The sequence below is a fragment of the Amblyomma americanum genome, chromosome 5, assembly GCF_052857255.1.
Source record: "Amblyomma americanum isolate KBUSLIRL-KWMA chromosome 5, ASM5285725v1, whole genome shotgun sequence".
In the NCBI taxonomy this organism is placed as follows: Eukaryota; Metazoa; Arthropoda; class Arachnida; order Ixodida; family Ixodidae; genus Amblyomma; species Amblyomma americanum.
The window spans coordinates 70,832,519-70,976,697 of NC_135501.1; the positions used below are offsets into that span (position 1 = coordinate 70,832,519).

Genomic DNA, 144,179 nt, shown 5'->3' on the forward strand with positions numbered 1-144,179 from the left:
GCAGGTACCGCTCTAGCCCGCTCCCACTTTTCGATTTGCATGGGACGTACCCCGACATGCTTTGAAAGCTAAAGAAAACGCAGTATAATGGAATATTATAAATGGGCTGCAATCATGGAGGAAAAAAACAATGTCATGCGCCTCCTTAAAGGATTATGGACGCAAATTTTTGCTTGCGTGTTTTCTCGTTTCAAATATTGCGTTATGCATGAATATACATGCATCGTTCCGTGATATACGCCTACGACAGCTAAATAATTTATAATTGGATTTCTTGTTCACCATATTTTGATTTCGGTTTCATCGGCGGATTGATGGTTGTGGCGTGTATTTGCTCTTTAGGTCGCGTGAGGCACGGAAAAAACGGCAATATAACTTCTGATATGTTGTTTGTTGTCGTTACAGCTCTTGAAGCAGGCTGATTTAAATTTTGTAGTGAAATAATACTATGCACCAGCGTGTATATATTGCACCTTTTTTAATGTCTGTGAGGCAACTGCGTGAGGAAAAAAAAAAGGCGGTTATAACGTGCGACTTCCAGCCAGTGCCCAACAATTCACTGTGTCTCATTCTCTGACAAATGTTTCGAAAAAAATTGGAAGATGTTTGTTGGATAAACGTTTTCTACTATCTCTGGGCCTTCTATTTGGTTCCAGAGCTTCGATTAGATCTTTCGCACAGTTCAGACTAGCTGCAGACAATAGAAAAATGAACATTTTTGTTAATTGCCGGCATACGGATTTCTCAAAAGTAAGGGGCGGTAACAAAATTTTGGTATTGGCATTTTAGGTTGGTATATTCAGAATGAAGTGCAGGTGTTGATTTTTTTTACTTACTTTGAGTCCTTGATAATTAGGTGTTAAAGAATTAAAGAACTCCAGGCGATCCTAAATGATCGGTCTCGTTCTACTACTAATGATAGGCTCCACTAAGTATTTCATTGAACCATGCATTAACTCTGAAATCAAGATCGTCCATCTATATTGCAAACAAAAACAACTTGCGTAGTCATCATTTACCGGGTGTTTCAGCGAACAGTTTAAAAAGTTTTCATTAACAGGCTTTTTGGGATAAAAATATGTTTTTTTGCGGCATAGTATTAACAGTGCTGACGGATACCAGAAAAGCGGTGAATTGCCCTAAGTAGTGAGCTGGTTAATTATTTTTAATAATTAACTTTTTAACTAAAAGATTTAGGCACCTAGTTGTAATTAGAGGTTTGTAGCCGGACGTTAGTAATAACCATATCAGTTTTTAGAATTTCGAAAATGCGATTAGCTTAAGCGCTGTGGCTCGATAAATTTTGGCTTTTTTGACTAAGTGCACTGGAGAGTTGCTTTGCCTGCATGCTTTCGAAAGGACGTGTATTTTCGCACGATGCAGCCAAATTTTGTCGACTCCCAGCTGCGGGAGTAATCGCATTTTCGAAATTCTGATATGTCTATTACTAACTACTGGCTACAAATTTTTAATTACAACAAGGTGCCTATATCCACTAGTTAAAAGGTTCATTATTAAAAATAATTAACCAGCTCACTACTTAAGACGATTCACCGGTTTTCTGGTGTCCGCCAGCACTTCTCATAATATGCCGCAGAAGCCATAATTGTACCCCAAAAAGCCTGTTTTTGAAAATTTTTGAAAGTGTTCGCTGAAGCAGCCGTGTAATAGCGTCGGGCGATCCGGTTCCGCGAAGCGCCAGCTGCGCTGGCGCAAATGGCGCCTGCATGACACGCGATTGTTTGAGTGCCTTACAGGTGCACATTTAAATTTAATGCAGTGTGGTTAGCAAGAGTAAAAGACAGAAGGATTGTGCTATTTTAGTGTGATCTGCCCGAATTTAATTGGTGAATCGACACACATTTTTCACCAGAAATGGTCACTTTAATGTCGTGAGGTGGTGGTAGTGGTTGTTTATTAAAATAATAGTGAAAAGGAAGGAAAAGATTTTTGCTAGCCCCGGCATCTGCCATCGCTACTGAAGCACCTGAGCTGGGGCAGCGGAAATAAAGGATAGCAGGCAAAATGGAGAAATGAAAGAGGTGAGAGGACAGGAAGAGAGGATAGGGGGAGAAGTAATATACACAAACTATTTACACAATAAGAAATGTGTCCAGGTTGTGCGCGCGATAAGTTCATTTTAGAGGAATTAAATCACACACGCGCACAGCACTGTATTGGCTACAACTGGAATGGGGCGTCCAGCTATTAATTGTTCAAGGTAGAACTCGCGGAGCGTTCGGTTCCTGCGTGTAACTACCTGACACCCTGGCTTCGGGATGAGCACCACTGAGGCTGTCTTCTAGGACTCGGGGACGATGCCCGTTGCCCTGATTTTATTGACTTCCTCGGTGAGCAGCGCAACTGAGTGTGCGCCCAAGTTGCGGAGGAGCTTATTGGAGATGCCATCCGGGCCCGGAGCAGAGCGACCGTTGAGCGTCTGGAGCACCTCCCAGATTTCGGATTCCGTGAAGGGGGCGTCGAGCTCCCCCACCGCTCCCCCCCCCCCCCTCCCCGGTAAGGAGGATAATCCCCGTCACCGGAGGGGCCCAGCGGGAGATACTTCTCGGCCAAGTCTATTTAATGTCGTGAGAAGGGTTACGCGATTTCAATGTCACTTTCCCACGGTGAGTGCCCCTTAAAACCACATTTCCCACGGAAATGCCCTTTTTGTCTTGAAAACATTTCTCCTGAAGAACTCTGTGGTTCATTCCAAGTTCAGACGAAGCAGCTGAACCGGCACAAGGTTACTTGCGAAGGAGAAAGACACGGGCACTGCTGCACTGTCCGATTATTTTGTTTCAAGACATGCGCTTCTGTAAAAACAAAAGATATTGTGTTTTTTATCAGTTATCCCGCCTCAAGTTCCGATAGGAGAAATAGGTTAACTTCTTAAATATCAGACAGACAAGTCATGGCCGTGTTAACGCAATGATTTCTTGATTCGCAGGTTAATAAGGTTTCCAGGACTCCGCTAGTTAGTCTGTTGCTGGGCTTTTGGACTGCACTGATCACGAAGCGACTAAAGACTTCAAATAAGCAGCGTGCTCACGTGACTATGCTCCCATGACCCTGCAAGATGGATGTATTGTCGGCTTCAGGAGAGGAGAGTGTCCTACAGACTACTCTTTAAGCAGCCCGCAAACTTCGCAACCTACGAAGTAGGGGCTTCGTATGGCAAGTTGGTCTTTCTTTTACCGCATTAACACGCTGGCACATTATGTTCCCCTCATTTGGAGTCATACATTGCCGTACATTGTGCAGGGTGTTTCACCAAAGATTTTACACAATTTTTTAAATATAGGCTTTTTGAGTTAGAGGAGCGATTTTTTCGGCACAGCATTGCCAGCAGTGTAACCTAGTCCTGAAACCTACTCCTCAAAGAGGAGTAGGTTTCAAAGAGAGGGAGAGAAAAAAAAGCTTTCATTTAAGTAATTAGTTCGCAGGAGACGGTTGGTCGGGGCCCCCAGTCCAGGGCTCTGCTGGCTGCAGCTGACTTGCGGACTAGCGGGATCATCCAGGCTGGCTAGTCCAGGTTGTCGCTGGTCAGGGCCTCCTCCCACAGCTCGTGTGTCGGGTGTAGCACTATTAATTTTTTGTCCGACTTCTCCTGTCATTCCCAAGAAGTATGGTAAAGCGTGTTGTTTGCTCCGCACCAAGGAGAGTAACTTGGGTATTGTGTGGTATTATGTATTATGTGACGACTTGGATATGTGTTGGTTTGTATTCTCATCCAGTCAGTGGCATCTGAGTAGGACAGTTGTTTATGCTGTAGTGAGAAATGTCCTCTTCCTAGCAGTAAGGTGTCCTAGCCTCTAACCATACAATCCTAGGAGGGGGTGGGGTAGGGATAGGGGTCCGCCCGGTTTATGAGAGCTTGGACTAGATCATTCGCTATCTGATTTCCGGCTAGGCCTCCGTGGTCAGGTGTCCATGTTATTTGGTGTGAGTGTGAGAGCGTACCTAATAGTGTGCTCGACCTTCCGCGAGGTTTCATAGAAAGAACTCGTTGGAATGAGCATTCATTTGAATGCACTGCTCAAAATATTTTTCTGCAACTTGTCATGAAGTGCCCACTCTCTACTCCTCAAAGAGATCATCTAAAGCGCAAATGATCCAAAACAAGATTTTAGTGTTTTATATGTGGCAACACACGACATGCAGCTTTGGAGGCCTGCGTCCATGCTCCAACAGCGTGAGAAGAAAAGAGGGGCGATAAAAGTGGTGCGGAACAGGGAGCGGGATAGTGTGTAAGCAAAGCAACAGAAAGGAAAGAAGAGAGCTAACGAAAAATGCGAAAGATGCAAGGGCAATGAGTGAGAGATAAATCATGGAGATTTAAAACAACGCAAAGAAAGAAGAGTAAAATTCACTGAAACCTATGGTAGGAATTGAATAAACTTCTGATTATATTATCCTTGTGTAGCAGGCTGATGGATGGCATGCGACTCAAATTACTTTCGTTTCCTCCTCGGAAAGCTTCGGCTATCAGCCTGGCCATGGAAGTCCGTAACTGTTGCAAATGACGTGAAATAGATCCAGGTCTCTATAGGGCCTCCGCGATAGTGTGTTGCTTCGGTGATGAGCATGATGTCGTCTCAACACGTTTTTGAATGTGCACCAACTCGTCTAAGTAGACACTTTTGCTGTAACATAGGCTCAGGCAGACAATGTGGAAGCATTTGAACACTGAAGCGCCAACCGGAACTATCACACATATAATATATTTTAACTAAGCCGCGACGAGATTGTCTTCGGAAATCTGGTTCTGCGGCGGCGATATAAATATATCGCACTATAAAATACTGAGCAGACATCATCAGCCTAAACACCGTAACTGCAAAGTAAAGTAGTCTTATTTGACCACCAGTTAAGAATTCCAGCGTCAGCTCCGGCCACCCTGCACCCGCAAACTGCCTTAATATCCTCCGCATGGGTGACCCTTTATCGACGCCTAGAGTAATCAAGGTTTTCCTGTCCAGACATATCACAACTGACTCACACAAAAATGTATAAGGTACTCGGTGCGCTTAATTACTAGGACAAGCCCTGAAAGATGAAATACAGAATGATTTACTGCGGTACTGCTGACAGGACACTTAGGCACTAGCGGCCTGAAAAGCTGCCAAAAAGACAGCAGCCCTCACAAGGATTTTGAAGAGCTCGACACGGTTCCACCGTATGCAAATTAGCAATGTTTTGGCAGAAACGTAGTAGGAAAGGAGCGCTCTGCTTTCTAACAGAGCACACGTTTAGTTGCGTGGCAACGAGTGACAAAATTGCCTTTGAAGTTTGCTTCGATATCATGTCACCTAAAGCGCCGGGCTGTGATGTGGTCGACGACAAATTGCAGTCTGAGCGCGTTGGAATGTTTTCGCCTGCGGCGCTGTTCATGAAAGAGAGTCGGCTGCAGATGATGATTCGTTGACGTACTCCCGCAGGAACCGACTTCCATCTCCCGTCGTTAGGCGCGCAGTTGTCAGGGGATGGGGAAACTGGCGTTCCCGTACGAAAGGCCTCTCCAAAAGGCCATCTTCAGTGCTTAGGTCTTCATGGATGGTTGGGGCATCGCCGATGCGGCTTTCGTCCTCTTCAGTGAAAGCCTTCATCCAGAACAGCACGATGAAGATGATAACGAGAACAACGGCGCAGCACATGATGCTCTGCACCCTGCAGAAAACAGAGATCTTGCTTTTTTCGGCGCCATCTTGCGAAGCTGCGACCTTGGGCTCGCGCCCCAAGCGGCTCCAGGAGATGCTGCGCTTCCTCTTCTGCCGTTTACGCTGACCCTGCATACAGGGTAGGGTGTTTCCGGTTACTCTTCAATGAAAAATGAAAACTCTTCGCCGTTCTAAATAGTCTTCAGTTGCTATTCAGTGTGCTACAAATAAGCTTGAAGCGGGAGGAAACAAACAAACAGTGCGCCATTCAAACAGGTCGCTATTTTCACAGAGTATACTTAACAATGATGGCTTCAAAATTACGCTAATAATATCACTGCCGCTGACTACAGCCACCTCTGCCGAGACGGTCAAAGGGGACGTAATTAGGGAGCCATGAATACACACATTAGACATTGAGCAAGGGAAGCATATGATGCTTATGGGCATATGAGAGCTTAAAGACGCGGGTTCGATCCCGGCCGCAGTGGTCGAATTTCGATGGAGGTGAAGTTTTAGAGGCCCGTGTACTGTACGATAAAGAATCCCACGATTACCGTGTACTGTACGATAAAGATCAGTGCACGTCAAAGAATCCCAGGCGGACGAGATTTCCGGAGTCCTTAGCTACGGCGTTCCTTATAGCCTGAGTCGCTTTTGGATGTTGAACCCTCACAAATAGGTTTGATCTTTATTTTCGCAATAAGTTGCAAAAGAAGAAGTTCAGTGATATCAGAAAAAAAAATTGCGGCAGTTACCCAGTGCTTAGATTATGCTTACCCTAAACCCGACACTTAAAAACCGCGTTGTGTTCGTAGATTTGCAGTCACAACAACAAGAACACTTGTTAGTAACATGAAAACAAGGAAGATGTTATAATCGGTGCGAAGCCCAAAAATATGATTGTAGCATTCATCTGGTTCATCACTGTAATGTGTTCAGCACTCCCACTAAGAAACGGGAGTTCGCTGATGGCATTCAGCTATGGGAAATCAAAACTGAAGCAACTTAAAAACAAAGCAGAGAATGGCCCTTTCTTTACCAGTGCATCGCGCTCGACTAGGATCGACCGGGACGAAGGGATTCCGGAGAGTCCGAGTGGGCCATGCCCTTGCTCCAGCTCGACGACGGACCAGGTGTGTGTGTCGGTGGTGTGCGTGATGGGCGTGCCGGTGAAGTCGTACAGCTGTCCCGTGGGTGGAGTCATCACGCCCGCGTAGAAGTAGCTGTGGTAGCGCGGGTCCCAGTACAGCGCCTCCTCCTCGGGCTGGCCAGTCGCCGGAGGTGGCACAGACGCTACTTCTTGTTCTCCGGCCATGAAGAATAAAAATATAGAGAAATACTCCAATTCAGGACGGAGCGCAATTCCCTGGCTTCTAACCGGCTCGCACAATCTCTTCTTCTTTACTGCCGATGACCCCGTCCTCGCGACTCAACAGACAGTCTTAGTTCTCTTTTAGTCTCACTGATGCTATTGCTGCATGGATGTGTGAACAATAATTATTGCTTGTTTTGTGTAAATACTACATCGCCAAGTGAGAAATAATCGAGTAACTACTTTGGATGTGGCCGCCGTTTAAGATTAACACTTATGCCACCGAATAGAGAAGGTGCTTTTATACGGTGCTCATATCGTACACGGAGACACTAGGTGAATCCGCAGTTACCAAGCATTCTTCAGCACCGCTCTTGTAGCCCTGTCGCACGGCACTCATTGAAAAACTTGCCACCCAAAGCGTATTACTTTAATAGAGGCGCAAGACCTCAGGGGCAGCGACGCTGCTACAACATGAAGCTCGAAGGCGGAACAGACGTTGGACTTTAGCGCCACAAAGATACATAAAGAAGCAGAACTCGCAGCTTCAAAACAGAAGTGTCGCATTTTATTCATTTGTTAAGCTTAAATTTTTTGTCACACTTGTTTCATAAAAAAACCCTACTCCTAATGTGTCTCGACCAGAGAAGCAGTTTTGTTTATCACCCTGTCACCACTGGAATTCTATGTTGCTGTTAGATATATTGATTTCTATTGTCTTTAGACCGTAGCCTAATGTAAAGACACGTAGAAAAACTAGATGCGCCAGTAAAGTTGTAGGTCTCTGCCGACCTACTAGGTTCTTTATCTTCTTCGCACCAGAGGTGCCCACTGCCAGAGACGGTTACTTGATTTTTTTTTATTCGAAAAGTGTGCCACGAGGCATAATGTTGAAAAAGGGGAAAAATGCGGGAGATTGAAAGTTAAAAGGAGTGAAGACCCATTGCGCTGATGTAGTCACAGTGCATGCCGATGAAACGATTGATCATTCTCCACTTCACATAGTCACGTTCGCGGTTCCACCGCAGGCCCACCTCCCTGAGGAGCAGCCGTCGCTGGGCACGTCCACAAGTGCCGCACATCACGAATGTCCAGTGCAGCGCTACAGCGAGGGCACCTGTCAGTTGCTGGCACATCTTTTGCACGCCACCCATGACGAACAGATGGTGTCAGAGCCGCCCCTGCCCGAATGCCGTGCACGGATACCTCCTCCTGCCCCAGTAAGACTACGGGGGAGAGGGTGCGAACACGGGGGAATAAGAGCGCTTGTTCGCTGGCGCAGAACTTCGGAATCGGAAACATGGGACAGGAACGGATGTGGGGGAAGAGGGGAAGGTGGCGGGTCGTCTGATGTGTGAAGATGAGTCATAGCATTCGCTTGAATGTTATGTGGATCCTGAGCATGCATGGCCGCGAATCCAGTGTATGCGCACAAAACATGGAGACAAGCTTCTCGCAGCCGCTCCTTTTGACTTCCAAGGCCTCGCACATGCGCCTTCGCCTCCAAGGAACATTGCGGCAAAGACGCGGCACTTGTGTCGTGTTAATGCGCACCATGCTGCTTTGAATGGAATGACCTACAAAGTCCTTGGAGAATCAGGATTCTCTAAGGACTTGGAGAATCAGGATTCTCTAAGGATTTTGTAGTGCCCGTGTGACAGGGTATTATATATGTTATGGTAGCAGCTGCGCCTTTTTTAGGCAAGTATTAGATTCGGAATTGTTGTTAGCATGATGATGCCGATGATGTTGCCCTTTTGAAGACCGATGCCGCCTATAACGTTAAGTCCTATCCATTGCCTTTGAAGGAAGGTAGAAATAAGGACAAGGGGGAGCATCGAGATGGTAGGAATACAAAAAAAAAGACTATGAATAGTTATAAGATGCCTAAAAAAGCTCCCGAAAGAATATTGACATGTGAATTAGTCCTGGGCACCACTACGTGCATAAACCTATCTTTCTAGCAGTCATGTATTAACCCTGGAAGCTCTTCACTCTGGTCGATCCTATGGATGACGGTAGTTAGCTGGGATGTCAGGCCTCCATCGATGAAGGCAACCCTGTCTGCTTACTGCGGAAGTTGCAGGACGTGCAATGAATGTTTTCTCTGGATGGAAAAAGCTCTCATTGAAAATTCTCTAAAATCACGGTATAGTCGCTGCCGTTCTAATCGCTTTGCGGTTTAATCGGTGCAGGCGCATGCATATAGAACGGAATACCGGGAACTAGCTACGACGGACGCCTAATAGCTTCGAAACTAGAATGCATATTCGTGTTTATGAAGATTCTGCGCCATGGACTATTTCAAACGTTAATGTTGACGCTGAGGAGAGAGCGGCGAAAATTTTGGCTTTTACTCGCTCTGCATATAGTGATCTCTCCATGACACTCAGTACACCCCTTACAAAAATGCCTGCAAACTTTCTTCTAAATTTCGATCAATTATCTGTGTTTTCCCTTTTTCCTGGTTTAAAAACTTTTCGGCATCAAGCCGTTTCCTTTTATGTTAAAATTAGAGCAATGGAATTTGCTATGATAGAATAATGGCGCGGGTGAGGTCTTTGTCCCCGACCTCAACATATATTCGGACTCTGAATATTGCATATACTTACTTTTTACGAACATTTATCTTAACAATATTGATATAATGTAACTTTTGTGACTCTTGCGAACAGGAAGTTGCTAGAAAATTTTCACGCAGTTTTACACATGAGGAAAAAGTAATGTACAAAGTGCTTGCAATTTCGTATGATTATATCACCTTTTCTTTTTAATCTGGCTGTAATCATCTGTTCCATGTTGGCAACAGCGCACGAAAAACTTGGCTGAGCATCCATGGTATACTGCACGCGTTCTCTGCACATGTCCTGCACACGCGTCGTCAGCGGAGGCTGGAGAGCTCGACTGCATGTCCATACGCACGATTAAGTCACTGGCAGCAGCCCGCAGAGATGTCTCCTGAATCTTCTTGGCTGCTGGTGACTTCCACTTCCGTCTGCCACAAAAACGTGGTGTCCTGTGTTTATTTTTAAAGGCGCGTCGGTCTATGATAAGAAAAGTCCGGACTAAAACTATAGAACCTCCTCTATTTTATGGCTGTATGAAAACAACACAATCCGAGGCAATCGAGAAGGCGTAATTCACCAGATGCTGGGGCAGCCATGGAGTGAGACTAAAGCTGAAACGCGGCAGTCGCATAAGGAGGATTTGAAGCTTTTTCTTTTTTTGTATCATTGTTTCAGGACATGGAGACGAGTCGAGGCGCCAGATTTAAAGGCGAAAAAACAAGATTTACGCCGTGGCCAGGACATCGTCGATCGGTTGCGGCACCGCAAAGATGGCACGGTTCAAATAACGCGAATTATTCTACTCTTTCGAGATGTACAGCATGCACCATCGCGGTTGATAAAACAATTTTCGTTTAGAATTTACCGGTATAGTTTCGCGCGAAACAACTTCATGACAGCGAAGAAAATTAAAAAATATGAACGAACACCTGGAATAATGAAACAACCGAAGTTTGGTCACTTTCCGGGATTTAAATGCCGCGTCCGCCTTTAAAGCACCTGTAGCAACGCACGTGACTACCGTCGCCACTGGAAGCGAGGCGCTCTTACGCTGAGAAATGCAGCTTGTCAGGGAGGCTTCACAAGACTCCAGCGCAACTACTACTATTTGTAACTGTCTGTACTACTACTATCTGCAACTACTAATATCTGCAACTACTACTATCTGCAACTACTACTATCTGTACTACCTGTACATGGAAGGCGCAGCGCATTTCTTATTATGAATTTAACGCTTACGTATACTTCTACGAGGACATCGACATTCAATTTTTTTAAAATTTGGACCCAGCCCCATATACCAGTTTAGAGGGAAACATTTCGCCTTCAGCCCCTACATCACTTTAGCAATCAACTTAGCAAATTTTTGGTATTCTCATACAAAGGTGCATTGCATGTAGTCTATTATCCCCGAGGAAATACGCAGCCGCTGTATGTCAGAACCAAATCACCAGAAAAACCTTCTCCGGAAAGCATTTGTCGGAGCTAAGGCGAGGAAGAACAAGCTCCGACAGCGTTGAGGTTCGAAATGTTTATTTGCTCAGCTCGCGCTGCGGCGGCCTAGCCCATCTTTCTCTTTCTTCTCCGGCGCCGCGTGCCATGGCCTGCGAGCCGAGCGCGGCGCGAGAAGCGCTACAGGACTTTTCCCCCCTCAGAGCCAAGCCACAGGATTCGCCCAGCGGATGTGCTTGGAGGAAGTTGCGCACAATGGTGGCGCAGTCGAAGCGAGAGCAAGTGTAGGGCCGACGGGCAGGGGAGTGGCAATGTAGGCTGGTTTGAGGCGGTCAGCAGCCACGACGTCTTCACGGCCGTTGACGTCTAAGGTGAAGGCCTTCTGCGCACGGTGTAGGACGCGGAACTGTCCATCGTAGGCCGGCGTGAGGGGCGGACGGATGTGGTCACGGCGGATGAAGGCATGGGTGCAGGAGGCCAGGTCCTGGCTGACGAACACGGACTGTGGTGACGGGCGGCAGGGATGACAGGGTTAATGTGTCGAAATGTGTTGGACAGGTCTCAGATGTAGGTGGAAGCATCATGGATTAACGGAGGGGAAGGTCAGAAGAATTCCCCAGGGAGACACCGAGGAACACCGTAGACTAGCTCAGCAGAAGAGCTGCCGAGATCAGCCTTCAGGGCTGAGCGAATGCCCAAGAGGACGAGAGGATGGTGGTCGGACCAGCGTTCCCTTGGCTGACAAGTGTTAAGGGCAGCCTTCAGTTGCCGATGCAGACGCGTCACCATGCCATTGGCCGAAGGATGGTAGGCGGTCGTATGGATGTGGTGAACGCCCAGAATATTGGCAAAGGCAGTAAACAGGGCCGATTGTGACGGTGGTGACGACAGACGGGCAGCCGAAACGAGAGACCCAGCGAGCCATGAAGGCTGAAGCAACGGTCTCCGCGGTAATGTCAGCAATGGGCAATGCCTCGAGCCAGCAGGTGAAACGATCCACACATGTGAGCAGATAACAGGCCTCAGGTGATAACGGCAGCGGTCCAACAATGTCTATGTGAACGCGGGACAACCGCGCGTCGGGCGGCCGAAAAGGTGAGGCAGGCTGACTGGCTGGAACGCGGCCACCGAAGCACCGAGAGGCTGAGCGTTCTGGGGCGTTTCTCCGCCGGTAGGTAGGGCGGAGGAGCCAGCGGAATCCACGTAAGAGAATGGGGTTGCGTTTTGGAAGCCGGGTCGCCAAATCTGTCGGAGCTAAGGCGAGGAAGAACCAGCTCCGAGAGCGTTGAGGTTCGAACTGTTGATTTGCGCTGTTCGCGCTGGGGCGGCCTAGCCCAACTTCCTTTTGTCCGGCGCCGCGCGCCGTGGCCTGCGAGCCGAGCTCCCGTGAGGGGCGCTATATATTCAATGTATAGGTGCTCATTTCGTGCTGTTCTTAAGGTCTCATTAATGTTCGATGAAGGCATGTACATCATGTGATCACATTTTGAATTTCGTGATGTGAAGCTAACAGATTTTGTACTACGCTCGGCAGGGCGCGTCAGGCAGTCTCTTCTTGAAAACTCTACTTAACATGCGCATTTTCGGAACTGGGCCCACAGAAACACACACACCGCCACTCTTAGAGCACAGATCACGCATCGCCGACGTTGCATTGGCACTCACGTGAGGAAACTCCTCACCGGCGTCATCGCCGTCGACTAGTGCTGTGGTAACAGTAGTCTCTCTACCTGATGACAACTGCCATGCAAAACAGCAGCCAGTATGGTAATTGGGAGCACTTGTGTCATCTTAGCATGGCTCCTCGTGATGGAAATAAAGTCGTCAGGGTGTGTATTGCCTCCTCGCAATAGGTAGGCATCGTTGCATCATCGTGCACAGGCAAGACAAGGATTGAGTCGAACAACAAAGGCAGTGGCAAAGCAGTTAGAGAGTTAACTATAAAGCGAAATGTTATGCGTTGTCATGGCTCCCAGCAGTAGTTTATGTATATCACCACTTCGCGCACTTTTGCGTGCACTCCCAGTCACCCTTAGAGCGTGTGGGGGTAGCGGTCTCGGTCACTGAGGAGATGCCCTCGACTCAGTGTGGCAAGCTCAGCCGGAAACCAGCTATCAAGTTACAAGGGGGTTGGTCGTTTGGTGCCCAGCTTTCGCCGGTCGCAAGCCAGAGAATGGGTCGGAGCCAAAGGTTCACAAAACAAAACAGTTTATACAGCAAAGAGTCGATAGAGAGCATTTCACAATCACTCGTACGAGCAGATACGAAGTGATTTACAAATACAATGCAACTCGCGCAAAGTAACAATAGAGTAACAATACAATTCAGCAAAATCTTTGCACCTAAAGTGCATTAACACAGAGAGGGACTACTAATGAAAGCACAATTTGTTCACCGGGCACTGCGACAGTCCGACGACCAGAGGAGCACGACGGGGCCGATTCGCAGGCTGGTGCACGTTGCCTCGCTGGTCCGTGGCTGGGCGAGTGGTGTTCTCCTTGGAGTCGAGCGGGCGCGCTTTTCGGAAGCTTAAACGGCGGCTCGAGCTAACCGACAGCGGTTGAAGCTCCTCATTTATAGGCGCATCCCACGTCTGTTTGTTCTTCGCGCCAAGGCAGCTGCGCTCATACACGCTGTTTCAACTGCCCAAGCTCCTTCTCCTTCTTGCGCCGGGCGCGCGACCCCATTAGTTCAGCGCGGAAACCACCTTCTAGAACGACCTAGGTCATTCTTGCCACGCGGAGTCATCGGCGCAAGAGCGAAGGGGAGAGAGTATCACTTTAGCGCGGACAAGTTTTTCCCCTTTCCATCGACAATGAGCAGAAACTTCCCATATGCGCCGAATTTCGTGACAGTGTACCCTTACAAAAATTTCTTTAGACAGTCGATAGAATTCCCACATACTAGTTCTATAAGGTCTATAGACTTATTACAGACAAACCCAATAAACTAGTCTCTAGGCAATACAAATCCTGTAGAGAGCCTATAGAACATCATAGATTTATGGCCACACGATTAGAAGGTGTTTTTAAAGAGAGTTTCTAGACTGTGAAGTGACAAAAGCTAATGTCTAAACGAAGGCAATAGAGACAATAAGAAGTCAATAGAGAGTCTTTAGAGCATTTTTATATGGGGAGTCTCGCGATATAATGATTCCCTCCTGGAAACGAGCCACATGGATGCGCAGCAGATGCACGGAGCTCGTTCAGGAGTTAACTTCACACGGCGGAAGAACGCGCCGGCTGGAATGAAGCAAAGCTAATGAAGCGCAGTTATAAAGAATAATAATGACCCAGCACTTCCTCTTAGAGCAGCAAATTGTGAAGTGAAAATATGCAACCGTGGGCACCGATTACCTCTAATCGCCCGCCCAAAACTATGGCCGAAATGAAGAACGTTGGCTACTTCGATACCCTGTTGAAGGATGTGTCGTTCCGCTTAGTGATGCGTTGTCCGGCGTATCAGGTTCGCCAACAACGTACTGATAATTGCAAGAGAGACATGCGTAGCATTCCTGCGCACTTTCTTATTGAAAGGGACGGTGTTTGCGACTGGCATCGACGCCCTCTGAGGTTTATGCTTGGAGACAACTCTCGCGAGAACAAAGCTCCGGCACGGCCCTTCACCGACAGCCTTTGGCAGAGCTGACACACCTTGTGACTGCAGTGCATTACGAAAGTAATCAACTTGTTTCACAGCCGCTTCAGGTAACTGCAAGTTCTATGCCAATCAATCTACACGGATACCACTGTGGTGTCAAGTGATGCACTCTCATCACTTCATTTGACTCTCCTTCAGAGCCGTCGATCGCAGAGGCCACCATAACATAACTTAGATCTCAGATCTTTGCTTCTTGCTTTACAAAGCTTATGGGCGGCAATCTAACGATTAATCGAGGGGTCAGAAGGACTGAGAGCTAGCCAAAGGTTTCGAAATGCACCGAACTAAGAAGTGCGTGGCTAAACCATAAATCGCTGTTAAAAGGAAGTGAATGCATTGCGCGACCTTTGAAAAGAAGATTAGGCACGTGCGGAACCCCACTTCTCCCTCCCTTAAAGAAAAAAATGACGTGAGTAATGTTTTCCGCCTCAACCGGTTACGCAATGACAAATACACAGTGAAGTTCGTTCGTCCATTGTGCTGCTTATGTGCCAACATTTCAGCAACTTCGTGTCTACGTTCCTTTGCGCTTTGATAAGTATGTTAAGCCAAATCCTTTTCCGCGCAATTTTTAAAGTACGCAGCCTACAATCCCTGTGCAATTCATGCCTAGATAGAAACTACCAAAACTAAGTTCCGGTTACGCTGTCCCACGTAAGTTCATTCGTCTTGTGTGAAATCCTGCAGAGCGAGGACGAAACAACGAGAAAGCAAGGAGCGCCAAACTACAAAGTCGTGGATTTATGACGCGCTCTTATGACTCTGTTTTTTGTACAGTATCTTTTTTCACTCGCGATCAACCAACTTCGCTAACCGGCTCTTCTGACTAATCCAAAGATATTTTCGCTAATATTTTCCAGCACAAGCGCAAACTCAAGTTTTGGTCTTCAAACTTTGCCAGTGCTCTGAAAGAAGCATAAAAAATGGAGAAAGCGATGAAGACTTACAAAGTAAAGCGATATATGTGGACCCCACAGTGTGTCACATTTTGCAAATACATTAAAGTGAACATCCTGTTCTCAACTCCTGGTCAGAAGCTTGTGTTTCTTAACCTTAAAAGAAATCTATTTAGCTCTTCTAAGCTTCCGCGCAATGCTTTCGTATCGTTCTGAAGAAAAGTACACACAGAATATGGTGGAGTCCTGCCTTGAGGTCGAAAATGGCATAAGTGTAACTTTTTCCATTGTGCATTCCACATCGCATCGAAGCTAACACTAACGGCGTACCAAAAGTTGGACGACCATGACCTCAATGATGACATTCTCTCTTCACAATGTTTCCTTCAGGAATGCCATGGCTTGCCGAAGCTTAAAAAAGCCCTAAGCAAGGTCATTATCAAATCTGGCTTTATAATTGCTGGAGTTGGTCCTTACTAGTCGCTTATCCATACCCTTGCACGTGTCAGGACTAGCACCTTTTGACCCCCATACCCTTTGGAGGTGACTGAATTGCTTTCGTCAATATGTGACGTTGCAAGGAGGACAGAATTTATCTAGTACTATTTGCCGCCAGTTTACAAGAAGTATTCGGAGACCTAGGTTTGGAACAGCTGTTGGTAAGAGTTAATGGAGAATACCTCAGCAATCAGCGATTCGCTGGTGACATTGCATCGCTAAGTCATTAAGGGAATCAATTTCAAAGCATGTATAATGGTTTTGATAGGCAGAGAAGGGTGGTGTGTCTAAAATTATTATGCACAGAACTAAATTTCGACATGCCGGGAAGGATAAAGTCGTTTACAATACATAAGGAGGCGCTGAAAACGGCAATGGAATGACAATAACTTGCTAAGTCACTCAGGAGGTGAACGGCAAAGCATGATAATTGAGTTATACATGCAGAACAGAACGGTGGGTGTAAAAATTAACATGTAGACAACCAAAGTAATGTTTAACAGTCTCGCAAGATGACAGCAGTTTACCAATTGGAAGCATGCTAATTGAGTTAGACAGGCGGAGCAGAACGGTGGGTGTAAAAATTAACATGTAGAAAACCAAAGTTATGTTTAACAGTCTCGCAAGATGACAGCGGTTCGCAATTGGAAGAAGAGTGCTGGATGTGGTAAGGGAATACGTCTACTTAGTGGCAGATAGTGACTGCAGATCCGGACCACGGGAGTGTAGTAACAGAAGAATAAGAATGGGGTGGAGCGCATATGGAAGGTTCTTTCGGATCATGAATAGCAGTTCACCAATATCCATTAAGAGAAGAGTGTACAACAGCTGTATCTTGCCGGTACTCACCTGCGGGGCAGAAACGTGGAGGCTAAAGAGAATGGGTCAGCTTAAATTAAGGACAACGCAGCGAGTCATGGAAAGAAAAATGATAGGTGTAACGTTAAGAGACCGGAAGCGGGCAGAGTGAGTGAGGGGACAAACGCGAGTTAATGACATCCTAGTCGAAATCAAGAGGAAGAAATGTGCTTAGGTAAGGTATGTAATGCGAAGGCAAGAAAAGCGCTGGTCCTTAAGGGTAAGAGAGTTGATTCCAAAAGAAGGCAAGCGTAGCAGGAGGCGGCAGAAGGTTAGGTTGGCGGATGAGGTTAAGAAGCTTGCAGGCATACGGTGGGCGCAGCTGGCAAATGAAAGGGTTAATTGGAGAGACATGAGAGAGGCCTTTGCCCTGCAGTGGGTGTAGTCAGGTTGATGATGATGAGGATATACTATAGGACGAAGCGTGTTCGGGTTGCGGAAGAGATCCGGGAAGTATTCAGCATATTTTAACTTAATTCGAAAATATCCAACCTGTCTTCAACGATGGGGAAGTGGAACTTGCTGAAGCATTGGGGTTCATGATAAACAGAAAAATAAAAAGAACAGAAATTAAAATTAGCGAAAGCAGATCAGAGTATTTATTTTTTTACATATACGCTGAGGGCCAAAAAATTTTCGAGGGGAGTTAGTTTTATAATAACATGGAATAAAATATTAGAAGATATGCATTAACAACATAAAAGGTGATGACAGTTATACAATTCTAGCGAGTTCAATTTCGTTAAATATAGCAGAGAGAAATTTACGTTAACAACGGTTACTGTCAATGCGGGAAGGTGGTTCCAGTCACGTGTTGTCTTGGCAACAAGCAACACTGAGAATGAGGTAATGCTGGCCTGCCGGGACAGCTACTTTGTGATGCTGGTCGCGGCGAGATCATACTTAAGCTAGTGGTGAGATGAATTCTTGGGCTTGTGCGGGATGATGAAAGATTTTTAAAAAGAGGCTCAGGCAGAAGGTTTTAAGGCGATCCTGCCAAAATAGGTAGATTTAGATCAGATTTTGTTAAAGTTATGCTTGCAGTGCGGTTATACTGAGAAAGAATGAAACGTGCTGCATTATTTTGAATCATTCCTAGTTTGAGGACTAAACTGGCGTGAATTGGGTCCCAAATCGAATTTGCTTTCTGTAATTTCGATCGATCTAGTTTTTTGTACAATATGACTTTTAGAGGTGAGGGGGGCAGCGAGAAGTTTCTTCTTATATATCCTAAAATGCGATCACCTCATTTGACGACGTGATGAATATGTACGTTCCACGTTAAATTACTAGTGATATGGACACCAAAGTATTTATAGGACGTTACGGTCTCTAGTGGCGATCCATTAAGACAGTAAAAGGGAACGGTGTTAGAACTCCGGCTTACTCGCACTGCTTTACATTTAGCATTTAGTTCCATTCGCGAGTTCAGGCACCAGTTAGAAATTCGGTATAACCCTGACTGAAAGGTTTAGGTATCATATCATTTTTAATTTCTCGGAACACTACGCAGTCATCACCAAAACAGGAAGAAGGACGGAGACCAACAAACAGGCAAATCATTTATATTAAAAATAACAGAGGCCCGAAAAAAGAGCCCCGTGAGTCAGCAAATGAAACCGCTACTAAGGATGAGCTACAATTATTTGTTGTTGCAAACTGCTAGCGGTCAACGAGAAAACATTCAATCCATTTCAGCAACTGGTCGTCAAGGTTAAAGTGGCGGAGTTAAAGTAATAGCAGCTTGTGAGGTACCTTTTCAAAAGCCATTGGAAAATTCAGGAATATGCAGCATGCGTATGAATGGTTATCGAGAATGGCATTAATCTTGTGGGTGAAAGACAAAAGCTGGGTATCGCAGGCGTACTGCTGGCGGAACATAAGTCGAGAGACGGAAAACGTAACGGAGACTTTGATGAAACTTAGTTCCGATTAATTGATTGGCCTTGAAATAGGACAGAATCTTTCAAGAGTGCCTTTGAATTCTCGTCCAGCGAACAAAATCGCTAGGGTTCAAAGAAGCTTGAACCCAGTAACACGAGCGAAAACTCTGTTAAGCATAGTTTCCACCGTCTCAAATCAAATGTCAAGGTTAAGGTCAAAGGTCAAGGTCGGGTACCCAGTGGTCATAGTCATATGATTACGTGGACATACTATCATAGCTTGCGTCATACCATCACACAGTTTAGTTCGGTTTGACCCTGTGAAGCATCGAAGGTCATTGTCGATGCATAAATGCCCACAGTCTGAAATAAAATGTCAAGGGTCAAGGTCAGGTACCCAGTGGTCATAGTCATATGATCACGTGGTCATACTACCATAGCTTTGGCCATACCACCACGCAGTTACGTTCGGTTTGACCGTATGAGGTATTGAAGGTCATTGTCGATGTGGTGCCCCCCCTGTCTCAAATCAAAAGTCAAGGTCAAAGGTGAGGGATCAAGGTCAGATATCCAATGGTCATAGTCATAAGATCTCGCTGTCATACTACCGTAGCTTTGGCCATACCACCACGCAGTAAAGTTCGGTTTCACCTTGAGAGGCATTGAAAGTCAGTGCCTATGTGATGGCACTACCTCAAATCAAATGTGAAGCTCAAGGTCGCGGTGAAGGATCAAGGTGAAGGGTTAAGGTGAGGTGCCCAATGGTCATAGTCATATGATCACGTGGTAACACTACCATAGCTTGGGCCATATACCACCACGCGTGCGCCGCCACGGTGGCTCAGCGGTTATGGCACTCGGCTGCTGACCCGAAAGACGCGCTGGTTCGATCCCGGCCGTGGCGGTCGAATTTCAATGGAGGCAAAATTCTAGAGGCCCGTGTACTGTGCGTTGTCAGTGAACATTAAATACCGTCAGGCGGCCGAAATTTCCGGAGCCCTTCACTACGGCTTCCCTCAGCCTGAGTCGCTTTGGAACGTTAAGCCCCCATAAACCATAAACCAAACCATACCACCACGCATTTAAGTTCGGTTTCTCCTTGTGAGGAATTGATGGTTTTTTATCATCCACAGGGAAATCGGAAGTTGTACCCCGAAGAGTAGACCTCTCGGTCGAAAAAAACAAAGTTGTCTCAGACAAGATGTAGCGGGACGGCGGCGAACGCCCCTTTTAAATGAAGCAGCCTCCATCGAAACTGCGCACCTGGCAATTTCTCCGTTCATTCATATGTTGAACTGCCGATGCACGGAACCGAGCCTAAAGGTTTACCGGAAGTATCTATGTCAGCATGTTTCCTTCTACATGAGAATGATTAAAAAATTCCATGAACTTTGTTGTTAGAGAGACGGGGGCTATTAGCAATATGAGGAATGAACGTCCTCTCCAATTAATTCTAGCTGGCTATGAATGGTCCCTTCGCGTGTTGCTCAATTTCTACCGGCGGGGTAGCCTGTGATCATATCGAAAAGGTTATCATTGGGTTTTCAGTGCCAGAACAGTGAAGAACGCTTGCAATAAAAGCTAAATCTATATCATGCTAAAATAAATACATATTTCGCATGTCTATGTTGCATACTTAAAAAATGCTCACATCAAAATTTTGTGCCACTTTTCGCCAAGCAAGGACCGTTCATAAAGGTTGATGAAAACGCAAAAGAACTCCCGGCCATCGGCAGAAAAACAGATGTTAGTATAGGATTTCCCATCTCTTTTTACTGCTTTTCAGAACCACACTGCGTTGCATGCTTGATAACTGTCATCATCATCATAAACCGATTGCAGGACAAAGGCCTCTTTCATATCTCTCCAATTAACACTGTCCTGTTCGAGCTTTGGCCACTTATCCCTGCAAACTTCTTAATCTCATCCGCCCACCTAATTTTCTGCCGCCTCCTGCTACGCTTGCTTTCTGTTGTTGTCTAGACCGTTTTTCTTAGTACCATCGGTTATCTTGCCGTAGTATTAAATGCCCTGCCCAAGCCCAACTCTTCTTCCAGATTTTGACTAGGGTGTAATTAACCCCCGTCTTGTCATTAAGGAACAGAACCAGTACCCCACCGGAGCAGAGACGGTTGCTATCGCCTTAGCGGGGACCCACTCAATCTCACTATACATAATCGATTCGCAAGCGGCATACCAAAATTTCGCTGAACGGAGGATTACCCCGCAAGCAGCACGTATCCTCGAATACGCAAAGGACATGGCGGAAATCAAACACCCAGTTTGGGTACCTGGCTATCAAAGGGTTTTGCGAAATGAATTTGCACACACTGTCAACTGAGCTTTCCCCCCCTCCCACCCAATTTCTCATTTTTCTCCCGACGAGCTAGAATACTCAGACATGCTCAGAACATGTGCATATGTACTGGAACACCACAGACTCGAATGTAGAAGGTATCGCCATCGTAAGGACTCCAGTAAAAAAACAGCAGGTTCACTCCAGGCGACTACAGACACAGACCTTAATCATCCGTCTAGATTACACTCCATCGACCCAGAAGTTTTCAGTACAGAATGCCAGTTCTGTGAGGAGAAGGCAGGCTTATGTCATATGGTGTGGGCCTGTCATAAAAATCCTAAAAACGAATAGCGCAGACACCGACTGAGGAGTTGGAGGAGGCTCTACACAGCCCACCAGGAACCAGGAGCAACTCCTCTAGAGGGCACGGGCAGCAGGGACAGTATATGGCGCCCCGGACTTGGCTCCCCAAACACATAAACCGTTCTCCTAAAGTGTCAGTTAAATATTTTCACCATCAAACGCATCGATGGAATCTTCTAGCGTGCAATGATATCATGCTTGCAAAATCAGAAAACACGTACACTAGCGTGACTGGCGTGTCTCCGTAAAAAAAAAGCAGCATTTATTTGACATCTGAGCTGCCCGCAATTGCATGGACTTCTTTGCCCCGTGCATTATTGTTCACATCTACACAGGAAACGTAGAGGACGGCAACGTCTGATTTTCGTGGCGCAGAAGATAAAAATTCGTGAGATGGTATAGAGGGTGGCAACAGAAGACGATAAGGAGAAAGAAGAAGCGGCGCCATCACTCAGGGAAGGACAGCCGCCATTCTCCTCTTAAGGGCAACAACAACAGCTGCCACAGTATCAAGCCGGTATGTGCTTCAGAGTGGCTACTACCACTTTTTGACGCGAAAAGCTCCTCTACGCTATGTAGAGCAGTGTTCGGGTAGGCAGCACAACGACCTTGAACGGCCTTCAGCCCAACCAATAGCTGTGTATGGTTGAGGTGTCCACCGAGATGTCGAGATCTAAGAGCTATTGCGCCCTTTCCTTTCCTCAAAACACATGCTTTCGCGGGGTTGAGGTGTCCACCGAGATGTCGAGATCTGAGAGCTACTGCGCCATTTCCTTAAATCAAAAAAGTTTCCTTTCCTCGAATTACATGTTTTCGCATTCCTACCCGTAAGCAGACTTAAGCGCCCTCACAAAACCAGCACTAGCTTTAACGCGGCTATACTGTGGCTGCCCACTCCACAGGCAGCAGCTGGGCAATCGCATCTTGCAGAAGCCACTGATCCACAGCTTTTCAAAACAAGGCAGACCTCATAGGGATTTGATGCCTTCTTGTGGAAAAGCTTCACCACGGTAGGTAAAGCAATCTTCGGGTAGCCAGCACAACGACCTTCAGCCCAACCAAGGATAGCAGTGTATGACCATATGTGGTGCAGTTATGGTGCCGAACCCTTCACTCCTTACCTTGACCCATGACCTTTAGTTGACCTTGAGAACATCCGATGGGGTGATGTGAAGCCACGTGATGACATCCGATGGGAGTGTCGTAAAACCATGTGATACCACGTCTTAGCCACGTGGTCATGTGAGGATGTGTAGAACGGCTGTCGCGAGTGTGTAGCTGAGCGGCCATGGACGAACCTCAGACGCTTAAGGGCGCTGTACGATCCCTTTTTTTCCGCATGCGCACGCGTCGTTGCGACAGTGCGTAAGGGCTGCGCAAGGGCCGAACAGTGGAGCATGAACATGAACGCAATGGAGCAATGGAGCTTGAACGCATCCGCCTGTGCGCACAAGTTGGTTGTTGTTGTCGTTGTTGTAGCCTTCACGCAAAATCGTGTAGCGTTCCACAAAAAAAAGTTGGTTCAACTTCAATTTTTTTCCGCTCGAGCGGATGGTCGCATCACGCTATTGGCTGCTGTCCCGTGACGTAGCGCACTGGCGCCAGGTCGCGCCTCCTCAGCAAAATGGCCGCCCGCGAAGCAGAGTGAAAAACCAGGCCTAGTAGGTGGTAGCTCTGCCGAGAAACACATAATATTGGCCGCGTGTGACTATTATGAGTGTTAACAGCGACTTCGAGCTTCACTGTGCGCAACAGCGTCAATCGGCAGTTTCTCCCAGGTTGTTTTGTCGCCGTCTACACTGAGTTGACGGAGCGGGTACGCTGGACCTAACAGTGCCTGTATCGCGATGTGTTTTTTTATTGGAGCCGTTTGTGATAGCTTCAAGTGTTCTTTATTCGCGCGACGATCTTCACGAACAGCAGCGAGAAACAGCTCCACAGGGTGAATTTCCTGTGCATACAGCAAGCTTCACAGCGCAGTGACAAGCGTTAGTGTAGTTAAAGTGATTGCAGTCGGAACGAGTGCTTTTGCGTCAGTCAGTGATACCGCCTGCAAGTATAATTACGTTTAAAAAGATAACTACGCACATCTTGTTTTCCGAGTGCTGAAATTAACTTAGAGCTATGCAGTAGATCCTGGTTCGGGTGCACGCGTGTGTACTGAGTTTGAGAACTGCCGTGAGTGCGACGTGACGAAATGAACTTACCAACTTCGAGCTCTGCAGCGAGTCTCATTCGTTGCAGCTGTTGCAGTGATCGCGAGCACAAGTCGTGGCGCTGCGGCGTATTCATCACCAATATCGATCGTAGTTCGTGTCTACTGTGTTAGACAACCGACGCGTGAGTGCGACGAGACCATTCTGAAATTTGTTTTCTGCGTATGCGAAACGACCTCGGCTGCACAGCCGTTGGGCGGTTTTTTGCCGGGACTACAGTAGTGTCGCCGGCATTCTGCGGCATTGTGCTCCATAAAGTGCAATTTGCGACTATTAGTGGCCGGATCACGATGGTATGCCGGCGGCACTGTGAAATCTGTGTGAAAACGTCGGTGTGCATAGCAGCTCTGACATATGGAGTCTTTTTTATTTACTGCTGGCTGCGCGGGCCCATATCTGTAGTAAATATTTGCGTAACAAATTTAATGAATTCAGCTTCTCCTGCATGTGATCTTGGTCAGAGCCAAAGCATTAGTGTTAAGTTTGGGTTGTAACATATCAACAGATCAGAAACACTTATGTACGAAAACCATTGTCACAACTCATTCATTGGTGTTTCCCAGTGCAGAAGTCTATATTATGGGCCCACTAGTGCAGCTCTTTTTCATGAGCATATCATTTTATCTGATGCCAGAAAAGACCACAGCAGATGCTTAAGCTTCTAAAAGCAAGTAACCCATATACAATTGTGTCTTATTAATATGAGCACTTTGGTTCTGGATCAGAACTGTACATTAGAGTTTTCCATAATAGTGAATCATGATTAAAAATGAAAAGCATGTTCAGTAAACTGCTGTGAATAAATTTATTTTTGCTTAGCAGCACGCAGTGAAGTTACATTTTAGACAAATGCTTGCAATATTAAGTCCATTATCATGGTTGCCATGGCTATTGGTACCATGCAACGATCTCCAAGTGCTCCGTGAGCCATGACAATCGGGATAGAAACTGTACTCTTTGAATAAGCACCTGATCCCATATTTATTGTTGCTTTCACTACACTGCTGTCGCCGAGGTGCTTAACAACTTGACTGTATTGGTGTCGAACAGTTGTTAACTAGCGCTTCCTAAGTAAGCTGTACCAGCTTGTGTGAGACATTCTCGAAGCCTTTAGAAGCATATGTTATGAATGCACATGCATCTGCTGTGTTTTTTTACCTGTGACTGCCTGCTGTGAACATTATTTGTCTGCTGGATGAAGGCTATGGTGGGCCTATGAGAATGTATTTGTCATAAATGTAGATTGCTTCCTAGAATTCCTTCACCTTCTTTGCGTTGCTGCATTTCGAAATTTGTTCGCTTGAATGTAGATGCCTGTTTGCACCTTCCACAATGCTCAGCTATAGGGTTTTGTGGACGCACATCTGTTCACATTGGTCGCATAGTCGTGACAGGGCCACATTTTTGCATATTGCCAAACCCACGTTACCAATGTTTATTTTCATTTTTCAAAATGTGCTATGGGCTATTGCACTGTGGTTGCCCCTGCAATGTTGACATTGAGCCGTTTCTGAAAGTCCTACAGTGCCGATGCAGCCTTTGACCTGTCGAGGTTGAGATCACATTTAATTTTCAACCCATTTCCTTACTGCTTAGATTGTATTTGAAGATTCCCTTCTTTGCACCTGTGATGAGATCTCCTCGTGGCCGACATGCTTTAACTCGAGTAGCTTTTTTTCTTGTTGCCGTGTGCTCTGTTTAAAAAAAAAAAACATTAAATTAGTGTTGCAAGTAAACATCTGTGAGATTATAGCAAAAAGGTTATACAGTAAGCGAGCGGCTTAATTAATTTGTGCAGTGAACAAAGTGCGCCAGGAAATGAGTCGCCGAACCTTTCGGTGCCAATGATTTTGATATCAGAAAGAGAAGTGCTTTCATTCAGAAAGTGGAAGCGGAGAGAGTCGGCATGCCTGGCAGTTCAATGTTTAACAAAAACTGCACGCTATGCTGCAAGTGGTATGAGGGCAATTCCACGGTGCAACAGCCATATGATTCAATCTGTATTTGTCGTCAAACACTTCTAACAGTCCTTGCATTATGTTATTGTATCTGGTTATCACTGTCCAGACGTTCGCATTGCAGTCCATATTACACGAAAAAGATGTGCGGGTCCCAATTGGCTTTGTGCATTTAAGCTCTGTCATTTGTTCAAACAGCAAATTTCCGTGTTAAGGCATGCATGCTTTGATAAAGTTTCATCCCCAGAAAAACTGTCCATAATTCAAGCCATCATATCATAAGGTGGATATTAACGAGGCATGACTGCATACAGCAGAATTTGGTAAATTTTTTAGTTCTGATAATGTCACAAGTACCAAATTATTGCACCGTTTCTATGACTAGCATGGGTTCCTAATCATGAAAAACACTATATACTCTCACTCTGCTAAATTGTTGTGGCCCATTAAATTGCTCCTTCCAGATCGGTACGATTTTTGAAAAGCATTCCTGTGATACCCAACTTTTCGTTCTTCGTGACATACACTTGCTCCTTAGTCTCTTTGAGAAAGCATGCCATAAAATCCTTTATAAAATAATGTCTTGCATCGTACTGTTCTGAGTGGGATTTAAGGGATCCTAGCCAGTTAACAGCAGTTGGCCCATGCTAACTCTTGCTCATCCCGAATTTTTTTTTGGATTCGCGGGCAACCCGAAAAGTATTGTACTTGGCCCTTCCCTTTTTCTTGCATTCATTATTGACCTTCCTTTCACTTGATGGGAATAACGCGCTACACCCGTACAAAAACCGGCAACTGAGATGATGGACACAGGACAAGCACCACATTTTGAAAATAACAAGTGTTCAGCTTACTTTGAACGGACTACAATTTTAGCACGTGCAAGCGACAAGAAAGAGAATAAAAAAGTCTTTGAGATATCGGAGTGCTCAAGCACACCCTCAGTGTTATTATCAAGTGAGGAGTTAGAACTATAAATATATATAATGAAGAAACGAAGGAGCGTGCGACACAGCCGGTGCCAATGAATTGTTTTGAGCATGTGCATAAAATGTATTTATGTTCCGTCGCAGCAGAAGAAATTTTTGTTGTTAGTGCGCGCTTGTCCTGTGTCCGTCGTTTCAGCTGTCGGTTTTTGTCCGTGTGTAGCGCGTTATTCCATCAAATGTACAACCAACTAGCCCACATTCCTGCCTTGCTTCCTTTCTCTGTTCTATTTAACTAGTCTTCATCGCTTTCTATATGGTCTGCCATCCCGCTATCAACATCAACATTCCAACACTCCAGAACAACCGTCTCTATATGCTCGGGAATGGCCTATTTTGCAATGTTAATAGGACTGCATTAATAGTTTTTACTGTCAGCCATACCCGTCGCTATTGCGAGCTGATATGTGTCAGTATTTCTTTTGTGCTTTTATCCTACCCTGTTTCAAGCGAAGCAACACAGACTTCCATTATGCGATGTGGTTAAAATGCTAGGTGCGCGTGTTTACGCATGTGACTTTTATGTGCATGTGTCATTTTATCCTTATCCTCATTTGAAATGGCCAGCCAAGTATGTTATGGGGCCTGCATTGGCAGTGTTTATAAAAGGGTTCCTCTTTCTTCTCTATCATAATGCTAAATTTCACATACAGTTCTGTCATCATGGATGGAGTCAGATTGCAGCTGCTGTGAATTTTGTGTGTGACTGTGATTTTCTTACATTGACGGCAGCGAAAGACATGGAAAGGCACGAACCTGTACTCAGTATTAATTTATTTATAGAGTTGCTGTCTTCCTTACATTAGTAACAAGGGTTTTCATATAAGGCTCTCAAGAGGATTATCATTTTGGTGCATTATTTTGAAAAAAGAGGCCACAAAACAAGTCATTTGTTTGCCTAATACATGCAGCTCTTCTAGGACTGTTTAAATTCACATACATTCTCTGTATGAAGCCGAAAAGTAGGCATAGCCTCGGCAAAGATCTTCAAGCAGTTAGGTTTACGACTAAGTCATTTTAACATAAGGTTTGCCTAAAGGAAACTTTGGCAGATTGAAAACCAAACTGGCAATGAAATAAGCTTTACTTTGCAGAAGATGTTGCTAATAACAACAGCTAGCACGGTCAAAAATTTTATGCATGAGAAGTTGCGCAGAAAATGCTCACTTTGCTATTTTGGGAACCAAAAGCACTGTTAGAATCCATAATTTTTTTTCTCCTCAGAAAAGAATCTTAAACATTACTGTAAAGCTATATGAGAGGATATACATATGTATGCTCTGCACACACTTATATGCTTATTTTTATTTCATTGTGTTTCGCAACAACACAGCTTTCACCTTGTAAATATGTTTCTACAAATTCTGCTTGAGATAACCACTGTGCATGGTCAATGCATCTTGCTTCCCTGAATATATGAAGTATTCTTTCCCAACCTCAACCAGGAGCCGTCCAGATGTAAGCCAGTTTACCAACTCCCACATGATTTTATGTTTACACTGAAAGTAAAAGGTATGTATGGCCTTTTACTACGTACTAAGTAACCACTTTGTTTTCATTCACATGGGCACTTTCAGAATTTTTTGGAGTTGTACAGATAACATGCGAGCTTGTTTCTGCAGCACAACTCTCCAGGCTTGTTTGCACTGCTGCATTTTAGCTTCTGCAATTGTCATTGCAATATGAGCTAAGGAATGACTGATAAAATAAAACTAGTAGCCCGCTGTCACTGCAAAAAACAAAGCATTGCATTTCAGCGCAGTGATAGATATGACTTAGCCCCTTTAATGGTCACCACACTGTGGTATTTCAAATTTGCCTTTTCTAATAAACCGAATAACATTACAGAGAGAAAGCAGTACTGTTGCACGGTCACTCTTCTGTGAAATGCACAACTGCTGCAATTACAACTGATCTTGCATATTCCAAATTACTGGGAATGTCATAATTTTCTTGCGTATTTGGGTGCGTATTCGACAGCAGAGTACTAAAATATGGAATTTTTAATACATTCACAATTCAGATACACACTGCATATATCGTCGAATAGATAAGTGTCTTGCAATAAGTTAAGTGGGGAGACAGCAAAGAGGCCTGTTTACTTGACATTGTTACTGTCAACTAAAGTGTGCATGGATTAATGAAAAACTACAAAATAAAGGCAATTAAAATACATGTAAAAAAACTGCAGTGTGCTAGATTGAATAATTGATGATTTAACCTGTGCCTGGCTTCAGCTATGTGAATATCCCTGTTACAATTACAAACGATCGAATATGTACTGCTAACCTATACCTTGTTCTAGTCCCGTATCCTTGGCTCCGAGAATTCGTGATACGAATCACGTCGTCGTTCTGAAATCGTTATTGCTTATTATGGTATAGCGTAACCTTCAATGGGGGCACTCTTCAAATATTAGGAGGCAAAAACCTTAGATCGTAGTTAGAATGGTTGCATATATGTGTAGTCTTCAGCGGATTCTAGACGACTAGCGGTCGTACGAGTTGTGTCACGATTGCGGTGTAGTGCTTTTTTCCACTTTCTGAAGTGGAAATAGCGCCAACGTTAATCGTTTCCAGCGACGCTGTTTTAGAACCTCGCCTGCGGTGCTGCAAAGTTTGTAGCGACTTCGATCGCGGACGTCAGAAGCGGCCGAGCCGAGATCCATGGCTATCACAGCCGATCGCGGTTTTACCTGCTACGAAAACCCTCATAGCTAAACATGCTCGAGCGAGCCACAATATCAATGTGTGCGTATTCGTACGGCAAGATATCTTCGTGCTTTGCTACGGCACATGCCTGCGCTGCCGCACGGGCGGCACTGACGAGCGCGCCAATCAGAACGCCGGAGTCGTCCGCTCGGTCGCAAATTTGATCCTACAACCCCTCATCCGTCGCACCCTCACGCGCCCGTGCTCATCGTCGCAACGACGCGTGCGCATGCGGAACAAAGTGATCGTACAGCGCCCTTTAGCAAGCGCACTTTCTTTTCGCTGAATTCCAGGGTTAGCCAAGTTAAGCCACGGATAATTTTTTATTTTAGAAAAATTGCTGTGATAAGTTGAAAAAAGTTTTTATTGACTCAGGAATCACGCGTACATTAGCACAAAAAAACTAACTTTCTAAAGAAACATTGTGCGTGGCTTTCTTATATGCCCCCTTTATTTTTTATTCGGTACAGTACCCGTAATGAGCTCCATTAGGGGCCAACTCCCTGCGGGTGGCTCGTTCGCCTGTTGAGCCATTCGTTAACATTACCCAACGCTGCTGCGAGTGTGAGGGCGGCTCAATGTTATCGAGAGTCAACGCTATTTCTGGCGCGGCGATGGCGAAACTTAGCGTGAGAGCTTATACCACAGCAAAGCTGGCGGTATTCTTGTACTCGGTGTCTTTGTAATTTATATTGTCAACGTTAATTAACTAAACTAATACTCGTTATAACTATGTGGTAACCAAACTTAACGCTGGTCGCTCCGTCTTCAAGGCTGCCTCTCGACGGATAGACTGCTTAGTTCACGCCGTGTGTAGCAGCAACGACGACTTAACAGCCGATGTCAAATACCTTCTGCAATTTGATTTTGTGATCGAACTCGTCCTAAAGAAATAAACAGTCTCGCATGAAATATTCTGAGCACACACGTGCGTTCCGAGTCAGGGAACAGGTGAGTCGTGAATTCTTAGTCGATGGGGAGTGCTTGATGACACACTATCGTTGCCTCCGCCAAGTGTTTCCAGTATCCCTCCACACAACACCAATAACCAGGGACTCCGGAAAGGAAGTGGGGTGGGGCAACGGGAGTGGCCACGCCGCCAAAATTTTTCTACAGCACCCCCCCCCCCCCCCTCTATAATCTCTGCCGGCTTGCACTGACCGGATTTCTACAAACGGTTCAATTCTACGACGTTATTTTATTTCATTTTCATTTATTTTTTCCCTTAAAGGCCCGGAGGCATTACATAAGAGGGGGTGGGGAGCAAAATCAAGGTCAAAACAGAGAAAGAACAAATTGATAAAAGAGAACAATAACAAAAAAATAATGTAAAGCACAGTGGTACTGAGCTAGTTGGCTTCGTAGCCAGTCGTAAAGCATTTAGTTTGACTGACCTAAACCAATACACTGCTAAAGCAGAAGTTATTGACTGACTGCTCCTTGTTCATGTTCACGGTTAGCAGAGAAAGAGAGAGAGAGAGATAAAACATTTATTATTTCATTGAAGTGTTCTACGAGTCAGGTAGGCGGACTCCTCAGTTCAGGACTCCGGTGGCTTGGGCAGATGCCTGGACCAGTCTGATGATGCGACACTGGTCCTCCAGACCATTGCTGGTCAGAGCTGCCTCCCATTGCTCGTATGATGTCTGTAATGTTTTTAGATGAGGTAGTTTTTTGGGACAATTCCAGGAAATGTTAAACAGCGTATTGCGTAGCAGAACTGAAGCACTGCGCGCAAACATTTGTAATCGCTCCTCATGCATACATCTTTGTAGAACTGCACATATCTATTTAGGTTTAATATACATTAACATATACATGTTCGAACTGTACAAAATAAAAATTTGTACAAAACATTATATTTAAATGAAACATGGAATAAATAAATAACACAACAAAGTCTAAGCGCCCCTCCCACTCTAGAAAAGTTCCAAAGTCCCTGCCAGTAACCACTCATCGCTTTAGGGGTGACAACACACGAAATGTGAGCCAAATTGGGCTGCACTATAAAACGCGTGACATCGTAACCGCGCAAAATCGCGTAGCCTCCTTCAGCCTTCACCGCGCCAGGGTACAGCGTGTATAAAGCCATAAGACAGTGGGTTGGCCGCGAAAATAAACTCTTTGACAGCATTTCAGAAGGCGACGAGTGTCGCTTTTTAAATTTCCTTTGCGGAGAAGCAAAATCTTTTTCATCCCTGTCTTTTCCCGCACGCAATATTTATTTTGAGAAATTCTCTTACAAATTTGATTGATATCTGAGGAACTTGAAATATTGCCAGTTTGCCTTGAACTAACAACGAAGGCATTCTCAAAGCCGCGAAATTTGAGCTTTCCTTGTTGGTAAATAGGATGCACTGTGATATTCTCAACGCTAGGCCTAAGCTTCGAACACGGCTACTGACAGGTGCAATCTCGGAAATTGATGTGAACTTACAAACGCTACTCATCACAAGAAACCTGCTTTCTCCAGTGTAGTGTGGACATCGAAATAATTGCAGCTGCGGGAAGTTAGCAAAGATTATTTCATTCTACGTCCGAAACTTCCGGAGGGATGGTCTTTGGAGTGAACAGCGCACTGGGGCCCATACATGAAGAGGAATAGTCCTTTAAATATTCGAAGCGCAGGTCCATAAACAACGCGAAAAAAGGATGCCTCTTCCTTACTCCTATATGGTTAAGCAGTTTAGAGCAAGAGACTCAAACTCTGCTGCCCTTATTTAATGTTCTGCACTCTTTGAGGCTCAGCGCATAGGAACAGCGTACACCACTCGCAGTTCTGCTAGCGTATCGCTTATGTAACCAAATATCTCGAGACATTTCGCTACAAAAGTGATACGCTTAAGCCTCCTAAATCTTTTCTGTTCATGACTTCGTTTACAGCTGCGCAAAGAAAAAGGGTAACAAAAATTCCTGAACGAATTTGTATGAGAATCTCCACAATTTCTATCTTGGTTGAGATTGAAACATTAATCCGCCTGAACATCCAACTTTTTCTTCAGTGGGGTATCTCGATGGCAACGAAACACCACCTATTTGATTAAGCATGGCAGCTTTCAAAATTATGAAGGGACCTTGAAGTCTGTGACGTTGCTTGAGGCGAAGCGAAGTCTTTGTGCACCACTGACACACCACAAAAGTGACAAAGAGAGCGCTGCATTGGCGACGAATTGGTGAGTCCAGCGACGTCCTCTTTGAAGGACGCAAGCACGCTCAGCACAGCCCTAGCAGCATCAAGGACGGTGGTTCATTTCAAACTGTTTTCACCTACTAATAAGGCTAAAGAGAGGTGTATACGAGGGGCACATATATATTCGGGATATCTTCCCAGCTCACGCGATCTCCGGGTCTTGCGAAAAGAAAGCGCTCGCGAAAGCGCGCAGTTTTGCGATTACTTTTCAGTGAGTTTCACGGAGGTCCATCAGTGCGCTGCTGCACAGTCACTTCTTACTGTGGCAGAGAAATTGGGTGGCTCCTCTGCTATGAGTGGCCACGGCGGTGGCTTAATGGCTAGGGCGCTCAGCTGCAGAGCCGGAGTGCTCGGGTTCGAACCCAACCGCGGTGGGCGCATTTCAATGGTGGCTAAACTCAAAACTTGTGCTGTGCAATGACAGGACTCATTAAAGTTACCCAGGTGGTCGAAATTATTCCGGAGCCCTCCAGTACGGCACCTTTCTCTCCCTTCTTCCACTCCCACAATCCTCCCGTCCCTCACGGCGCGGTTGAGGTATGCGCTGAGAAGTGAGCCCACAGCGGTAGCTCAGTGGTGAGGTTCTATTATTTCCCTACATTGCACGCAGCAACAGGAAACGGCAACCGTGCTGTCAACTTTTTGCCCGTAACACTTCGTCCTCAAGCACCTAGCCCTAGCCTCGTAAAGTAAACCACTCCCTTTAGAATTCTCAAAAAAGTTTTTATTTTAATCTTAGATTTAACCGTCATATAGAGTTTCAACGCCGGCTTATCCAGCATTTTCTTTTGCAAGTGAGTATATTCTGAGAATCGTACTTTCTGTTTCAAGGTTTTCTTACTATGAGCTTCTCCCCTTTGACATCTCGTTCCGCCCCCTTGCAGTATCGATACGGTACCTGTATAATTAAGATGTCTACCACCCATGATTTCTCATTCAAATGATTCAACCGTTATTTATACTTCACCTTACTTTTTTGCTTATCAGGCAGAAAGGCCTGATCAGGCTTTTTGCCTGAGCGTGATCGTACCGGCGTCATTATTATAAACCACAACTTTTTATTTTTCAGAGCTAAATCGCAGTCCAAGAGCCTCCGAATTTTACCCCCAAATGTCAGCCAAGTCTTGCAGGCCTCTCGGGCCCTCTGCTAGAAGAACGACGTCATCGGCATATATCAATCCCGGTACGCTACTTGTTTCCAGTTGGCCCCTTCTCCGCCACAACACAAGACAAGCCGAATCCGCTCGCCCGTGATCGTTGAAGCGCCATCAGACGAGCATGTAGCAATCCACACAAAACGGTAGCAGAGTAGAAGCAGCGAAATTCAGTTATTAGACATAATGATATCGCAATGCCATCGGGCAATGATAATTAAGCAGCCTACTAATTTCTGCTACTTGTCTGCAGGGGCGTCTGCTTCATGCAGACGTTGGTGAGGCAACACACCACTTTGGCCCCAGCTTCATGTAGACGGAACTTCCGGCCTGGCCTGACCGGGGGAAATCGGCAGTCGCCTTTTCGTGTCCTCCCCTCTATCTTTCACTTCCCTATCTTCTTTCTCACAACTCTCCTGTCTCCTATTCACTTTTTAGATTTCCTTCTTTTTTCTCCTGGCGGCGGTGGTTAACCTTGTGTGACCAACCACCCCGAGTTGCGTCACATTTGGTTGAAGTTGAGGCGTATAGCAGACGTGGGCAGGACTTGCGAGCTCCTATCCCGTGTACTTGTTGGGCTCCGTGGTGGGCGGCTGGCACCGTAGCCGAGTGAGTGAAAAACTTTTTTTGAACATTTGCGTAGTTCGGCGGCAGCAGGATCCGCGTCGTCTTCATATCAGGCGATCCCGGATCCCGTCTTCGCAAGGTCGGGCCCTCATTCCAGGGCTCCGCTGAGCCGCGCTGTCTCGTAAGCGTGCTGCACCAGGGTCCTTTGGACCGTGAGCTCGCTGCTGACGAGACGGCTCTCCCGTTGCTCCGCACGTGTGTGTTTGTGTTGGTGTAATTTTATGTTTCGCTCACACTCCCATGTGATGTGGTACAGCGTTGGTACCACCCCGCACCACGGGCATGTGGCTCTGTATTGTGTCGGAAACATCTTGTTTAGTATGAGTAAATTTGGAAAAATACCCGTCTGCAGTCTGCGCCACCCGGTAGCCTCTTCCTTTGTTAGTGCCTTGTGTGGCGGAGGATATTTATACCTTAAGCCCCTGTATAGGGCCAGGTGCTCTGCATACCCCCCGTCGCAGGCTCGGGTGCAAAACTCGTCCGGTAATCCCGCTCGGAAACTCATCGTTCGAGCATGGCCGTCCGCTCTTTCATTTCCCTTAATACCTGCATGTCCGGGTATCCAAACCAGGCTGTGTATGTGTTTTGTGTCTGAGACACGCGCTTTTCTGAGTATGTTCATGGCTGCGGCACCTATCCTTCCCCTAGTGTAGTTCCTACATGCCTCTTTCGAGTCTGTAAGTATGTTTAGAGATTTGTTTCCCTGGGAGCCGCAAGCGACCGCTACAGCTATGGCAACCTCCTCGGCTTCTGTTGCGTCCGTAGCCTCTGCCGCTGCACAGGTAATCAGTTCTCCCTTGTGGTCGACTACAGCCGCGGCCGTGCGCTTCCTATCCATCAGGTACAGTGCCGCGTCCGTGAAGACCGTGTTTTCCAGATTGGCTAAGCCTCGCTCGATATACTCGGCTCTTGCTTTCCGTCTTGCTTACCGTAGCCGAACATTACAGATATTTATGGCTCCCCCTCTCCAACAAAACGATCACCCTCAAAAACGAGTGCGGACTGACGTAAGTGCAGAATTCCTGCAAAAAACAAAAGAGCTTTTCTCTAGGCACCGTATCGTACATAGTGGAGATCAAGATCAACCTGCTAGGAAAATGTATCCGTTGATAGTTTCAAAATCTCTGACTGATGCTCCGGGATTTGGCTAAAAGGTGACGAAGCTAGATAGTGGCGACCTACTCCTCCAAATCCGCGACAAAGTGCAATATTCGAAACTCCCAACCATAGTGTCCATTGGCGACATTCCTATATCTATAACTTCACATCGATCACAAAACACAGTGAAAGGAGTGATATCCGAACACGATTTCCTGAACCTTTCTGAAGAATAGATGTTGGAGAGTGTTAAAGACCAGAACGTCACTGAAGTTCATCGTATCAAAATCCCAAAAGACGACAACGAAATACCAACAAAACACATAATCCTGACCTTTTCTACCAGCAGACTCCCCGAATCTATAGAAGTAGGGTATCTTAGAATAACTATAAGACCATACATTCCAAATAACAGACGATGCTTCAAATGTCAAAGATTGGGCATGGCTTACAGAGCTGTCATGGCCGCCAAATATGTGCCAAATATTCGTCAAATTATCATGAATCCGTGGACTGCAACGCTGCACCACAGTGCGCGAACTGCGAAGGGGATCACCCAGCGTACTCGAGGTCGTGCCCGACCTGGAAGAGAGAGAAGGAAATAATAACTACAAAGACAAAGGAAAACATAACTTACCAAGAAGCACGAAAAAGACTCCCCTCAGCTTTCCAGTTCACAGCAAAAAACAAATTTCGCCGATGTGGTGCGCAAGGGCGGCACACCACACCGGGCTTTGGCCAGTGCTTAGGCAAAGCCTGAGGCAGGGCCACCCCCGCCCCGGCAGACGCAGCAAAGGCTGGCCTGCCACCCCTGAAAAAGGGCCCGTCGGCCCTTCAGTCGGCCACCCGCAAAGCTTCCCCCAGTCGGGAGAGGCCTACAAATCCTACACCCGCGGGTCCATCTCGGACATTCAGAGCCTCTAGTGAGGTGATGGACACAACAGCGACCTCGCCTCCGCTGAAGAGGCGGCACAGCTCCCTTGAGCGAAAAAGAAAAGAGAAGATCCCAATAACAACCGTTAGCTTAAGTCTTATGCCCGCACTCCCTGAAATCATTCAATATGGCGTTCCTTATAGAGTAGAACTGCCGAAGACTACAGTGACAGAAAATAACTTTTATACACACTACTCCTGGCTGCTTCATGCTTACAGAAGATCAACTTATGGCCTAAACAAAAAAAACATTTTAAACAAGTATAATGTATTTCGATGTGACCGAGAGCAAGCAAGTAAACTGTCTGAAGGTGCTTCTATTCTCACCCAGACTGGTGTTGCAGCCCGCGAGATCAAACCTAAAAACCAAATGCGAAGCCGTCGCAGTCAACATTCCTCATTTTAAAGCAGTCTTAACATGTACCATATATCATGAGGCACAGCTAACGGTAATACTTCATGTTTTAGAAACCCTTTTAGAGCAGCAACCAGAGCCATATCTGCTACTTGGTGATATTAATGCTTACTCCGGCTTTTGGGGAAGTGCGCACACTGATGCAAGAGGTCGTATTTTAGACGATTTTATTCTAAGTAATAATATTTGCCTCCTAAACACCTACAAAGATACATACTGCTCTCCGAGCACGGGAAAAATGAGTTCCATAGATTTGTCTTTTAGTTCGCCCTGTCTTTTGTGATTTTAAATGGGATGTCATCGATAACGCGTACGGCAGCGATCACCTCCCTGTATTAATCAGCTGAACATCTGCACCGCAAGTAATCCCAACAAAACCGCGACATTGGAAGTTACATTTAGCCGACTGTACAGCGTTTAGAGAAAAGGCCAGCCTAGATAAGATAGTTTCCTGCCTAGGCCAGCCTAGGCAGGGATAGTTTCGGTTTTTCTCCGCAGAAGTCGGTGGCCATTCTTTTCTCACTCAGACGAGGCCATAGGATAGATGCCACTCTAAACCTCACATAAACGCGTTGAAAAATGAACGCCTCTAGATCCATGAGCATACTCAAAGTGCTTTCCAGAAAGCACTGGGGAGCCGAAAGAACATATCTCTTACAAATTTACCGCTCTTTAGTACGCTTTACCGTGGATTACGGATGTATAGTGTATGGGTTAGTGTCACCACTTCGCGCACGTTTGCGCGCGCTCCAGGACATTCTTAGAGCATGTGGGGTAGCGGTCTCGGTCACAAAGGAGATGCCCTAGACTCAGCGTGGCAAGCTCAGCCGGAGACCAGCTACCAAGTGACAAGGAGGTTTGTCGTTTGGTGCCCAGCTTTCGCCGGCCGCAAGCCGAGAATGGATCGGAGCCAAAGACTCACAAAACAAAACAAAGTTTATACAGCTAAGAGACGATCCAGAGGATTTCACAGTCACTCGTACGAGCACATACGAAGTGATTTACAAATGCAATGCAACTCTTGCAACGTAACGAAAGAGAGATACAATTCAACAAAATCTTTGCACCTAAAGTGCACCAACACAGAGAGAGACAATTAATGAAAACACAATTTGTTCACCGGGAACTGCGACAGTCCGACGACCTGAGGAGCACGACGGGGCCGATCCGCAGACTGGCGCACGTTGCCTCGCTGGTTCGTGGCATGGTGAGTGGTGTTCTCCCGGGAGTCGAGCAGGCGCGATTCTCAGAAGCTTAAACGTTGGCTCGGGCTAACAGACAGCGGTTACAGCCCCTAATTTATAGACGCGGTCCGCGTCTGTTCGCGCCAAGGTAGGCGCGCACATACACGCATTATCAACTGCACAAACTCCTCCTTCTCGCACCGGGCGCGCGACCCCATTGGTCGAGCGCGGAGACCACCTTCGAGAAATTTCTGGTTTCTTCTCGCATGCGAAGACGCCGGCGCGAGAGCGAAGGGGAGAGGTTATCACCTTATCGCGGCCAAGGCCACACCCTCCAACGACGATGAGCAGAAACTACTGACACATTCTAGAGAAATCGACGCCTCGCGTGGCTATGTTTACTTTGGCGCCGCGCCGGCGAGCTGAGTGGAAAGGGCAGCCGCACACGCAAAGCTACGCACTCTCCGGGGGCCCTTCCCCGCTGTTTTTTGTTTTATTTAACCCTGCGCGGGCGCGATTGCTTACGCGCAGCGCCAGTTTTTTCGAAGATGCGCCGAATTTTGTGAAACCGCCCCTTCCTTTAGGAATATTGTGCAACAATATTCACAAAACACAAAATTCGTGCTCACATGCTTGCGCTCACAGTCAATGGCGAATGCCAAAATACACACATAACTACAATGATGTCTGCACACACAAAACACTTGTCAATTGGCAAAATTCAACACATGCCGCCACAGGGCAATACATTAACACAACATAAACAGGGAGCATTCAAGTTCGAGGCATGCTTGCGCCTATACTTCCAGATTCGGCCTACACAGTGGGCTCTGAACAGGACTGCTTCCCTCAAGTTTTCGGCCCCGGTGTTGATCCTCTTTCGCACGTGACTCTGGCCTTTCCTCCTGTCGCGAGCTCTGCTCTTTTTCCTATTTCTACTGAGGCTTCTCTTCCGAACGCGGTTCTGGATCTTCTTCCTACTCGTACCCCTCTGAGTGTTTCTGCTTAGACTTCGAGCCCTTCCTCTTTTCCTTCGGCTAGGGCGTCTGTTGCGAACAGATTTAACGCCAGTTCGCTTATGACGGCTCCACTTGTCGTGTGTTTCTTCTTCTCTGCGCGCGCTTTTCTGTTAGCGCTTACGATTACACTCGGAGTCCGTTCTGAAAGTTGGGCTCGATCGACTCAGCTTCTTTTTAACCTTGCTGCAATGGTCATGCAGCTTGCTTGCACCCGACGCAGGTGTCTTCAGCTTGGTTCTATTTCGTCTTCCGTCCTTATTCTTCTTCGGGGCAAGACCGTTTCCTCATCATTCGAGATTAGTTCTCGTGATGAAGCCACTGGTTCAGCCCGTTTTAACTCTTTGAGCACTCCTCTTTCTTGCCGAGTTCCTCTGTTTAGCTCGTCACTTTCAGTGCACTCGCGCATCATTCCTTGCACTTCACTTTCGCCTTACTCAATGGCAAAATTTCATCGCCTTCCTCATTAGAAAAGACCTCCTCGCTGCTCGTGAGTTCACTCGGTAGAGATTCCTGTTCTCCCCTGAGGGTGCTCTCCTCAGCTGCAAGTGCGTTGGAGCTTTTGCGCTCTTTGACATTTGGCCGTTCATTCTCACGGTCACTACTGCAACAATCAGGCGTGCAGTACTCTGACTTCTCCGTGAAGCTCCTGCTTTCTTCCACATACTCAGGCCGTCCTCACAGGCCGTTCCACATCCTCAGGTGCCGTCCGACTGAAGCGCCAGGTTGGCATTCTCTTCAGTGCCCACTACCTCGGTAGTTGCTACACTATCACTTTCCTGAGGAAGCGACACTCTGGTCTGGCCCTCACCCTCTTCAATCTCAGTTGTAGGAAGCGGCTGTTCCACAACCACACTCTCACTAGTGTAGCTAGTTACAACCTCTTCCGTGGTTCTCGACAAATCAGACTTCCCAGCCTTCCACCCGGCCTCTCCGGGAGTAAGCTCCACTGGTTTCCTGACGTTGTTCAAACGCCGAACCTCAGCAAGCTTCCTCGCAAGGATTGGATTGCATACTCTCTTTGAAATTCTCGTTCTCGCTCCAAGGCGAGTTTCGCTGCTTCGTCTCGTCTCCTCTGCCTTTCTCTCTGTCTGTCTTCTCGCTCGCTTTGTCTCTCTTTCTCAGCGGCTTGTCAATCGCACTGCCTTTCTCTTTCTCTTTCTTCTAGAACCTCTTTCCATTTTTGGCTCAGCCACTGAACAAGTTCAGCTCCCTACTAGACCTTTCTGATGGCCTAGATCGGCTATCTGAGATTCATTGTGAGCCTGAACTCTTCAGATGCAGCATTTAACCTCTGCTCTGTGAACCTCTCCAACCGCTTCAGCGCGGCACCTCAGAATATCACTCTGCTGCTAAACACTCCGTTTACGACCTCTTCGTAAATTCGTTCCGACTCTTTCTCCGTTCTCTGAGCTCACAAAGCACCAAACGTCCTGTCGCGGATGATAGACTATGTCACCAATTCGCGCACTTTTGCGTGCGCTCCCAGGCACCCTTAGAGCGTGTGGGGGTAGCGATCTCGATCACAAAGGAGATGCCCTCGACTGAGCGTGGCAAGCTCAGCCTGAGACCAGCTACCAAGTGACTAGGGGGTTGGTCGTTTGGTGCCCAGCTTTCGCCGGTCGCAAGCCAGAGAATGGTTCAGAGCCAAATGTTCACAAAACAAAACAGTTTATACAGCTAAGAGACGATCCAGAGGATTTCACAATCACTCGTACGAGCCCATACGAAGTGATTTACAAATACAATGCAACTCGTGCAAAGTAACAATAGAGAGATACAATTCAACAAAATCTTTGCACCTAAAGTGCACTAACACAGAGAGAGACTACTAATGAAAGCACAATTTGTTCACCGGGCACTGCGACAGTCCGACGACCAGAGGAGCACGACGGGGCCGATTCGCAGGCTGGTGCACGTTGCCTCGCTGGTCCGTGGCTGGGCGAGTGGTGTTCTCCCTGGAGTCGAGCGGGCGCGCTTCTCGGAAGCTTAAACGGCGGCTCGGGCTAACAGACAGTGGTTGCAGCCCCTCATTCATAGACGCGGTCCGCGTCTGTTCGCGCCAAGGCAGTCGCGCACATACACGCAGCTTCAGCTGCACAAACTCCTTCTCTTCGCGCCTTGCGCGCGACCCCATTGGTCGAGCGCAAAGACCACCTTCGAGAAATTTCCGGTTCTTTCTCGCATGCGAAGACGCCGGCGCGAGAGCGAATGGGAGAGGTTATCATCTTAGCGCGGTCAAGGTCACGCCCTCTCCGACGACGAGTAGAAACTACTGACGCATTCTAGAAAAATCTACGCCTCGCGTGGCTGTGTTTACTTTGGCGCACCGGCGAGCTGAGTGGAAAGGACAGCCGCACACGCAAAGCTACGCACTCTCCGGGGGTCATTCCCCGCTGTTTTTGTTTTATTTTACCCCGCGTGGGCGCGATTGCTTACACGCAACGCCGGTTTTTTCGATGATGCGCCGAATTTTGTGACAGTTAGCCAGACCATCATCTCGACTCAGTACATAATTTAGGTTTGCGTCTCTCCGCTGGGGCAGACAGGACATCACCCATAAACAGTCTCCATGGAGGAACCAAGGAACCTTCGCTTACAGCTAGGAGAGCTATGCTCGCATGCTTGTACATTCTGAAAATCCGCTTTCTGCATAAGAATCTACATTACCCTATCGCTACAAGATTCCTTTCTAGAAGACGCTTTAACAACAAGCCGCAAGCTACCCGGCGACTCCTTTTGCGATTTGAAGAGATGTGCCAAAACCTCGGTGTACTAGGCATATTGCCAAACATTGCTCGAAGGCGAGGTTTACTGCCGCCATGGTCCAATACCGCCCTGAAATCTGTGATTTCTCTCTTACGAAGGTCTGTAAAAAAGGCAATTCAGCAACAACATACAATACAAGAATTTCTTACACTTGAGGAACAGTTCGGTAATGAACTATTCCGGTGAAGCAGTGGTGCCAGGTTCGAACCCCGGAGCAGGACGAATTTTTCTTTAACAGCGAAGTTTCTGTACAGCTTTCCTTTGTAGCCATATGGCTGCGCTTGGGTGGATGCCTATGAGTATTTACTCCCTTATTACAGTTCGCTAAATTCACAGTTTTTTATAGGCATGTTTCAAAAACAGATGCTCACGTTACAAGCACAGTGGTACAGGAGAAATGGAATAAAATGGTAATACTTTCACAATGCACTTCCGTCTTCATGGCGAAATGTTACGCTATATGTGTAGCCATAGAAAAAATAGTAAATGAGAACCTGGCCAAAAGTACTATTTACACAGGCTCGTTAAATTTGCTTACAGCCCTTAATTCTATAACTGCAATAACTGTACTGTGTGGCGACCTCACGCACAGCATTACAACAGCTACAGCTCAAGGACAAAACATAAGACTCTGCTGGGTACCATGTCATGTCGGCATAAGCGGCAACAAAAGAGCAGAATTGTGTGCTGCTCAAGTTTGTGGCAAGCAAATTAAAAATGTAAATATGCCCTATATGGATTGCATGAACTTACTACATTGTAATGCAAGGAAAAAATGGCAGTCCGCTTCGAAAAACGAAGTAAATCAACTACACTTAAGAAAACCAGCTATAGGAGAATGGAAGTCATGTATGCACCAGAAACGTTTCAAGGAAGTTCTTATCTGCCGTCTGCGTATAGGCCACACACACATTACGCACAACTTTCTGCTAACGAAAGAAGACAAACCACTTTGTACATGCGGAGATGAAGTAACTGTTAAAAACATTTTAATTATATGTTCTAAAGTGGAAAAGCTGTGAAAAAGTGCTTTTCTCCGTTTTATAACCAATGCATCCATTTTAACCCAGCACTGCTCTTGAGTGATAATGGAATTACGGACATGCCACGGGTTTTTAGTTTTTTAGCAGAAACTGGTTTTCTTAAAAAATTTACATCATGACCCATTACTTTCCCTGATACTCCTCAGCCATTTCTCGTTCCAGAGAAAAATGCTGAGGTGTTTATTTGATTGGTTGGGAGCCTCGAGATCCTTGGTCGAGCAAGGATGGCCGCTGAGGTTTCCCGACCCAAAATAAAAACATTTAATAGTACCAAATTCTAAATTTTGCAGCGAGAGCTACACTTGGCTACCAGTTGAGAATTTCACTGTGGTCCGGAGAGGACAGTTCTGCGCATGTGCCGTTACCATGGCAACCGGAAAGAAGCAGCAGGTGCGGCGAGCGCTTCGCCGTCGCCGCGGCCGCGCGCCCGCTCCACCGTCGCAGCCGTGCGTGACGTCATGGGGATGAACAGTTGTGCGTATGCGCCGATACCATGGTAGCCAGGCAGACCCCGCAGGTGCGCCGCGCGCCTCGCCGCACGCAGCTCTATCAGCCGAACCGCGCGTCGCATGCGCAGCATTGCGTGTAAAAGGCAGAGATGTAATGGGCGGCTATATATCACAACGTTTGATACGGATACACAGAGGGTGAGTCGAGCCGCTGCTAAACGGCGGTATAGTCAAGAGAAGATTAATTCTTCCGATTATGAGGTTGTCGCCTGGCACTTGGCTGATCAACAAAGAGGGAATGAGCGTCAGAAGGTGAAGAGAGCAGCGGAGACGGCCGAACAGAGATAGGAACAGCTTACTAGATAGATGCCAGGAAGCCGAGCGTAATAGACGGCGCATAGCTGCCGAGCTGGAGCCCATTTGTATCTTTTCTAAACATACAGTGACCATAACAAGCTCTGCCAGGGAAACGTACTTCTCGCTACGTGTATCGTTGAATTGCCGAGCTAAGCCACTGCCAACTTTTTTCTTTTGTCATCACGAGGCAGTCATAACTATTTAGGCACCCTACACCACCGACGATTTTTCACATTTCTATAAAATTATCCAGAAAATTTCTCCTATACCTCGAACTTAGCGCATGGTGGCCTTTGTTGCCTATGCGCTATAAAACCCAACACAACACCAATAACAATTTTTACTACTGCTTCGCCCTAGGGAATGTCTTGCGAACCCTTTTATTGCGCGAAGCAATAGAGGTACCCTGGTGGCAAAAATCAACCATCGGGTGAGGCCGCGCGGATAGCGGAGAGGAGGAAAAAGCAAGCGTAGAAAAGAGAGTGCGCACTCGAGACAACATACTAAAACACGTTGCTGGGCGCGTTGGTGCATCACTTAGCTTGGGGGAGAGGGTTTATTGACTTGAAAGGCACAGAGGTTGGCCTGAAAGATATCTGGCCTGCTACTCCACTGGGGAACGGGAAGAGGAGAAAAAAGAGGGTCACGATGAGGGGTGATGATGATGGGAGGAGGCAGATGAAAAAATACATAAAAAATGCACACTTTGTAACATCACAAACGCGAGACAAGGTCCGTGTCGCTTAAAAAGCGTTGTAACTCTCGCGTTGCCTGTACAGTTTCCAAACTATCTGGCCAAGCGCCGAGGATAAAATCCTCCGAGAGGGTCCTTGTGTCCATAGACCTCAAAACAGATGCAAGCATAAATATTTCGCGTGTATATGCTGGATATACCACTAAAACATGTTATATAGTCTCTTGCGCACCACATGTGGTACATTCCGAGGAGTCCGCTTGTCCTATCAAGTGCAAGTCCTATCAAGTGCAAGGCGATGTTCATACGTAATCTATGGATTACGCGTGCAATAGAGCGTGATATTCCGCATGAACAGAAAAGGTCATCGCCAGATCTAGCCGTTTAAGGCTATGTGTCGAGTGTCTGGCAGGGCCCAGTACCTAGCCGTCGCACTCCTCATTGATTCCGAAAGGAGACAAGTGGTGTCCGGTCTAGAGAACGGCACAGCGGTACGCAGGCCACTGCTGAAGGTGCTCCTTGCTTCAGCGTCGGCGGTCTCATTTCCATAGAGCCCGCAGTGTCCAGGGATCCACTGAAACACTATACGGTGGCCTTTTTCCTGAGCAAATGACAGGAGACTAATGATATGAAGAGCCAGAACTTGGTAGGCGGTGTGGTGTAGGAGTTCAAGAGTTCAGCTTAAAAAAGAGTTCAAAAGAGTTCAGCTTAAGTTAAGGACAACGCAGCGAGCCATGGAAAGAAAAATGATAGGTGTAACGATAAGAGATCGGAAGCGGGCAGAGTGGGTGAGGGAACAAACACGGGTTAATGACATCCTAGTAAAAATCAAGAGAAAGAAATGGGCTTGGGCAAGGAATGCAATGCGAAGGCAAGATAACCGCTGGTCCTTAAGGGTAACGGAGTGGATTCCAAAAGAAAGTAAGCGGAGCAGGGGGCGGCAGAAGGTTAGGTGGGCGGATGAGATTAAGAAGTTTGCAGGCAAAGGGTGGATGCAGCTGGCAAAGGATAGGGTTAATTGGAGAGACATGGGAGAGGCATTTGCCCTGCAGTGGGTGTAGTAAGGCTGATGATGATGATGATGATGATGATGATGATGATGATGATGATGATGATGATGGTGTAGAAAGCATCCCAAAATTTGTAGCGCAGGTTTACAGTCAGTGAAAATGCACCACTCCTGAGGCGGTTCTCCGCAGATGTGGCGGATCGCTTCCAGAAGGCCCGCAAGCTCCGCAGCGGTTGAAGTAGACTTGTGTCCTAAATGAATCTGCGGGTCGTCTGCTGAGCGGGGATTGCGAAAGCTGCTGTTGATGGTTTGATGACTCACATCCATCTGTGTATACGCGCACACAATTTTGGTATTCTGACCAGATGTAGGCAAGAGCAAGTTGCTTCAGTCCGCTAACCGGTATCACAGATTTCTGAATTATGCCAGGGACATGCAGGCATACTGAAGGCTGGGCCATCACCCATGGTGGCTGCAAGGGATGATGCGGCAGGGCATAGTCTGATGGCAATTTGGATTGATGGAAGCGCAGTGCACGTGAAAAACTGCTCTCCGGTCGCTCATAAAAAAATCTCCGTCAGCGTGTGACAGCGGAGCCGTGTAAGCGCGCATAAGGTCAAACGCAACAAAGGACAGCAGACAGAAAAAGGAAATCAGACGTGCGCTGCTTGGAATTCCTTAATAATGCGAGAGCATTATATGGCTCATGAGACAGAAAACATTGGCGATGGTTTCGCTTTGGTTAAACCTGTGTGACACAATAGCTACAGCTGGGCGAGTGAAACTTGGTCACGTGACCAACCATGTTACAAACCACGTGATCAGACACGGCGCCGAGCCGCCGGCAGCTGCTCCGCACCACGTGACCAACCACATGACGGCGTGGCGGCGCAGCCGCAAGGTGGCGGCGCCGCCACCGCCACGGCGCCGCCATGCTGAAGGCTCGAAATGCTACCGTAATGTAGCTATCGCGACAAAACCGTCGACGGAAGTTGTCGCCCCAAGGCGTCGCTGCAAGTTGTCCGCTGGCCGTGGTACGAAATTATAACATCATACCAAAGCCGTATAACCTCTCACCAAATTCATACAGAGTAACTTTAAGTCATGGTCAAACGTTTTAGGGGAATCCTTCAAGGCGGAGTAAATTTGTTATAAGGGAGGTTTCCTTTGTAGCCGTTTGGCTGCGCCTGGGCGGATGCCAATGAGTGATTAGCTCCCTTATTACGACTATAAGTCAAATGACACCATAAATAAGTTTGCTTTATGGTTTATGGGGCTTAACGTCCAAAGTGACTCAGGCTATGAAGGACCTTAGTGAAGGGCTCCGGAAATTTCGACCACCTGCGGTTCTTTAACATGCATTGACATCGCACAGCACACGGGCCTCTGGAATTTCGCCTCCATCGAAATTTGACCGCCGCGGCCGGGATCGAACCTGTGTCTTTCGGGCGAGCAGCCGTGCGCCATAACCACTCAGCCACCACGGCGGCTGTCATGACTAATTCATGTGATCGCAAAATGTGTATACAAGTTTACGTAGTGTATGCCAAATTATATATTACTCGATAAAAGTCATGTAATTATAATTTGCAAAAAATCATGTCATACTAAAGTCATGTGCCCAAGAAGTATCACGTGATTCAGAAATAGTTGCAGAGAGTGTGACGTCATACTAGTTCATGCGACCAAGAAGTATCACGTGATATCTCAGGCGTGCTCCTTAGGACAGCGAAGTGAAAGTACTATGAACGAGAAATAAATCGCGCCGGAAATAACGTTCCTAAGCAATGAAAAGTTATTTGTTCCTTCCTAAACAGAAACAACCCGAAAGCTCCCATATCAACAAACATATACAAATCCCACAGACATTGCTTAAGCCTTCACTGCTTCTTTTTCTTTAGCCTCAGGAGTTTTAAATACTGCCGCTAATCAAACATTACAACGATCTCCCCATAGCATTTTTCTTTTCCCTGTCTCTCCTGATGAAAGGGGCAAAATAATACGGAATCTGAAAGACGGCAGTCCAGGTCTCAATAATATACAATCATCCCATATTAAGTTAATTGCGCATCTAAATTGCGATGTCTTCGCCCGTATTGTTAACCTGGTCTTGAAATCGGGCACTTTCCCTACTGCGTTGAAAAAGGCGAAGCTAATTCCAGGTTAAAAAAGAGAGATAAACAAATCATTTCTAATTGCCGCTTATCACCATTTTATCATTTTTCAGCAAAATTATTGAAAAAGTCATTTTTATCCGAATTAACCACTACTTAACAAAATTTGAAATTCTCTCAAATAACCAGTTCGGTTTCAGAAAGGGATTCTGCACCGAATTAGCTGTGATCGCTCTCACCGATAAAATTAAATCCTACATCGACGCTGGTAACATTCCCGGTGTATTATTTATTGAGCTTTCCAAAGCTTTGGATTCCCTCAACCATGCTATTTTATTCAACAAGCTTGACGTTATAGGCATAACTGGGTCTGCACTTTCGCTAATCAGAAGCTATTTATTTAATAGAAAACAAGCTGTGTTCATCTCAGGAAGATTGTCAAAATTCAAGACTACTAACGTTGGAGTTCCGCAATGTTTCCTTCTTGGCCCTCTTTTATTTTTATTATATATCAATGACCTCCCTAGGTGTCTGCATAATTCCATCTGTTTTGTTTATGCTGAGGACACAACAATCTTAACCTCGGATTCACATATAAATAATGTGGTTGATAAACCTAACATTGGTGCACAGAATTGATTCGATTGGTGCAGAAATAATTTGCTGTCCATTAATGCATCTTAATCTAGCTTTCTAATTTTTAGGTCACCTCATAAAATTCTTTGCGAAAACTCGTCTTTTAGCATAGGCTCAAACTCAATATTTTCAGCTGATCACGCATTCTTTCTAGGTGGAGTACTGGACAAACAACTTAAATTTCAGACCCACATCGCATCTATTCCCTGAAAAATGGCATATGGTATTAGAGTACTAAATAAAGTTCGCCCGTATTTTTATGTTCTCATTCTCATTCCCCTCTATTATTCGTTCATCCACTCCCACATTCAGTATGGCACATCATATGGGGAAAACACTTAGAATTCGCAATTATCTTCTCTGCAAACTATCCAAAATCAAGCATTCCGCATTATCACTTATAGTCACTACTCTGCAAATGCCCCTGTTTCTGCTCCTATTACACAATATTTTATCGGTGCCGAAAATAATCGACTACGGGTTATGTACCCTTATGTAAAACCTATTAGAAAGCTACGTCATTTTTCGCTTACTACCAACGACCAAAATGCGCGTCGCAACGACAAACGTTTTGCTACTCATAATAACCCGTACTCTTAAACCTAACACTAATTACGGAAAACAAACAGTCCGTTTCTATGCTACCACATTATAGAACTTATTACCAGTTACCATTAAGCAATCATTAATTATCTGTGCCTTTAAATCCGCTCTTCGTCAGTTTTTACAATCCTCCTAGTAGTCTTTCTCACGGCAAATGGTACTAGTCTTGTCACTTATATCATTGTAATATATGATTTTTGTTTTGTGTTGTTCTGTACGGTATTTGGTGTGCAAACAATTTTAATTCAGATAAGTGTTTGCATTCTTTCGCACTCACTGCTCTTTACTGATGCCAACAACTTTAAATTTTTTTGCATCTGCTGATTGTGTATTCTTTTTAACAATTGTTCTTACAAGAGGTGCCGTCCACAGTCTCTGACTTCGGGACTTCCTTCTTTATTCCAGTGCTTTGTAGCGACAGCTACATTGCGCTAGCATTTCGAGGCTTCAGCGTGGCGGCGCAGCCACAGTGTGGCTGCGCCGCCACGCTTTCACGTGGTTGGTCACATGGTGCGGAGCAGCTGCCGTCGGCGCGGTGCCTTAGCTGATCACGTGGTTGGCCACGGGACCAAGTTCCACTCGGCCAGCTGTACCTATCGCGTCATTGTGGGTTCACCACGACTGCAATGGAGCGCTCACCGATGTTGCTCTTTCAGGTGGCCCTTTTTCTCGGCGCGTCTCTGGAGGCACAGTCCGCAAAATCCTGCGCGAGCTCTACCGGGCATGATGGACGCGAAAACTGGAAGCGGTCGCCACTTCTGGACAGCTGCCACCGCCTCTGCTGGCAACCGGGATGGACCACACGTGTCGACGCTATCACCACAGGATGCACAGTATATCAACCGCCATTTCACCGCGCCCCGCTGGGGCACAGCACCACGACTGCAATGGAGCGCTCACCGATGTTGCTCTTTCAGGTGGCCCTTTTTCTCGGCGCGTCTCTGGAGGCCCAGTCCGCAAAATCCTGCGCGAGCTCTACCGGGCATGATGGACGCGAAAACTGGAAGCGGTCGCCACTTCTGGACAGCTGCCACCGCCTCTGCTGGCAACCGGGTTGGACCACACGTGTCGACGCTATCACCACAGGATGCACAGTATATCAACCGCCATTTCACCGCGCCCCGCTGGGGCACAGCACCACGACTGCAATGGAGCGCTCACCGATGTTGCTCTTTCAGGTCAGTTACCTTGACTGCTCCTACTGCCGCGTAAAGAGCGACAATCGTTTTCTTATTGTGGTGTTGTGCCCCAGTGAGTGGTCTGTTGCTTTCATGAACTGTGACAAGTTTGTAAAAAACCTGCTGTGTAGAATCCTATTGCTTCTGTCAGGGGATGTTGAATCGAATCCTGGCCCGGGAGCGGATGAAGTTCTAGCAACTGTCTTGCAAACTGTGCAAAGAATTGAATTAGGCCAGGATGATATCCGCAACGACCTTCGCGCTTTAAAGAATTGGCAGGCGTCCGTTGATGTCGAGTTGAGACAGCTGTCAGCTCGAATTCGGGTGCTAGAGGTGGACACTGCTGCTCTAAAAAACAGTAGTGCTTCACCAGTTCAGGCGCCCGAGGTTGCTCTCGAAATCTCGGACAAGTTAAAGTCTATCGAATCGCGCTGCGATGACGCCGAAAACCGTCTACGCCGTTCCAATCTCCTTTTCTTCGGCCTACCTGACACCTCTGACGAAACCTGGTCATCCGCTGAGACAAAAGTAATAAACTTATGCTCGGAAACCCTCGGTGTAACAGTCGAGCCGTCTCAAATAGAGCGCGCACATCACCTCGGGAAGTACCAGGAAGGCAAATGCAGACCTGTCATTGTTAAATTTGCACTTTTCAAAGACAAACAGCTCGTTCTGGAAAAGGGGCCCAAATTCAAGAATACAAATTATGCTGTACGAGAAGATTTTTCGTTAAAAACACGAATATCAAGGAAACACCTACTTGATTTTGCGAAGTCACAAAACGCCACATATAAACTTAGCGTAGACAGACTGCACATCGGTGACGTCACCTTCGTATTTGATGTTGCATCTGGGAGCGTCATTCGATCTACAAGATAGCTCACAAGGGAAACGATAGCTGGTACAATCGATCATTCAAACTCTACTTGTCGTAATCACACGCCGTCACGATTACACTTATCATGCACTAATATGCGTAGTTTGCTACCCAAACGTGTTGAACTATGTTCATACCTGGATAACAGTGAGTGTGACATTTCAGCATTAACTGAAACGTGGCTTAATCCTGATATTTCTGACACTGAGGTACTGCCCGATACCAACGAGTACATAATCTTCCGCAAAGATAGAGAAAACAAAAAAGGAGGAGGTGTCCTAATAGCCGTCAAGAAGCGTATAGCATCTCATCTTGTTAATTTACCCAGTCTCCTTGAGATTATATGGATCTGCATTACGTCATCATTCGTTAATTCAATAATAGGTGCATGTTACAGACCACCAGATAGCTCCGCTGCTTTCATATCTCACTTGCGCGATAACCTCAGTGCCATAAGGACCAAGTTTCCTAAAGCTAATATATTTCTGATGGGGGACTTCAATTTCCCGGACATTGATTGGTCTAACCTCACCTCTGACTCTCGCTGTTCTAAAGACTTCATCGACTTAACTTTAGATTTTTCTTTAACTCAGTTAGTAAACCAACCTACACGCGGAACGAATATTCTTGACCTTGTTTTGACTTCATGCCCCGACAATTCAAGCATCGTCTCTACCAGTGAGGGATTCAGTGGCCATCTGATTCTTAATTTTGCAGTTAGCATTCCATCACATACGCGGCATCTAACGTCTAAGCTCATCTTCAACTATAAAAAAGCTGATTGCAAAGCTCTTAACGTTGGTCTGCAAGAATTTTGCTCCTCGTACCTTTCCACTTTCTCTTCCCGTACCGTCAATGAAAACTGGACCTTATTTAAAGAAAAGTTGCTGTCATTAATGGTTGCTCACGTACCACAAACTTCATTTCGGGTCAACATTTCTAAGCCATGGTATCATAGGTCACTTCGCACAATTAAGAATAAAAGAAGCGCTTATTTAAAGCAATAAAAAATCTGGATCTCCCTCTCTGAAACTGCAACAGAAAGACTGCGAAAAACAATACTGCCGTGCCGTTCGTAAAGCGAGACATAAATTTTATTCTCATGATCTTCAATCCCTTATGCGCAACAACCCTAAAAAATAATGGCGTACAATATCCCCAACTAACACTCATGCCCAAATCGCTCTACAGGACAATACCGGAAATTTCATTACTGACGAAGAAAGTGCGACCAGCTTTAACAATTATTTTACTTCAGTGTTCACCCATGAAGATCTTTCTAACATTCCTGCCACCGCCGAAGTCGACTACAGATATATGACCCCCATCAAATTAACTGTTGAAGGCATCGCGTCACTTATCAAAAACCTTAAAATGTCCACTAGCTCTGGTGTTGACGGAATCAACGCCAAAATTCTTAAACACACTATAAACTCGAGCAGCTTAATCTTGTATCACATTTTTCAGCAGTCTTTATCTACAGGTGAACTTCCGTTTGATTGGAAAATAGGCAAAGTCATCCCCGTGTTCAAATCCGGAGACAGAAGTAACATCAGTAACTACCGACCTATATCTTTAACCAGTATTGCATGTAAGCTCCTAGAACATATCATTGCTTCAAATGTTGCGCAGCACCTTGAACAAAACCGCTTTTGTTACCCTCATCAGCACGGTTTTAGAAAAGGACTGTCATGCGATACTCAACTCATGGAATTTACGCACGAAGTTCTGACTAACATGAATGATAACCAACAGACTGATTGCATTTTCATCGACTTTTCTAAGGCTTTTGATCGGGTAGCACATTGTCGTTTAATTGCCAAATTCTCTGCTTTAAATATCGACTCATTAACGCTATCATGGATTAGAAATTTCCTCTCATTTCGCAAACAATTTACCAGTATAAATAATTGTTCATCCTCTCTCTCTGAAGTATCGTCCGGTGTTCCCCAGGGCAGTGTCCTGGGCCCGTTACTATTTTTAATATATATTAACGATCTGCCCACCGACATCACCTCTAACATCCGTTTGTTTGCTGACGACTGTATTATTTACCGCAGAATTTCTAATCAAACCGATCATATCGCTTTACAGAAAGATCTAGACCATATAACAAACTGGTGTTCCATGTGGCTAATGCCGGTCAACACTGATAAGTGTAAATTAATGACTTTCAGCCGTAAACTTTCAAACTCTTCTTTCACCTACTCGCCCAGCAGTAATCATGTGACAACAGCGTCCTCATATAAATATCTCGGCATTCACCTAAACCGAAACCTTTCCTGGTCGACACACATTAATAAAATTACAGCTAAGGCTTCACGAACCCTTGGATACTTAAAGCGTAATCTTCATGGTGCACCATCTGACACTCGAAAACTAGCCTACCAGACGTTTGTCCGCCCACAACTAGAATTTGCATCACCCATCTGGTCACCTCACCAAGCGTATCTAACACGTAATCTCGAATCTATACAGAACCGTGCTGCACGCTTCATCGCTCGTGATTATAACCGGCATTCCAGCGTCACTAAGATCAAGTTATCGCTATCACTTGAGTCTTTAGAATCACGTCGTACCGTAGCCCTTCTTTGCTTATTTCATAAAATGATTTTCAGTCTTCACAGTCACACATTACCTTTGTCACGGCCATGTCGCACATCTCATCGCCTCCATAATCATAGCAGCTTTACGCGTATTTTTGGTCATACAAAAGCATTCAACATGTCTGCTCTCCCACGTGCCATAAACTATTGGAACAGCCTTCCTGACGATGCTACTAATACCAGAAATCCTGCTACATTTCGTGATAAAATAACCGCAATCTTCGCCTAGTTGTCTCAGTTCTGTGTATTCTTGCGAAAAATGTTTTATTGCTGCTTAGTGTGAACTAACTTGTGCACTTTTTAGCCTCTCTGTCAAATCGTGTTCCATTTCCATGTTGCCACATTTTGAAACACGTAATTATTGTGTGTTGTATTACTTTATTTGTATTCTTCTGAGTGCCTCTTGCTAACTTCTTTCTTGTTTTTCTTCTGTCCTTTTTCTTCTGTCTTTTTTTGCTCTGTTCTCTAACTTCTATGTACTGCCCCACTCACACAATGCTCCAATGTAAAGGAGCCTGTGAGTAACTTGAATAAAAAAAAAACCAAAGCTAGACCACCGGCAGTTTTTCTAATCTTGTACCCTAAACATGCAATAAAAGCAACCTTGAACCTTGAACTTGTGAAAAATACTTGACGCCATACTAAGTCATGTGACGAAGAAACCTAGTCGCAAAAGAGAAGCGCCCAGTTACAAAAAAGCAGCAGCTTATTAACTCACCAGCAGCAACAAACGCTAGGGCTTCCGCATTTCTTTACTGAAGCAGGCTTAGGTGCTCTCGTAATTTTTGATATACCAGAAGCGGTTGATCATACAGCCTTGAGGTGGTGGTGGAGGGAGACGGAAGAGGAAACAATTGGCGGCGGTTTAGCTCAGGTTAAACCTGAAGTGGCGCGATAGCTACAGCTGACATAGTGGAACTTGTTCAGTTGAATTGCAGTCAGTCTTTCGCCGCTCCGTTTCGCTGGGCGTTCCTTCTTCATTTTCGTCCTACTTGACACAGCGCATGCGCACAGCCGTGGCAGCTCGGTTTCGCCGGCAGCAGCAGCTGCTCCGCACCACGTGGCTGGTCGCGTGACCAACCACGTACGAACCACGTGATCAGCCACGGCGCCGCTCCGCTGGCAGCTGCTCCGCAACACGTGACCAACCACGTGACAGCGTGGAGGCGCAGCCACGAGGTGGCGGCGCAGCCTCAGGGTCGCAGCGCAGCCACAGGGTGGCGGCGCCGCCGCGCTGAAGGTTCGAAATACTACCGTAATGTAGCTGTCGCTACAAAACAAGTACATGACGACGCGCGAGAAAACGGATAGTACATTGGAGGGTACCCACATCAGTCAATAATGCCTTCAAAGATACCTGAGAAGTGGCTGATTTTTATAAATAATTAGCGATGTGGCGCTAATGCTGGCGCTCCCACTTTTTCTGATCTGGTGCGCTTTCATCAGTTCACGTGCAATCGTGTCTTGGGCTTAAAATACTCGTATCTTGAAGCCTATTTTCTGTTATTCCTTCCCGCATCCATGCAGTGGATGCGGGAAATTGAACCTGCCCCATTTTTCGACGACAGTTAATGGTTTCGTTGGCAGTCATTCTTACTTCTGCTTGATTTGTCTATGGGTCATTTGGCCCCCGTAGTACACTTCACAAAAGGTGTTTGCTTGCTTCTTTTCACATTATTATTTCTTGTACTACATGGCTCATTCACGCCAATCAGTGATGTGAGTTTTTGGCCAAAAGAAAAAAAGGACAGGAACTTTATACTTTGTACAACCACATGCATAAAATTTAGCAACTTTGTGGGAGTAAGGGATCACCACCTGTCTAATTTTATTGACTGGAAAATTCGCCCTCCTCGCTGCTTATTTCGCTCCTTTATTACCCTTTTCCCGCAACGCATCCGTGACTGAGTTTAAAACTCATGTAGGAGAGCCGGCCTATATTAGCTTTCGATCTGTTCATTAAAGAGTCTGCACTTTGACTGCATGAATTTTTAGACCGAATTCAAGGCACATCGTGACAATCGCCCGTTCTATCGTTTTTCAGTGCGTCGAATCGTATGGCAAAAGTTCCTTGCGAGCACGAGGACAATACATCCAGCAAGCAGCTTTGTTTGTAAGGGTTATGTCAATATGTATAAAATGTAAATTATTTCCTTTGCGTGAGCTGTTAGGTAAAATCTACATGATTAGCATGCTGTTTAAAATCAGATAGAAGTTTCCGCACAGTTTGTGTGTAGGTCAAGGGTGACTGTTTTGTCGAAACAATTAAAAAGTCGTCTACGTACCTAAAAGTGTTCAGTACTTTGCCTACGTAAAACGCCTCGGATTCGGCTTGGTCAGTGCCCATAAGAAAAACCACGCTCGAACCAAAACATACTCCTTTCTTTTGCACCTATATGTGATCTTGAAAAGAAACAGTTGTGGAAGGCAAATAAAACCCTCATAGGGCCTTGGGGCTGCCAGAGCGGCGAAGGGCGGACGTGGTGGTAGAGGAGGGGTGACTAGAGAAGAAGGGTGGGCGTGGCGGGTGTTTTAATAATAATAATATGAATTGGTTTTTAGGGAAAGGAAATGGCGGAGTATCTTCCTCAAATATCGTTGCACACCTGAACCGCGCCATAAGGGAAGGGATAAAGGAGGGAGTGAAAGAAGAAAGAGGTGCCGTAGTGGAGGGCTCCGGAATAATTTCGACCACCTGAAGATATTTAACGTGCACTGACATCGCACAGCACACGGGTGCCTTAGCATTTTGCATCCATAAAAACGCAGTCGCCGTGGTGGGGTTCGAACCCGGGAACTCCGGATCAGTAGCCGAGCGCCGTAACCACTGAGCCTCCGCGGCGGGTACGGGCGTTTTGCCATATCTGCTTGCGGCATGTCTTAACTTGTTTGTCGCGGACGTGACGGATGTGTGCAACGAGTGTGACTGTGTGTGTGTGTGGTAAAATGGTATAAGAAAGGTTCCTGGATAAATGAATCTTGCATGTGTCATAAAACTGCGTTATGCTCACTCATTCCCGACGAACAGAGCCATTGATCGCCTCCCATTTTTTTCTTTTAGCAAACTCAGAACGCGTGCTTTGAACGGAGGTATTTTAGTCACCGCAGGCAGGTCGGCATGGCAAGTAAGACCCGGACTACGCTTCCGGACCACCGTGCTCATGCGACGGGTGTCAAGGGCAACCCGCCTGCGCCTGCGACGCCCTGCCCTTCGCCCAGCCGTGGGTCCGCACATCATGGCAGAAGTACGTCTTTAGAGTGAGCCTCAATATCTAAGTTTTAGAGTTTACACCTTTAGAATGGATTCCCACGATGCCTCGTTGGTAGCGCCGGCGTTCAGGATGGTGGCAGCCATTCTGCTACAAGACGATGGACGAAGAGGCACCACGAACTCTATCCATGAACCATTCATAAACGCTGTGAAACTGCAGCGTTCTTGGGCTCTGCTTGCCTTTCGCACTACATCTTTGCGCTGTTGCCAAGCCTCATCGTGTTCGAAGTCATGTCGCCGAAGGGTGCCGTTCGGAGCTCTAAGATGGCTCATAGTTTTGGTAACAACACGAAGCTTCTATGTATGTGCATGAAATAAGATTTTGACGCTTTACAGCTTACTTTACGGCTTCTTGGCGCACAAAGCGAGAAATAGCGCATTGTTTCTTTTATTGTGTGAGTTATTCATAGATTTGCAAGATTTGTTGTGCGTGTATGGTATGTCGTGTTTTTTTTTCGGTCTTCAGCTTGCCGATGCCGATTAGGGCGAAAATGCTTGAAGCTCTTAAAATCGGGGTACAGATGGAATCAGTTAGTGAATATCATGTAGCTGCGACACTGTGCTGCTGCCCAGCAATGACACCCTGTGGTTGCTGCCAAGCCAGCGGCTTATGAGGGCACCTCCACTTTTGTTTCCTGCAGTAGGGGAATGCACAGTGGGACAAAGCTTTGGTCGAATTTCTCGCCTCTCGGCGTGCCGAGGCTAAGGTTTCTTGATAATACAGATGACAAAGCGTTTCCACTGCAGGGAATGCACCCGTCAGGAATGCAAATGCCAGACACAAAAAATCGTCTTAGAGAAAGCATTGAAGATTGTTCGCTAACGAATTGAGACTGCTTGGCCTGGAACACAAAAAAGAATTCAGTCATGGAAATCTGTAATGAAAACAAGACCGCAACTCCCAAATATTTGTTTATTTCGCGAAACATGTCCAAAATGCAGGTTTTAATTCCTCAATGCCCTGCGGTCATGCTGAATTGTGCTATCAATGGTTGTGGGATCCGTGGCTGCGTTGGGCAGAAATAGCTCTCGCCTGGTGCTCCGCCGGCAGGCTTTGCCAGTGCTGCAAACACACCTTCTGAATTCTGGACTACCAGAATTTATGGAACGCTGCTTTGTGAACCGGTGTTTTTTCTTTTTTGATGAATGCGGGGAAAAAATATAACATTTGGAAAATGCCGTGGCCGCTACGACCAAATGCTGCTTTCTGCCTCAGGAACCACGTTAAAAGCGGTCAATAAAGGGAAGCCAGTAATTCAAGCGTCCTTGTCAATGAAGTGAGAAAAGATAGCCGTTAATTCCTACGTGCAAAGGGAGGCTGAAAAGTTTGAAAAATATTGCACTACGTGCCGATAGGACAGTGGCCCTTTCAACACCGACCGAGATAGGCTTACAATGGTGAATGACATTACACAGATCTGTTAAGAGCAGGAATATGCGGAACAAAAGAGCACAAGAATTTTTTTTTAGACTGTGCGAGTCCTCAATGAAGCGAAGGTAAATTATGTGTCAATTTCAGAATGCACAGAAAAAGGGCGTCGTCTGCATTTCGACGCGCGATCGGCGCTGGGCATTCTGCAATGTCAGGCCGCGCGTTGAAGCAATTTTTGCTCGTAGTTTGACGCATTCTTGGTGGCGTTTATGTAAAAGTCATGGCATTAGTATGCGCACGCCGTAACCTAAACAGGCTAGATTTTTTAGGCACGCATCGCATTCTTCGGTGCCAAGTCTGATGCTGACTTTGCTTAGCCACGCACCGGGAACAGCCACTTCACCCTTGTTTCCATGGGAGGTGGCGCACGGAGCCTCTAAGAGCTCTCTGTGGCCTCGATACCGTTGTCAAGGTTGTCAGGTTAAAAGTGCACATTTCCCCAGTTTTCTTCGTGTTTAGTCTTCTTATTTTTTTTTCTTGTGATGTGAACGTCACGTCATGGTTACACTGTGTTATAAGTTTTGGCTCGGATGTTTTGCGAATGTTGAGCTGCAGCGAAGCCGCCATTGTTATTATCTGGGGCCTGCGGCTTTGTCAAACTTCCCTAATGACGGCTTTTTGTGCTGTGCTTCTACATCATCTGTAGACACTGAATGTCAAAAAAGCACATTATTACGCACAGGGTATATGTTTTAGCAGAACCGTGCATCTCGCCGCCTGTACCACTATTTAAGAGAATCCCATGATACGTACCGCTAGAGCGACCCTCCGATTCGTCTATTGCGGCCGTCTGACCTCTGTTCCTTTTAGAGCGAAAGCTCTACTTCATGATCAATGCTGAAAAAGCCGAGCCATCGCTGAAGCCTTAACGTTAACCTTGAAAAAATAAATAAACCAAATATTGCTGCGACTAGGACTCGAACCCACGGTGGCGCAAACGAGAGCACTATGCTATCGCCGCAGCCGATCACTTCTCGTGTTAAACTGCAACAAACTCTCGCGCTGTGCATTGCGCAGTGCCGTCTTCTTCAACTTCATCATCGCTGTCTTCACCAACTTCCATCTACGGCGCGAACAGATCATATCAGCTTAACCTCAATTAGAGCTTATCTCAAGTCGAGTATGATCGCCAGACGTAGCGACGACCGAGCAAAGCAATGGAAAACCGTGAACCAGTGAGGCTAAACACAAGCTTTCGCCCGTATACATAGTTTAACTATGTTAAAACTCTACCGTCTGTTTAAAATGCATGTCACTGATTATAAATCATTTTGCACATTTGAAATGTAAAACAGTGTATAGATACAATTTTTATCACGGATGGTTATCTATTTGCTGTTCTCACCTTGTGCCCTTCAAAGGCGCCTGGCGCTACGGCGTCACCCCCGTCCCCGGCGCTCCCGGAGGCGAGATTCGTGGGCCGGAGCGACACAAGGACTCGAGTCTCCTGGGGAGCCCGCGGGGCATGTGGCACAACCTAGACAGTGGCTGGGCCCAAATGTGGCCCCTCGCGTTGTCTCTCGTGGCCATGCTGACCCTCTTCTCTTTCGTGGCCGGAGTGTCGGTTGGCCTGAGATGGGGTAACGTCCAGAACATTCGGCGGCTGCGAACGTTGGAACCCCGTGCTGTTGACCGTAACGCCACAAGGTGAGGAAGCCTGAAGTTAAGTAGTAGTGTACAGAACTCCTAATTTGTTTATTTATTTATTTATTTTTTTGAATCTCAAGGGTACCTGCAGCGGGACATTACATGAGGGGTGGGCGTAAAGAACAGCGGTTAATATTGAATGTTACATGGGAATCATGACGATGACATGGCTTCCTCGATGCTGTCTTGAAATGGGCTGGATCAGGGATTAGTGCTAAGTCGCAGGGAAGGTCATTCCAGTTGCGAGCTGTGTGGACAAAAATGATATCTGAGATGCAGTAGTGCGGGCACGATGCGGGATGACGCTGTTTGGGTGGCCTGTGCAGGGTGTTCGACGTTCTTGTAGAATGAGCTTGCTGTCATGGGGTTAACAATGAAAAAACCTGTGATAAAGGCAGAGACGTGAAATTCGGCGACGGTGCACCACTTGTGAAACTCGCCTTTTAAACATAGTTCCTGTTGTCCCTGTGGTTACGTCGCTGAGGTTGAAAGATGGAGGCACTAGCTAGCAACTGCAAAAAAAAATATAGTGCTATGCGTCACAAATAAATTCAGAAACACTGACGTAGTTTCTTCGTTTAGCTCCTAATATATCTTTAGAGCTGTTACATCATGATTTTTTGTCAGTGTATCTGTGTGACTGATCGTGCAACTAGGCGCCATGGAGTTGACAAACCATATCGGAGTCTGAAACTTGGGCGCAGTTACGCTACTGCCGACAGGTGGTGCGGCGATCTTCTAAACTCTGATTTTTGGCTCTCTTAGGTCGCCGGTGTTTAACACGTGTTAAAGGGTACTATTGGAGGCTTCGAAACATAACAGGGTCATTCCACGCCAGACGTCCCAGATGTTGCGCTCGACCATCTCCAATTTGTGAAAAAAAAAATCGTGGAAACTTATCCTAATGTGGGTAATCAAAGCCCGAAATCTTTTTCCCGAAAAAAAGTTATTCGTAGTGAGGCCAGTTTGCATATTTTGAAAGGGCGAGAAACCAGGCAAAGCTCAATAATTAATAAAAAATTCAAATATTTAGAAAAACTTCACCAGTTTATCATTGACATTTGCACAGATAATGCTTTCCATATAATTCGGAGAACGCTGCTTTATTGGGCATAAATAATAAACTTAAAAAAAGTATGAAAATGTACCATTTTTGCCGTTTTTTTAAATATCAACTTGCTCACGGAAATTCGGAAATAGCCATTTTGTTTTTCTAGATATCTAGTACCTATAACAAATGTTACAGGTGATGAAACTGCGTACATCGAAGTAAAAAATACTAAATTTACAGTGCGTTTTGAACCAAAAACACTCGTTATTTCACCATGAGGTGGTCCAATGAAAAATACAGACAATGGCGGGGTACGTAGAACAGTTTAATGCATTTCATCTCTTAAAATTTTCTAGAGGCAGTTTTTGTTTGAAGCGAGAAAAAAATTTTTGAAGTTGAGCTCTCGCGCCGCAAGTTGCGTCGTCTCCTAACGCCTCTTCACTGCAGAGCACGACACTGCTTATACTGTGGCCAGACGAAATGTAGAATTATTGTTCTGAAGTGAAGTTTGCGCCGCAGGCAAGCATGGAAAAGTTGAGTAGTCGAACAGGTATTCGTGGGAAAAGATTTTCTTAACGTTGCAGGGGCAGCACATGCCCATGTGAGCTAGTTCGGTGTGGTTCTGTCGCAGTCAAGTCATTCTTGTTAGCGCCATGTCAGACGTAAGCACCAGCATAAGAGCTTGTGAGACGCCGATCTGGAAATGACCAGAACAATTCGGTGCTGAAACCATCCGCTACGCAGCAGCCCCACGTGGTATCTTACCCTTGTGGCCATCAGTGGCTCACGCTCGGTTGGTTCCGATGTGATGTCTTGGTTGTATTTGATTTGGTTTGGTTTGGTTTATGGGGTGGAACGTCCGAAAGCGACTCAGGCTATGAGGGACGCCGTAGTGAAGGGCTCCGGAACTTTCGACCACCTGGGGTTCTTTAACGTGCACTGACATCGCACAGCACATGGGCCTCTAGAATTTCATCATCATCATCATCATCATCATCATCATCATCAGCCTGACTACACACACTGCAGGGCAAAGGCCTCTCCCATGTCTCTCCAATTAACCCTATCCTTTGCCAGCTGCATCCACCCTAGAATTTCGCCTCCATCGAAATTCGACCACCGCGGCCGGGATCGAACCCGCGTCTTTCGGGCCAGCAGCCGAGTGCCATAACCGCTCAGCCACCGCGGCGCCTGTATTTGATTTAGTTAGTGCAATTTCTCCATTAACACTCCAGCGACAACTATAGACAAGCAACTATGCTGGCGAAGCACCTTCATGCGAGCGACACACCTGCGGGCGAGCGGCCCGCGTTCACCGCCAGCGCATCTTGCGTTACTCGCCGCAGCGGTGTGCACCTTGCACCTTCACGTACGTTCCGAGGCACACGCTCTCCGCGATCTTATTCGGATATAAACAAAGCACTTGTGATACGGCTGCCATGCCGGCTGGTCATCCCTCCTCTTGGTTCATGCGGGACAGCACGCTGAGTGCCCTCGTTTTTCTTCCCTTGGCTGGGCCGCACCAAAGCGGGTCTGTTCGAATTTCGAAGGCGAAAACGATCTCGTTTATTGCATACCATCCGCCGAATGTCACGCTATATCTTCTCTAGCTCCAGCCCTAAAAATGCACAACACCGAGCGATGGAAAACTGCAGTCGTTATCTGGCCATAACTGTTGTGCCATGCCAGGTGCCGTGTTCTGCGGTGAAGAGGCGTTAAGAGACGACGCAGCTTGCGGCGCGAAAGCTCAACTTCAAAAATTATTTTCTCGCTTTAAACAAAAATTACCTCAATGAAAAATTCATAAATGAAGGCAATAAACTCTTCTACTTAACTCGCTACTGGCCATAAGTTTTGTGCCATTCCAGGTGCCATGTTCTGCGGCGAAGGGGCGCTATGGGACGACGCAACTTGCTGTGTGTGAGCCCAAGTTCAAATATTTTTTTTCTCGCTTTCAACAAAAATTACCTCAATGAAAAGTTCATAAATGAAGGCAATAAACTCTTCTACTTAACTCGCTACTGGCCATAAGTTTTGTGCCATTCCAGGTGCCATGTTCTGCGGTGAAGGGGCGCTATAGGACGACGCAACTTGCTGTGTGTGAGCCCAACTTCAAAAATTTTTTTCTCGCTTTCAACAAAAATTACCTCGAAGAAAAATTACCTCGAGAAAAATTTCAGAAATTAAAGGCAATAAACTGTTCTAAGCACTCCGCTATTGTTTGTGTTTTTATTTGGAACACCTCAGGGTGAAATTAACGAGTGTTTCTGGCTCAAAACGCACTTTTTGAAGCTTTAGTATATTTTTTACTTCTATGTACGCAGTTTCATCACCTGTAACATTTGTTATAGGTACTAAACATCTAGAAAACCAAAACAATTTTTTCCGAATTTCCAAGAGCAAGTTGATATTTAAAACAAAAAACGGCAAAAATGGCTCATTTTCATACTTTTTTGACATTTTTTAAATATTTATGGCCTATAAAGCCGCATGCTCCGAGTTATATAGAAAGACATTATCTGCGAATTTCATTAAAAAAATCTGGCGAAGTGTTTTCTAGAGATCTGAATTTTATTAATTATTGAGCAGTGCCTGGTTTGTCACCTTTTCTAAATGTTCAAACTGCCCTCACCTCACAAATAATTTTGTATCTTCAAAAATATTTCAGACTTTGATTAAGCACATTAGGATAAGTTTCCATGAACTTTTTTGAACAAATTGGAGACAGTCGAGTGCAACATTTGGGACGTTTGGCGTGGAATGACCCAACAGCTCTCATAGTGAGGATGCCTTTGCAAGAACTCTGACCGTGAAAGACTTAAACAAGGCGCAGCGAACCGCGGTAACAGTGACATTAACGGCGGCGCCTGCGTTCGCACGGGTGCTTGCCAGGATAGCACCGGTGGTCGTGTATATGTGCCGAATGACGCTAGATGGCAGCACGCACTGCCGGTTTGCGAAGCTCCAACTGCACTGATTCTTCGTGATGTGAGCACATGCAGGGAGGAATGCTAAACGGAAGTAAGCATGTTCTGCACACATCAAAAGGGGGTCAAAACTCGCAATGCATTGTGGTAAAGCGGCGGTGCGTCTGTGAAATGAATGTGAATTTGCGGAAGTTTGGTTCCTTGCACATAAGGTCTGTAGGTATCTTTTGTGTGGAGCTAGTTGTCAGCGCAAATGCTACCACCCGTCGAATGTCATGCGTATTATCTTGAAGGCTGCTCATTTTGGCAGATTTTTCCTTAAGTGCGGAACCCGAACAAAAGGTGTTGTATTGCTGGAGCGACACAAAAGAACAGCTGTTGCAAAACAAGACCCCTTGTATGTGCCGCAAATATATGACTGTATCTGACAATGAGATAATAAATGGTATAGTCTAAACTGCACCTACTTGCCGTGCTTAGTAACATTGTTGTGTAGCCTGACCGTGCTATCCTGAGACTACAGTGGCAAGTCTCTGCGGATAGTTGAAGTCTAAGTTTTATTCTCAGTTTCGTAGTAAAAGAAACTAAAAAAGTAAACAGAAGGATCCAGAATAAAGGCATTTTCTTGAACCTGAGTGGGTTCGGGACCTCACACTATCTGTGCACGGAGGAAACAGCGCCACATAGATCAAACATCGATAATTCGTTTTATAGGCCCAGGAAAACAGAGTAAAGGCAAAACAAAATAGCAAGCACTCAAACCAGAATTCTTAACATTGACGACCGTCTTTTCTCGCAACACAAAAACACACAAGAAAGCAAACTTACCACATGCGCTAAATCAAATTACATATAACAGTGAATCACTCAGGGCATCAGGTTTCTCCCTGGAAATAAAAAAAAAAACTCTCAGTCCAAGCATGCTTGGATGCATGAAGTGATGACTGTCGTTCAGTTAGGCGTCTTAGCGGATTAAATAGTTCTAGTTCTCGACGTCTGCCATTATTTTAGCAATACGCTCAGTTCGCGGCAAAGTTTCAGGGATCGTGCTTGATGTAAGCAAGGGCAAGAGTGAACCATCTTCATTTATGTGGTAGGCACTGTGTATTTTGTAGCCACGGCAGCATTACGGTAGCGTTTCGAGCCTTCAGCGTGGCGGCGCCGTCACGTGGTTGGTCACGTGGTGCGGAGCAACTGCAGGCGGCGCGGCGCCGTGGCTCATCACGTGGTTCGTCACGTGGTTGGTGACGTGACCAAGTTCCACTCGGCCAGCGGTAGCTATCGCGTCACTCCAGGTTTAACCGGAGCTAAACCACCGCCAATTTTTTTATCCTTCAGCTTTTCTTGCCCTCGCGCTCTGTACAGCATTTGGTGCTGAAAATACTGTTAATAACTGGATTAGTATCCATTGCTAATCGTGGCAGAGTTATCTCTGGAGCATATGAGGGCGATGGCACATGTGTTAACTCTTTAACCACCCAATTATATTCAGGAAAACATGCCAAATTCGCGAAATTTTTCTGTAGCCATAATTTTTTTTCATGTCATTCTGATTCAGAAAATATATTATTTCATTAGTTTCTGCTTATAATTACCACGAAAATTGAAAAAGAATAATTTACTCTTCCGGGCGGCTTTCCCTCAATGCATATCAGTTATGGGTTACGACGCACCAAAATCAGGCCTACTTCTTTGTTCCGATATTCTGTAACACACTAAATAGTAGTTACGTGCACTACCCAGCGCGTCACCGCCGTTGTCGTCACTCTGTGGTCATTAGAGGCCCTTTCCAGCTTGCCAACGAAGCCAGTGTCACTGTCGGAAACAAAGTCTACATGGTCAGCAACGCTGCTGTCAGAACTGCGCCAAGAAGCAGCTTTTTTCCTCAGGACAGCACCGCTACCACATTCATCATGTGTTAGGCCATTATTAAATCACTGTTGTTAGGCTTAAACTTGCTTAAGAAGTGAAAGGAGTTTGTCATAGAGAACTACCACCGTGTAGTCTTGAATATTGGAAGCAATGAAACTGCCGACCGCAACTCTTTGGCGGAGTGGGCGGAGCAACATTGAGCTGGGCGAGTCTGGCTCGTCATTGGAGATATTGGCAAAATCTCCCTGGATGAATAGAGCTGGTGGTTAGCGGTTGGAGAGTTGACCCGCTGCCAAACGCAAACCAGCCTTGCAAATCTCCAAATGTTTTGTCGGCAACCGTTCGATTCCCCTGGTACATACTGGGCGAAAAACTTGCCAATCTGCGCTGGTGTTATGTGCATTTGCCTAAAGGTGCTCTAGATTTCAGCGAATGCTCGTTTCATGTTTTGTACGCTGCATATACTGCTAAATATATATTCGTTGGTGTTTAAATCACAACCGCGGTGAGAAGCTGCAAACGTAGGTCTGGGAAGACGACTCCAATAATTATGTGCACATTTATAACGACGAAGCAGTACACGCGAGACATTTATAGGATTGGGCGCAGTGAAAAATAAGTCAGTAATCAAAGCCAAAGAACTATGTAGTCCACGGGCTCTCACTAAATGCAATTCGCAGTGCATACTCTGCTATCGCTGCCTGACAGGTAGCACTCAAGGCATGATTGCTGGGGACCGCACTGTGGCGCCACCGTCCTTCTGCATTCTCTCAGTGGATGCGTAGTGGAGATGATCTAGGGTATATCACGAAGGTGTCGCCAAAATGTGGTGCGGAAAAAGCAGCAGGTTCCCTCGGTCGGCTGGGCTTATGAGAAAGACTATTTCTTCGTTTAAGAAAGTGATGTGACATCGTTTCGCCCATTGCTATGAACTCACCATTTATTTTACTTGACCACTATACTGGGCTAAATTATTAGCGAGTGTGTAATTTAGTCCCCTGTCAAGCACCTAGCGCAGTTTTCAAAGTTACGGAGGTACGGTGGTCATGCATGATACAGGCAAGAGTGATCACAAGTTAGTGAGAAAGACCTTTGTGTCTGAACTCCGCAGCCCCAGGGCGAGTCTATGTCACGGTGACCAAACGGACTCACACTCGGCAAAGCCCCGCTGGCACCGCGAAGGCATCTATCGTGGCAAGCGCATTTCAAGCACAACCGCAGAGAGTGACCAGGACTCTACCTCAGCCGACTCCACGCTTCAGGATGAACAGGACTAACTCTTGTTGCTTGGCAGCTGGATGCTGTTACATAGAACAGCGTGAGCTGTAAGCTTGCTTTGCTCAGTTTAAATCCAGCAGATAAAAGTACAGCTCGCGGCTCACACTGGATCCCAGCTTGTGGCTGCTAGAACCGCGGTCGTATTCTGATTTTACGATGGACTATCTGGGAACATGATTCGTGATTTCAAGCAAGACATCATTAACTAAAAATGTGTTCCTGTCGCCTTTCGAGGAACGAATTTCGTGACAGTTAGTTTTTAGGGCATGGAGAGAACTGATGCATGCGCTGGCATTTTCATTATCTGCTGCGCTTAATTGCTTCCCAAATGCACTAGCTCTCACAATTTCAAGAAACCGAGCCTCCGGCACGTCGTTATTCAGAAATGAAGTGAAAGTTTCCTCGCCAGGCTTTCTTTTCGGACAGAAAAGTGCTATGATCTATTGTTATTTGTGTTGGAAACAAGAAGCACATAACTTTCAGAGCTAATTTAAACTGCCCTTTGGGATGAAGCAACGCTTCATCAAGCAACGCATCTTCGGAGACTGCGAGCTGGATGAAGCAAATGTGAAGCAACGTAGTGAAGACAGTCACTTCGGCTAGGATTTGCGAAGGTAATTGTATCATACACCAAATACAACCTTTTCCCGGTCTTTGAGAATCGCGTATGAGCAGTATGAATTACAGACAACGCAATCTGCCGCGGTCATTACTTCCTTCAAAGCTTCGAAATTCTAACCATGAGAACTGAGTTCTATTTCGGAAGCAGGCTGGCGAAGTAACTGTCGTTTAAAAGGGTAAGCTATATCTATCTGCTCGCGTTCCTGATTTCGACTTTTTAGGTAACTGGCTATGAGCGCAAAACGAGCAACGCATTGACCGAACTTCAGTGTGTGCAAATCCAGCCGGAAACCTGAACGGCATGCAGATGTGACCCAATACAGAGCCGTGTGAAGGCACGTGGTTTTGTTCGTATTGGTGTATATACGACGCCTGTCACTTGCCTCGCATAGACCGTTCTCTCGCGGTCCGTGTAAAAGGGAACCGAATATGCCTCTTATTTGGCTTACGGATCGGCTCTGCTCAGTCTGTATCAAGCAGGAGTATGACGGGCGAATATGCAGCGGAAATCATATGGGGGCAGAGCCTGCAGGTTGCGCGTATGCTTAGTGCACGCAGTGCAGGTGCATTTACTACCGAAGGCCGCAGGTTACACGCCGCTCATGTATACCATCTACTGCTGCAACGATTCGTATTGCAGAGATGAACCTCCGGGTAGCTCTCCTGAAAGCAAGGGCTCTTTTTCAAGCTCTGTATTACCAGTTAATGTAGGGCTCTTGTGTAGAGCTCAGCATTTCATGGTGTTTGAACTTCAAGGAGGTTCATGTGCTACACCTTCCTTCGTAACGGGCATAATCAGTCGCGAAACGAAACCAAAGACGGCTGAGGGGCCGGACTCAGGACACGGGTCTTGGCAGTGGCGACTCTTCAGCTTTCGTCATCTCGTTTTCTTCTTCTCTGTTTTGAACTACGGATGGCTTCTTATCTTTCAAATCTCGGATATGAGTTTCTGCGTTGTAAGTTTAAGCTGCAAGGCACTTTAATTACCAACAACATCTCTTGTATAGAAAAAAAACGATACAAATAAATTGCTGGCGAAACCGGGGCGCAGGTTCTCGTTTAAGTGTGACGGCCTTTATAGCTCATTGCGCGCCTTCTGTAGCTAATACCGAATGCCACTCTGATGGGCGAATGATTGCCCGAGTTTATAAGAGAGCCGTTGAGAAGTGTGTCGTGAATTCGCGCGCCCAGGTGTTCATGCTCCCACGTCCAAAGCGACGCCGGCGCCAGTGTTTCTCACAAGCCATATGTACTTGTGTGTGTGCATTTTGTAGCAAAAGCTACACTAGACTAGTCAGTGGCGCATTTCGGAAAAGCGTCGCTAGTCACTAATGCGCATGCGCCACTAGTTGCAACGAGCCGCATGTGTTCCGCCGCTGCGCAGCGCTTTTCCTGAAAATCCAGTGTTCATTTTTCTCTTTCTTCCTTTGTTCTTTCGCTTCCTCCTTTATCCCTTCTCTTACGGCGTAGTTCGGGTGTCCACCGAGATATGAGAGACAGTTACTGCGAAATTTACTTTCCCCAAAAACCTAACAAAACAAGTGAGACGCCGGCGTTCAATGGGTTTATTGGCGTTGGAAACGTTGTAGAGGAGGTTAATTTTCACGAAAGGAAACGCTCACAACTGGCGCCCTGGGTCCGTAGGCTCCTCAATTCTGCTTTCATGTACGTGGCGCTAATGTCCAACTGCAAAAACCTGCTTTGATTGCATTCCGCGCACTGGATAGGCAGCGCCCACCCTGCCACCCTGGCAGATGGCAGTTAAACTAATGGTTCCCCACGACAGGTTGGTCACCCAAACTACTGCCTATTGCTGGAGCGCCGCGTGTCTGCCACAAGGTTGTCAGCGCTAATGCATGCAGCCCACATCTCTCTCTCTCTCACCACCGCCACGTACACCAAAGCGCGATTGAGGCGTCTACTGATCCAGGGAGCCAGTTATGCGCCCTTCCTTTGCTTAAAATCATCGGCGTCTAGAACGTTGTCAACGCCAATGAACACATTGAACACAGACAGCTTTCGCTTTGTATATACTGGATTAGCTTAGATAACCCGCATTCTTTTTTTACAAGTAGTGTGCGCCGCGACATCAAGTGGCACCGGAACCTGGCGCAACGCACGTGGTTGCCTCATCGGTCTAGCGGCTCACCATTCACTTCGCAATGCCGTCGGTAGTAATTTCCTCCTAGCTAACGCCTGGAGGGGTCATGTCTAGTCGGGCTATCGGATTCTGTATTCTAAGCTACACTGTCACATCTGGTCGGGCTACCGGATTTTGTATTCTCAGTTAGATTTCTTGTTAACCAAGTTTGAGCAGGTACAAATTTTTTATTCCTGGTTACTGCATCTTCAATCCTGTAGCGATTATTTCTCGTGGGTGACGCCACTTTTGAAAGGAGACAATGATCTGGCTTCAAATTAAACATATATTCGTATTCAATTTCAAAATACGATCTGAAACGGTCGCTTTCGCGGGACAACTGGCTTCGTTGTGAAGTAACACCTGGTGCACTACCAGGAACACTCATATGTGGCACACATATTCATGCAGAACAGCATATGTGGAACATATGATCTTGAACGTTCCTCTAAACTTCCTAAATATCCCATATCCCAAACAATCCCGGAACGCAGACGAGAACAACCCTTGCGTAATTTTTTTGCAAAGGACGAGAGATCAGTAACTCCTCGGCTACAAATAATCCTGGATTTTTCACGCGGTTCTTATACTTACGTGAATTTTTTAAAACAACCTGTTTGTGTCCTTGCTGCTGTTCAATTCCAATTTGACCACAGCGCACAAAAATGAACAAAGACAGACAAAACAATACCACAGAGCCCTGCAGCGCTTTGTGGTCTTTTCTATCCATCCCTGATTATTTTTGCGCCCAGTGGTATAAAATAGTACTGCGTCACCAGCTAGCCTATCAGTTCGTAATACGATGCTTAAGTCTTCGCGTTTTGTGTTATGAGAGACAGCTGATAATAACGTCCAAGGAGTGAACGATAATCTTACAGCTATCATTAGGGAGTGCGCAGCAGAAGTAGGCGGTAGGATGGTTCGACAGGATACTTCCGGCTATCTCAGGAGACGAAAGATCTGTTTAAGAAACGCCAAACCATGAATGCATCTAACCAAACAGACGGAATAGAACTGGCAGAACTATCAATAAATAAGTGCAAGGTAACTGACATAGGAAGTTAACTACGGAGAGAATCGAGCATGCTCTAAGAACGGAGGTCTCTTGAAAGCGGTGAACAGTTAACTAAGAATAGTCAAAATGAGTTCCATGCGTTAAGAGACAAAATGGGCTACGTAATTAGCAATATGTATAAGATAGTTAAAGCAGCCGAATAGTTCAACATAAATCTATACAGTAACCAGTATAATCTGAACGTAAAAGAGAGGCAGTAACGCAGAGGAATTGGGCCTTCCGACCGTAAAGAAAGAGGAAACAAAGGAAGCATGAGGAGCAATGCAAAAGGAAAAGCAGCTGGTGAGGATCAGGTAACAGCAGGTATGTTCAAGGATGGAGGGGAGATTGTGCTAGGAACACTAGCCATGCTGTATATGCAATGCTTTATGACGTCGAGCGTACCAGGAGCTCGGAAGAACGTTAACATCATCTTAACCCTTAAGAAACAAGACGTAAAGGACCTGAAAAATTACAGACCGATCAGGTTACTGTCCGTAGCCTATAAGGTACATACTAAGGCAATCGCTAATAGACGCAGGAAAACTTTAGATGTCAATCAACCAAATCATCTGGCAGGCTTTCATAAATGTTACTCGACAATACAGCATATTCACACTATCGATCTGGTTATAGGAAATACGCAGAATATAACCAACGCCTATATGTAGCCTTCGTAGATTACGAGACAGCATTTGACTCTGGAAAACTCAGCAGTCACGCAGGCGTTGCCGAACGAAGGTGATGAAGAGTCTAACGTGAAAATATTTAAATATATCTACAACTACTGCACAGATACCATAGCCCTTCATAAATACAGCAGTAATATTCCGATGGGGAAGTGTGTTATGCACGGAAACACAATCTGGCCAATTCTATTCACCGCCTTTTTACAGAAGGTTTTCTGAGGTACCTGATTGGGAAGAGTTTGGGGTAAGAGTTAAGGAGCTACCTTAATAATCTTCGATCCGCTGATGACTTGCCTTGCTAAGTCACTCAGGAGCTGGAATACAGAACGTGATCAATGAGTTACACAGGCAGAGCAGAACAGTGGGTCTAAAAATTAATATGCTGAAAACCAAGGTAATGTTCAGCAGCCTCGCAAGGGAACGGCAACCTGCAATTGGTAGCTAGGTGCTTGAAGTTGTAAGAGAATGCATATACCCTGGTAGTGACTGCAGATCCGTGTCATGAGGGGGAAGTAACTAGAATAAGAATGGGGTAGAGCGCATATAACAGGTTCTCTCCGAGCATGAATAGCAGATCACCAGTGCCCTTCAAGAGAAACGTATAGAGTTGTATCTTACCGGTGCTCACCTAGGGGCAGAAACAAGGAGGCTAACGAAAAGAGATCAAGTTAAGGACAACGCAGCGAGCTATGGAAAGAAAAAGGATAGGTGTAACTCTAAGCAACAGGAAGAAGGCAGAGTGGGTGAGGGCGCAGATGTGGGTTACTGAGATTCTAGCCAAAATCAAGAGGAAGAAATGGGCTTGGGCAGATAATGTAATGCGAAGGCAAGATAAGGGATTGTGCTTAAGGGTGAGGGAGTGGATTCTAAGAGAAGCCAAGCGTAGCAGGGGGCGACCAGAAGGTTAGGTGAGCGTATGAGATTAAGGAGTTTGCAGGCATAGGTTATGTGCAGCTGGGAAAGAACAGGGTTAACTGCAGACATGGTAGAGGCCTTTGCTCTGCAATGAGCGTAGTTATTCTGATGATGATGATGTTGATGATCATGATTGGAAGGAAACACATTACTAATATTCTTATTATTGTCTAACTTCAGGTAGCGGATAGTTAAAGGGGCGTGTATCAATCACTTGAATCACTGCTTTTGTATCGAGCTCGTTAGCGCATTAGTCCAACTGCTACTAATTAAGCTTTTGTTTACTGGGATGAAATCGTTCACTGAACGATGCTTCAGAGTGTGTCTTTCAAATATGACAAGACCAGGAACAGAACAATGGGCGCTACGCCATTTAACATGTTTGATGATGATGACGAATTTTTATGGCGCAAGGGCATCTGTGGCCAAAGAGCGTCATGGCACAAGGGTTTTCGTTCCACTCAACGTGGGGTCAAGGACCAATTTCCTAAGCATTTCACCCTGAATAAGCCGAGCACGAGACCAGAGGAAAGCTTGTACCCATTGCATCAACGGTGGGTACCCGACGGCATTTGGGATCGAGCCCCGCACCTCCCGCATGCGAGGTGAATGCACAATCGAGTAGGCAATCGCTGCGGTTATTTGAAACATTTATATAGCAAAAGATGGCGGCCGTATTGCGCCTCCTTGAAATCTGAGCCATATTGTGCCGGTGGTTCTCTGTTGTTTCGCAATTTAAGCGAATCGGCGATTGGTGTCAGCTTATTAATCAGAGAACAAGAAATCTGAACTGTACCGTCATCAAAACAGCCGGAGGTATATGTGTCAGACTCTAATTCCCTTTAGAAATTGCCTCCTGGGGAGACGTTTTGAAGTGCAGCTTAAAAGAGACTTCGAAGAAAGTGGCGAAATGGACTTTGCTGTATTTGATAGAACATGGCGTGATATCAGTGCGCATATCGCAGTTCACAGAGACTTGCGGACGAATTGGAAAATGCTCCAAATCTGAAAATATTCTAAAAATAGTCTCAAAGCCGCCTTCGAATTGGATGGCCTAGGCCATGTCGGCTCTGACCACGCCATCACCGTGGTTATGGCCGGCAATTTGCATTGGGTCTTCACTTATTTAATAATTTATATATATATATATATATATATATATATATATATATATATATATATATATATATATATATATATATATATATATATATATATATATATATATATACTCTGTTGTACTCAGTAATGGCCATAGGCATTTTGCTGTGGTACATTCAGGGCATAATAATAATATTAATAACAATAATAATAATAATTGGTTTTCGGGGGAAGGAAATGGCGCAGTATCTGTCTCATATATCGTTGGACACCTGAACTGCGCCGTAAGGGAAGGGTAGAGGAGGGAGTGAAAGAAGAAAGGAAGGGAGAGGTGCCGTAGTGGAGGGCTCCGGAATAATTTCGACCACCTGGGGATCTTTAACGTGCACTGACATCGCACAGCACACGGGCGCCATAGCGTTTTTCCTCTATAAAAATGCAGCCGCCGCGGTCGGGTTCGAACCCGGGAACTCCGGATCAGTAGTCGAGCGCCCTAACCACTTAGCCACCGCGGCGGGGCACACTCAGGGCAGTGAGATAGAAAAGAACAATGAAACGAATAACTGAAGAACATGAAAATTAAGAGGGTGGTGGCAATGATAAAGATCGAGAGAAACAGTAAACAGTGGAAAGGTGTTAAGAACCCAGTGAGCACTGCAGGTTTTGCCTAAGAGAGTTGAAATGCTGATGAAATGTGCCAGAGCCGCATGGTGCCATGGCTTTATACATACGCATCATTCGCACAATGAGGCTAACTTCGAATAGTGAAAAGTAAAAATAGCTTTGTCGCGCGAACCGTCCGGACAACCGAAGCTTCACCAAAGACGCTAGGTGTATACATTCGATAGGTTGGGGCAACCTAAAAACATTGAAAAATAACACAAGTCCCTATCAGCATGTCACTGCGGTACAACAGGTTTAACCCAATCTGACGATAAATGAAAAAGGAAATGTTATAATTTTGCCACCTGTAGGTGGAGAAAATTGAAAAAAATAAGGGGGAGGGAGGGGGAATAAAGAGCTACATAGCGACCCACAGCCGGAGGAGCGGGCCCGGAGTGACTCTTGATCTCCCCTGGGACGTAGCGGAGAGGATGGATGAAATGGGTTATGGGTATTCGGATGGGAATGGGGACTGCAAGTTTTTTGCTGTGATCATTCGAATATCTTGACTCCATTGCTAGCCCTCCTGGCCAGGGCAGGGAGGACGTCAAGATTGCCCAATGGTGCGACCCCGCTCACGGGATGCCCGACCACCCACCAAACGCAACGGGCTCCGACCGCCGGAGAAAGGAAAACCTAACCCGGGGTAGCTACCTCGGACCCCTCCACGACCTTCAGGGTTTGTTTCGGACCGGTCAGCTGCTTGCCGTAGAGTGCTTTTCTCGGTTTTTCAGACACCGGAAGTATGTGTGGTGTGATCCGGCTAGTAAAGTATCCATGTACACTCTTGAAGAGGAGAAGAAGGTCCCGCGACTGCCTTCTAGTCTCCAAGTCGGTTAGTCTCAGAACGCGCAGTGCACCCTGAACTCGTCTCGGGGTGTAGTAAGCAGACTGCGTGACCCATGGCATCATCCGGGAACCCATAATGCACATCGTTTTTTCAGACAGGTGAGGCAGATGAAACTCGATAGAACGGCAGCATGCTCAAGTTTCGACAGGACAAGCCTCTGGTACTCGACAACATGGCATGCAGCACTACGTAGGATCCTTCATGCACGGATCAGCATGGTTTAAGACTCTTTTCAGGTTCAGAGCTTTCGTTCATTCCGCTCCTGGAGATGGACTCGTTCCCCACTTACTGCAGCATCGGTGTGTGTGTGCTCGCCAATGTGTCAGTTTGCGCTTGGCGAGGTAGAGTTACCGTAATGTCAGGTATGCAGTTCGCGCCGGGAGTGTAATCTGCAAGACTAAATTTTTGCTGCAAAAATGTCCTTACTACATTGTCCGCACCTTCTGCCCATAATCGCATTGTGATTTTTATGAAACAGTTGGCGACAGTGAGAAACAAATTGCTCTATATCCCGCACTTATAGATATCCCACGAATCCCAAAATTTGAAATTTTAAACATTTATTACCGTGGGCTCGACAGCGAAATTTGAGGTATATGTTGCTTAAAATTGGCAACAAATCCTTCCTCAGGAAACTGCGGCCAGATCTAAGCTGGCGACTTAGGCTAGGTGTTTGATCTTTACTTTCGGAACTCTTTAGTATATGAAAATGCTAGAGGGGAATCCCTTTGAAAGTCCAAAGAGACATGTTAATTATTATAATACATAAGAAACTAACAAAAACTTGCAATTGTCTTCATACTACTTAGTAACAATCTAACGACACCCTTCCGATATTAAACGATGACGATATTTAAAATAATCTTGTTCCCAGAAAGTCTGTATACTTCTTTTGATCGACTTATCAAGAAAGAAAACAAAGTTAACAGGAATTGAAGGGGAAGATTCAGTGTGCTCAGACAACGTTTAAGCAATAGGGCTTGTCTTAAGAATAGTTGGTAAATCTGAAGCTAGCGACTGTCTGTCGATAACTGACAACCATCATTAAAAAGAATCATGTTCATATAAAATCTACATACTTCCGATGATCGTCTTACATGGGATTGGCATAACGATAATCTGGCTACAGCCATCCGACAACTGGCCACAGTCAATGAATTAAACCGCGTTTATAAATTTTTTGTGCTCCGTTCCATCGACCTAACGACAATTGTGAACGGTTTCTAAAACGGTGTATGACATTTGGTCGAGCTCCTTTTAACGCAGTAAAAGGGCTTCAAGGAACCTCTCATATACAGTGTGCAATAGGAAGAGAAGCTAACGGCACTTTATTACATTACAACCATGTTACTACTGACAACACTTTAATACTGTAAATGCAGTTCATAAAAACTATGCTGTCACGTACTCACGTTCAAACGGAATGACACAAGTGAAATGCACACCACGAAAGAGCTATCGTCTAGTTATTGTGCAGTAGAAAATTGGTGCATTGTAAAGTGCGTCCCAGACTGGTAAAATGTTGTGCTCATATGTCATAAGTATTATGACTAAAACATCCTGTAAACAGGAACGCCATCTTTAGTGTAGAAAAGCACGCAAGACATCAGAAATGCTGAAGGGAATATGCACATCAAAGATCAATTTTATTTCACCGTACAGCTTTTGCAACAGGCTAGGGTAGTGGGTGCCTGCACTTGCTGCCACGTCTTAGAACAATTTTACTTATATGAGGTTATAATGGATGAACAAAGGGGGATCATACAGGCACTTACTACCAGCACAATATATTTGAACCCCAGCGGTGGCCATGCAGCTAGAGCATCCGCCTAGCATGCGGGAGGTGCGGGGTTCGATCCTCAGTGCCGCCAGGTACCCAGCGGTGATACAATACATATACAAGCTCTTCTCTTGCCTGGTGCTGGGTTTATCGGATGTGAAATGCTTGGTAAATTGGTCTTTTAGCCCACTTTTAGTTTATGATCAACACCCTGTGCCACGGCGGTCATTGTCCACAACTGCCCTTGTGCCATAGAAATTCACCATGATCATTACAATATATTTTGGGACAAACATTTACAAATGAGATAAATATAATTTTCTAAAGACAGCAATTTCTCTAAGTAAACATCACAGTACAGTCTGAGCAGAATTGCTGGCTTCATTATTTCTTGTATGAACTGAAATTTCGGGGTATAAGGCTGTTCCGTACGGAGAACGCCAACAGACCAAGAATATTCAAGACACAGGGAGTAATCAATCGACAGAGGCTTCAAAGGGCCGTCGAGGGGGTGGAGCAACACCCTCTAAATACTTTCTTCAGGCCTCTCCAGGCCCTCCTTTCCACACGCGCTACGTCACGCCAAGTGTCCGGTCAGGCTGCTCACCAAGCGCGGCTCCGCTCCGCTCGGTTGTCTCCCTCGATGTGCTCGCGCTTGCCCGGGCAAGCACAGACACGAACGCAGTCTTGCAGTGAGCGTCTAGCTGCTGCTTGAGTCTTTCAGCCTGGCGTTGGGTGCATTTCCGTTCGCTCCTCGCACGGCTGTGTCTGTTTCGTGTGGCCGTTTCTTGTGTGGCGTGCGTACCTGTGCTAGCGCACGAATGGGAAACTGATTGCCTGCCGTGTAGCGAGTGCAACTTCGTGAAACATGGGCCGGTGCTGTGTTCCCGGGTGCCGCGGGAACTACCAGAATGGTCCCAAAGTACGTGTTTATTGCTTCCCAAGAGACGAAGTACGAAGAAAAGCCTGGTTGCGAGCCATTCCACGGAAGGATTTCACACCTACAGAGCATTCGAGGGTAAGACTCTGAAATATTGCTTAATAGGCGCTGGTAATTATCTTAGTTGTGAGCTGTCGCTCCCGGAAAGGCATGCTGTCTTTGTAGGCAATGATATCACTTCTTACACTTATGTATGAATTGTCCAGGAAGCATTTAGTTCTGTGGATGTGCATAAGGCTTGTGTAAAAGCTGTGTAAATATGTAAAAGCTGTTCACTATTCAGACTCTTTTTACTTAGTGTTTTAGGCAATGGAGAGTCATGGCGAATGGCCTTGCTTCATTTTCTCGTGCAGGTGTGTGAACTGCACTTCCACGCAGGCGACTTCATTACGACGTTGTCACACCAAGATGAACTGACAGGGAAAATAATAGAGGTGAAGCGTGACAGGCTACAGTTGAAGATTGATGCTGCGCCTTCTGTTTTTCCAAACTGCCCAAAATACTTGTCCTCAACGCCTGGACGGAGTGAATCGCCAGAGACGAAAAAAGCAAGAAGGGAAAACGCTGCTTTGCAGGAGGCTATGAGGAAGTCACTTCAGTCTAATGAGCTTGAACAGAAAAGAAACAAAGTTTCATCTTACGAGGAGTTCAAATCTAAGTTGCCTGGAATCTGCAACACGAAATTCTGGACCGTTTCTGTCGATGAGCAGTGCGTTAGGTTCCTTCTCATCGAGAATGATCCTTCACCTAATGTGAAATGCGCCTTGGTAGTTCTCCCTGATCTGTCACTTTCTGTTTTCTTGAATGGAGTGAAGCTTCTGTCGCTTCCTTCAGGCAGGATTCTGCCAGCTCAAGTATGCGACACCTCCAGCCTGTCCTTGCTGCTAGAAGAACTCGAGATAGGCTTGCATAATATACCTGAGGTGACGAAAGAGTCGAAACATACTAAAGTATTGCAGTTTGTCGGTTCACTGCTTGGAGACCTCATTGAGGACAGTGATACGACGAAAGAACAGTCTTCTTTGCTGAAATTTCTGGTTGAGCAGATAGAGCTTCTCCTCGCGAAACAGCATGTGTATAGCGCAGAGCTGCTGGTATTCGCCAGTATTTTGAATTCAATTTCTCCTCACGCATATCACTTCACAAGAGCTGCATCAAGAATCATTCTGCCCCATCCTTCCACACTGCGCCGTGTTTGCTCAAATTACAAAGCTGACCCTCTTGTGGAGCAAAATCAACCGCACTGTCTCTCCTACATCCGAGAACGAGTCAAATCAATGAAAGACCACGAGAAGACAGTGACCCTGATGATCGATGAGATCCACATAAAACCATACTTCGACTACAAAGGGGGCACAATAGTAGGATCGTCGGTTCATTCAACGGAACCAGCAACAACAGCCCATGTGTTCATGGTACAATCACTCCTTTCTGCAAACAAGGACGTCATTCACATATTACCTGCGAGCAAACTGAGCGCAGAAATTTTGCACGAGCATGCTAAGAACATAATCATTAATGTTGAGAAAATGGGGCTCAAAATTATCGCTGTGATAACGGACAACAATGCTCTGAACCGCAAGATGATGTCGTTATTTGCTACAAGTCCTCAGGTGAGCATTGTCTATCCCCATCCAGCCGATAACGCTCGCCCTCTTTTCTACGTTGTCGATCCTGTGCATCTCTTGAAGTGCATTAGGAACAATTGGATTAACCAGAAAAACCCTGGAACATGCCTCTATTTCCCTGAAATGGACTTGAGTGGAGCAATGCCCGAAGGGCCTCCTCGTATGAAAGCTGCTTCTTTCGCAGCTGTGCGGCAGCTTTATTCTTCAGAGAAGACGTCGCTTGTGAAGGCTGCTTACAGACTGAACGCAAAAGCCGTGAATCCAACCTCAATGGAGCGGCAAAATGTAAAGCTCGCTCTCGACGTCATTAATCAGTTTGTTTCAAATGCCCTCAGGACACATGGTTCCGCGTTCAAGATTCCTCAAGCTGAGTCGACTGCTCTTTTCATTGACGTTATCCTCACATGGTGGCAAATAGTCAATGTTAAGACCCCTTGCAAAGGCCAGAGGCTAAGGGACAGCATGCAAGACCCTGTAAGGTCTGTTGATGACACACAGTTAGCTTTCCTGAGCGGCGTTGTGGACTGGTTGGACGCTTGGGCAAGAATAAACATCACCAGTGGCTCGCTGACGAAAGAGACTCACAGTGCTTTGCGACTGACATGCTATTCTCTGGTAGAACTCTCGCGCTACTGCTTAGAAGAACTTCACTTCAAGTACGTACTGCTGGGCAAATTTCAGACGGATGCGCTAGAAGACCGGTTCGGCCGTTACCGCCAGCTGGCAGGATCACAGTACCACATTTCCGTGCGTCAGCTCTACGAATGTGAGAAGAAGCTTCGTCTTCAAAAACTTTTGACATTTCCACGCGAGGAAACAGAGTTTGAAGACGTAAGTGAGGATCTTGTCCCATGCAACTTTTCTGTGGCTGTCAGCGACGACGATATTACACACGCCCACTCTGACATGGATGCTATTGTCTACATTGCAGGATACGCTGCTCATGCTGCTTTAAAGAAGCTTTCATGTTCTGATTGCTTCAGCACATTGGTGATTGAAAATCGAGAGATCGAAGCGGAAAATACTGCCATGATAGCTAACCTGTCGAGAGGAGGGCTGAAGTTTCCCCAGCCATGCACAGTTCACATGGTACTGATGACTAAACTAGTTGCAGAGAAGTTGTCTTTTGGAGCAACCGCGGAAGATTTTCTCTCCTGTAGAAATCAACGTGGTGTCGTGATTTCACAGACGATTTCCCTCCTGGACGAACACGACATTGAGACATGTGAAAATGGCCACACTGCACAAACTCTCCTGCGCTTGGTAGTACGCGTTGCAACCAACGTTGTTCTAAACAACTTTTGCAAACTAAGAAATGATGCCATACAAGACAATGCGCAGCAGAAGGCCGCAGCCCGGAAAGCAGCAACGCTTAAGAAGTAAGTTTTATTCCCAAGCAATAAAAATGCTTTGCGCACACTTCATTGCTGGTGTCTCGTCGTTTTTTATTGTAAGGGTCAGATTAGCTGTACAAATACTCAACAGCGCAACATTATTGTGAGTGTCATTATTGCTGTGTGTGAAAGCTTTAAGCAAAACACAATACAGAATAAAACTAACACAATGCGCAGTAGACGGTGTTTTTTTTTTCAATGTTCACGAACTTCTACTTTAACAACTAGATATACGCATGTGCGGTCTGTGCGGATGGATTTTACCGCACGGCAGACATCATGTACGTGATAGAACCTAATAATTAGATGATTAATTGAAATTAACTAATCAATTTTTTATTATAATGACCAATAATGCGAAATTGGCGGCCGTATGCTAAATTGTTTATTATAAAAAACTGTATTAGCAGCTCGAACTTTCTTGACAATAAGGTGTTCTGCAATAAAAAAAATATATAAAGCAGATAAAATGATAGCCTAAGGCGCGCACAAACTAGCGAATTTCTTTTCTGCAGCAACGACAAAAATGAAAATGAAGGAATCACTTATAAGGCAGCTACGTACGGCAGTACCCGAATAGTGCAGACGGGCGCGGCGCGCTGAAATCGCGGAGCGCGGGGCCTGCACGGTCCCTTGGCGTGACGTCACGCGGCCGGTGGAGAGGCCTTAGCATTGAGAGGGTGTTGGGTGGAGACGCCACGAATGCAGGTGGCGGCGTCTACAATGAACCCCCCCCCCCCCCCCCCCCCTCTGCTGTTTACGAGGTGAAAAACTCTCCCCCTGCCTGGGAGAGTTTTTCGGGTGCATAGTTGTCGTTTGTTTACGACGCTTGACCCACCCGGGACATAACGACCTCGTTCTCTCGGAAGTGATGGCGGGGGAGGCGGCAAGAGACAGGCGGCGCGGGGATGCCAATGGGCCATGGCAAACGCGGCCGTGTTTGACTAAGCCAACGACGCCGGAATCCTCGTGCTTCTAAATCGACTTCGTCTTAAGTGCTTTCCCTTACGTGGAACCATCTGTGCCGGTGCCGCGTTCCCACGGAGCGCTGTGATGTGCAGGTGATTGACCTTCGACGACGCTTGGGGCCCCCTTCGAGCTATTCATCACTGCTGCCTGGACAGCACGGACCATAACTTGCCAGAAGTGGCGAGAGTGCGTTGTTGGTGACGTCCGGGAAGCCGGATCCTAAAGACTGGACACGTGATCGACATCACAGTGATTGGACACATTTTTAATGAATTAAATTTCCCAACTAGTAACCTGGGGACATGGGATCCTATTTAAGTAGCGATCTGGCATGTGATCATCCAGCTCCCGATTCACAATTTAACTATGTAAAAATGTAAATAAACTCCTTTTCAGTCTTTTCTCCACCTCGAAGACCATCTCGTCTCTTCGTCACCCCACAACAGCAGTCTCCCGATCTGGAACCCGTGGACATAGACCTTGGCGAGAGACGGCCAAGGCGAACCAAGGCCCCTAATCTAACAAGGCGCAGGGGTAGCCTGCAACAATCTCGATCAATGTAGAACCAGCTGCACGCGGCTGCAAACATTGCAGATAAATCTGGTAGCATCGCTCGTTAGAAACAAAGTGGCAAAGCCGCGCGATGGTGGCTTCGAGCACTAACAAATAAACATTACAAAGCTTTGTGCCAATATCTTAAGCGACTGCACAGCCACTATGGTCGTCAGTATAAATTGCCAATAAGGAAGGCTGTCTGGCAGGAAAGACACAATCTTTATAATATATTCTCCGCGTGTTTACAGACGGTGTAGAAAGATCTGGATTGTAAAAATATTGGTGCAAAGGGTAATAAAAAATACGTTAATAATCTGCGATGACACTGCTGCTGAGTTACTCAAGGGATCTGGACTGGGAAAAGATGGCTTGCAAAGTTAGTAGGAAAACCTTAATAATGGTGTATCCGCTGATGACATTGCGGTTCAGTATGCCAGGATATCGGAGTGGGAAAAGATTGGCAAAAATATTAAATGAGAATACCTCAATAATCGACGCTTCACTGATGACATAGATATTCAGAAGCTCAGGGGACAAATTTCAAAGATTGAAAACAATTTCATCGGTAATTCGCTGATGGCATTTTTGCTAAGTAAGTCAAAGGATCTGGATTGGGGATAGATGGCTCTAAAGTTAGCGGAAACATTAATTATCTAGAATTCGCTGATGACATTGCTGCTGATTAGCTCAGGGCATCGGATTGGGAAAAGGTTGGTATAAATATTGACTGAGAAGTCCTCAATAATCGGAGATTCACTGATGACATTGCTGTTCAGTAGCTCAGGCACGAATTTCAAAGCATGACCAGTGGTCTGGACAAGCGAAGCAGGCTGTGGGTTTTAAGATTAATATGTAGAAAATTAAAGTCATGTTCAGCAATTTCGAAAGCGAACAGCATTTTAGAGCGAGTAGCCAAGCTTTGTAGTGTTAGGAGAATACGTCAACACAGTGCGGCCAGGTAGAGCAGATCCGGACGACGAGAGTGAAATGAATAGGAGAATAAGGAACGGGTGGAGTTAATTCTGCTGGTACCCATAGCTCGGGAATGGCGGCTTTCCAGTATCCTTGAACCTTGAAGAGAAAAGTATATGTCAGCTGTCTTACTGGTCCTCACATATGGGGCCGAAACGTCGGAGATAAAGAACGAGATTGAACTTAAATTGAGGGCAAAGAAGTGAGCTATAGAATAGAAAGTGATAGCTGTAACGTTATGAGACAAGAAGGAAGCAGAGTAAGCTAGGAACCAAATTTAATAACATTCTATTCGAAGTGAAAGAGAAGTCCGAACAGGGAACCTAATACAAAAGCAACATGACCGACAGTCCTTAAGGGTAGCATAGCAGATTGGGTACCATGGGAAGGGAAGAGTAGTAGGGGGTGGTAGAAACTTAAGTGGAAGGACGAGGTTTGGAGGCTTGAGGCGATAGGGTGGCAGCAGCTGGCACTATACGGGACTAACTGGAAAAATATTGGACGTACTGGTGTTGTTCTGGAGTGCGCTTTGTAAGGCTCATGATGATGGTGTATGGTGTATCAAAATGATCAACTGCATTATCTGACAAATAGCTACGATACTCGCGGTTGCATTAAAATGATTCGCGCAAATGCGTGATGCATTGCTATGGCTCACCTGATATTATGCTCTGTGCTTCACAATATATTTTTTTAAGTCAGCTCTCGTGTGACCTTTGCCTTTTTCATGTCCTCGTTTTATGTTGCGTTATAATTATGAAGTCACACTTTGAAGAGCATATGTAGTATTGAAAGAGTGGTGACAAGACGTTTTTGTTTGCATGTTTTTATTTGAATGACATGAAAGACATTTGTATACATACGTCCCTATATGGAATTGATCTGTGCATGTGTGAAGAATCTATAACTGTATTTACTCTTCAGTCATGCTATCCACGGTTGATCATCCGAACGATGGCTACGACATTTATTTTGATACAGACGCGTGAGGTTTTTTTGTTTTTGGACCCCTGAAGCATAAAATGAAAATAAGGCATATCTGCTGCGTCGCCATTTTAATTATTTAAGACTTGTATTCGTGATGATAAGCAGAAAAATTTTAATAATAATAATTGGTTTTGGGGGAAAGGAAATGACACAGTATCTGTCTCATAGATCGCTGGACACCTGAACCGCGCCTTGAGGGAAGAGAAAAAGAGGGAGCGAAAGAAGAAAGGAAGAAAGAGGTGCCATAGTGGAGGGCTCCGGAATAATTTCGACCGCCTGTGATCTTTAACGTGCACTGAGATCGCACAGCACACGGGCGCCTTAGCTTTTTGCCTCCATAAAAACGCAGCCGCCGCGGTCGAACCCGGGAACTCCGGATCAGTAGCCGAGCTCCCTAACCAATGAGCCACCGCGGCGGGTTGAAGACAAATTTTCAGAATCATGATTTTCTGCTTCTTTTCATGGGCACTGCCAAGGCAGGGGAGAGATGTTTGGTAGAAAAGATGACCCCAATTTGAGAATAATGGCTGAAACCAAAGAGTTTACACCACACTTATAGCTATTGCCGTAAGCAATCTCTGTGCTTTGAAACACGAATATAGCACGATTCGTTTCCGTGTTTTTGCGTAGCGAATGCGTATTTTCAACGAACGCAACTTGTCAAGCGAAATGAAACGAAGCGAATGCCTGAGTGGCAAATAAGAGCGATAACGACAATGAAGAAGTGGTTCCGCCTGTTCTGAGGAGAGGAGCAGTCGCAATCGGTACGCCTTCCTAAACTTTTATGCTTGCCTTATTAACGGCTACCAACCGGTCAGGGGCGGCTTTGGGTGGATAGGTGGGACGCAGGCTGGAAACGTTCTCGTCGTCACGGTGCTGGAGATTTAAAAGAGGTAGCTACCATGACGCGTTGACATTCTTTAAAATGTAAGGCTCAGCACTTTACGGATCAACGGCTCCTATATAATTCGTGGCGCTTGACGCTACTTGGGTGCTTACCTTTCCTGTTAGACTAGCGTGATTTTTTCTTTCAGCTTTTAGGTTCGAGAAACGGCTTATGAATGCGACGCAAGCAGTCTGCTTTGCCGTAGTATATAGGATGTGGAGAGCGTGATGGAGGTGTAAGTCATGATAGCATTACTTCGAACGATAATGATGGTACCAAGACCTGGGAGGCGTCAGTTGTCACACTCTTCAGGGCAGCCACTAACCGACCACGTCTCACTGAGCGTCACTGTCTTTTGAAAACATGTGGACGCTGGTAGTGGTAGCAACGACCATCGTGCAGCTGTGAAGAGAGCAGGAGGCTTTCGGAGGAAATTGCTAATTATTGGTCGAGACTGCGTTTTTAATTCAACATCGCACCTCATCATAGCACCGTACCATACCATATCTCTGACATCGGCCGCATGATGGTACTGAGGTACGACAACCCTGACGCCCACTATCTCCTTTTTCTTACGATAACCTACGCGATGGCTTTCGCGACAAGGGGTCGCGCCAATTCTGCCTCTCAGTATATCCCTTTTCTTAAGCTTCGCTGTGGCTTTGGGGCCAGGCTGGAGAAAACTTGTTTTCGTCGCCCCAAGACTGGCTCGCACTATCGGATTCTTCTTAGTTCGGTTTTATTTCAGCCTTCTCTTTCTAGTAGTTCGAGCCTACCCTAGGTTGTGCTATAGTTCGAGCGTCCTGTCAGCTGAGACGACGAGTCACTGTGATGGCTGGACTCAATGTGGGCTTCGTATAACAGCCTTCGCCGTAAAATGCGCTGTAGAGTTATGGTTTTTCAGGCGTGCCTCTATGTTTGGCTGGACCATCAAAGAAATTTATGAAGAGGGCTGTAGACTGTCCAGAGAAAAAGTGGCGCGCGTTACGTACGCGATCTTCATTAGACTGCACAGCACCGCTACTTTCCAGGAGCGTCTTTTGTCAAAACAGGTGCCGAAATGGATGTTTCTACGTGGAGGCCTGTCACGTTTTGCTTTTCGACCCACGGCACTGCGGTTTGGCGACTACTCTGAAAATCGGTGAAGAGCGGCGAGCCATCGTGCGGAGCGAAATGTACATACACCATTTTTGCACAACAGACATTAGTAATGAGAAACAAGACTGTTGGGTTCTGCGTAGATGACGGCCTGCAAAAAGACATAGGACACCGTGTCCCTGACTCTGGAGCCTGGAGAAGTTTGTGCAAAACCAGAAGAAGCTCTTCTAAACACTGTCATTTCCCGGTACTATTGCATGTATCCTCGGTAAAAATCAAGCGCAGCGAGCAAAAATGAGTTACTTCGGCCGACATCCTTCGAGGTGACACAAGGACCTTGACTATCACACACCAACGCTGGACCTGGCATGTATTTCCGCGGAGCACATAGGTCTCTCAAGATTTAGCCATCGTTCCTGACATCGCGTTTGTCTTCCGATTTTAGTAGTAAGGAAGCAAACGATGGAATGAGAAAGTAATGCTTGATCCGCGCCTTGATAGCGCGTGAAAGCGCTGGTCTTAGAGTGCTAATGTGTCGTGCCGAGACACCTGTCCCGTCGACCCTCGAAAACTAGTACAGAAAAAAGGGAGAATTGGCAATGCGCCAAACTTTCGAAACGTGCTCCTTCCATAAATGTGGTATAAATTATAGAATAATACTCCGCATATTGGCAACAGGTCTGATACGCATCTGTTCCTCAGAGTGCTCAACAATGTCCGGCTTTGTTTCCGCTATGCCATCGAAGGGTACTCGCAGTGAGCGGACTGCATATTCCTTGTGAGCGTGTGACAGTTACAAAAAAGCTGCGGAGGCTTTTTGTTAGCGTTGTTTAAGCACAGTGCTACACTTCAGCAGCGTCGAGACAGCGTATGCGCAGCTGGTGGCAGGCTTAGAAATGTTAAACCAATGCTTAGCGTTTTTCTTCAGCGCTTTCATGGGCTCGCTTCCGACCAGGATCGCAATGTCCCAACCACTGATGGCGCCCACAAGCGGAATATTCTGAGCAGTTGCGTATGCAAGCATTGTTTTCGCGCCATTGCCATATGCATCATAGTTAGCAGATTCTCGAATACATTAAAGCAATAGCAGTTCTGGGAACTTGATCCAGAGGAAAAGCCTTTGGCGTTGTAACCTATACCTCACGTCCACGTGCTGCCAAATGAGATTGTTACCCTGCTCGGCTCAGATCATAAGCTGCATATGGCTGCTCGAGAATAAAGTTTCTGCACAATGTGCCACACCTGTGGCCTTGTTAACAAGGCAGGCTTGAGTCCAAACAGCCATTGGGATCGAAGACTAGGTGATCGAGAAGGGTAGCACATTTGTTATGTTGTTATCCTAATGTTAGTCGTGGTCACTGTCGGGCCTGGGAGGGAAGGGAGACCCGGCTGCTGACTTCGCTGGCACTTCGCCATGGCTAACGGCATAACTTTTTGAGCCTTTTCTTTCGCGGCAACATGAAACTTTGAGCATACGTTTTGAATGCAGGTGATTTAGCCACATTGGGCAGGCCGACATGGCGGCGAAAACGCTGCGTACGTTTCCGGACTTCCTTTCCCCGGCGGCGGCTGTCAAGCGCGACCCCTGTGTACCGCCAACGCCCTGCCCCTCCCCCACTGGTGGACCCGAACAACGGCCTCCTGCGCTTCGTGCTCGAGGTATACGCTTTTATCGTGGGCTGAAAATGCCACCCAAAATGGTGTGCAGCGCTTTTTAAGACTACAGAACCGGCGCAGTGGCCTTTTTAACAAGCAATGTGTCCCGAGGCTGGTACGCAAAAATTTTGCGGCGTCATATTCGCGACAAGCTCTTTGCGCCAACGTGGTAGAATTTCCGAAGGGCTCTGCGTATGTAGGTACTATCCCAGTGGTCGAGACAATGAATCATCAACCAATGGCGATGGCAAGTGTGGTTGGTCTATCGTCCGCACGAAATGAATAACATTAGTAGTGGAAAGTAGCAGCACTCCTTCCCCGATAGCGCCGATTGACGGCTCAAAGGACAACTCCAGCGTTTTTTATACCTCGTCTGATTTTACTTAAACTTCCAGGGCGTGTTCTCTGCAGTTTTATGGTCCTTCGTGTCAATTTTCGCAACGGCGCGATATTTTCCTGCAGTGTAACTGAACTTAATATTTGTCATTTCGTGGCATCAATCGCCTTAAAATCTATGGGCAACCTTGCGTGTGTGACGTCATTGGCCGCACAGCCGCCGATTTTCGATCTGTGTTTGCTAAAGGACGAAATTTGAGCTGGCTTTTTGCCATTTCAAAATGAATAATGACTAAAGCACCCAATTACAGTTGCCAGTTCAGCCAATCATCGCGCACATGATAGATCTTGTCAGTCATTCATTTGGTCGAAACCCAGCTTCGCTTTCTGTTTCCTGGATTTGTATTTTTAAATACTTGTACTTTGTTTTTATAAAACCAATTTTTTCTTGCACCGGAGCGAGGGTACTTAAAGAGATGCGATGCGACAATCGACTCAAGAAGTTAAAAAAACAAACGGAGTTGGACTTTAAGGGACCTCGCCGGCCCATGTGTTCGCACACACTCTCCACTTGCATCGACGTAAGCTAGCCATGAGAGGTATTTTGTTTCGTAAACTATAAAAGGGGATGTATATTGTACGTGTTTGTGCAATCTACTCTAGATTACTCTTGTCTTATCATATTTTGTACCAGTTTGTTCGTGCTTTAAATGTGGTGCTCGATATTGTCGACGTGACCTCGTCAGGTTGTTCTTCATCGGACTCCTGCCGTAAAACAAATCGAAGTGTCTGTGCTTTTGTATGCACGGTTACGTCTAGCTGCTACATTGTCCTTATGGGGAGGCCGCTGGGAATCCGTTGACATCTTTGCAATTTATCGGCTTAATGCGGAAATAGAAAACGCATGCACTGCTAAGCAATTCTGCTGTAGGTGAAAGCACCTTTGGTCAGCTGTGTGTGTAAAAGTTAATGTCCTCTGTCTTGTGCGCTGTTTTACTGAGAGATATTGTGACGAAGACGATTAAGCCACCGCAGCGGTGGCCTAGTGGTTTGAGCATCCGCCTCGCATGCGGGAGGTGCGGTTTTCGATCCCCAGTGCCGCCGGGTACCCACCGGTGATACAATGGGTACTATCTTTCCCCTGCCTGGTGCTCGGCTTCTTTGGGGTGAAATGCTTGAGAAATGGGTCTTTGACCCCACCTTGTAAATTGAAAAACAACCTTGTGCCACGGCGCTTTTTGGCCAAAGGTGCCCTTGCGCCATAAAAATTCATCATCATTCATTCATTCACGATTAAGCTGACAGTGGCGCGGACGAAGCGCTCGCGCTAGGCCAGCGGCCATTAAATTCTTTCATTGCCACCAGTCATCTTGTCTCATCGTTCGGCTGGCCGTCACGTAAAAATATCTCGCACTTCTGCTTGGAACAAAACTTCCACGCCTGGCCGAAGAATTTTGCGCAATCTTTGGCAACAAAGCTTAAAATGGTGCTGTAGTTAATGATGGGTTTGAGGGGTTTAACGTCCTAAAGCGACCCAGGCTTTGAAGGACGCCCCAATGGAGGGATCCGGATAATTTCGGCCATCTGGGCTTTTTTAACTTGCACTGACATCGCTGCGTACACGAGGCTCTCGAATTTCTCCTCCATCGATATGCGACCGCCGCGGACGAGATGGAACCTACGTCTTTCGGGCCAGCAGCAGAGCACCATAACCACTGAGCCACCACGCGGCTTTTTCCATAATAATGTTGCGCTGTCTCGACCCTGTCTTTGTGACCAAGATGAAGTCGGGAATCTCTTCAATGATAGATAAAGCCGTCAGGGATGCAACTCACCAGACGTTTACTGGCTTATATTAGTACATTGAGGTTCCTTAAAAACTTATTTTTAACGCATGGTCAATCGCGGTAGGGACGAAAATGCATTACGTTGATACTTCCTTAAAGCGTCAAAAGTCAGCGAGGTCCATCTTTTAAATACTCGGTGCCCCGCCCTTAGATTAGGAAATCTCAATGATATTGTACGCGTATGCCTTAGGAGCGAAGGAACGAGCAGCTGACTCGCATCTAGGAAAGAATAGAACAGCCTGCCGTGACCTCACGTGTCACCGCGCCGCGTCGTCTTTATTTTCTTTTTCGCTCGAGCGCGCTTTGGCCGTGCTCTAGGCAAAGCCAAAGGAGGGCTCTACAGGGCCCACCACCTAGACTTCAAGTTGAAACCGTACTGAGAGCCGGCGGCGCAGGTGGGGAAGAGAGGACTCGTAGACCGTGAACGGAGGCAGCCAATGTAAGGCGACACTGTGAGGCACTCAATGGCGGTCACCACGTAGGCCGCCTTGAGTCGGTCCATGCTGACTGTCTCTTCTCGATCTTTGTGAAGGAGGGTGGCAGTTTTTAGGGTGCGGCGAAAGACGCGAAATGGTCCGTCGTTAGCTGGGTCGAGCGGTACTCGGACAGTGCCGCGGCGAACGAAAACGCGCGGAAGTGGCGAGTTCCGTGTGGTCAAAGATCGTGTTGCGGCGGTGCGAGTGAGGCGGAATAGGCCGGAGGTCTTTAACATTGTCGACCAGATGCTGTAGGAACTCTTGCGGCTGGGCAGGTAGTAGCGCTGATGTGAAGAAATCCCGGGGAGACGTAGGGAACTACTTTACACCAGATCTGCTGCAGAGCACTGGAGGTCTGCTGAGAGAAGGGCCTCTAAACCGAGGAGCAGAAGGGGCAAGGTATGAGCCCAGTGGGCGCAGTTGGGACGGGTAGCTAGGGCGGCCTCCAGGTGGCGGTGAATGCGCTCCACCCTGTCGTTGCCGCATAGGTGGTACGCAGTTGGGCGATAATGCCTGGCGCCGAGCAGGCGGTTATTGGAAGTAAAAAGGGTACACAGAAATTGGCGCCCACGGTCGGTTGTCATGGTGTCGGGGTAACCAAAGAGTGAAACCCATGAAGAATTGAAGGCGCGGGAAAAAGTCTCAGCGGTGACGTCCCAAATGGGAACAGCCTCTGGCCAGCATGTCAAGCGGTCGACTATTGTGAGGACGTAACGGTAACCTTGGTACACGGTAGAGGACCCACGAGGCCCCGATGAACATGGGCGAAATGACGGCCGGGGGGAAGGAAGGCCTGGGGAGGAGTCTTGGTCTCTTATCGTCTGACAGGGGAGACATGTGCGCGCCCACGCGCGGACATCACCATTAATATCGGGCCAGACATAGCGTTGCGTGAGAAAGCGCTGAGTAGCCCTAATGCCTCGGTGAAAATGTCGTGGAGCGAGCGAAAAAAATTAGCAGTGGATTAGCTCGGCTATGCCAGGATATACGTAGCGTGAGCTACGCTGAGCCGCTGAGCAGCAATTTCGCTCTCCTTCTTCATGGCTACACAACACTGTCAAACGTCCCACTATATGTAAACCCCCACTGATACCTCTGCGCATGCGCACAAAATGAGAGGTGCTATCAAGCGGCTCCGGCGCAGCGTCAGACATGGCGACTGCGCAACGGAGGCTCACAGCTAGGCACGCGCCGGCGCCAGTGCGTCTGCCGCGGCTATGACGCGGATATGACAGGTGAAGCGAATGCGGCGGCTCCGGCGCGCCAGCTGTGCGCGGTGTGACGTCACCGCTCCTCGCGCATGTGCAGCACGGCTCTCCAGGTGCCGCACCTCGGGCAGTGTAGCTCACGCTACAAAATGGTGCGGCGAAGCGCAGCCGGAACAAAAGGGTGGGGAAGGTCTGCTGAGAGATCGCACCACAAGGGCTCAGGCGAGCACGGATGAAGCACAAGCCATAGTCGGAGGGAACGGGGGTTCTACCGAAAAGTCTTGAGCTTGCTGTCATCCTGCTGTGCAGAATAGAGTGTTAATGGTTGAAGGTGGAGTGTCAACGGCAGCGATTCGTGAAACGGCATCAGAGGCGATGTTGTCAGCACCCTTCACGTGACGGATGTCGGTTGTAAATTCCGATATATAAGCGAGATGGTAGAGTTCTCAGGACACGTATTTTGATGAGTTGGTTCGGAAAACGTACGCCAGTGGCTAGTGATAGGTGAGCAGGTGAAACTTGCATCCTTTAAGAAAATGTGGAAAGTGCTGGATGGCAGCGTAGATGGCGAGTAGCTCGCGGCCGAAGACGCTGTAGCAGCTCTCAACAGGAAGGAGCTTTTGCGTGTTCTCAAGCTTGCGAAATTTTGCTTTGGGAACTGTGTCTTGAGAATGCGGTGAAAAAATTGAAATTTCATATAATTTACGAAATATTTCGTGAACGACCTGCTGGATGAGCATATACAGTTGATACTCTACAATCATGTGCATGTTTGTGTTGCAGAAGGCTTGTTGAAAAATTGGCTGTGGTTAGCTCTGGTTAAACCTGGAGTGACGCGATAGCTACAGCTGGCCGGGTGGAGTTCGCCCAGTCGAACTGCAAAGTCAGTCTTTCGCCACTCCGTTTAGCTGGGAGTTCCTTCTTCATCGTCCTTGAACGTGGATTCACTCTCTACTCCCCTTTCCCCCCTCTCCAATCCCCGCCACTCGGTTTCGCCGACGTACCGCAGCTGCTCCGCATCACGTGACCAACCACGTTACCAGCCACAGCGCCGCCACGGAGCTCAAGGGCAGCCACGCAGCTCAAGGGGTGCCACGCTGAAGGGTCGAAGTGCTAGCGTAATGTAGCTATCGCTACAAAATGTCTATGTAAGTAAGTTAGAACGTCCAGCAACCTCGTTAGAGAACTGACAAATGGCAGCCGTTAATGCTGTTTTCTTTATAAGCTTTCTGACAGTTTTGAAGGCTGAGCTAACATTGAGAAATATGGTTGCCCTTTAAAGTTCGGCGAAATTCATTTCTGTCAAGGGACTCTGCTGGAGCTGCTAGCGGGTAGTGGTGAAAGAGCACAAAAAAAGAAAGAGTGAAATGTGAACATTACCAGTGACGTACCAATTCACTGTGGCAAGCACAAATCGAGCAAACGCAGCCTCCTTCGCGCGGCCGACTGCAGAGCGCAATTATACTGCCACTCAAATACGCGAGGGAGGGCTCTTAAAACAGTCAAGCGAGCACAGGTGATCACATCTTCAGAGTGGGGGCCATTCGTTGTAAAAGTAATGATCGCCGTGCGCGGGAAATGATATAGTCCAACAACACAGGCTGCGTAGATGACTGTTTGTTTGGTCATGTGTACGTTTCTTCCCTTATAATTTTGCCCTATCAACAAAACTTCTTTCTTTCAGCGCATGAATATCTTGGTATTTTTTCTTTTCTAACAAAACTAATGCTTTTGTCTTTTGTGATCACCTCTATTGGCGTTGCTGCATCTGCCAGGACACGGGCTGAGGTCTAGTGAAAGTGCCGTTTGCAAGCTTTTTCTTGGTTCCATTATATAAATATAATTTATAGAAGTAACTTACTAATAATAATGCTTTAATTGCTAGAAGCTTCAGCACGGCCTGTGCGTCGATTACAGAGAAGGTGTTAAGAGTGAAGAGAAGGTGTGAAGAGAAGAGAAGGTGTTAAGGTGTGAAGAGAAGATCTTCAGTCGTCTTGGCAATAACATTGTTTTCTTGTTCTCTAAACACGTAATCTATTCCCATGTCCATTTTGACGTCGTATATTTATCGGGCATACACCTCAATCTTAGGTCGAGGCTGTGTGCGTCTCATTTTTCTCTAGCCCACGTGTCTGCGAGGTGAAATAACAACAAACCTTAGCGAAAAGACGCCAGCTATTGACTAGCTGGAGCATACTAAGAGCTTAAAAAGTTGCCGGTGAACATTAAGACACAAAAGAAAAAGGTTAACTGACACAAACGTGTCAGGGGAATCTGGTATAAAACTTCAGTCCTTCAGCCCAAAAAGGACATTCACATGCCGAGCTCTAGGGGTTCCGCTACTCGCTAAACATCTTACAATATGCCGAGATCATGTTTTTCTGCCCTACTTTGAACGATGCGTGCCACTTTATGTATTGTTAGGAGCGAAAGGGGCATATACCATGCTACCTGCATTGAGGCGGCACTGCCGAGTTACTTTCCCGCAGCACTTGCTGTCGATAGAGGCGAAGACATTAGTATTTTATCTTGAGGCATGTCAGTGCATGGGTTAAATGCTAGGCCCTCCTGCTCGGCGAAAACGCTATAGGGCGCCGCAAGAGCAGCGAGCCCTAATGACGAGTGGTATACATAGCTTTTGCTCCTGACAGTATTGAAGGCATTATTTCGCAGTACTTCATCTCTTAGCCGCCGCGGTGGCTCAGTGGTTACGGCACTCGGCTGCTAACACGAAAGACGCGGGTTCGATCTCGGCCGCGGCGGTCGAATTTCGATGGAGGCGAAATTCTAGAGGCCCGTGTGCTGTGCGATGTTAGTGCACGTAAAAGAACCCAAGGTGGTCGAAATTTCCGGAACCCTTCACTACGGCGTCCCTCATAGCCTGAGTCGCTTTGGGACGTTAAATTCCCCATAAACTCATAAACTTCATCTCTTAGAGGTTAGTTTCGGAGTCTACAACACTCAATTGTATGATGCATGGGTCCTGCGAAAGCAAGTATGACGAACAAAAGATTTGCCGTTGCGAACTAGCCCTCGTGGGTAAACTGACCATGTAGATCTTTTTACTGACAGCGCAAGTGAAATAGTGGATTGGAATCTCTCCTTTCGCCCCTCCCTTAAGAAAAAAAGATAAAGGACAAGAAGTGTTCCGCAGATATTAATAAAATAACATATCGGCAATGAGAAAAGAGTGCCTACTTCGGCGACAGATAGTATAAAGCATGATACGCCTGTTACGTCCTGGGAAAAAAAACGTGGAGAGGAATTATCTAATGCTAATACAGGTGTCTTATTGGAAGGTCATGCAGCCGCGCATGCTTGGGTGATCTGCCGTAAGTGTTAATTGCTGTTAAAAAGAGTTGAAACGCAACACTTGTTCATGCTGACCACCTTTTTCCTGTGTCTGCGTCTATATGGGTAAGATCTTAGTAAGCGTAAACTCCTGCATATTTTCTGAGCCCTATTATAGATAGTGGCGTAGACCTGCTCGTTTTTCAACGTGTTAGGTACCGCTAACGCTCCTGCCTTCTTTAGTTCCTCTGGCGAATTCTGTTTTTCTTCATTATAGTTTCATGTTTTTGTTCCTGTGTTTTTTGTAGCGAAAGCTACATGAACCACGATCTTGCGATTTCGCTGTGGCCGTGCTCCTAGGAGGCACATAGACAGACTTTGAGCCATTGCCTAGCAACCGCCGCAACTGGGCGGACAGCGCTCGCACGCCGCGCCATCTGGCATTACGTCACACCGCGCGCCTCGCCGCGGAGCCGCCCTTAGGGCCGTCGTACGATCGTTTTTAAGCGGCTGCCGCCAGCCAGCGGGCGAGCGAATCCGCCTCGTCCGGCGAACGGATGGAAAGTTGGTCAACTTCAACTTTCGAGCGAACTAGCGGGTCCGGCTGGTGACCGGATTGCAGCTATTGGCTGCTTTCCCGTGACGTCAGTGATGCCTCGCTTCTGCCGGGGCAAGATGGCCGTCCGTTGACTGAACTGGGGAGCGAGGCCTGGGCAGTGGCAACTATGTCGCGAAGCATATTATATTGGTCACATGTTGATATTACGAGTGTTAAAAGCGACTGCGAACTTCGTCGCGTGCAGCAGTGGCGAGCGACAGTTGCACTAGTTGAATTCGGTAATCATCTACGCTGATGGAGTTGACAGAGCGCCTCTTCAAACCGACGCAAGACCTGTGCAGTTGCGGTGTCACGAAGTGTTTATTTGAAGCTGTTTGTGGTTGTAGCAAGCGTTTGTAATTCCTGCTGCGAGTTGTTTTCCTGTGCTTGCGCAAGTTTCACAGCTTAGCGACAAGTGCTCGCGTAGTGAAAGTGATTATAGTCCTTGCGAGTGCTTTCCAGTCAAGTCAGCTGTATGTTCACTTGCGAAAAACTAGCGATGCACGCCGTTTTCCGAATGCTGAAATGAACTTGGTGCTGTGCAGCTGGTCGCGTCCGCTGCGATGGCTACAGTGATCGCGACCGAGGCGAGCACACAACGTTGCTTCTGGTACATAGAAAACTGCTGTGCGTGTGACTTGACACGTTCTTGGCTGCACGGCAGTCGCACTGTTTTCTGCTGCGCCAACAGCCGCGTCGCCAGTCTTGCGCGTCTTGGGGCACCATACAGCAGTACGTTATAGGATCATGGGTGCGCGAGTTGCGACAGTGTGCCAGCGGCATTATTTAGCCTGTGTGAAAAAATCGCTGCGCAGTGCAAATGTCAGTTCGGGGGAATCATCATTTTGCATGCGCGCGCGCGTGTGTGTGTGTGTGTACCAGCTATGCGGCCCCGTGTCTGCCATAAATATCTGTGTGATGAAATGGCGACTGCCCACAGCTTCATGTGCATGATGGTGAGCTGAGCCAGAGTAATAGTTTTCGGTTTTGGTTGTGACAACATAGTATCACCAGATGAACAAAATACTTTCAAGAATCATAGCCTCAATTAGGCCACGCCTGTGCAGCAGGTTTTGCTTCTCAAAGCCAGCAGCGGCTTGTGGCAATTTGAATGGACACTGTAGTTTTCTGTCAGAACTGACCGCCACACAGGAAGTTGCGCACAATGAGAGGTGGTGGAAAAGAAACAAAATTTTAAGCAAGCCCTTCAGATACCCCTTTTTTCTAACAGTGCTGTGAAATCAACATTAGACAAATGCTTGACAATATGCTGTTGATCTTTAACCTGAAGTGGGATCTTGGTTTCGACTCATCAGAAAAACGTGATCTCGAAGCACTTTATGGGCCATGACATCTACCCCTTAGCTATGAAGCAGCTTCAATATAATCAGTGACTGTTATCATGTTTGTTGTTGATGGTCTTGCTTGCAGTCTCTTTACACAGAGATCAAAGGTACAAAACTGGTTCAAGCTTTCTCTATGCTTTTGTTGGAGACCTGTTTGCTAACTCGTATTTGTGAGTGCCGAGCAGTTGTTCAGCAACAGCGCTTAATGCTATCACCAGCATTAGTTTGTTTGATGAGGCATTCTCGAAGCCTTCGGCAGGAGGTGTAATCCATGCACATTTGCATGTTTATCTGCTGCCTTCATTTGCCTGTGACTGCCTATGATCATGATTATTTGCCTGCTGAGTGACAGCACTGGCTGGCCTGCAATAACTTATGTGTCAGCAATGTAGTATGTTTTCGAGATTTGCTTAGCCCTCATCGCATTTTCCACTTGCCGAAATTTGTTTGTTCATACATAAATTCCTTCGTTATCAGATAAGTTGCCTGCAACACTTATCCGATCACATTTGTTTCATGGTCATGACAGCACTATTCCTGCACATGTTCTCAAACAATAGTTACAAGTCTTTTTTAATTCCTTGAAATGTGCTATATATACACTGATGCATAGTAGTTGGCTCAGCCATTCCTTCGAGCCCTGCAGTATTGATGCAACTTTCGATCTATCGAGGCTGACACCAGATATAATTTGAACCCATTTGTTTTTTTGCTTAGATTGGCTGAAATGGTTGTGGCCGTTAGCATTGACAGATTCTCTGCTCTGCACTGGAGCCAAGTTCTGTTCCTGCCTAACATGCAAATCTGAAACCATAGCATTGCATTCTTCGTCTCACAGTGCGCTGTGTTTGAATTTAGCGTTGTGGGCTGCGAGAAATCATCTCTGCGGTTATAAAAAATTTAAAGTAAGCAAGAGATTCTGTTCTTTTCTTTTTGAGCAGATTTATTTGTTTTGTCAAATGAGTAGTGTGTACCAGGTAGTGAGTGGCCGAGCCGTGGTCATGATTTGGACACCAGAAAAAAAAGTGCTTTGGCAACTAGAAAGCGTATGAGCAGGAGCAATCAGTGTGCCTGCCAGTTCATGTGTTTAAGGTAAAAACAGTATGAAGAACCCAGTGCAACAAATGTATATGATATAGTCTGTGTTTGGCTTGGCCATTCAAATCCAAACATTTCTTACACTCTTTGTGCTGTACATTACTGTGTTGTTAGCAGAGTTGAGATTTTGTTCACACTGCTGTGCAGATTAACACAAGAAGAGAAAATTCAGGGGGAACTTTGTTGAACTAAAGTGCGGTGAGGTGAAAACCTTTAGTACGGTGTTGCTGCTTGTGCCACTGATGTGTGGTTAAGATGTATATTAAGTATATAATTGTTTGTTATTCTTAAGTGCTGGGGACACTGGAGGGCGTTTGGGAGGTATCCGTCTGATTCCACGCCTTTCCACATACTCCTGCGTCCTTACGCTAGACATATATTAGTGTGGGCAGAGAAAAAAAGAACTACGTATGCGTTGGCAGGAAGCAGCGTAGTCGTTAGCACGCTCGGCTGTGGATCAAAAGGATGGTGGTTCCGAACCCGCCGTGCCCAAGGATTTTTTTTCACTGATGATGTCATCGGTGAAATAACTTGAGACCGGACTTGACCTTAGACCGGACAAGGTCATGGCTGCAAGTATGAGCCATTAAAGGCTTTCGCCTCAGTACGCACAACTTTGGGCTGTATGCATTTTCACCCTATCTACTGTGTGATCAGCGACTTTGTTTTAGCGAGGCGTACATGCATTGAAAAAGTGTGGTCCCCAGAAAAGATTACCCTAATTTCTGTCCATATTCATGAGTTCTGTACTACCGAGGCATGACTGTATAGATGAAGTTATGGCTATTTATTTAGTTCTCATGATCTCAGAAGCAATAAATTTTTGTGTACCCTAACTATGTGACGCAAGAAGCAAATTAATCTTTGCAAACTTTGAAAGGTGATAGAAGAACGCATTTTGTGACATAAGAGTTTGGTGCTTGAAGAAAAATATTTGCCTTTACCTGACAACACTTTTAAATTGCCCATTGCCAAATGAGCTTTCTGGAGGTGGTAAAACTGCATTAGGAACATAGATGATGGGAAATAGCAAACACCACAACTGCACAAGGTGACAGTTGTAGCTTCCTTGGCCGCCAGTTACCCAGAAGTGTAAACTTACCGCCGTAACAATATTTTTATTGTATGCTGTACAGATCATTTCCTACCTGAGCCCAGTTTGGCCTCTAGATACGTCCTACCAATTATCACCCAGCACCGGTCGCTCTACTCCTGCCATTGGTGTGTGCTGCAATCTTAAGTTATATTTTGTACTCTTGACCTGCTAAATTGTGTTGCCGCATTAAGTTGTTTCATCCAAATTGGATGAAACAATTGGAAAGCATCCTTGTAATATTGAAAAGCATCCCTGTAATAGCCAACATGCTCTCCTTCTTCTTGACATGCACTTGCACCTTGACTGCAACTTTCTCCTAGATTTTTTTCTGGGTTTTGAAAAAAGCATGTGATAAGATCCCTCGTGTGTGTAGGCTGATACGCTCATGCTTTAACTTGCATCTAATCACTCCGAACTGGATCCATTTGTTGGCAGCCCGGCGTTGGTAATTTTCCCCTACTAATTTTTACTCAGCCTGCTTTTTTCCTGCAATAACAGGCTTCCCCCGAGGCCTTGCATTTGGTCCTCAGCTTTTTATTACATATATTACAACCTCCCCTTCAGTGTTTCGTCTAACAATTCTTGATTGGTAAGACTGTGGCTTGCCATCTTTCAATTAATACCAGTGTTTCAATTCTGCAGACCATCCGTTTTCATGCACTTGAATAGCGCACTTTCAATGTTACGAAGACAGTGTGCACAAAATTGTTTACTTTCAGCATAACTAAACTGTAACTACTTATAAGGGCTTGCTGAGTAGGAAATATTCACTGCATACTTGTTCCATTACTCGGCATTTAATAAGGCGCACAGTGTAACATGCTCTCGCCTATAAATCCTTGTAAAACCGCCCACAGCCTAGGACGTTTACGCTTGTCCTTAGCATTATCGTCTTCCAATTGTCCCTTTCAAAACTACGGTGCAGCATCAGGTTGGGTAGTGTAATGCCATAAGCTACAAATCTTGCTTAATTTAAATCCTGGGATGAGTTCAGGCCTGAGCCGCTTGTTTTATTCTCTCGGACTATTTTGGAAGGTGCAGTGTCGCAGCACTAAAAGTGCATATTTAAATCTCTTAGGTTCTTTTGCTCCTGACTAACACACCACCATTTGAACTGTTCTGATTTGTGGTTCCTTCTGCACTGGTCGCACTAACACTCTTAGCTCATGCCACTGCATTTCAAGATTTATTTTTGTTCGTGCCACGAAAGGCTGCAATTGTCTTGCACCCCACAAGCCTGTGCAACTTACTGTGCTTCGAAGTGGTCACTACAGAAGTGATGCTGTAAATGACGAACTCTTCGAGCTCCTACCTGGCACACTATTTCCAAGCTCGCCACTCAAGTATGTCAGTTAGGACTACTAAGATGTACTACGTACCAAAAACAGTGCGCAGTCACTCGGTCACCTCCGCAAACCAATACAATGCTCCTTTATGCATAATGTGGTCATCGAGACCTTTCTTCGTAATTTATTTCAAGCAACATCGGGGCCGATTTACACAATATTAGCATTTGGGATGACCCGCCCACTGCACAATCTAGCTCTGTCTACCTACATCCGCACACTGCAAAGCTAAACATGCATTAGTGCGCCCATGTGTGTTAACCAGTCTTCCCTTTGTGCTTGTCTGTTCTGTTCAGTTGTTTCTGTGACGTATCTATTACCATTTTGATCGCCATTCGTGCGGGCACTATGCTCGAGTACGGCCGTGTGTGCAACGTGACATGATATTGGCTGCACGGCCGTCGGACTGTTTTCTCCAGCGACAAAAGCAACGCAGCCATCCTTCTGCGCATTGGTACTCCATTCAGTACATTTTGTGAAGATGGGTGCTCGGGTTACGAGTGGCCGGCGGCACTGTGTAACTTGTGTGAAAACATAGGTGTGCAGTGCAGATGTATCTTCGGGAGCGTCATTTCATTTTATTTCCTGCCGGCTGTGCGGAAATTTGTCTGCAGTAAATATTTGCTTGATGAATGGGTGACTGAACACTTCCTCTAGCCATTTCAGTTTAGGTTGTGACAACACGGTATTACACGATTAGGAACAAGAATCATTGGTGCATTTAAATCACGGCTGGTTCACAGTGTAGAATCTCTAATATGTGTTAACTCATGAGTATGCTTTTCCATGAGCATTTTACTCTATGTTACGCAGAAAAAAAACTGGCAGCAGGTTATGAGATCAAACCTGTCCAGAAAGCAAGTTGGGCATAGCGAGTCTTGATGAATATATATATATATATATATATATATATATATATATATATATATATATATTTATATATATATATATATATATATATATATATATATAATAAAATCTTTCCCATTGCTTTTTTTTCTCGTTTTGCTTTGACAAATGCTTGGAAATATGAAGTTGAAGTGGAATCTTGGTTTCCACTGTAATCAGAAAAATGCGGTAATCTTGAAGCGCCTCATGGGCCATGCCACTTATTATTGTTGATTTTGCTCATGGTCCCTTTCGATGGGGAGATCAGTGGTACGAAAGTGGATGATGTGTCCACAATGCTATTGTAGCAGAGCAGCTTGTGAACTCTGCTTTACTGGTGTTAAGTGGTTGTTCAGCAGCACTCCCTGGGACAGGCGCACCAGTTTATTTAACAACACATTTTCGAAGCCTTGAGATGGAGATGTCATGGATGCATATGCGCACGTCCGTCTGCTAGCTTCATTTTCCTGTGACTGCTTATTACGGACATGATTACTTCTCTGCTTAGTGACGGGGATGGTGAGCATAATAAGCTGTGTGTCGGCAGTATAGAACGCTTCCCTGATTTCCTTAATCCTCCTTACATTTTACAAAAACAAAAATTTATTTGCTGACATATAAGTGCATATTTGCACCTTCCTCAGTGATGGGTTAGGCTTCCTGGCCCACGTATCCACTCAAATTTGTGTGGTCATGACAGCACCATTCCTGCACACATTCAAAGCTACAATAACAACGCTTACTTCAGTTCTTTGAAATGTGCTAAGCGTTTTTTATGGTCGTTGGCTGTACACTTCCAACGTGGCCCTGTTTCTGAGAGTCCTGTAGTATCAATGGAACAATTGACTTGTCAAGGCAAAGACCGCATTTCATTTGAACCCATTCCCTTACTCCTCGGATTGAATAATATGGCTGTTGCTGCTTGCATTAGCAGATGCTCCGCTTTGCACCGGTACCTAATTCTGTTCTTGCCCGCCGAACATGCCTAAAACAGGAGCATTCCATTTTTCTTCTGCGGTGTACTCTGTACAAAAAGTGCTAACCTAGCATTGTGGCCTGCGGGTAGGCATCTGAGAGGTTTTAATAAAAGCGAGCTTTTCTGTTCTATTATTTTTAAGCAGCTTAATTCATTTTGTGCAATGAGCAATCTAAGCCAGGATGTGATTCGCCGAGCCCCGACAGTGATTTTTACACTAGAAAGAGAAGTGCTTCGGCAACTAAAAATGTGCCTGTGCTGGTTAGATGTCAGTGTGCCTGGCGTGTCACTGGTTAGCATAAAATTCTGTGCAGACAGTGGGGCAAGCATTGTCATGGCAATTCCAGTGTGCAAGAAAGGTATACGATTCAGGAAGCGTTTGATTATCTACTCAAATCTAATGTTTTAAGTCTTTCCACTCTGCACATTAATGGGACAAGAACACATGCGACAATGGGCCGTACGTATTTTCACTCTGTTCACTCTAATCAGCAGTTTCTATGTCAACAAAGCGTAAGTGCATTGAAAAAAGTGTTTTCCCTAGAAACACTGTCGATAGTTGGAGTCCATATTAACGAGGCGTGTACTAATGAGGAACAGCTGTACATATGAAATTATAGTTAATTTTTTCGTTTTTATGATGACAGAAGCAGTTAATCTGTGTTTTTTTACGATGTGACTAGGGAACTACATTTATCTTGCAAGTTATGAAGATGATTGGGAGGATGTGTTGTATGGCACAATAGTTTGTTGGTTGAAGAGTAGCGATTGGCTATACCTGACACCACTTTAAACAGCAGATGGCAAAATGAGCCCTGTGGAGCTCGTAAATATATGTCAGGAATAAAGACGACGGAACACAACACTACTACACAGAGTAGCAATTCTTGCTCTGTTGTCATCGTCCCTTAGCGCAGTTTCAGCATGCCAACTTTCCACCGGTTCACCTGACAGTACACTCGTATCAAGTTTCGTGAAATTTGCAGCAAGCATAAACAGGACAGGAAGCACAGTGTATGCATATCTGGTGCATACTGTGCATATAGCTTCCTGCCTCATCATAGCTTCGCACCTCTATGTTTCTTACCCATCATTACCCAGCACCTATGGCCCTATTTATACCATTGCCATGTGCTGCAAATCACCAAACACATTTTGTACTCTTGCCCTGCTAGATTGTTCTGGCCCATTAAGTTGTTTCATCAAATTGGCAAGATTTAAAAAAACATTCCTGCAACAGTCAACTTGCTCTTGTTCTTCACGACATGCACCTTGACTGCAATATACCCCTCGAGGCTTTTTTTCTTGGCTTTGAAAAAACATGTTATTCGCTTATTTATGTATGGCTTTTTTGTCTTGTTTTATCGTGTATCCAACAGCTCTAAACTGGATCCAAGCTTAAACAGCCAACCGTCGGCAGATTTACCTTGCCATTTCTTATGCATCCTGCCTTTTCCTGCAATCTTGGGCGTCCCCCAAGGCATTGCCCTTGCAGCTTTTTGTTACCTACACTATGACTTTCGGTTCCGTGTTGGTTACATGCCTTCACTGATGGCTATATGGGGTCTGCCATCTGTCAATATTTACCCGTGTTTTATATTTCCAAAACAACATTTTGCATGCTCTAGAATGGCTTGTTTGCTAATGTCACTAAGAGTACACTGATATCTTTTTTTATTGTCAGAAAAAGTACATTTTGCCTACTTAAGGCTTTAACGAGAATGGTATATTCAGTGTATACTGATTCAAACAATCAGCCATTCACATGACTCGCAATGTAACATGGTCTCAACTCATAATCCTTATACGCCCACCCTCAACCTAGGATATTTACACCATAACATGTACTTAGCATCGCGGTCTTGCAGGTTACTTGCATTCAGATCCCCTATGTGGCATCACCTTGGGCGTTCTAATGGCACATGGCACAAATTAACTTCACTAAAATCCTAATAAGTTCCGATCTGAGCCCTTGTTTTATTTCCTCAGACTATTATTGAATCTGCAGTGTCACAGCACAAAAGGCAATCTTCAAATTTCTTCATGTAGTGCGGCAACTGCAGGTTCTTTTAATTTTAACTCTTTACTGTCATATAACCAACAAATCTGTTCTGACTCAAGGTTTCCTTTGCACTAGCCGCACAAGTACTGTTGCGCCTCAGTTAGCTCATGCCACTGCATTTCAAGATTGATTTTTGTATTTGCCACTAAAGGCCGGAATGGCCTTCCACCTCAAAAAGCTTACTAACTTCTTGTCCTTTGAGCTGGTCACTGCAGAAATCCACACAGTAAATGTTAGTGTTCATCCACTGATTAAAGTAATTCCCCAAGGCAGAGAATATTTGTAGTGAGGGAGTAATTACTCATTTACATCCACCCAAGTGCAGCCATAAGGCCACAAAAAAGAGCTACAAACTTTCCTTTGTAGCCGTACGGATGTGCTTGGATGCTAATGGTTGATTACTTCTTATTAGTAAATTACAAACTCAAAGTTCCTACGTGACACATGATGTCAAAGCTCACCACTCAAGTATTGTCATTTAGTACTGTTTAGGTATACTAAATGTTAAAATAAATTGTTATAATAGAGTGCCTAGTAGCTTGCTCAGCTCGGCAAACCAATACAATGCTCTCTTATGCGTAAGAACTTTCCTCACGCTCTATTTCATGTATTATTGGGGCAGATTTCCACAATAGTTTTGTCGGACGCTATGAGTTGCATTAACGCTAACTTCACACCGTTCACAAGTCAGGTCCAGCAGGCTCAAGTAGTGCACTGAAAAGCTAAGCATGTGTAAGACTAGCCTTCGGCTTTGGAATCTTCAGAGGCTGGCGCTTAACGAAGCAGACGACGAGAAGCGCCGAACGCTCCGAAGCTGGAGCGCCGAACGCTCGGTTCCTCGTGCGTGTTCTGGACGGAACGCTGCCTCTGGTCTGTGCCTGGACTGTACCGCTGGTTGTTCGCGACGCTGTGCTTTGCAAGACGTTCCTTATTACAAGTGGTGAGGTGCCAATGATCCCCTCGCCCTGGAGCTTCGCACCCGCGCATTGCCTACCGCCTCTACAATGCCTGAGACCGTCACCCAAACCGCTTCCCCGCTTCCGTCGGCTGTCTTCTGTTCCGGCGCCGCGCGCCAGTGTGACCCGGCCATCTTCAGCGGCACAGATGACACGGATGTGGGGGATTGGTTGGCCTCGTATGAACGCGTAAGCGCATACAATAAGTAGGACGATACCGTCAAGCTCACCAACGTTATCTTTTATTTGAGCGACGTAGCCAATTTCTGGTTTCGAAACCACGAGGTTGACATCTCAAGCTGGGCAGCTCTAAAAACCAGCATGACAGAAGTCTTTGGCTGTCCCGCAATGCGTAAGCTTCACTCCGAGCAACGCTTGCGAAGTCGGGCCCAGCAAACCGGTGAAAACTTCACTAGTTATATAGAAGATGTCGTCTACCTCTACAAGCGTGTCAACCCTTCTATGAGCGATGCCGACAATATCAGGCATATTATGAAAGGCATTGAGTATGACGCCTTCCAGATGCTCGTCGCCAAAGATTCCCAGACTGTCTCCGGTGTCATCGGCTACTGCCAAAGCTTCGATGAGCTGCGCAAACAGCGCCTTTCTACCCGGCGTGCAGGCTTGCAGGAGGCCACACTTTCCAGCTTGGCTCTCCCAGGGGACGGTACTCTGGACCAACCATCGCTCCTCCAGCGCATCCAGCAGTTTGAACGTGAGGAGGTCGCATGCCAGCTATCTTTGTCGATCTGCCCGCCTACGCCTGCGCCATCACTCACTCCCAACCTACAGCGTGTTATCGAGGAGCAGGTCGCTGAAGTCCTGCCACCCCCTTTTCAGCTACCTCTGATCGCGGTTCTTCTGACGTACGCCGATGCCGTGGTGCGGTCTCAGCCCTCACCTGCTGCCCCTGTCTACAGGCCACCTACCCGGCAGTTAAAACCCCAGCGACCTGCAACCCCACCTTACCGTCAGGTTGCCCGCCCCCGATCGCAGCCGCATCCACTCAACCCCTTGCGCACACAAGACAACCGCCCTATTTCCTACGCCTGTGGCGTCGCTGGCCACGTGGATCGTTTTTGTCGTTGTCGTGACCACCGTCCCTACGATTATAGGCGTGAACCGACGCACGACCTTCCGCCGTCGTCCTCGCCTGCATCATACTACCAGCCTACGGATTCTTCTTCTACTTACCATCCCCGCTTCCACCGCTCGCCGTCTCCTGCCAGCCATTCCCGTTCTCCGATGCTCCGCCGCCAACCCGCAGTCCACGCGGAAAACTAACGGCCGCAGTTCCGGAGGCCAGAACTGCGTCATCAGCGACTCACTGAAGACCTGTTTCTGTGCCTGCCAATATTATTAACGTGTTCGTTGAGGGAGTCGCCGTCGAAGCACTTGTTGACACTGGCGCAGCCATTTCCGTTTTCAGTCACACCCTCTATCGCAGACTAAAAAAAGTGACCACGCCCCTTCCTCCCGTTTCTCTCCGCACCGCCAGCGCTCAGGACATTCGACCGGTAGCCGCCTGCGCCGCCCGCCTGCTCATCGAGAACGTTCCCTACACAATCGAGTTCATCTTCCTCGCCCGCTCCTCTCACGATGTTATCCTCGGTTGGGACTTCCTCTCCTCACATCACGCCGTTATTGACTGCGCCCGTGTTCAGCTTTACTTGTCGCTCTACAGTTACGCCCCCTTGGAAGTACCCGGTGCTGCTGCCGCTACTGTGGTCGTACCAGGGGACACGGATGTTCCGCCTTTCTGTTCAGTGCTGGTGCCTCTTTCTTGTGCTGCTCTCTCAGATGCAACTGTCACTTATACCCCCTCTTTACGATGCGCTGACCAGAAGTCTGTTTTGCTGCCTCATGCCATGCTGAAAATTGTTCGTGGCTCCTGCGCTATTTATGTGGCCAACCCGTTCTTCTGCCCTACCACTTTACTCAGTGGCCAATCGCTTGGTAGTGTTGCCTTTCTCGATCCCGCCTCAGCATACCCCCTCGTCGATAGCACGGCCGGCCTTCACGTCAGCGCCATTACGCCTGTTCCCGTCACCAATCATTCTTCTGTCGATATTTTTCACCGTTCCGTCGAAGCCGCCATGACGTCTACCCAACGAGACCAGCTTGTAGCCATTCTCCAGCGTTTTCAAGCATCGTTTGAATACCAGCCACCTTCCTTGGCCCGCACCACCACCGTTACCCACTGTATTGACACTGGAACCCATGCCCCCTTGCGCCAACGTCCGTACCGCGTGCCAGGCGCTGAGCGCCGCATCATTGACGAGCAGGTGACCGACTTGCTCAAGCGCCACGTGATACAGCCGTCGCACAGCCTGTGGGCATCGGCAGTGGTCCTGGTCAAGAAACAAGACGGTTCCATCCGGTTCCGCGTGGACTACCGTCGTCTGAACAAGATTACACGCAAGGACGTTTACCTTCTTCCCCGTATCGACGATGCCCTCGACTGCCTGCAGAGCTCTGAGTTCTTTTCTTCTTTGGACTTGCGTTCCGGTTACTGGCAGGTGCCGATGGCGGAGGCCGATCGCCCAAAAACTGCATTCGTCACACCCGACGGGCTCTATGAATTTAAAGTCATGCCCTTCGGTCTCTGCAATACACCCGCCACATTCGAGCGCATGGTGGACAAAATACTCTGAGGGCTCAAATGGCACACATGCCTTTGTTATCTAAACGATGTTGCGATCTTTTCCCCGGACTTTTCGTCTCACCTCCAGCGCCTTGAGACTGTTCTTCGCTGCCTGGCCGACGCTGGCCTCCAACTCAATTTGAAAAAGTGCCGCTTCGGAGCTCGGCATCTCACTATTCTTGGACATGTCGTGTCGAAGGATGGCGTTATCCTGGGCCCGGCCGAGTTACTAGCTGTGGCCGAATTTCCGAAGCCCACTTCTGTAAAAGATCTTCGCAGCTTCGTCGGCCTCTGCTCCTACTTCCGCCGCTTTGTCCGCAATTTCGCCACTATCATCGACCCCTTGACCAAGCTCTTTTCCAGCCACGATCTTTCGGCCTGGCCGCCAGCCTGTGATGAAGCGTTTACGACACTCCGTCGCCTCCTGACCACTCCACCAATTCTGCGTCACCTCGACCCTCGTTCTCCGACGGAACTCCACACCGATGCTAGCGGCGTCGGCCTGAGTGCGGTACTCGCTCAGCGCAAGCAAGGATTTGACGAATACGTTGTCGCTTATGCTAGCCGGACACACACAAAAGCTGAAGCCAACTGTTCTGTCACCGAGAAATGAGTGTTTAGCCATCCTTTGGGCCATCGTCAAATCTCGCCCCTACCTGTACGGGCGCCCTTTTGACGTTGTCACCGATCACCACGCATTCTGCTGGTTGTCCTCTTTGAAAGATCATTCTGGTCGACTGGCGCGCTGGTCTCTGCGACTCCAAGAGTACGACATTCGCGTTATCTATCGTTCTGGCCGCAAACATGCCGATGCTGATGCCATCTCACGTTCCCCTGTACCATCTGAGGCAGTGCCTTCTATATCCGCCGTACCTTCTTTGACGTTTGAGTCCGCTGATATGGCTTCCGAGCAACACAAAGACCCGTGCATCACTTGCTTCTTAAATCTCTTATTTGGGCCAATTGTCTCGACCTCCTTCCCGTGCTCTCCGTCGTCAGTTCCACCATATCGTCATCCGAGACGAGCTTCTTTACCGCCGCAACTATCTCACGGATGGTCACAAGTGGCTTCTCGTCATTCCGACACATCTGCGCTCCTTCATTTGCTCTTCGTACCACGATGATCCCCAGTGTGCCCATGCCGGATTCTTGAAGACCTTCAATCGTCTACGACAGCGGTACTACTGGCGTGGGATGGCCCGTTATGTCCGCCAATTCGTTCAGCCCTGCACCGCATGCCAGAGCCTAAAGAATCCACCTCGCTGACCCGCCGCTCCTATGCAGCCGCTGCCTTGCCCAGCGCAGCCCTTCGAGCGTGTTGGCATCGACCTCTACGGCCCTCTTCCCAGTACATCAACCGGGAACCGCTGGATCATCGTTGCTATCGACCACCTTACACGCTACGCTGAAACGTCGCCGTTACCATCCGCTACAGCCCACGACATTGCATCCTTCATTTTCCATTGCATCATTCTTCGCCATGGTGCGCCCAAAGAGCTGCTAAGTGATTGAGGTCCCGCCTTGCTCTCTGAAGTTGTAGAAGCTCTCCTTCAGGAATGCAACGTCGTTCACCGCACCAGCTCTACCTATATATCATCCCCAGACAAATGACATGGTTGAGCGTTTTAACCGCACCCTCGGCGACATGCGACGACATGGTGGTATGTTGCTTCCCACCATTATAACTGGGACCGCGTTCTCCCTTTTGTCGCATACGCTTATAACTCAGCTGCTCAAGCCACTACCGGATTCTCTCCGTTGTTTCTCCGGTACGGCAGTGAGCCTTCTTGCACAATGGACACTATTCTACCTTACCGGCCTGATGCTTCCGAATTTGCTACTCTTTCTCAAGCCGCAACTTATGCCAAAGAATGCCGACAGCTTGCCCGGTCCTTCACTTCTCACGCCCAGCAGCAGCAGAAAAGCACCCGTGATCCACCTGGACTTTCTCCCGCTTACCTTCCTGACTCTTTGGTCTGGCTATGGGTACCCTCCTCAGGTCCCGGCCTTTCCTCCAAACTTGTTAGCAAGTACCAGGGACCCTACCGTATTCTTCAGCAGACTTCCCCCGTCATTTACCTCATCGAACCCATTACGCCATGCCCTGATCATCGGCGCCGAGGCCGTGCCATTGTCCACACGACCCGCCTCAAACCTTACTACGACCCCGCCGTCGTCACATCGCCCTAGGCCTCCAGGATGGCGCCATTTCGACCGGAGGGAATTGTAGGACTGGCCTTCGGCTTTGGAATCTTCAGAGGCTGGCGCTTAACGAAGAAGACGAGAAGCGCCGAACGCTCCGAAGCTCGAGCGCCGAACGCTCGGTCCCTCGTGCGTGCTCTGGACGGAACACTGCCTCTGGTCCTGTGCCTGGACTGTACCGCTGGTTGTACGCGACGCTGTGCTTTGCAAGACGTTTCTTATTACACATGCATTATTGTGCCTATCTGTGTCAGATTTTTTTTGTGCTTCTCTCTTATCGTCTCTTCAGCTAAGCAACACACCGCCTTCATAACTTGGCTCGTCATAACATGGCTCAGTGAGAATGCTACGAATGCATGTTTATTGTGCGACTTTTATATATTCAGGCTAATGTTAACAGGCCCGTTGGTTCATCTTAAACACAATAGCCGTCAACTTCAAGTTGCAGCAAAGGGACGCCAGTAAAGACAAAAGCCATCAATGCTTTTCTGGCTTTTTTTCGGCATTCTTCGGCCTAACTTCGAATTTGTCTTTTCAAAATTTCTGCTGCCTATCGATGCCTCGGTTAATTTCTTTCTTTGAAAACCAGACTGGCAGTGAAGTAGGGATATTTTGCTGAAGATGTTGATAGTCAGCAACTAATAGCACACTCTAAAATTCAAGGCGTGTTGAGTGGTATACACATCAGATAACATTAAGCAGTGCTCACTTTTACAGGCTAGATTGGGAACTGGTCACCTTTACATTCTGTCTGTCTACATTTTACTAATGAGTGAAAATAACTCATAAACATTGCTTTAAAGTTGTATCACAGAACATACGCATATATGCCTGCCAGATAGTTAAATGGCTTATAGCTTATTTCATTTTATTGTGCGACATCATACCTGTTATCCTGGAAATCCTGTTTACAAATTCTGCTTGAGATGTTGGTGTTTGCTCGAGATATTCTGATTATATGGTCATTATATCCTGTTTCCCTGACTATACAAAGTATTCTTCCCCAGCTTAAGCCAGGAGCCGTTGCCATGTAAACCCTCCAAATTGGTTCTTGTATTTCCTCTAACTGTAATCCACTTTACTGGCTCCCACATCTCATAATGCTTATAGTAACAAGAAAGACATGTGTAGACGTTTATGCAAGACAAAGGTACCCACTTCATTTGCATTCACAGCGACATTTGAGAATGGTTTGGAGTTGCACAGATTATATGCCTGCTTGTTTTGTACATGGCAACAATGACATGGCCTTCAGCAGAACTTCTCATAGTCGTTTTCACCGCTGTAGTCTGGCATGTGCAACGGCAATACGAGCTCATGAAAGAATGCTAAAGGACTACCTGATGGCCCGCTGCCACTGCAGGTGCAGAACAAAGCCTTGCACTATAGCAAAGTGATGCACGTCTAAGCCCCTTTGCAGCCACACAGCGCTATTTCTATTTTGGCTTTACTAATGGACTGAAAAACAACTAAGAATAAGTGACTACTGTTGCATTTTCACTGTTCTTTGAAATGCAGCACTGCTTTAATTTTAACTGATTTTAACTGTTCCAAATAGCTAGAAATTTCATCATTTCTCATGGGCATTTGCATTTGTGCTTGACAGCAGTGTGCTAAAATGAGAATTTTTAATGCATGCTCAATTCAGACAATCACACGCATAACCGATATATTGAACAGATAAGCATGTCTTTTGCATTAACAGTCAGCTGACTGTAGGTAGCTGGGGAGGAGGTTGTTTACATATTAAAGTGACAACCACTGTAAATTCTTAAGAAAGGCTGCAAGTGCAATTATTTTTTTCTCTGTGAGCAATGCAAAAAACGCAGCAATGTACAATTTTAAATAACCGAATAAATTTTTAAGTATGTCATTTTATCTATTTGAAAAATGTGATTATCCCGGTTAAAATTACGGACGGTTGTTAGCAGCCGGTACTGTGGCCTGACCCGATCGAGAATTCGCGATAAGAATCGCGTCGTTGTTCTGAAATCGTGAGGGTAGCGTAACTTTCAGAGAGGGCAGCCTTATGTTATTTTGGCAAATTGTCGACCGTTCTGAAAACGTAGCGATCGAGTTACGCGATCGCGATGTGACGCGTTTTCCGGTCTCTTGGATAGAAATGGTCCACATGTCGTTTCCCACAGCTTCGCTTCAGATGATCAGGTACTCCTGCGATGTTGCAAAGTTTTGTCACGAATCGTTTCGCGGCGGTTGGACTCGGCTGCACCGAGATCCATGCCATATCACAGCCGATCACGATTGTAGCTTCGACGAAAATCCCACAGCAATAAAAAAAAAAGCTGACGAAACGAATGTCTCGAGTACGCCGTATTTTCTACTGCAAGATATCGCGTGTTTTGCTACAAGCATGCATGCCTGTACCGTCGCACGCGATTAAACCACAGGCACTGCCGGGCCGCCAATCGGAACTCTGGGACCATCCGCCTCGCTCGCAAGCGCCAAAGTGATCGTACAACACCTTTCCGCCCCGCGTCCGCCCATGAGGCCGAAAACCGGCGGCCCGCTCGCCAAGCGGGCTAGGTGGAAGCCGCTCAAAAACGATCGTACGAGCGGCTACGCGCTCTACAGACGATGCGCGCGGTGCATTCCGGATTCGCGGTTTCGACACGCCCGGCGTAGTATAGGCACATGTTCCATTTCGACGCCAGAACCGTCAGAGCGCCGCCCGATGCCGTCGAACACGTTGGTGGTCAAGCGGCGTCGAAGTATAGAGGGCCTCGCTTTGGCCAACGTGACGTGGCAGAGCCACGCGCGTTACGTCATAGTATAACCGAGCCCTTACCCGCCCTTACGCGCTTAGCCGCTAACCAACGTATTCGGTGGCGCTATCTTTGGGAGCCACTGGACCCCCCCATACTCACAGAAGAAAAAAAAACAACCTGTGCCGAGGCTGGGAATCAATCCAGGGCCTACGGCGTTTTGATGCGGAGACGGTGCCACTCCGCCGCGACGACTCAAGGCTTAATCACGATTAAAGGCACATCTAGTGAACGCACGGGATTTATATATTATTTATTCCGATGCAGAAGTCACCGAGCTTTCACTACGTATATCCTGGCCTAACAGAACTAGGCCATCAGCAAGTTTTCTCCCTTATGTCCTCTCTGTTTAGAGCACATTTTCTTGATATTATCATTCACCAATTGGCCCAGAAGTCACCACTGCACATTATATTGCTGAGATTGTGCAGTTGCTTCTTCTCTCATTTGAGAGGAAAAAGATCTTATTCTAAAGACTACTTCTGGTATCTGACTAAGCTGCTGCGCTCCACTAACGTCGAAAGTGCGCAGGGAAAATACCGATCCAGATGCTTGAAGATGAAACTGCGTACCTGTAACTCGTCCTCCGGCTCCTGCTGGTTTCGGTTGGATTTCGCGGCCTTAGTATTCGCAATGACAGCTACGTGATGAACTTCCGTCAGTGTAACCAGCAAAGTGCGAACTAATAGGTAGAACTCGATTAGGACATACTATACTTCATGGAACCCATGAAGCCTATGGGATGCCAATGATCATGTTATAGATATCCCGAAATTCTAATAAAATATATCTGGCTGTTCAGACTGATCCCACTCAGGGCACAACACTGAACATTTACAGGAAATTAAATTCTTGTTTCCTTGACGACGTCTTTCATTTTATGTTACTAATTTACTGTCGGGCATCTTAGAGGACAGATTTTGCTCGGCGCTGACGGTTGGACTATATCAGTCGGTGTAAAAAAAGAAAACTTTTTATTACAAGCTTAGGGCTCTGCAAAGACGAAGTGCGCGTAGAAAAATTTCGCTTATTATTAATACTTTGCTGCAAGAAACAGTTCGCTCGTCCAAACTTTCACCAAAAACAGTGCTGCCAACCTCAATGCACGAATACTGACAAGAAATAAACCAGTACACAGTACCATCCCTTTCATAAAAATGAATTTCTACTTGTCGCTGCCGAATATAATTCCCATTTCGTACGCTATTTCACTCGCCTTTGACGGGACGCCAGCGTGGAGGCAGGGGCCCTTTAATTGGAGATGAAAACATGTCGGCTCGTCGCTAAATTCCTGTAGAACTGACAGTGCTGCCCAGATATTTGAACAAAGGCGGGGATGAACAGATCAGCACTGAAGCTCACGAATAGTTTGAAGAACTCGTTCGAGCAGTGGGAGGCTGCACTGTCTGGCAGTGATACGGAAGATCAGCGCTAGCTCATCGACTATAGATCAAGGCAGCGGCGTTTGGAAATATGAATGCCGGCCATTAAGTCTTCAAATCCTCTTTTTTTTCGTTCTATCAATGTTTCCAATCAGTCAATTCCCAATATGTTTGCCTTCATTCGATATCTCTGTTTTTACCTGGGGGGGGGGGGGGGGGGGGCTTTTATGCCGGAGGAAGATTAGGACCCGATCGCGGTGCCACAACACAAATGAACTTGCGCCCGCTTTCCTGCGCTTTCCAGTTCTTTCCGAAATGATATTTTGTTTACGTTTTATCTTGAGTCAAGCGGTCACATTCTCATCCCACTGCCTATCATGTGGATCATTGATTCAAGCCTGTGTGTGTCCGCCGTCTTCAAAGCGAAACTTGGTTGATGGACTTTCCCCAGTGTAAGCGGGATCGGGATTTAATGTTGTTACTGAAAATTCTTTAAGACTCCTTGCGAGCCAGTGAAGTAGAACTGACAAGCATGGTTCAGGTGCCGATGGGTTTCCTGAACTCGGAAAAGCTTATTTTTGTGGAGCTCTGAGCATGCATCTACGAAGCGGAAGGTGCTGTGCACACTGCTCCGGGCGACTTCTACTGTGCAGCCCTCGATGTGAAGCCGGGCGACGTGGCAGTGAGCGCATTAAATTTTTAAGAGCGTTAGCTTTTACTAACGGTTGTCAAGAATGCGTCTGTTTGCAATGAAGCTCAAATTGACCAAAACAGTAACCACTTGACCACACTACATCACACAGAAACTGCGCGCGCGTAGCGCCTCATTTGGTACCTCTAATTTCGATCAGTTATATATTCCCATTATAGCGGCCATTGCAGTGGGACCCCCTCGGAACCACCACTTGCATAAAATTTGGGGCCACCCGTTTTTTCGAAGTGATGTCAAATGACTTGGCATTTTCCTGAGGATAAAATTACTGAATGAGATGAAGCCCAAAATATGTGTGGGATTTGCAACGACGAACTTTCCTCCCCCAAACCTTGCATTTCGAGGACGTTCAGACGGTCACGCCGAACAGTTTGTCACGGGGGGTTCCGGGTGGTGTCAAACCATTAGTCGTGTTGTGATGCACAAGTTTTATACAGCGAAGGTGGCTGTAAATCACAATAGGAGTGTGCAAAATCCATGAGGTAGTTGGCGCTGCTTGTGTCTTAGAAGGGATATTTCCTGAGTGGAAACATCCGCGGTTGTTTGGATTTGGTCTTCTCCACGTTTGCTGAGTACACCGATGTAAACACTTGAAGCTCCCGTACCTAACGCGCTTGAGTCGAACACCGAGGCAGTGTTGGCGGAGAATTTTTTTTTCTAGCTTCCCTGTGCCAAAAACTGTTTTATGTAGCTCTCAGTGTAGAGTTTGAAGTGGCGGTTGTCGCGGATGTAGGAGCTTCGATGCTCTTTTCCAAATACCCTAATACCCATCGTATTAGAGCCTAGTGGAGGGGGGCGGGGTTAAGATAAAAATATGCTTTTATTCAATCGAGCCGGAACTTTAATTGCTAGCTTACATAGAAACTTGCTTATGATTATCGGCCTTGGGAATGTTTCCTCACTTCTCCGGCGAATAATGGACGCATATCTACCCTCCACCACAGACGCCATCCCGCGCTTTTCGCGAAGTTGAGTATTGTGGAGCCATCTAAAGCATTTTACTTCTGTGCTGTCAAAGCACGAAATGCAAAATTATGGCTGTAGTTTTAAGAGATGGGAACAGAGGGGAGTGGCTCAATGAACAAACGCGAGTTAACGCTAATGAGAGGAAATGCAATTAGGTGGGGTATGTAAGAGGAAGAAAGCGTATTAGGTGGCAGCATAGCGTCAGGTGGGCTGACGAGATTTGGAAGCTTGCGGGCATGAAATGGCCGGATCCAGCGCAGGGCGCGGTTAATTGGAGGTGAATGGAAGATGTGTTTGTCCAGCCGTGAACGGCGTTAGGCGTATAATGATGATGATTTCTAATGTGCTGATTTGATTTCCGCCTGCCAAAGACGCCTATCGCTGCGGTGCGGCCTCCGTCCCGCGCGCTCTCGGAGGCGAGAGGCGGGCTCCATCTCGGTGCAAGGACACAAGTGACGTGGAGAACCCGCGGGGCGTTTGGCAAAACCGCCCTGGCGACTGGACCCAGGTGACGCGCCTGGCGGCCGTGCTGCTGGCCGTTCTTGTGCTGGTCTCGCTTGTGGCCGGATTGGCAGTCACTCTGGGCGGAGGCTACGACCACCCCATTCGACGAATACAAACGTTGGAGCCGCCTGCTATTGACAGGAATGCAACCGGGTGAGAGAGCCTTGCGTCAAGAGCTTTGCAAGGCTGACCTTGCAACAACAGCCGCGTATTTAGCATCTTTTGTGGAACACTGCGCTGTCGTTGAGGTTACCAAACGTGATGGAAAAGGCACTTTGATGTATTCGTGGTCAACGGGCGCAAAAGATACGAAGGCGCAGAGAAGACGACAACATGACAGAAGCGCGCCCAAGCGACACAAGCAACAGAGAATTCGTATTTTTTGGCGCTCGTTAACCATGAATGCTTACCAACTATCCCAACTTCTGACGTCAACGCATATCGGTGTGTTCGAAGAGGAATCTAGCTTGACGAATCGTAAGCAGCCTCCCTGCAAACTGAAACTTGAGTTGGGTTCGGGAAATTTGAATCTTGGAGCAGAGATCCCCGTCACACACAAAAGAGAGCAGAAAAACAATTTCTATATTCCTCCATCTATTATTACTGCTAGACTGTTACCAAATTTAATAATAATAATAATTGGTTTTTGGTGGAATGGAAATGGCGCAGTATCTGTCTCATATATCGTTGGACACCTGAACCAAATTTACAGAGCAAGTTTTCTTTTCGCAGATCTCTGCGCAGTTCTTAACTGTTTCAAGTATTTTCGTCGGTCACCGAAGCTTCACGAGCACACCACCACTACTACTTGAACAACTGCCGCAACAACAACAACAAAAAAACTAATAGGGTAGAACGTTGGGCCAGTTGTTGTAGCGACATATTTAAAAAACTTTGCGCAGAATAAAAAAGGACGGGAGGGAGAAAGATGCTCTCCCTCCCGTCATGTGTTATTCTGCGCAAAGTATTTTTTTTAGAAAAACTACTACTGTTACTCCGCATACGCGAAATCCAGGAACAAGCTGTCAACAGCGGTCATTGTAAAACAAATTCCTGGCAGGCGATGGCAGGCTCCAGGAGTCCAGTTAAGCTGGAAAGTGGAAGTGATCAGGCACTTTCGCTGTTGGCGTGTTACTGAATAGCAGCCCCGCTTGTTGGCGTTCTGCTGCTCACCTGATCGATCATTTGTGCTCATTCTTTTTATTTGCCACTGTAAGTCGCTTCTACATTGCACCTCTTGTGCTTTTTTTTCTTATGAATTGAGTCATTATTTTGCCACCATTGAAGTACAAACAACTTGGCGTGGTGTCGCCAGAGATCTAACAAATAAGTTCGGAAAGGCTTCGTGCGTTTTAAAATCAGGTGACTATCTTAACAGGCAATTTATTGGCATGAAACAGATGACGACCCAAACGGTATCTAGAGCAAGTGGTATAAGCCGCAACATTGACGCCGACAGCTCAGGTTGCGATTTCGCCCTTGCACGAACAGAATGGCAGAGCGTAGAGGTCGAGTTCGTTCGGAGGTACAGCACACTGAGGTTCTTTTCCCATTTCATCTGTTAATGGCCACGAAAAAAAAACCTTTTGGTGGGCTTGCCTCATCGTGGACAGCCACGTGTATTTTACAGCCAGTACATGGGTTATTGGAAGAGGTATGCCGTCGCGGTGGATCATGATTACGCTGCTCGGCTGCTAACCCGAAAGATGCGGGATTGATCCCAGCCGCGGCGGTTGCATTTCGATGTAGGCGAAATGGTAGAGGCCCGTGTACTGTGCGATGTCAGTGCAAGTTAAAGAACCCCAGATGGTCGAAATTATCCGGAGGCCTCCACTACGGTGTCCCTCATAGCCTTACTCGCTTTGGTAGGTTAAACCCCATAAAACAAAAAACAAATATGAAGGGGTGTGCAAGAATGTGCAGGCTAGACGTCGAAGACGAGCAGCATAGGTGAGAGAAAAACTGGCATGTCCAGATATCTAAGCTAAAGTTATCATCAGTATCTATATTGTCATTGTAGGCCCATCTAGGAGTAGTGCTTTAGTTGCGAGTGAAATTATGCAGCTCAAGCTCGGGACTCTAGTAAGCAGTCTAAGTCAAGAAATGGAAGCCCAGAAAAAAAATAAACCGTGGTAACGAAGACGCGGAGAAGAAATTTTCCTGCACAAACTGAAAGTTGTAATTTAATTGACAGAAGGTAAAGATATAGCAACGCAATTCATTTTGCTCTGAGTGAACACATAAGAATGGCGCGGCTGAAAAAAAAAAGTATGCGAGAGTGAAAGAAACGCTTTGAAGCTTTGTGACTTCCCAGGTAGTACATGATGTAGGACACCTGTGTGTCCCACGTAGGCAAATTGTGGGCGGGCAGTCACGCGATGCCAAATGGTCAAGGCCATTTAATCCTTCTCCACAACACCTCAGGGAAGCAACAGGTGTTGTAGGTGCTGGGTTATCCTCTTTTAATACATTAACACATCTACTTTGCATCGTCTCATAGTTTTTTCGCCACAGGTGAGCACCGACGAAGTAGAACTATTATACACATTCTTCCTGAGGAAATCACTTGCAGGTATGCGTTTGTTACAGATACGGGGTGGTAAGAGCGATACAGTATCTAGTTGATGGCCAACTTGTTTTTGCTATTACTTCGTCCGTTTACGTTGCTTGATTTCGCCGCGACATCATTCTAGTGTAAACGCGTCTTGGATGCTTCCCGTTACGGATACACTAAGCAGGGTTACAATTTCACCGTTATTGTTCGTGGAGAAAAAGACAACGTGAAGCCGCTTCAGAGAGAGAGAGAGAGAAAATTTATTTGGTCCATTAAAGGTTTAGCGTTCGGTCTTCGTCTTCATCGCATCAGACTCTTGATCTTCAAAGCAGGGTTGGGCCCCTAGTCCAGGGCTCTTCAGAACTTGTAGCTCGCACCCACATACCGAGACATATCGAGCGGGATTTCCGAGTCAATCTGTTCAGGGCGCTCCTGTGGTTGTTTCCCCTCGATCTTTCCTGAAATAAAGAAATACAACACGTTTTAAAGCTTTGGAAAAAAAATGCACAAAAATAGCATAGACGAGAAGGGCACAAAGACTGGTGCATACCCATGCCTGACTTTATTCAGAAATAACACAAATTTATACATTTATGTCGGCCAAATCATTGCCTGAAGTGCACATGCCAGCAACTTTTTTCTTTCTCGTACAGTTTGATTGATATATCGCTTACGCAGTTGTCACCTGAACCCTCAATGAAAAAAAAGCACTTGCCAGCTCACGTGCCGGTCCGGTCCCGACTTCGCCTCAAGATTTTGGATCTAGCTAGCAAAGGCTGGCATGGCTTACCAGGCCTAGCCAAATACTATGCGTAGTAATGTAAGGGCAAAGGGCACCCTTTGCCATTGTTCATAGAAAACTGGTAATCCCCCAGTCGCTGGTTTATACAACAGCCCGTTTGGACTATTTACACTTTTCCGCATGTCAGGGGGATTTCATACACAACCCGCCATGAAGACCTGCTGAACTGAGTGGCGGGACGCTTCATGCATTCTCGCACGCATATTTCCCTGGAGATGAAGCGGGGGCACAAGAATGTCGATTTTCGCGGAGCAGAAAAAACCACCAGCACACCGTAGCAATTGGCTACATTCTCCAGGTAGTCGGATATCCTATGAATATTAAGGACAACCGCCGGTCTGATCTTTCGTCGACCGCCATCTTGGTAAGGTGTTCCAGCATTCAATATTTTCAAAAGATTTTCAGCCACAGCGACCTCGACTGACATAGGGAAACCAGCTTTCTTTAAGCCGTCAACCGGATTTTTGAGGCTGTCGGCGAGTTCGTACTGGTCCATCTTGAAAAAACGTAGCAGCACAAAAAAATGGAGACGAAAAAGACACACATACGAAAGGACGAATGCTGCACTTCCAACTGATTGTTATTGATAAAACAAAAGCTCAAGTACAGCGCTACTATCGCCTCGCGGCAATCAACCACATTGTTCAAAAGAGCCATTTAATTATCAAGAAAAGACAAGGAAGCGGTGCTGACACACTGACCACCTGCTTTTCTGATGTGATATTGCCTCAATAATTTCTCTTAACATGCGATTCATTCCATGCCCAAGAAACTTAGTTTTATGAAAAATGGGTTTACAGTCCCGGCAGTGAAAAGCAAGATGGCCACTCTTTCCTTCTTTGACCAGATTGTAATGCTCCCTAGCTCTCATTAAAACAGCGTCCAGTTTGACCAATGTACACTCTGTTGCATTGAGCGGAATGCTCTACACTACCTTAGTAGTGTAGCGGGTTTAACGGAGATTGTGGTCGATAGTGCAAATCGGCCTTTTCTTTTTAACCATCATTTGACAAATATTAGATAGCTTGCTTGGGGCGGAGAAGAGCACGTTTACACCGTTTCTGCTTCCAACTTTCTTAAGAAATATGAGATACTCTGTGAAGGTGAGGAATTACTTGAGTTGCCAGCCTCTGATCTTGGTTATCTGCCTTATTGATGGGCTTTTTCTTTTGCAGCAGCGTCTCTGCAATAGCTGACAGTTAATCTGGGGGAAAGCCGGATATGCGCAATCTCTCTGTTTGAATTTTAACACTACCAAGAATTTGATTGGACATTACTTTTCCAAAGCGGAATAGAGGCAATTCATGGCTATTGCTCTTTTGATTATTTTTGAATGAGCACTAATGTAAGGAGGGAGTGCCTTTTGTCACCTAGGATTGTACATCCAGTCAATATGCCCATCTAAAAAATAAATTCTTAGGTCAAAAAACTGTATACAATTTTCACTTCGGAGTTCAAAGGTAAACTTTAAGCCTTTCGCAACCGTTTTGAACGATTCAAAAACATCAGCAACAGCTTCATCATTAGATAGAACATGTGGCTTGACCATTATCACCAGATAATCATCAACATATCTAAAAATGCGTATGGTAGGAAGTAAGCTGAGCATGTTTTTCTCAATGCAAGAACGAGAAATGTCACAAAGAACGGGAGCCACACACGACCCAATGCAGATTCCTGCTTTCTGTGTGTAAAACTGGTTGTTAAAGTTAGCGGCAGCTGACTGTAGATAAAACTCTAAAAGGTCCGGCTAAGAAACGGTCACTGTCCCACAAAGACACTTCTCCCGAATCCTAAATTACGGATCTAACCGCCTTGAACAGTTCTTTGAGGGACATGGAGTAGTACAGATCTTCTGTCAATGGAAAACCCAAAGGTGACTGGTGAAGTCATGCTGAGTCCGTGCTTCAGTTTTATGCTACATTGTGCGAGCTTCTAGCAAAAAAGGGGTCTTCAATATGCAATGTCGTCCGCTGCTTCTGAACGTACTTTGCTATAGCTGACTGCCAGCTATCCTTTTCTGATACTATAGCTTTAAACGCGAAATCAGGGTTGTGCGTTTTGCACGAGAAGAATGCTTCCAGTGTACAGATATCTGAAATCTTGACACTACTCGCAACTGATTCTAGCTTTAGATCTTTCAACAGCCCGAGAGCTGTAGCCTTCCGAAGTCTCTCCTTAAATTCAGTTTCCCTTGAAATTTTTCTTGATGGCTTGAGTAGCTTTCTGTTCGTACGTTCCTTTGCGAAGCCCTACAAAACCACCCTCTTTGTCGGACTGGACAATCATTAGGCCGTGCCATTTTAGGTAGCCGACAACCTTTTCTGCTGAGGCACGCATTTAGAAGTTCTACTCACGTTGTTTGCCACGGATTGAAGTCTATCAGAAATGGCTTTGTCTTTATCTCACTCTTTTACTCTTCCGGGTATACGCCACACTATGGCCAGTAGTTCTGGCTTCCCGGAATTCGACTCAAAGAGCCATGCGGAGCGGCAAAACTCTTCCGTTACTACAAGAAATTGGCTGAATAGTGTACGAAGTTCTTGTGGCTTCAAGTTCGCCTTTCCCTTCCGGCAAAGGAGAAGAAACCAGACGGCACCTAGCAAGGTCGACGTCGTGGGTGACGTGGAGCTCTCGGATGAAGCTCGCGGAATTTTTGAGAGAGGTCCAAAATTCTGCTGAACTACTGGCCACGGTGTGGCGTATAACCGGAAGAGCAAAGAAGCGCGATAAAGACAAAACCGTTTCTGATGGCGCTCAATCCGTGTAAAACAACGTGAGTCGAACTTTTAAGCGCGTGCGTTAGCAGAAAGAGGTTGTCGGCAACCAAAAACGGCACGGCCTAATGATAGTCCAGTCCGAAAAAAAAGAGAATGGTTATGTGTGTTGTGTTGGGTTTTGATGACACATAGGTGGCTAAGGCCATCATGCGCCAAACGGAAGGTATAGAAAATTGTCTTGCGCTGGATTTTATATGAAAGAAATCAAGCGGTGGTGTAAAGGACCTAAAATGTTATTTCACACCATCTAGTGAAGGTAAAAGGCAGAATTTTTCGTAATGCAAAAGGTAAAAGCTTTAAAAAAAGGTCAGGTAACCTCAGCGGCCATCCTTTGGAGAGGAAGAATGTCGAGGCCCCCAACCAATGAAATACACACCTCAGCATTCTGCTCAGGAATGAGAAAGTGGCTGAGGTGCTTCCCAAAGGAACGCATAGATAGAAAGCTATTTAAGCCATCGAGAAAAATTTCAAGAAAACTAAGTTTAAGAAGACAGAACAGAAGGCAAAAGCCCTCAACAGGATCTACACATTGAATCACGTGCGAGTAGTGTCAAGATTTTAGATATTTGTACTCTGGAAGCATTCTTCTCGTGCAAAACGCACAAGCCTGATTTCCCGTCTAGAGCTATAGTATTAGAAAAGAGTGGCTGCGGGTCAGCTATAGCGAAGTACATCCAGAAGCAGCAGAGAACGTTGAAGATTGAAGACTCCTTCCTTGTCAGAAGCTCGTACAAGATAGCAGAACGACTTACCAGCCACGTTCGTGTTCTTCATTGACAGATGATCTGTACTACTCCGTACCTCGGAAAGAGCTGCTTAAGGTGGTTAGATCGGTAATTGAGAATTTGGGAGAAGTGCCTTTTCGAAACAGGTCGGGTGTGAACAGTAACCGTTTCTTAGCCGTTTTAGAGTTTTATCTACAGTCGACTGCCATTAATTTTAACAACTGGTTTTACACACACAAAGCAGGAATCTGCATTGGGTCGAGTGTGGCTCCCGTTCTTTCTCACATTTTTCCTTCTTGCATTGACAAAAGCTTGCTCAGCTTACTCCCTATCAAACGCATTATAAAATATGTTCATTATCTAGTGATAATGAACAAGCCGCATGTTTTATCTATTGGCGAAGCTGTTGCTAATGTTCTCGCATCATTCAAAACGGTTGCGAAAGGCTTAAATCTCACCCTTGAACTCCCAAGTGGAAATTGTGTACAGTTCTTTACCCAGGAAATAATTTTTTGATGGGCATATTGACTGGATGTACAATCCTAGGTGACGAAAGGCACTCCTCCCTTAGAGTAGTGCTCATTCAAAAATAATCAAAAGAGCGATGGCCATTACTTGCCTCAATTCCTCTTTGGAAAAGTCATGTCCACATCAAACGCTTGATAGTGTAAGCAGAGCGATTGCGCAAGTCCGGCTTTCCCCCAGATTCTTTGTGAGCTACTGCAGACACGCTGCTACAAAAGAAAAAGCCCATCAATAAGGCAGATAAGCAAGATCAGAGGCTGGCAACTCAAGTAATTCCTTGGCTTCACAGAGTACCTCATAGTCTTAAGAAAGTTGCAAGCAGATACTATGTAAACGGGGTCTTCTCCGCCTAAAGCATCTATTTAAATTGTCTAAAATTTGTCCAATAATTGTTAAAAAGAAAAAGCCGATTTGCACTATGAACGATCGACTCGGTTTCACCCGTTGCACTACTAAGGTAGTGTACAGCATTGCGCTCCCGTGCAATAGAGTGTACAATGGTCAAACTGGACGCTATTTTAATGAGAGAGGTAGGGAGCATTGCAATTTGGTGAAAGAAGGGAAGAGTGCTGTAAGTGTAAACCTATTTTTCGTAAAATTAAGTTTCTTGGGCATGGAAAGGATCAGACGGAAAGAGAAATTATTGAGGCATATCACACCAGAAAAGCAGGTTGTCAGTTTGTCAACACCGCTTCCTTTTCTCTTCTTGATAATGAAATGGCTCTTTTGAACCAGAGCGGTTGATTGCCACGGAGCGATAGTAGCATTGTGCTTAAGCATTGGTTTTCTCAGTAAAAATCAGTTGAAAGTGCAGCATTCGTCCTGTCCTATAAGTGTCTATTTCGCCCCCGTTTTTTCGTGCTGCTACGTCTTTTCGAGACGACATACGAGGTCATGATCAACGTTGGCCAAGAAAATGTCAGCCAGAACAGGTGCTGCACAAGACACAATACAAATACCCTGACGTTGAACATGAACCTGGTTGTCAAAATTTGGAAAGGTTGACTCAAGATAAAATTCAGTTAGCATCATGAAAATGTCCAGGGTTAACCCGCTTGTGTTCTGAAAATATGCGACACCGTTATCTTCAATACAAGACCTAATGGCCCGAAATAGGGCATCATATTTTATAGAAAAGAATATGTTTTGTATGTCAAACGAGATGGAGTAACCCAGAGAAAAAAGCAAAAAAAAAAATTGGGGGCGCTTACGCTTCGACTTTAAGAGTGGAACGCGAAAGCGTGTTGGAGCGCTGCCAGGAACCCAGTTCACTGAACGCCATCACCTTGCCCGTTCGACATCACTAAGAGCCATTAGGAGGCCTCTGAAAATAACACAGACGCTGCTCCACGCTAGCACTCGTATATGGCTGCGGTTCCATCGCACCTGTGCAGAAACGACCGCATACTCCGACGCAGAAAGGTCGCCTACGCGCGCGCTATCTGCCGGGCCAGCGCCGTGCACGGCAAAGAGTGTTTCATTGAGTGCGACACGATGGCGCTACGGCTGCGTGCCAAACAGGGAGGAAATCTACCGCAAACGCATGGTACATGCGTATTTCCGACACCGGTAGTTTACGCGGCCATAATAACTCATGTATGCCTCACTACAGATCTCGAAGACACGTGTGTAAGAAACCCGTGCATTCACTCGACGCGCCTTTATTTATATTCAAACGTTAGGCCTTCGTGGCGGAGTAGAAGCCTCCCCGCCTGCAACACCATAGGCCTGGTTCGATTCCGGGCCTAGACCTGGATTTTTTATTCATTGAGTGTGCGTGGATGTTTGCGCAACCCCGAATATTTCCGACAAGCGATGGGCACATCTACCATGACGCCGACGGCTTTTCGACTGAATGAGCTGCATACCCTGTCTCGCAAAAGTTGCTGGCATGTGCGCTTTAGACAATGGTTTGGTGGGCATGGAGGTATAAATGCATGTTATTTCTGAATTAGGTCAGTCGGGAGTATGCGTCCGTCCTGCTCGTCCGTGTATTCTTCTGCGCATTTCTCTTGCTTAAGTATGTACGACCGACTCGCCCAACAACGTGCACTATTCAATCACGTTTTACAGAGCTAGCTGTAGCAGCCTAGTTCTCTCGTTCTAAGCCGTAGTCCCGTACACATAACCTCCAGCACCCTCTGTCGACCCGTAAGATTGCATAAGCGTAGGAAGACTGAACAAAAATATATATTACTTTATTCTTATGCAAATTCGGGAGCAATATGATAGGGAACATTTATTTTGCTAAATATTAAGAACTGATTTTTGAGGGAATGGATCTCGGTTCACACCCGAACCTCGCCGTAATGGAAGAAATAGAGGAGGGAATTAAAGAAGAAAGGAAGAAAGAGGTGCCGTAGTGGAGGTCTCCGGAATAATTTCGGCCACCTGGGGAAGTGGCGATAGCACTGGCAGCCACTCACTCCGACGCCACGCACATAATTTCTTATATCATATCGTATGTGGACCTGAGTGAAAAATCCGGAATATAGAGAGGAAATCAGCCAGCGAGAGAGGGCTGGGAGGCGATCTTGTGCGACTACATGGACATTGAGTCCCAGAGGGCCAAAAAGCGCGGGCACCGGATACCGTAAATGGTGTCCCGGAATGATGACTACCACCCAAGCAAGGGAGCGGTGAAACCCTCCACTTTCCTCTGAAACCCGCCGCAGTGCATCCAATAAAGTTTTACCACCCCAACCACTTGGGGATCTTTATCATATGTACCACCTAATCAAGAATGAATGCTCAGACTTTGTTTCCTCTCATATTTCTCACGACTTTCGGCTCACTGATTTATAGGCTAGTGCGGCTATTTGGGCTTCATCAGTGGCAGTTCAATGGCAGTGAGAGTCGTGAGTAACTGCAGTGACTGATTAATTGACGAGCCCCTCAAGTGGCCCTGTCCTTTTGTGCTATGAATGGAAACGGTTGCCGTGTATGATAAGAACAGAAGACCTTGCAGAATACTGAGAAAGACCTCCGTATCTAACCTTCGCATTCTCAGGACAAGCCTGCATCCCAGTGTGCCAAGGGGCTCAACCATAGCGACGACCCGCGGGCACCGCCGCGGCTTCCATCATCGCAGGCACATTCAAAGCACAACACTCGAGACTGACCTGGGCTGGACCTTAGCCGACGACGCCACACAGCAGGAGGAACAGGACTAACCTCCGCTATTTTGATGTTGGCCAGAAGTACATACATAGAACTGTTCGAGCCGCGAACATCGCTTGCTTGAGTACCGCCCCAACACTTTCTAAAGTACAGTTCATCCCTTCACAAAGTGCATTCCTACTTGTAGATTATGTGCCGGGCTGTTACTACTGTTTTGCGATAAACTTTTGGTGACATCATTCGCTATCTGAAACAAGACGGCAGTTATCAAACTTGCTTTGAGATTAATAAGTAATATCTGCTTATCTGGTTGTGCATGTTTTGTGAAAAGCTCATCTTATTTCAGTTCTATTTGCGTTAAAAAGTATAATGGGGTAAATGTGGGAGCTAATTTATGAGGCGTTTTGGAGACACATTAAAAGGGCACACACTCTGTTGTGAAAGAGGATGGTTACCTTTGTTGCGCATATAGAAAAAAATAAGATATTTTGCTAAATATAACAATTGTGGCTGCAATCAGCTGATACGAATTAAAGTAGAAACAATTCAGCTGATAGGAATTAGAGTAGAAACAATTCAGCTGATAAGAATTAGAGTAGAAATAGTGTGTATTATACGCGACGAGTCCTGCCGCGATAGCTGCTTCGTTCAAGACTTGGATATAATATATATGGGTTTATTATTTTTTATCAACCACCATTTCTAAATAAATGGTCGGCGAACGGCTTCCAGGCTTTCTGCTTGCGTTCTTAGTGCTCTGTGGCGGTGTTGTCTGCAACTAGCTATAAGGTAGAGCAGACTAGGCATATACAAACCGACAAGTAAAGTTGATCCAAATGTGAGACGATGGAGGCATAGGCATATTCCAAGCACCTCTAAAAAAACCTTACCTTGGGGCGGCTGCGGTCATTTATACTCGAAAACTTCCTTATATAATCCACCACTGAATTCACTGCCTCCGCCTGCTCCGTCTGCGCCCCTTTGGAGTCGATTACGTCACCATAAGCTGCTCATTACCTGCCCTGTCCAAGTCCATTTCTTCTTATTTTTTTGCCGATAGGATACAATACACTCATGTTTGTTCCCTAGCTGAGGCCAGTTTCGTCACGTCTCCAAACGTTATCAATATCATTTCCTTTTGCAAGTTTGCTGCACTGTTATCGACCAGCCGTTCGCAAGGCTGCTTTCTCCCCCACTGCATACGACTGGTATTGAGCATCTCTCGTATCACATTCATCTATTTTCTCAGGGGCCTCACTGGAGCTGCCCGAATAGGGCTGTTCCTTTTGATCAGCCGTGCGACTATGCCCGATGTGTGCTGAGAAGCACTGCTTCGCGCGATAGCACAGTATAGTACATATGGCGCCAAGGACGCTGGCCAGTATATTTTTTTCATCCAAGAACTTTATCTATCTTTGAAGTTTTCAGGTGAACAGTTCAAGGTTTTCGCAAACGCCCCACGCGATGCACTTAATAGAAAACTATTTCCTGAAACTTGGTAACGATGAAGGCAAAGCCAACAAGTCACACTGATCATGTGCTTCTTTCCCTCCTAGTGCCGATGAAAGGACAAAGGTGCTTTACCACATCCTACATTCAGTCCCATGAGTGCAGCCATCGAAGGTCAGGCCGTGCTCCACTAAGCAAGATCTAGGAACGTACTCTTGAAATCAGATGAGCTCTGCCCATGGAGAAGTAAGAGCCGCTACGAAGACTTCCTAAACTCAGTTTTTTTCTTCGTGGTCACCAATGGCCGCCAAACGCCAATGGCCAAACATCGCGTCATAAACGACCTATGCACACGTCGTCTCCGCGGAAGCATCTACCGAGTATTGTTGTGCTAGCGCGAGGCCGCATGGAAACAAGTCCAAGAAATCCCGCGTGACAACATGATGAAACTATCGAAAATTCAGCTAGTATCGCCTGCTCCTGTGGGAAAGAGAAACGGTACCCTGGAATTCTGTGACAATTACCAGTGACTGAACAATTCAACAAAAAAGATGCGATCGCTTACCACACATCAATAACAGCCTGTGAAGTCTATGCCGTTCCAAGTACTTGTCAATAATTCATATGATAAGCGGGTATGGGCACTCTGAAGTCGAGTGGCCAAGACGGCTTCCTCTTCACGGCTGACGAATTGCGCGAGTTCAAAATGATGCCGTCTAGGTTTTGTTCTGTAATAGTGACATTCTAGCCTTTAATGCACGCGACGTTAGCAGGTATGAAAATGTAAACAAATACTATTTTTCTGAACGACAACGTTCAATTCGCCCAAAGTATTGACGAGCACCTAAAGCAGCTCAAAACGCTCTACAGATAGTCCCCGAAAATGCAGCCGAAGAGGAGCTCTGTACTCGGAGCTCCTCTTCGGCTGCATTTTCGGGCACAATCCCTAGAGCGTTTGTCTTTACGTTGTTAAAGCGTCGGTATCAAAGCTCCTCGAGAATTCGCTTCATAGAATGAGCTGCTCATCAAATTCCACCGCCATTCACGCATACCGCCACGCAACATGCCGCGACCAGGTGACTGACTGCACCGTGCACACAATTCGTGCGCCTGTCTTGTTGCCAACTTCATTGCCATCAGGTGGGACGCGCGGTTTAGGACTTTGCCAAATGCTTCGGAGCGCCACTTGGACGCTCGCTGCGCTTTAAGGGGTGTTCACCTAAGTTTTTACACTATTTTTAAAAATAGGCTTCTCGAGTTAGAAAAGCGCTTTTTGGCATAACATTGTCAGCGCTGTAGTAGATAAGAATAGTGATAAGATCTGCTAACTAAACTAGCCGGCTGGTTAAGTATTATTGAATAGATAACCTTTAAACTATTAGACAGTTTTAGCTGTGCGTACGCAACGGCTTAGCGCACGCAAGGAGTTTGCGGGGACGGTAGGGCGCATGCGTAGAACGCAAGTGCAAGCGTTGCGTGCGTACGCTAGCCAGCAGACTGCGTTGCGGTGCTTGCGTACGTTAATGTTGACAAGATGGCGGCGCCCTGCTCGCCCGCTTCGGAATAGATACATGTCGCCGCTGGATTCTCCGACGCCATAGCTCGTTCAAATGGTAGCGGTTCGCTTTTATTTCTCCTACTCTTCCCACACGTAGCGGTATAAGCGATAACAAGCCCCTTTTTTCAGATAATTTGTCGATTTTCAAGCTCCTAGGCCTAACTAAATGCAATATGGATGGATAGATGGAAGGATACATTTGAACCCTTTAAATCGGAAGGTGGCTCAAGCCACCTAGACATGACATGAATTTTACTCTTGTCTGGATTTTAGCCACAAATCAGATAACCTTCGCTTGGTTACTTCTACACGCTTAAAATTTACTTTGCCTTCACTGTCCTTAAACCCCAATGCCTTGCATAAATCAGCCCCGCTGCTTTCCACTCTAGGGTGAAGCCCTTTACAGAAAAGTATCAAGTGTTCAGCCGTTTCCTCCTCTTCTCCGCACGCAACGGACGACGTGTCTATCTCGTGGTACCTGACTCTATATGTCTTAGTCCGCAAAACTCCCGTCCTGGCCTGAAACAACAAAGAGCTTCCCATACAATTATCATAGATATTTCTTTGGCGACTTCCTGCTTAAAAATCTTGTATGTTCCCAGTGCTCATTTTGTTAGCATCCTTGTTTTCCACAGAGCTCTCTCTGTTTCTTTAACCGTTTTCTTAACCATTAATTGCTGATTTGCCCCCCTACTGCTGTCCAGATATTTGCTTGTCAATTTTCTAGTCAGCTTTCTACATTTCTTGTCAAGATTCCTTATATACACGTATCTGAAAACCCTCCTAGCCCACTGCTTTTCCCCCATTTTTCTCAATCGCTCATCAAATACTACCTTACTGCTAGCTTCTCTGCTCTCAAACGACGCCCACCACATATCACCCTGTGCCCTATGATTCAGTGTATTGCATGTGCTCCCAAAGCTAGCCTCCCTGCGCCACATAGCTTAATTTCTAACCTTGCTTGAACATCTGGTCTCATGCACAGGACCGCATTACCGAAAGTCAGGCTAGGAACCATCACCCCTTTGCAGATCCCTCTTACGACTTCATACCTATTATAATATTACAGTGCCTTTTTTTTCATGACAGCTGCATTCCTACTAGCTTTACACATTACATATTTTTCATGCTCTGTCAGATACACAGCACCGTTATTTATCCACACCCTAAGATACTTGTACTCATCCACTACTTCTAGCATGAACTCCTGTATTTTATGCTCGCCACCCTCGTGTTTTCCTCGTAGCAACTACACCTGGCGAAGCAGTTTTCTAGCTTATGGTCAGTTCTTACAGTTTCTCCGGTTTGCACAGTTTTTCTTCTTGGAACAAAAAAAGGCTCCCACTGCACTCACTCCAGTTACCAGTAATCAAGGACGAAATTTCCTTCAACCGAGCGTTGATGCGCTTGGACGTCTTGTCACTAGATGGCGCTCCTGTTTACGCGTGCGCTTGAGGAAAGCTACAGCACGGCAAGCTAAAACTATACTTCGGAGTGGACAGCGTAACGAACGCACCGCCGTAGCGCTTCGCGTACGCAAGCACTTGCGAACGCACAGCAAAAACTGTCTATTACTGCTAGATTCCTTAATTATTCAGAGGCGTGCAGCCCAGCTCAAGTAATATTGATATCAGCTTTTAGAAATACATAATGCGGTTGCACTTGGCGCTGTGACCGAATAAATTTGGCGGTATCACGTCAAAATAGATGCGCTTCAAGAAGCTTGCAGGCAAAGCAACCTCTCCTGTGCAATTAACTTGTAGAAATGACCAATATTTGTGGGGCCACAACACCAAAGGAAATGGCTTTTTCGTAATTCTAAATGTTGATATGGATATGACTTCAAGTGGGCTACACGCTTCTCAATAATTAAGGGGCTAACAGTAATAGTTAAAAAATTAACTATTATATATCAGTTAATGAGACTGCTATAGCAAACACATGTAAACTGCATGCACAACTGACAATGTAATGTCGAGGAAAGCCAACTTCCAACCCAAAAAACCTATTTTTAAAAACTGTGTGAATCCTTTGGTGAAACACCCTGTTATAGGGGGTTACAGGCAATCAAAAGAAAGGCGGGGAAGAAGTCTGACCCTGGGTGAACACCTGGGTCGTATACCGTAAATGAAGAAAACAAGAAGTGCCTGAAAGGGCGGAGTTAAGAATACAACGCTTTTGCGCCCCCTTTCGCGGGCAAACAGACACCTATCCAAGTAGAGCCATTTATCATAACATGCGGCCGAGTAGATACATGACTGTGTGTGTGGTGTTGGGGCTATGCCGCGACGTACGACGTCACCAGGGGTCGTGAAAAAAGCCCTTTACTACACAAGATAACCAGCCCCAATCCATAAAGCAGTGGGAGGCCCTCCTGACTGACTCTGACCCGAGCACTAGCGTATGCTGGGGGCGAGGGCCAAGGCGGTGGCGGAGGCCAACGGGATCCTGGAATAGGGAAGACTGACCACTGAAGCTCCTAATGCATCTTTCCACCACCACTATGCCCTAACTTTCCTCTTCCGAAATAAATCTTTTTACTGCTACTATATCGCAAAACGCAAGCGCCGCCAAAGTCTAAATTATAAAATCTGTAAGAGTTAACATCCAGAAGCGACCCAAGGGCTTCGTGGCACGCCATAGTTGAGGACTACGGAAAGCTACCGGGGGCACTTAGGTCTCCTTACGTGCTGTGAATGCGAAAGGTGCAGCGTTGGCCTCTTGACGCTGCGCTTCACGCTCAGCGCCGCATTCACTCGTTCTCGGTATTTCATGTCTGAAGCCTACTTGCGAGGTCACCAGCCTTTCAATGAAGCCCTGGATTACGGCTCTACTGTCTCTGAAGAACAGCTTTCCATGGCAGCTTCCGTTTACAACTCAAGCGGCACTTGGAGTGCGATACCCTTACGTAGTCTTATCTTCTACTCTAATCCGTCTCTTCTCATGGCCCCTTTCCACGGTTCGTCGGTGATCCATCACTCTCTCTGACAGATATCGAAACCAAGGGGCGCTTCCCCATCACAAAACCGGAGATGCTATGATATCTTGGCGGTGATGATGTCATAGGTTTTGTTACCACTTCCGGTGAGCACCTCCCGTCCATATCATCCGTGGGCACCACGAATGAGCCGAGTATGGCTTTCGCATTAAAATTTGGACCACCTGGGGTAGTTCACATGCAGTGACGTCGTACAAAACACGGCCGCGAACGTTGCAATGATTTTATGCGTAACAACTAGAACTATTTCCTCATATATTTTTTCCTATGTAATCCTGGCGTTCCGCTGCATGGTATCGATGTGTTTCAGGGGTTTGCTTCAAGCTTAACAGCCTAGCAGAAGACGCTGGCCCCTGGAGTGGTGTGTCGGCGTTTGCTCTAACTCTTGCCGGCCTCGTTCGCTCTGGCATCGCTGCGCTGTTGACGTTCCTTGGATATTATTAAAACATCGGAGGGATGTATGTACTCGTTGAACAGAAATTCGCACTCAGCAAAAGAAACCGTCCTCTTGTCTTGCATAAGAGTCTTCGAAAAAGAACTCTGCAAGTTTCTCGCAACGAGTGCGTCGCATTTCAATTCTGTATCTTGCATAAGCTTCATTGAATTCATAAAAAATATTGTTGATACTGATGACTTACTGAGCAAACCCATGAAAATGCTGCCAACAGGAATAGCCGAAGTTATACTCTTATAATGGAGCCACTAAAAATTTTTCAGCTGATCGGCGTGGGCCTAATTTGGCTCTTCCTGATGTCATCATCAGCCTGATTGAACCCTCTGCACGGCAAAGGCCTCTTCCTTGTCTCTCCAATTAACCCGGTATTTTGCCAGCTGCGCCCACCCTATGCCTGTGAATTTCTTAATCTCATCCGCCCACCTAATCTTCTGCCGCCCCCTGCTATGCTTGCCTTCTCTTGGAATCCACTCCGTTACCCCTAAGGACCAACGGTTTTCTTGTCTTCGCAAGACAACCTGATGTACAGGCTGCTAATGAGTGAACAAAAAATGACAGAATTTTCGCACATACTTTGTAAACGTGCGAAAGCAGAATTCCATGAATGTTGGCTTGATTTGTTAGTTTACTTTTGGCTGGTCACGCTGTTTTTCATGTAAATGTTAGGGTTTCAACGTAGTGAAACCGAGTAGTTAAACCAACCTTGACGACTGCTGCTAGGTCCGTGCAGCATTGTTAGGCCGACATCAGTTCATACCGTCTTGAATCGGCGCTTCCTGCTAATTACCTGTGCTGTTACCATCTCCGACAATATGCACACGAACCCCGCGGACTCGCTAGGCTTACTCTTCGCGGAAGGGTGCCGGCATAGACTAAAATTAACAAATCTGGCTTGTGCTTTTATCGCAGATAAATGTTGAAGTGTGAAAATATGAAATGTAGTCTATAGTTTAACTTATTTGTACTATACTAATTTTAACACAAGTTCAGGTTGAACGTCGTCTCATCGGCTTGATGGTTTCATTCGGCAGTTGTGCTGGTGCGTGAGAGACGGGACCTGCCAATCCGCCAATCGAACCCCGACATCGCGCACCGTTATTAATTGAACGTTAAGCTAGAGCTGTGCTGTGATGACACTAGTCTTCAATGTTGTTCCGCGATAGTACGAAATTAGCTTTTGGGCAAGCGATGACTCTAGATGACAAGAAAGATTATTTACGGACACTGTGGAGCAGCGCAAATCAAATATTTTATAAGCGCTCTTGGTTCGAGAATTGCCCTTAGATAGCCTTATATACTGAGGAAAGCCTTAACAGGCTTTTCATAGCTGCATACTTTGGAGCCTCAAACGCTGTAATGGAAGAGTAAGAGATGAGATAGGAAAAAAACACGATGTTCCTTGCATATCGGAAGCAAGGACCTCAATAATGTAAAATTCAGTGCAGGCGTCCCATTTACCAGGCCAATGCCTCTAAATAGCTCGCCGTAACTCTGTACTCCGACCTTCACTGGATCCTTAAGATTGCAGTTTTACGCAAAAAAAAACTAACTTTCAGTTGATCTGCCATTGCAGGCTCACAAGCTTTCGGCAGAGACACTGCTAAATGTATTCATTTGAGTATATCCCGGTGCCAGATCAAATACTGCATTGAAACTAGGCGATGCCTGTAAATATTTCACACAAAATTGGTATAAGAATACCTATCTTGATCGACGAATCCAATATGCAAGCAATTATTTAAACGAACGTTACACGTGTGGTGTTTCCGCCATTTAATCGTGGCTGACACTGTTCAAAGCCGCCGGACCCCACCCGTGATCGCTTACGGCGACCACGGCAGGCCTTGCTCTGAGGGAACAAAGGAACGACTCATTGGCTGACACAAACAGGCATTTATTGCTGCTGCAACAATAACGCCAGCTAGCAACAAAATACGCTGAGGAATCAAGGTCGTCCAACTCACCAGCAAGGCTACGAGCGAACGTTAGCCTACGCTACGGCAAGGGCTACTCTGAGGCCGGACAAGACGAGATACGGGAGCATGTCTCCCCGCCACTTCCTCAGGCCGCTGGCGAAGAGCGGAGCCGCGTACGAAACGTCCACTCGCGCCGACGATCCCAGCCGAAGAGGCTCTCTCCCGCGCGCGCGGAAGCCATCTCTCGCGCTGCGAAGCTGGCGCCTTCTCTTGCTAGTTAAGGTAACTAACCAGAGAATGCGCCCCTCCTCGAGGCGAAGTTGCTGCTTTACGGTGCATCGCAGGGAAGCAAACGAAAAAAAGGGAAGGCTGCGGGGAGGAGTCCCCCGCCCAACCATAAATAGATCCTTGCGCCTGAAAGTACATGCTATGGAGGAGTCTCCTGGTTTTCATGTCCTTGAGGCACGTCTTGCAACGGAGGTCATGCTGACAGCGTCCAGGCAGACTTGCGCGATGTTCCGAAGGCGGCGTGAATGTCTGAATGAAGGCGGACGACCCGCATGGCCCGCGGACTCTGTCCGCAGGCCCGCGAAGAGAAGGTCGGTGGGAAAACGGCAGGCCAGGATTCTGCAGTAGTCGCCAGGGCAGCAGCAGCCGGAGGTGACTGCTGACTGGTCTCGCCACGGTTGCCCCGGATGGATGCGGCGAACAGGATACTGGCCGCCCCGTCGCAGCAGGCGGCAGCGAGACGATGTGCACTGGACAGCAAGCCTGTGTGGCTCTGCCGGATCTGCAAAATTGCATAAACGCTCTCGGCGTGCCTTTGACGTAGGTGGCTGGAGGGGAAACGGCGTCGGCAGGGGCTCGTGGCACAATGCCTAACTCGCTTGCAAAACGTGTTGGTCGGCTGTGCAAGTGCGAAGTTTGAGTGAACAAAGCCCTTACTTGAGTTGAACGAGACTGCTCAGTTCGTGCGAGGTTAAAAAAACTAGTGGGTAGCAAGTGCGCCCCTCCCAACAGTACGGTCCGGTGGTCTTGCCTCTCTGACGTGGTGCAGGCAGCTCCGAAAAGCATTAGGCCTGACTACCGCTGACAACGACCGTAAACAAAACAAGCACACGAGGCGGGTTACGTGCGTGTAGCCGCGAGGAGACATCAACTTTGTGGGGTGATCCTACCCCACTCACTGCACGAAGCAGCTTCTGAGCGCTCAGCGCCCACCGTATCGGACGGTGCCGAGCTGCAATACCGGTGAGCTCGTAGCGGCACCGGTGGCCCAGGGCCAGCCGGCTCCCGGAGCCGCTACTCCCAGAGTCGAAAAAAAGAAAGCAGAGAAAAATATACACAGAAAACTCGTACCACCCACGCGGCTTCTTTACTCACTCGCTTCGGGCTCGCCAACACCGCGGGCGCTAGGCCTCGCGCTCTCTCGATGCGGACCAAGCGATTCTCGTGAAGAAACTGCAGGAAAAACTTGACGAAAAACGTGATGAGCATGTCGATAAGTTCGAACATGTTGTAGCACAATACACGTCGCACTCAACACAGCATGCCGCAAGTCCAATAGGGATCAAAATTCACTCTAGGCCTAGCACTTGTCAGGCCAGGACAAAGAGCGTTCCTCGAACCGAACAAACAGTCGTCGGATGTTACAAGAGCAGACCACAGGTTGTGCGTCAGATGTGGGGTTTTTAATTGGGGAGATAAATACGTTTTCTCCATTTAATCGCGGCTGACACTGTTAAAAGCCGCCCGGACTACACCCGGTGATCGTGTACGCTACTGAGCGCATGGCGACCACAGAGGGGATTGATCTGAGGGAACAAAGGAACGATACATTGGCTGTCACAAACAGGCATTTATTGCTACAGCAACAATAACACCAGCTAGCAACAAAACACGCTGATGAGTCGAGGTTGTCCGACTACCAGCAAGGTTACGAGCGAATGTTCGCCCACGCTATGGCAAGAGATACTGCAATGCCAGATGGGACAAGATACGGAAGCATGTCTCCCCGCCTCTTCGTCGCCCCGCTGGCGATGAGCGGAGCCGCGTGCGAAACGTCCGCTCGCGCTGACGATCCCTGCCGAAGAGGCTCTCTCCCGCGCGCGCGCAAGCCATCTCTCGCGCTGCGAAGCTGGCGCCCTCTCTTGTTAGTTAAGGTAACTAAACAATGAATGCGCCCCTCTTCGAGGCGAGGCTGCTGCTGCACAGTGCATCGCGGGAAAGCAAACGAGAAAATGAAAGCTGCAGGGCTGTCCCCACACACTGTACGGTCAGCTAGAGGTCACAAAAAGACCAATTTTTAGAGAAACTAGTAGACGCTCACAATGTGGGTACTTCACTTGCGCCACTTATGCTGGATTGAACAGCCCCTACTTTACATTCATAGATGCCATGGAATTCTCATACCGCATCTGGCACAGTAAGGCGGCGGTTAAGCGATACGCCACTGCCCTGCTTTGGCAGGTGCGGCCATCGGTAGGGCTTGTGCAATACAAATTGCTCTTCCCGAGCAACCTGTTACGGCCAGTGATTTACCTCGTGGCAGGTGCCACAGCGGTCAGTTCAACCACAATCCGATGGGCAGGTTGTGACGACACCACGAGGTCACTTGACCTAGGTGGCTCGTGTTTGCAATTATTTCATAAAGTATGAAGTACCAAATCGTCCAAAATGCAGCACTTCAACTTCGGTGGTCCACCCAGTTTGGAGTGTTGCATTTTGGACGATTTGGTACTTCATACATTTCGATATAATTGCCCACACACAAGACAAGACACGAAAAAGGGACAGGAAAGGGGCGCTACGTTCCAGCTCGCCCAGTTTAGCATACTTGTGCATATTTGTACAGGAAATTGGACACAGGCAAAGAACTTGTGTGTGTCCCTTTTCGTGTTTGGTCATGTGTGTGGACAATCTCCAAAAGCGCCTGGGGTGCTTCACTGGATATTAATCGCTCAGAACGCCGACAACGCCAAATTTTCTGCAGAACGGGAGCCTCAACGATGTCGCGCTAAAGATGATTCAACGAAGTAAATATTCACTTAACTAGTGCGATTCTGTTTCGAGTAAACAAGGTAGAATTTTAAAATCACGAATTATTGGTGCCCAGAACAGGAGTTGTCCTACAAAGGAATGATGGAGCGTGCGTGCGCAAATGCAGCGTCAAACATGAGAACAATCGGAGACGGTGAAAATTCTTATAGCGCATTGAGACGTTATTTTCTGTACAGATTCGGCGCCTTGATATTGGGAGAGAGAGAGAGAGAGAAAATACAATTTATTTTTCTCAATGCATCACATAGGCACATCTGAGTGGCACCGGAGGGCGAGAATGAGAATGAAGAAGTGGTTCCGTCCGATGTAGGGAGTACAGGAGCAGCAGTACTATTCGGTATGTGTTTCAGAACGCTCATATTTACCTGCATCACAGGCACTGCTAAAAGGAGGTTGTAATGGTCTTTTATGAGGTCGTTTCTTACTTGAGCGTAAACGGCATGCCTATGAAAGTGAGGTTGAACTAGGTCGCGCAGTGTACTGGTCAGGACGGGTAAACCGGTGCGGGCAGTGCCATCAGGGTTACTTCGGCTTAAGGACTTTCTCTGAAAGGTAAGCTGTTTTGCTGATGAGTGGTCTTATTAGTCAAGCAGCATAACGATGCTTTTGTTCACGCCTTTGCCGTAATACTTGAGAGTTGAAATAGCTCATCTGATACAGTGGCAGGAATGAGGAACGATTTACCTGGTTGATCAAGGTGCTCACAAAGGTGGTGAGGCCCGGAGGAGGGGGGTCATTAGTAAATGTTGGAAACCTTTGCGCTTCACCAGCTGTGTCAAAAGGTGCATCCCTTTTCAATTTATAAAAGATTTTGAGCTAAACATCCCAGCTTTTGGTGACTAGCTTTCGACATGCTTGCACTCGAAACTCAGGAACGTCCGTTCTCAGTTTTCATTTTGCAATCAAGGCGAAGTCTGGGTATGCGAAGTGGTACTTGTTTCTCTCTAGCTGGAAATTTTTGTCAGCGTCCTCAGGTTACACCTGTAGCAGGAACAGCCAGTGGCAGCTTTTTCATTGCTCCGTATAGACGCCAATAACATCAGTAGAACCCGTATACAGTGAATTCGCATCAGATCACGAGGATAAAACGTTAGCATTAGCCTCCGCTCTTTACTTCAGCGCTGTAATCCAGTACAGTCGCAATATCACGAAGACTGTCACCAGCCTAAGAGCTGAACGCACGAATAAAGTTGCATATAAAAAAAAGTTTGTGTGAGTCACTGCTACATGTATCGCAGGAGGTCCTTGGGAACTAAAAACAAAATTGAGGAAACAGTTCAGCTTTTCCTGAGGGGTGAGATGTGATAGCGTATTGGGTTAACTTTCAAATATGCAAAAGGTCATTCTCTACATTCATAGGTGCCTGGGAGTCCTCACATCCCGCCTGGCGCAGTGGTGCTGCGGTTAAGCGATGCACCAGTAACCTGCGATGGCATGTGCGCCCAGTGGTGGGCGTTGTTCGACCGAGATTTCTCTTCCCGAGCAACTAATCATTAATTTAACTGCCACCTGCCACGTTGGGCAGTTTTCTCACTATCCGGTGGGCAGATTTTAATGGCGCCGCAAGGTAATGAACTTAGGTGGCCCACTTGCTTCCCAGGTTTCTCTTTGAGAACCACCTACCAGAGCCATGCCCTTGATTTTTCGGTCTCATATCCGACGCCAACGCCGGATTTTATGCGCAATGGGGCTTTTACTGCTATCGCGTTAACAACAGTCTGTGAAATTTGTCGGGGGTAACCGCTGTTGGCATTGTTATCCACGTTTTAATCGATAACTCACTTTCACCGGCGCTGTAAGTGGAAGGTCGTCGATGTGCGCCTGCGTCATGAGTGTTCTGTAGAACTGAGTGGGTGCTCTGAACATTGCGTCATATATGCTGTTACGTGAAGAAAGAAGGCCTGCAGCGGCTTCTGCTGCTCCACTCCGACAGACAGCGAAGGGCTCCTGGGTATTTGTTTTCTTGCGATAAAATACTGTGACGAAGAGCAAGCTGGCAGTCGCGTGGAACGGAGCGCTCACGCTAGGCCAGCGACCATTAAAGTCATCTCCTTATCCTTCGTTCATTGCGCCTCATTCTTCGGCTGGCTTCCAAGTAACAATCATCATCATCAGCCTGAATACAGCCACTGCAGGGAAAAGGCCTCTCCGATGCCTCTCAAATTAATCCGGTTCTTTGCCAGCTGCGGCCACGGTATCCCCGCAGACTTCTTAATCTCATCCGCCCACATAACCTTCTGCCGACACCCGCTACGCTTGCCTTCTCTAGGAATCCACTCATTTACCCTTAAGGACCAGCGGTTATCTTGCCTACGCATTACATGCCCTGCCGAAGCCCATTTCCTCCTCTTGATGTCGACTATGATGACATTAACAGGCGTTTGTTCCCTCAACCACTCTGCCCGCTTCCGGTCTCTTAACGTTGCACTGATCATTCTGCTTTTCATGGCTTGCTGCGTTGTCTTTAACTTAAGCTGAACCCTTTTCGTAAGCCTCCACTTTTCTGCCCCGTAGGTGAGTGCCGGTAAGATGCAGCTGATGTACACTTTTCTCTTGATGGATATCGAGATATAAAGTGACAATATGACTGTGAAACCACTACTTGGACGCAGGTGATTCAGCTACTGTAGCCAGGTCCACATGAGTAAACCCACGAGCACGCATCCGGGACTTCCTGTTTCGGCAGGCGGTGTCACGGGCGTTTCGCATACGCCGGCGACGCCCCACACTTCACCGGCCGCGGCGCCCGCCCATCATGGGCAAGGTAAGCCTTGAGCGTGAGCTTCAGAAACTCACGAAAACTGTTCGTGGTTTCACGGGAAAAACTACGATATATGGCGGATTCCTCGGCCACCTTCGGCGCTATCTTCTCTGCTAAATGTACAGGCAACATTTGGTTTACCCCAGAGGCGCTTTCCGAGGTGCACAGAGCGCGTAGTTTCCGTAATGCGATTGGGACACCTGGCAATGTCTTGGCAGACACATCAAGAAAGGATGGATCTTTGATGAACATTCTCGGCTCAACGCTTCGTGCGTGAAGCAAACACCACTACTACCGCATACCTGCCACCATTCTGAACCGCTACTGTTGGTAGAGACGCCTACAGGTTAGTACGAAGGAAGTGGTCTCTCGCGGCGTTTTTATGCGGCTGCACACCAGACAGTGAAGGTAGCTGTAGAATGAACCCTAGTATTGCAGAAAATTTGGCAGCTTGCTTTTAATGCATGTTTAAAAGAGCACGTTGAAACACAAACGGACAACGAAAGAACACAAAGACATGACCTTGTCTTTGTGTTCTTTGTTCGTCCGTTAGTGTTTTTAAGCGTTTTTTTCAGCCAAGAAGCTTATTATGTTCCTCCTCCGGTTTTCCTGAGGGTGCTGATCCAGGTGACTGGTTAGGAGATGGGGGGGGGGGGGGGGCAAAGCTTTTTCACGATCCATGCAGCTTTCACGGATGACCATTGCGAGAAACAAATCTTTTGGAGGTGAAAAAAAAGGACGGCTTCTCACCAACTTATTTCCTTCGCATGGTGCCTAAAGCATTAAAGAATCAAGTCGTGAAGCTTGTTACATTGTGAGAGTCCGATTCCCGGGATTGATGAAGGTGCCTTTTTTTCCTATCGTCCAGAGCAACAAATAAGCTCGCAGGCCCGTGTTCTACATCCCCATTGTCGTAACTGTCGGGAAAATGCAATCACAGGCCGTTTACAATACTCATGTCGCTATTGCGTTATTAGAATGCGGCTATGGTGGTTGATTTGAGCGATTTAAATAAACGGTCGCATTAGGGATGGGAGACTGTGTATGATAAGAACACGGATATTATTTTCTCGCCCAGCGAGTTCAGAGCTTGGAATTTGGTGGTGCAAAGGAAAACATACACGAGGAACTTCTTGTAGCCTTAGTGCCGCTGGCATCAGCTTATTTTCTTTTCTGTTCTGTAAATTACGGACTTACGCGTATACTTTCACTCTCTCACCAGGAATAATCCGCCTTTATCGCCGCCCCTTTCACTTTGTATGAATATAATCTGATCAAACAGCCATCCGTTTTGCACATTTGGAGGTCGCGTGAACGCTTGTAATGTTCTTTTTGGTTCCTGCCCCGTTCTGTGTACGGCGAAGGCGCGAGGCGCAGCGGCACCGCCTCCGTCCCGTCCTCTCCCGAAGGTGGGGTTCGGGGTCAGGAGTGGCACAAGAGAACGCGCTTCCTGCAGAGCCCTCGGGGTGTCTGGCAAAGCCTTGACGGCGACTGGACCCAACTGGGGCGCCTGGCAGTCGCGCTGTTTTCTGCGCTGGTCCTCTTATCGCTCGTTGCCGGAGTGGCGGTCGCCCTTGGTTGGAGCTACGGCCACCCCGTTCAGCAGCGGAAAACCCTGAACCCGTCTTCTACCGACAGCAACGCCACCGGGTGAGGAAGTCTAACGTGAATAAATCTGGAGAGGTGCAGTTACTGTTGAGGCTTGATCTGGAGAAACAGCTATTCTGAAGTTACGTGCCTTTATTGAAAGCTCATTTTGACATGTTCGCGTAAAACGATAGAAATCCGCTTATACGTTTAGAATATCAAGGCAATTAGCTTTGATCCATGCTGAAGGTTGTGTTTTGGCAATGTTACTGTGTGTAGCGTGTGAGCAGCACAGCGCGCAACTCCTCGGATGCCGTCATTGTTTGTATGCAGGATGTGGCTTGGAACCGGGAAAATCTTCAAATTCTTCTTTAAAAACACCAGCCAAGGTTAACATGAGAGTGAGTTTCGACTGGTTTTAAACTAAGTGGGGCGCTTGCGGATACAAGCTACGCTTTCCAAGATATCAAAAAGAAGTTTTCACACAGCATACGCTGGCAACAAGATTCCCGCAAAAAAAAAAAATAAGTACCGAGTTCATACACTGCATGCATGAAGACACAAAATATGTGTTTTGCATCACAAATGTTGGGTGGCGGAAAAACGCGCCTGTTTGTTCTTGATAGGAAAGCCCCGTACTCTTGGGCAGGAGCAGCAGTAGCCTTCGAGGAGTGGACTCATTTAATCGCATCAGTACCAGTCAGATTACGAAATATTGTTTAGCCAGCTAATATCACGCAAAATGTTCATAGACAGGAGGTGGATATGCTACGAAGGCAAAAACAGTAATACGCCTCCTGAGAACTATGACAGTGCTGAGTGTTGGAGATGTTGGGTCCGATCCTTGGAGCGACACATTCTGCAGTCGGAAAGAGAGAAAAAAGGAAAGACATGAATATTAACTGGACTTCAGGCCCGGTTAGATACCTTATGTGGAAGAGAGAAAGCAGGAATTAAGGCAAAGAGATAGAGTAAGAAAGTTTAGTTTGTCACCTGCATGGAACGTGTGCATGGCCATGGGTCTGTAGAGGGTAATGTAAACAAAAATCGTCGATAGGTCGTGTAAAGCTACCAACTGAAATTGGTGATTTTTTAAGCCGAGGAGAACCGCTTTGGAGTCATTTGCCGATGAAAGAAGCTACGACAAACTTTGAATCTTGGCTTCTGTGAGGGCACACGAGTCCAATAGGAACAGCGTGCTTCGCTAGACACTCTGTAATAGTTAAAATGGGGACAGTGGCGAAGAATTTCTGCTGTTGTTTTCTCACCGCCACTGTGTTGACAAGCTGGGTTTAGGGCTATCAAAGTCAGGCTAGAATAGGAGTCGTTGAGGACCCTTCTAAGCCACGTGGAACCTGAGACCATTACTTCGGTGCTGCACAGGCCATGATGAAAAGCTCCCTCAGTGGAATGGAATGGTCGCCTCGTATTTTATACTAGTTTCAGGTGCAAGGAGCATGTCACGTGTTTGTACCGTTTCCTGATGGTTGCAGTCTCTTGGAGGCGAAATGTATGAAAATTGG

At 46.6% G+C, this 144,179-nt stretch overlaps 2 protein-coding genes across 2 annotated transcripts; one reads left to right on the forward strand and one right to left on the reverse strand.

Annotated features, from left to right (window-relative positions):
- Nucleotides 1-5,274: 5,274 nt before the first annotated feature.
- LOC144134776 (uncharacterized) lies at nt 5,275-7,019 on the reverse strand. The gene is made up of 2 exons (XM_077667606.1): nt 6,703-7,019; nt 5,275-5,789 (listed from the first exon to the last, which is right to left on the reverse strand). Exons 1-2 carry the CDS (start codon nt 6,976-6,978, stop codon nt 5,391-5,393), a joined length of 675 nt encoding a protein of 224 aa, XP_077523732.1. The 5' UTR covers nt 6,979-7,019; the 3' UTR covers nt 5,275-5,390.
- Nucleotides 7,020-21,886: 14,867 nt separating this feature from the next.
- On the forward strand, nt 21,887-66,751 carry LOC144133953 (uncharacterized). Its single transcript, XM_077666996.1, has 4 exons — nt 21,887-21,968; nt 56,374-56,519; nt 59,339-59,624; nt 66,586-66,751. The coding sequence occupies exons 2-4, from the start codon at nt 56,393-56,395 to the stop codon at nt 66,749-66,751; spliced, it is 579 nt and encodes a 192-aa protein (XP_077523122.1). The 5' UTR covers nt 21,887-21,968; nt 56,374-56,392.
- Nucleotides 66,752-144,179: the final 77,428 nt, after the last annotated feature.

What these genes read in the sequence shown, in the direction of transcription:
- LOC144133953 (XM_077666996.1), top strand. Translation starts at nt 56,393, where the DNA reads ATGGCAAGTAAGACCCGGACTACGCTTCCGGACCACCGTGCTCATGCG. An exon ending in GTCCGCACATCATGGCAGAA is followed by an intron (nt 56,520 to 59,338) that starts GTACGTCTTTAG and finishes TGCCCTTCAAAG; the next exon opens with GCGCCTGGCGCTACGGCGTC. An exon ending in GTTGACCGTAACGCCACAAG is followed by an intron (nt 59,625 to 66,585) that starts GTGAGGAAGCCT and finishes TGAACTCCGCAG; the next exon opens with CCCCAGGGCGAGTCTATGTC.
- LOC144134776 (XM_077667606.1), bottom strand. Translation starts at nt 6,978, where the DNA reads ATGGCCGGAGAACAAGAAGTAGCGTCTGTGCCACCTCCGGCGACTGGC. An exon ending in TAGTCGAGCGCGATGCACTG is followed by an intron (nt 5,790 to 6,702) that starts GTAAAGAAAGGG and finishes CCCTGTATGCAG; the next exon opens with GGTCAGCGTAAACGGCAGAA.